Below are 144179 nucleotides of genomic sequence, written 5' to 3' on the forward strand. Positions count from 1 at the left end.
AGTATTTGTTCTGAGTAAAACTAAGTTGATTAGAGAAATAGGAGTAAAAAGAAATTACTTAAAGATGATAAAGATAGTTTATCAAAATCAACAACAAATATATTGCATGGGGAAATGTAGCATTCAGCCCAATAGCAACAAGACAAGAAGGTCTTTAATCACCACTGTTTATTATCATTGCTTTGGAAATCTTACTATGGTAAGATGAAAAGATGGAATGGTGTAAACATTTCAGGAAACTCAAGAAAATGAAAGAAATACTTAAATTTTTAATAGAATTTGGTATATTGGCTGAGTACAAAATACATACAAAAGTAAGTTTTTAACTGGCAATAATAGCTAGTTAAAAATGAAAATGGAAACTAAATCCCATTTTTACATCACGATAAGACTATAAAAATACTTGTAATAAATGTAGCAACAATACAAGAGTTGGGGGAAAAATAGTGTCCAGAATGGTATGTACCTATAGTCCTAGCTACTGAGGAGTCTGGCAGGAGATTGCCTGAGCCCAGGAGTTCAAGGCCAGCCTGGGCAACTTAAAACAAAACAAAAAACCAAACCAAAAAAATGTAATACAGAAAAAAGAAAAACTGATAGGAAAAAAAAATTAGAAGCAATCAGAAGAGAATGTCCATATTCCCTCACCACATCTGCCTGTTTCCCTCTCTCCTCCTCCATTAACTTCCAAATCCCACTGCTAGATTTTTTTCCATCAGCATACAAACATGGTGAGGTACCTCGATCTTAAGAATACACTCTTGACTTCTTTCTCTAACTAAATACCTAGGCAGCAAAAATTCCAGAAAGAGTTGTATAAACTCCTCTTTTTTCCTATCTTTATTTTCTTGAATCCCCTTTTCTTGAATTCTAATCAGGCTTTTGCTCCACCCTTCCTTCATACATTGCTTGCTCTTACTAAAGTCATCAATGATCTTAATTTATCTTTGGTAAATCCAGTGGTTAATTCTCTTTCCTCCTCTCATTTGATCTGTCAGTAGCAATTGACACAATCCATGGTTCCATCTGGAAACATCTTCATTTGGCTTCCATGACATCACAATCTCCTGAATTTTCCTCCTTCTTCACTGGTTGCTCCTTCTCAATCTTCCTTCATTTTCCCTCCATTTTTCTCAAATATCATCACAGGTCTTTGTCCTTGAACTTTTTCTATTTTTAAAAAATTTAAAATAGAATTTGCTGCCATGGTAATGTGATTCAGTTTTGTAGTTTTCAATACTACCTATACCTGATATCTCTCAAATTTGTACTTCCCACATTTACATATCCTATTGAACTTGAGACATTTATAATTCAAATGCCTTCCACTTGGAAGTCTAGTAAGTATTTCAAATTTAATTTGCCCCCAAATCAGCTCCTGATCTTCTCTCTAAATTATACTCTCATAGTGTCCCCAATATCTGTAAATGACAGTATCATTCTAGCTTCTCAGGCCAAAAACCTTGGTGTTATTCCTGAGTCCTCTCTCTTATGTCATATATCTAAACTAGCAGCTGTACCTGCAGAATATACCCACCTGTATACAGAATGACAGACTGTATTTATTCTCATCCTAACGCCCACTGTTAAAAGTTTGATGTATCTCTTCATATATTTTTTGGTGCCCAAACTGAAGTCAACATAAAAGGCCATTTGTGAAAGAATGCTTAAATATATTGTGGCATGATATATAAAGCAGTTGCTAAGAAGGATATACATATAGTCAGAGCTGCCTGAATATGAAATATACATTCCAAAAATTCAGCAAGTTATATGAAATCACAAAAACCACAGGGCTTATGGGAAAATGGAGCACTCACAAAGTTCATCAGTGACAAAAAAGATAGGAATCCAGTCAAAATAATAGCTCGGTTTTATGTGTTAATGGTTAAGGAAAACATAATTGTAATAAATATGACTCTTTGTCTTGGGAAAAAACTGATGTTGGTTTGTGGACCTGTGGGCCCCACTCTCCTCCTGGCTAGCATGCCTAACTCCTATGCCTACAATCCTTTCTGCTCAAGGAAAAGAACAAAATGTGTGTGTGTGTGTGTGTGTGTGTGTGTGTGTGTGTGTGTGTGTAGAGAAACAGGAAGAGAGAAACAGTAAAGAACTGAGAGGAAAGGAGAGAGAGGTGAAGAAAGGGAGGGTGTGGGGCTGCCCAGCCAAGTTATAAATCTGTGTTATTGTGAGGTGGTAGAAAGAGGGTTATCTAGTCAAAGTTGAAGCACCAGATGTGGCACTGAGCTACTTTTGGTGTGGCTCAATGACCTTATAGAGTGTGTGATGTGAGCATTTTTGTATTCTTACCTAGCTCAGCTGGGTACAATATTTGAGTTCCCTAGTGTTTTTTGGTGAACAAAATCATGCATCAGAAAATTTGATATTTGTGTATACTCAAATTGTTCCCTAATGTATCTATCATTTTGGAACAAATTTGAATTTTTTTTTTTTTTAAAGAGAGAGTGAGAGAGGAGAGAGAGAGAGAGAGAGAGAGAATTTTTAATATTTATTTTTTAGTTCTCGGCGGACACAACATCTTTGTTGGTATGTGGTGCTGAGGATCGAACCCGGGTCGCACGCATGCCAGGCGAGCGCGCTACCGCTGAGCCACATCTCCAGCCCACAAATTTGAATTTTTAAAGGTATGTTAAAAAAAAAAAATGGAGTTGTGCAACATTCTGCCTGATGATCTGCCTCACCTCCAGCCCTGAGGAATGCAGCTGGTTGTCTATGGACTAAGACCTCTGGGCCCCTAGATAAACTTTTCTTCCTCTAAAATTGTTCTTGTCAGGTGATTTAGTCACACCAGCAAAAAGCTTACTAAAACGGGAACTTCTCTTCTTGATCCAAAGGGTAAGACTGTGATAGGGACTTATTAAAAGGCTCATGATGGTTAAGTGAATCTGGAAGACATTTTGGCTCTATGGTAATTGTTATGCTAATTGATACATCAGAATATTTTACTTACAAAGATGCAAAGTATAAGAAAGAATATATGTTATGAAAATTTAATACACAAACACTGAGAACATCTAAAAATAAGTAAATTTTCTTTAATGTATAAGCAAATCTAACTAGTTTTGTTACAGAATTGTCAGAATTGTCACAGAATATGGGATATAACACTGTTCTTTCCCTCTTTCAAAAAAACTTCAGCCGGGTTTGCCCATCGATTCTTCCAGGGACTTTTTCATACATTAGACGTCGTTTTTTGAGTGGTGATGGTTGTGAGCACATTAAACCTGTTAAAAGAGGAAAATGAAAACCATTTTATTGCATGTAATAGTAAAGTGTAGCTATTTTTTTCCAGCAGCACAAGTGGATCCTGTCTGTCATCTATCTACACTGTTAACAATTTCCAAATGGGGATAAATAATAACAATTAAAAATTACATTTTAGGAGCTGGGGTTGTAGCTCAGTGGCAGAGCACTTGGTCTAGTTCATGTGAAGCACTAGGTTGGATCCTCAGCACCACATAAAAATAAATAAATAAAATAAAGGTATTATGTCCATCTATAAATTTTTTTTTAAATTACATTTTAATATACATACACCTACCTAATGGCTCAGTATCAAAAATTAGTATGCATATTCCTTGTGCAGATAGAACTCCCTGAATTTCAATGTCTTCTTCTCTGAAATTATACTATCTATGATCTCTAAGGTCTCTTGCTGGTTCCTAATTTATTTATTTATTTGTTTATTTGCAGTGCTGGGGATTGAACTCAGGGTCTTGTGCAATGCTAGGCAAGCACTCTACTATTAAGCCACATCCCCAGCCCTGGTTCTAATATTTTTAAGTAAAATCTAATCCAAAATGATTTTGGAAGGAGCTCAGGAAAGGTACTCTAATTCCTGAAGGTTTCCAGTATGTTCCCATGAATTAGAAAACTACTTATAAGTTTACCCTGATGGACTCTGAACCTTAAATAAAGATGTACCCTGGTCTCTGTGTACCTTGAGAGAATCTATCTGTATTATAATTAATGTGCAGTTCATTTAAAACAAGAATTTGACATACCTTCTTTGTATTTCTTTTCTTTTTTTTTAAAAAATGTATTTTTTTAGTTGTAGTTGGACACAATACCTTTATTTTATTTTTTTTATTTTTTTATGTGGTGCTGAGGATTGAACCCAGGGTCTCGCACATGCTAGGTGAGCGTTCTGCTGAGCCACAATCCCAGCCATATATGTATTTATTTTCTATGATCCAAAAGTTTTAATTTTTCTCTTTGACTCAAAAGTTACTAAAGAATTTCAATGTAGTAATTAAAATAAGAAAATTATTAAAATTTGGATATGGTTTTATTTTTTTAATTAAATAAGAGTGGTTTTATCAACTATTGGATAGTGTTACCTGCTAAAGTATTCTTGACTTCCACATAAGATGAAGATTCAAGTTGCCTTTTCTGTCCTAAAGATTTTCCAGCTCTTTGGTAGAAATAAAGGCTATTAAATTCTTTATTTACATTAGAATCAGAAGCACAGAGTAAATCAAAACTGGAAACAGGTGGCGATTCTCTCCATAAAGTCTTTTTAGTCACAACATTTGAACTTTCACATGTGAAGCCTTCTAATTCATCTGATAAACATTTTTGCTGATTAGTGAATAAATTATCTTCGTGAGTATACCATTTGTCATGGGTAGTCGGCTCTGCTCCATATTTTAAGTTGAATGAGTGATTCTGTTTTTTGTATACATTTCTCTGTAAGTTCCAACCAGGAGACAGTTGAGAGCCCTCCAGTGAAAGGACTGGAGCAGATACTTCTTTATATGTGGTTCCTTTGACTTCACGTGCTCCCTTTTTCTGATAATTTATAAAATTAGGGGCAACTCGTCTCTGAGTATCAATTGGTGATATTGTAGTTTCAAAATTTATTTGTGTTAGGCCCAAAGAAAAGACATCTGACTTGGAATCTTTCTGGTTCGGAAAGGAGTAAAGAGCTGTTTTCTTTGATTCTATATTATCTGGACAAGGATTATTCTGCACTATGTTGGGGCTACAACTGGAGCCTTTCCAATAGTTAGTCTGATTGTAAGAAGTCACAGATGGCAAAGTATCTGGCATTTCTCTTAGTTCCATAAGAGAAGAGTTATAATTTGAGGTGGTATTTGTGTCTTCTTGCACTCTCTCTCTTAAGTCTGCATATGGGTAATATTCATTATATTCTTGAATTACAGAGTCTGAAGAGACCAAAGATGAACTCTGAGGAATAAATTTACTAGTCTGATTACTCTCTTCCAGAGGTGATGAAATTTGAGGTGATTTTGTTGTGGAGGAAGAACTAATCTTGAATAAGGAAGTAATGCTACAAAAATGCTAAAAAATTTTAAAAAATAATCAATACAACGTAATCTAAACATCAGCCTAGTAAACATAAATAACAACTCTAATCTCTATGTAGAGAAGGAAAAATATAATTATTATATTCATAGATACTTCGTTGATCCTTGCTATCAGGAACATACATTAATTAGGCTTCATTAAAAGAAAATAAAATTTGCATTCATTTTCTAATCATTTAAAATTTTTTAATAGACTATTTTCTAGAGAAGTTTTAGGTTCACAGCAACAATAGAATTTTTAGTTACACAAGTTATACATGAATACTATTTTCTTGGTAAGACTTTAAAAATATTACCAATAAGGCTCAAGTTCTGTTTACTGCTATAATGAAGGATGTCATGATTTTTGGAAGAGGTAATATAAATATATAACTAATTGAATATTTGTGGACCTAATGCTATTTCAAAATGAGATAATGTGATAAACTATTGAAGTATTATAAAAGTCTTATGATGTGATTGATAGCTAATGAAAATCTATATGAAAGTTAAATAAATTATTTCTTTGCTATGTGAAGTTCAAAACAAAGTCAGATACCTTAATTTTAAAACTCCTGTGGTAAAAATAGATACTTATGTGGAAAGGAAATAAACTCATATAAGAATATGCATCTCAAATAACTAACCTTTAACACTTTTTCTGGAACTTCGGGTAGGAGGTCCTGAAGTTGACATGCAGTTGCTAATAATAACCAATGCAGTGAAGGCCCTTTATTTAACATAAGCTGAGCCACCAATGGGTTAATACATGGAAAATCAAGTAAGTACATTTCTTCCTAAGAAAGAATTTAAGGCATGATTAGCCAGCAATCTTTTGAAAGTGACCTATTTTATTCTACTCCAGCAGATTAAAATTTTGTCATTCAATGTACTACTGAATTTGAGACACCTGGGAAAAAAAGGTATCAAGAAGGAAATTCGGGCTGGGGATGTGGCTCAAGCGGTAGCGCGCTCGCCTAGCATCCGTGCGGCCCGGGTTTGATCCTCAGCAGCACCACATACCAACAAAGATGTTGTGTCCGCTAAGAACTAAGAAAATAAATAAATAAATAAATGTTAAAATTCTCTCTCTCTCTTTGTCCCCCCCCCCCTCACTCTCTCTTTAAAAAAAAAAAAAAAAAGAAGGAAATTCAGGTAACATGTATTTATATTTTGCTTTGCAAATGTGTAAGCCATAAAAATAAACCTTAGATGGTGAAACTTCAAGCCAGGATTTATCCAACCATTCACAAGGATCTTTCTTTGAGGTCATCAAATTGTGGTCAGCAATTTGTCGAATTATTAATGCAGTCTCTTCTACTCCTGGGGCAATTATAAGCTAGAAATATATTTTTAATGTGTTAGATTATAGGAAATACTAGGAATCAAAATGTACCATCCACAATAATTTGTAATTAAAAGAATTTTTCAAACAGTAGATTCTTAATTTTAATACCATTTTAGATATACTTTATTAATATATCTGTGCAGTCCAGGTCATTTAATTTGTGAGGGGGGCCAATTTTCTTTCCTTCCTTAAATATCATTTCCTGGTATTTTCTAATTTTTGGAATAAAATTGCTTTTCACTTCCATTTGGCATTTATTAATAAAGTCTTTAAAAACATGTTTAGTGTTATGTTTCATCTTTATTGCAAAAAGAGAAATTTGAATATCACTAGAAATATTAAATATTTTGCTTTTTTTAAAGTAAACCTAATAATTCTCAACTAAAAACAAGAATTTTAAACATAAAGGAGGAGGAAAGGAAAAGGGAAAATACAAGGGAATGATATTGACCAAATTACATTGTTATTTCATGTGCATGTGCAAATTTGTAATAACAAATTCCACCATTATATATAATTATAATGCACTAATAAAATATGGAAAAAGAATATATATATATAAGAAAGAATTTTTAAAATATAGTGCGGTATTTGTTAAAAACCAAAGTTAAAAATAAAGATACTTATAAATGGGGGCTGGGGTTGTAGCTCAGTGATGGAGCGTTTTTCTTGCAATTGTGAGGCTCTGGGTTCCATCCTCAGCACCATATATAAATAAATTAAGGTATTGTGTCCATCAATGTATTCTCCTATTCATACGTTATAAAGATATCCATTATACAACATATGGACATTTTTGATCAAGCAATATTGTTCTTCATATCATGCCAAGTTTTAAGAGAAATTTAAATAGCAATTAAGAAATGAAATATGATTTGATTTTAAGTTCACTAAACTAACTGTTTTTAAAACAGAAGTTTAGGTGATAAACCTATTAATTGGAAGCTTTTTTTTTTTTTTTACTTTTAAGCAGCTTTTAATTTGCCTATTTATAGTCACTTGAGTTCAAGTTGAGTTCAAGTTTTGTTTATGAAAAATGCTTATGAACAAAAATATAGGAATATAATACCTTTACATCCAGTTCTTCAGATTTAAGCCCAGAGGAAACCAAAGCTGCATAAATCAGTGCTAGGTGATGAAGTGTCTTTTCTGTAAGATGGTACCTAAAAATAATTATATTACTATACTTCTACTCATTTGACATCTGATTGTGTTTTTCAAAAATTCTTTTCTTTCCACATTACATAGTTTTAATAGAATAACCTGGCTAGGCCATTACTACCAGACTTGTGGGGATGGTGAGGATGTGTGTTGGGAGGAGAAGTCTGGGGTGAAGGAAGAAATTTAACTCATCCATTTATTGGCTCAAGGACTTAAAAAATGGGCAAATGACTTGAATGGGCACTTCTCAAATGAAGAACTACAAATGGTCAACAAATATATGAAAAAATGCCCAAAAAGTTTAGCCCTTAGGGAAATGCAAGTCAAAACCACATTGAGATTCCATCTCCCCCCACACCCCCAATTAGAACGGCTATTATTAAAAAAAAAAATTAAAAAATTTAAAAAATAATAACAAAGCAAGGATGTGGAAAAAAAAAGGATACACTGTAAATTAGTACAGTCACTATGGAGAACAATATGGAGGTTCCTCAAAAAACTAAAAGTAGAACTACCATATGATCCAGCTATACCACTCTTGGGTATATTTCTGAAGGAAATGAAGTCCACATACAAAAGAGATACCTGCATCCTGTGTTTATCATAATTTTATACACAATAGCTAAGTTATGGAACCAGGAGCCCCTCAAGAGATGAATGAATAAAGAAAATATGATTTTATTCAGTCATAAAGAATTGAAATTCTCTCATCTGCAGGAAAATGGATGGAACTGAAGGACATCATGTTGAGCAAAAATAAGTCAGACATAGAAAGACAAGTATTGCATGTTTTTTCTCTAATACAGAAACTAAAAAAAAAGAAAAAGAACAAAAACAAAGCAGAAGAGGAACTAGGGACTAAGAAGGGAGTTGGGGGAGGGGTCTATAAAAGAGGAAGACAAAAGGTAAAAGTGAGTGTGGCAGTGATCAATGCACAATATAAGCATGTCTGGAAACATCATAGAAAGACTGGCTCACTGTACCTAAACTTTGTACAAACAGTTTGGTTTCTCTTTCCTTTTTAGAATCTGGAACTTTGACATGTCAAAACCCTGGGCACTGTGTCTCTAATAAGCTTTCCTGCTAGACAAAAGGTTATGGTTGTCATAGCTTTTTGTTGAGGAAATCAAGCACATATGAGCAAACTAGAAGATTTCTCTAGATTGTGCCCTCTGAACTTCTCTTGCTTATTTTGCATTATGAGGCTTTGTAAGCTTGTACTACAATAAATTATAACATCATATAATCATACTCATAGCAAACCATCAAACCTTGGATGTTCTCAAGTATACCCCTGACTCTTCCTCAAACAGGAACTGATAGCATGAACTACTAAAATAATCCAAACCATTTCTACTGTATTTTCATTTTCCCTCATTTGGTCAATTGATTAAGACATTTCCTAAATGTTCCAATCATCTAAAAATATACAACTGAGATATCTAGAAGCTTGAGAAATAATTACATTTTATAATAATACATCATTGTGAATAAATTATAACTCTTTATATTGTGAATATAAAGCTATCTTAGAAGATCACATAATTGCAGGATTTATTAGTGACATGTGGGAAGGAGAGGATAATTTACACAGTATATCTAGCATGTATCATCTCCAAAATTCAAATTTGTTTTCCTCTGATTCTCCATCTTGAGAATTCCTGACTTAAAGCAAACTAGATGTATTAGATATGGAAATGACAAATCCTAAAAGTAGTGAAACCTGGGAAAAGGTGAGTGAAAAGGAAAGCCATACACTGAGATCATTGATCCTTTCCCAATAGATTTTTTTCTAGTGATAAAACAAACCCTGGGGAAGAGGTGTCCATCAAACCTGGAAAGGCAGTCTCTGGGAAGAGGCCAAAGCATTAATCCTTCTGTAAACAAATCCTTTCCAGATACCAACCACTAACCCCAGGTCCTCCATCAGATCCAGTAAGATAAATCCCGGAAACTGACCACTGAGACTCTAGAATCCCTCCCATTTCACACCAAAACTGATCCCTTCACTGATTGATAGAACAAACTCCAAATTTCTGGGTGCCCAAAGAAAATTGATATGCTCACTAGACCACCTCTCAGAATAACCTATGCAAGCCCAGGCCCTTTCTTTGTTAAGGGGCTCATTTTCCACCAGGAAAGTGGGTCCCACCACGGTGTCATTTCAGTTCCTGCATCCCATGCTGCTGTGTGAAACTTCGTTCCTGAATAAAGTGCTGAGCTGATTTGTTTAGTTTGTGTTCCTCCTGGTCTTTTTTTGCACTAACAAGGTGAGCAAGATTTGCATAGCTATCTCTATTAAAAGAAAATGACTGCCTGTAATCCCAATAGCTCAAGAGGCTGAGGCAGGAGGATTATGAGTTCAAAGCTAGCCTCAGCAATTCAGTGAGGGCCTAAGAAACTCATTGGGACCCTGTCTCTAAATTAAATACAAAAAAAGGCTGGGTAAAAAAAGGCGGGGGTATGTGGGGGTGGGGAGACCGCTGGGGATGTGCCTCAGAGGTTAAGTGTCCTTGAGTTCAATTCTCAGATTAAAAAAAAAAAAAAGACTGAGTAATAAGAAATATAAACATGATTTTTGGATGAAATGTTTACCTACTCTGAATTTAATATTTCTTTGGTATATAATATGATCCAACAATAGCTGTACTGGAACGATAATGCCATCAATCTCATAATGATATTGTCTGATGCCTTTTCATAATTCAATTCTTCTAGGTCCTATCAGAAAATAAAGATTCATTAGGTTGAATAGTTGTTACAAAATTAGTGTTGTCATATTTCAAGAACATATGATATAGTTGGGCATGGTAGCGCACACGTGTGATCCCAGCAGCTCCAGAGGCTGAGGCAGGAGGATCGCCAGTTCAAAGCTAGCCTCAGCAAAAGCAAGGCGCTAAGCAACTAGGTGAAAACCTGTCTCTACATAAAATACAAAATAGGGCTGAGAATGTGGCTCAGAGGCACTCGGAGTGCCCCTGAGTTCAATCCCTGGTAGAACATATGATATATAAATATAACTCAAGAAGAGGCACAGCTATGGGCTCCCATTTCATGGAAAAATTAAAATCACACTGAAAGTAGTAGGGGTAGTTGTATTTGACATAAAATAACTAATGAGAGTTTCAGCAAGAAAGGTTCATGAGTCTACCAAAGTCATAGTTATGAAGAAAGAAGCATATAGAGGGCCGTTGTATTAGAAATATCTTTTGTGGATTGAGATCTGGGCACTTTAAAGACAATGGACAATATGTTTAAAAACCTATGAGATAACTGCACTGCATACTTACTCAAGGGAAATGAGAAGGCAGCAGTTAATAGACTTCCTAGGAATTCTTACCTAAGGGTCTGGAATTCCCTTTTCCTTTAACATGAGTAATTTTTGAGAGGGTGAGTAATTCAGAAATTGTCCTTCAGACAATATTCAACTGTGAATTCAAACAGTTTTGCCAGATGGAAAAGTAATTGTTTAAGAATTTAAATATACATGACACAATATCTTTTAAAAATCTAACAGAATTGTTTTTCTATCATATAATTCTTATATTGTAAACTTTCCTCATCAAAACTGTACCTTAATGTATTTGCCAATAATTTATACTGTCCATCAAACCTGACTTCTGTTCCACACCCCTACCCTATTAAATCAATTTCTTTCCAATTGGTATTCCAGTCAAGCACACATAAAGTGAGAGTCTGCCAATGATTTATACATCTTAAGTTCCAAACTATATGTATGTTTGAAGAAAATTTCTCTTTAAAAACCAACTTGCTTAGAGGCAATCCCTCTTTGCCTTAGAGGAAATGCCATGTTACCAATAATCAATTAATATACTACCCTCTTGTAAGAATCACAGTGGCTAGGATTTCTTTTTTAAAGCTTCCTATACTATAATTATCTTAAATGTATTTAAAAACAGGCCAATATATGATATTAAAGATTTTATATTTACTTTTTTTTCTTAAATTTATATTAAAAATTATAAAGTATTGAAGACGTTTGGTAATAGTAAATTTCTATAGTAATAATTTAGCACTTGTGGCCTATTTGCAAAATGTAGAAGAAATCACTAATAGATTAAGAGTTTTTTCCTATAAAATATAATAACAAACTGCACAGTTATATGTATCTTAGTGTATTTTTTTTTACATAGCTTATGTTATTTACTGCATAGTTTTACCTGTAAAATTATGGCAGTCTGTTCATCAATTGTCACCACTACATAACTTTCTTTGGTTCCAAAGAGTTTCAATGACTCACTGCAGGGTCTCTCCATGAGTGTGATATTGTAGCTACAAAATACAGTATTCTTTGGTGAACAAATGAAATGGCTAAGAAAAATTCTTCAAGAGAAGTTTTATTGTCCTCTTGCATATTACATTATTTAAATTACTGTGCTTTTTATTTCACACATCAATTTATTTTACTTGATAAATTTTAGGAAGGAAATTATGATTTATTTAGCATATAAAACAAATTAGTTGAGATACATTCTGCCTTAGATATTTATGGCACACAATACCATTATAAATGTCTTGAACAAGTTATTCTAGCTCTTTAGGTAATAATTCATGAAATGAAACTATTATGTTGTGAGACTAAAATATTTTCCATTTATCAGAATGTTCTTTTATTTTTCCTTTAAACTGGCCTACATTTTTAGGGTAGGTGGCTGCTATTATTGAACCCAGGGCCTCATAAATGTTAAGCATGGCTCTACTTCTGAGTTATACCCCCGGCTATTATCTACACTTTAACTACCTTTTATAAGTTTATGGTGTTCTATGAATGCCCCACAGCCTAAGATATCAAAACAAAAGCATGGAACATTGATCTACAATTTAAATAACTCAATTATCTTTCCTTGATATGCAGCCCAAGGTCCAACATTCCTATGACAACTTCTGTGCTATGATAGAATTGAAGATCTTAAAAAAAAAATTATTTAGAACTTCAGAGCCTGTTTCCTAGGTAGTACTTAAATTCCCCAGACAAGAATATTTTCTTAATGTTGTCAATGACCCAAAGATCTGAACATCCCATTCACAGAATAATAACATGTTTACATTTGCTGGTAATAAAAGAAATAAGAGTAAAATTTAATTTAAGTAACAATTAAATTTTACTTTTTGTCAACAAAATTGGTAAATATTACCAAAAAAGACAATATTCAGTAATTAGAGGGTATAGTCTTAGAGCAGATATATAAACAAACTCTGAAAAACTATTCTTATATAATTCCAGGTTTAGATCAGATATAGAGCTACATATAGAGCATAATAATTGGCCTATCAATATAAACACATACATGTTTGCTTAAGTTATGAACTTACTTAGATTCTAGCAGCTGAAGTAGTTCTGGAGTATTAAGAATTCCTTCAGATGCAAAAAACACATATGGAATCTGAATTTCAAGAAGAAAACCACCAAATCTATCTGGCAAGATGCTTCCTAAATAAGAGAAAATGCATATGTATTTCTTTTTTTGCCTTCTCATACCCCAGCTCTTTCTATTTTTTTCTGAATATTAAAATAATGAATTTTATGTATAAGGAGTACTATAAAAATAATATTCATCATAAACTATAAGAAATCTGAATAAAGATCTGAAGAAGAAAATAAAAGACAATGTTATCCTTCTACCTAGGAATAAGAGTTAGTAGAGCTAGTTTACTAAAACTATTATATACTAAAAATAATTTAGTATATATTTCTAGATGTTTCTCTATGTATTTATTTGCCTATACTTATACATGTATACTCGCTTAAAAAAAACAAGGAAAAATTGGCTGATTGTCTATCTGAAATGCCAAAACCTTCATTATTCACGTAAGTATATGTTGGACATTTACTGTATAAGTATATGGTGGTTTATATCAAATTTTTAGATCATGTACAATAACCATAGGAAAAACATTTTACAAAGCAATATGTATACCCTAAAGATAACTGGGCAAAGGACTTAAATGGGAAATTAATAAAAGAATGTCTAGATAAGATCAACTCACATATAAAAAGAGAAGTAATCAAAGACATTTAAATTTACATAAGTATAAAATATTATCGGCCAGCTTATTTTCTTTCCATAGGTTATAAACAGAAAACAGAAAGTTTCCATTCTAATGGAGCAAAAAAGAATATTGATTTATATCCTTACTCTTTAAAACTGTGTCTGGAAGAATCACTTTAAAGGCCATATAAGGAATATTCAATATTTTGCAGTGTTTAGACCAACAAGAGTGTTCTACATAATTGTATTCCATCACAACTGAGAAATTGCTCCAGGGAAAATCTGCTCCAATATTTTTATTATGTACAATCACACAGGAACTTGCACTGAAGACAAAAGAAAGCCAAGAAAATGAGATTATACTGTATCATTATTTAAGAGGAATGCTAAAAATGATTATTTTCTGGCTATCTTCTAATCTATACCTACTCAAGATAGGCATTTTCTGTTCATTTCTTCTTTAGTTATTTTAATCTCTTATTTTTCTTTTGATGATCATACTTCTTATGCCAGAATACATAAAACTATAGACTATTTCCCACCTAAAACATGATCCTGATTTTATTCCTTGGTACTATCAACATGAAAATCAATCTCAGAAATCAATATGAGAAATTGATCTCATTTTCAATCAAAAGTAAGTTTTTTAAACATATTTTTAGTTGTAAATGAACATAATGCCTTTATTTATTTATTTTTATGTGGTGCTGAGGATCGAACCCAGTGCCTCACACATACTAGGCAAGTGCTCTATCACTGAGCTACAACCCCAGCCCCAAAAGTAAGGTTTTCATCTTTGAAAATCTACATAATATTTTTAACAACTCTGAAATGGGGCATTTTTTTCTCAATTAGCTTCATAAATGTTTTAACAACAAAAAATAGACACTTAAATATCACAAGTTTAGCTTTTGCATCTTCAAAGTTCATATATCATAGCATCTACTTAATTAAAATTGTCTACTACTGCTTTCTGTCTAGAGCAACCTAGAAGTTAAAAAAAAATTATGTCCAGTTTTTATGAGTTTCTATTTGATTTGTATCTCTTTTAATTATTTGGTTCCAAATATTAGAAATAAAGAATTTCTATGTTAAATAAGGCAAAATAAAGACATTTTAAAAGTCAGATTTAGGGGCTGGGGATGTGGCTCAAGAGGTAGCGCGCTCTTCTGGCATGCGTGCGGCCCGGGTTCGATCCTCAGCACGACATACCAACAAAGCTGTTGTATCCGCCGATAACTAAAAAAAAATAAAGTATTAAAATTCTCTCTATCTCTCTCTCTCTATCTCTCTCAATCTCTCTTTTAAAAAAAAAGTCAGATTTATTATTAGCAGGCCTTCACTTAAGAATTTGAGAAAGAAGAACCCAAAAGAAAGAAAGGAGATGTCAAAAAAAACCAAGACTGAACAAAGAAACTGGTAAAAAGAAGGGTAAGTTTAAATAGGTAACCTCTGGCTCCTCAAAAGACTAAGCATGGAACCACCACATGACCCAGCTATAGCACTTCTTGGCATTTATCCTAAAGAAGTAAAGTCTCCATACTACAGTGATACATGCATACCCATGTTTATAGTAGCACAATTCACAATAGCCTAACTATGGTACCAGCCTAGGTATCCATCAACGGATGAATGGATAAAGAAAATGTGGTATATATGCACAATGGAGTTTTATTCAGCCATAAATAAAAACAAAATTTTGGCATTTTCAATTGGTTAAGGGTTGTATGTTTTCTCTCGTATGTGGAATTCAGAGAGGAAAAAGGAAAACAAAGGTGGGGTGGGTTTCATAAGAATCAAACAGAGATTAGTGCAGGAAAGGGACCACAGAGTGGGAGGCAGCGAAGGAATGGGTAAGTGCTAGGGAGTGATATTGGCCAAAGTGTATTGTTTATTGTGTGCACATACTAATACATAACAACAAATCTCATCAATATGTGCAACTATAATGCACCAATAAAAATGTGGAAAAAATAAATAGTTAATTCTGTACTAAGAGCAATAATAATGGTATCTGGGGCTGCTGAAATATTTTGAACGCTAATTACATATAACACATAATACTATGATCTGCGTTTTTCAGGAAAAGGGCAGAGACATTGACCGATTTCAGATTTCATTATACTTCTTAAGTTAAATTCTAGGTGATTTTTTTTCTCTTACTGCTGGAGGTTGAACCCAAGGCCTTCTGCATGCTAGGCAAGTGAGCTACTACTGAGATACATCCCCAGCCCAAATTCTAGGAGAAATTTTGCTTTTCCCATGGAAATAAATTATTTCTATGTTTTCTCCCCATAGGCAAAGAAATACATTTTTACCCATTTAAAACATCTTTAGATTCCAGAAAATCTCTTCTTTTATTTGATTGAGAGATAGTCAATATTAAACCTGTTGAGGAAAAAAAGAGTTTTTTTCAACAGAGTTTTTTTTTTTAACCAGAGTTTTGCTCATAAACATTTTTTAGGGTGTCAGATATTTCACCATCATAAAAATAAACATTTATAAACAAGGAAATTGCTTAAAATATACTTTACTGCATTATTTTTGAAGTCTAACATAAGAAAGTTCAAACCTTAAGTAATTATTTTGTGTGTGTGTGTGTGTGTGTGTGTGTGTGTGTGTGTGTGTTTATGGAGTGAGTGAGTGCATGGAAAGTCTAGATTTCTTATATGAAATAATAAAGTTGATCATAATTTAAAAGTAACCAAATCAAAACTCATTAATTATACAGTTAATCTTATTAGCTAAAAATCATAAATTTTTCTCCAGCCAAGAATTTAAAAAGAATTTTTAAAATACGTATTTTTTAGTCATAGATGAACATAATACTTTTATTTTGTTTCTTTATTTTTATGTGATGCTGAAGATCAAACCCAGTGACTCACATGTGCTAGGCAAACACTCTACCACTGAGCCATACCTCAAGCCCCTAGATTTTTTTTTTCTCTAGCCAAGAATTTAAGTATGACTAAATAGCAAGGGACTATATTTCAATGTGATATAAATGCTCCCCCACTTTCTACTAGCTGCATAAGAAGCAGAAGACTTATTGGAGACTACCTGTTTGTTAGATTCACCCCTGCTTCTTAATTATAATTTAACTAGTTTATTTTACTAGGGTTAAAAATATGTAAAGATAAAAATATTCTGTAACCTCACATTCAATTTATTTTTGGTAGACAACTAATTTCAGAATAGCTAAATCTAGTTCAAATTAATTTTACTCCCTTTGAGTGTACTTTTGTTAAACTTAAGGTTCACAAAGGTGTCATGTAATGACAGAGTAATGGCTAATAATTATATGTAAATTTACTTGACATGACAATAATTTTGGTAGTGGTAGGAATGAGTATTCTCTTTTACAATTCATAAGGTGATTAATATTATTTAAAACCTAATCTGCTTAAATAATTTATATTAGCTATTATCCTTAGATTACTCAGTAACTGTATTATTAGATTTTGCAAACACGTGGAAAATGAAATCACATTTTTTTCCCTAAAACTAGATAGGAAAAAAAAAAAAGCCCAGGACCTGGGCTGGGGTAGTGGCTCAGCATAGAGCACTCTTCTAGCATGCCTCGTGAGGCCTGGGGTTCAATCCTCAGCACCACATAAAAATAAATTTAAAAATAAAGGTATTGTGTCCAACTAAAACTAAAAATAAATAAATAAATAAATAAAGCTTAGGTCCTAGAAACCTGGATGTGTGTTAGTTTGAAGACAGTAAAATCATTTTTTCAGTTTATAGATTCAAGATTTTTGTGTCAATAGACATTGTTGAAATGAAGATAGCAAAAATGGTGTGGTGTAATTCCCAACTACCAAATGAAGGTGTTCATCACGAGGCCTAGATAAAAAAGATTTACAGTAATAATCTGTCAACATCTTAAGTGACTCCAAAGGAGAGAAGCTGATCCATAGTAGTTTTAAGTATATTTCTCAGTGGAGCAGGAAGTTGTACTCAGCTTCTTCACAAAAAAATTCCTTTATTTACCCAAATCCCTGGTTTTATAAGGCTAACACTGATCAAAAATTTTTCTGATTTTTTAAAGTGTTTCCAATTACCCTGATTCTAGACAAGGGTTAACTCTTGCTCTAACATGTTGTTATTAAAAAGAATCTTATGGATTTGGTGAATATGAACCCATATTCCCAGCATTGAAGATGAATATAATTTTTGTTGTGGAGTAATGAATCTATAAGGCCTAGGTTTTGAATGAATTATTCACATTAAAGACATTTAAAACACCTAGGATAATGGCAGTATTAGAAGTGTAGAGAATTCTATGAGCCGGGTATATGATCAGGTGGTTAGTAGATGATGATAATTAGCAGTGGTAGAGAATGATATAGCAATGTGGCTCAGCCTCAGACAATGGAGGAAATGATAATAGAAATCAAGAAACAACCTTCTCATTCTCATGAAGTATAGATTTAAAAAATCACTTCAATCAGAGGGACATAAGGGAAACAGTATCATGTGGGAAAGATTGGATTTCAGTTAAGAGAGATAAAAAAGAGTTTGCATGTAAGCAATGGGTTTCACTAAGCAAAGTAGGAAGGGTTGACAGAATTGTTAGTGAAAGGTAAAGAGTTGAAGAATGACACTGAAACAAGAGAAAACTAGGTTAAAATCCTAATCTCTCACTATTACTTGTGAGATTTGGCATGCTATATCACCTTTATTAGCCTGTTTTTTTTATTTATAAAACTGAGTTAATAAAACCTACTCATATACCAAAGGGAATTTCACTTTTATATATGTGTAGAAGAAAGGAAGTTCAATATAATAGAGGAGAGAGGAGGGGAGGAAAAGTGAGTGATGGAAATGGGTCTCAAATTCAAATTCCTTGAATGTACAATTTTGTCAATATGAACTCAATTACCATGTATAAATGATGCTCTAATTGAAAAAAAAAAACTATTCAGAGAGCTCTTGTAAGCAGTCAGTATTATTTAGCAACTAGTAGGTAATGAGTAAAAGGTATCAATTATTAATAATAAACGATATAAGCATACTGTAGTATTTTTGTATTGCAGACTTATAGTCTTGATTAATTTAAAAACTGGATAGGCTCCCACTGAGTTGTGTACTTTTAAGGGATGAATTTTATAATGTGTTAGTTATATTTTATTTTTTAAATATTTATTTATTTATTTATTTATTTATTTTAGTTTTAGGTGGACACAATATCTTTATCTTATTTTTATGTGGTGCTAAGGATAGAATCCAGTGCCTCATTCATGCTAGGCAAGCACTCTACCACTGAGCCACAACCCCAACCCAGTTATATTTTAATTTAAAAAGCTGGTTTGATCAACAATCTTTGTATGTTCAAGCATTTGTTATTAAACAGAGCATAATTTAAAAGCTCTTACCTTCTATTTTGTTAAGCATTTTAATGAGTGAATGTTTTTCACCATCTGAATCCATTCTTAGTATAATCAGCACCTAGTCAAAAATAAGAAGTTCACTGTGTGTCTTTGAATTATTTTACTACAGTGACAAAATAACATAACTGGTTTCATGAAACTAATGACGATGAGACTACAAAGTAAATATTTGTGTTGTAGAAGATGTCAATGCTTAAATGCAAAGGAATAAATTCTAATAAATTTATTATAAAATAATAAATTCTACATCGAACATCAATAAGGAAAATATTTTAGGGTAGGTAGTAGTATTATTATTTAGGTACTGGGGATTGAACCATTGAGCCACATCCCCAGCCCTATTTTGTATTTTATTTAGAGACAGGGTCTCACTGAGTTGCTTGGCTCCTCGCTATTGCTGAGCTGGCTTTGAACTCTCAATTCTCCTGTCTCAGCCTCCCAAGCCGCTGGGATTACAGTCATGCACCACTGGCCCCTGCTATTATTAGCATTCCTCAAGTATTCCCACATATATGACTATCTATTCATAGGTTGTCTTTGCCTATTTTATTAGTGTTAAAATTCAATCCAGACACGTTAGACTTTATTGGAGAAAATCAACAATTGGTTGGTTTATTTTCCTATTTACCATTATAGTTTCTTTTTTGGAGGGAGAACAGCAAATTAGTTCAATTTTAAATTTCTAACTTTTGATTTAGTTTAATAACTTAAGAAAGTTATTCAAGAGGGACTGGGGTTATGGCTCAGGGGTAGAGTGCTTGCCTTGCATGTGCAAGGCCCTGGGTTCGATCCTCAGCACCACATAAAAATAAATAAAAGTTATTGTGTACAGCTACAAAAAATAAATATTTTTTTAAAAAAGAAAGTTATTCAAGAAACAATAAAGTTGAGGATGAAGATAAAGGGGAAGGTTGAGGATATAGCTCAGTAATAGAGTTCCTGTCTAGTAATGCATGAGGTCCTGGGTTCAAGCTCTAGCACATTAAAAAAAAATGTAAATATATACATACACACAAAGAGGAGGAAGAAGATGAAACCCATATAAATTTGGGTAAGATTTAGTGTAAAGCATTTGAAATGTCTTTCTTCTTGGTAAAATTTAAAAGATCATCTTGTCTTAAGTCTTTGTTAATGTGGCCTTCACATGCTTAATGTAGGGTAAGCAAATAATTTTCAATATAAGAAAATGCACTAAGTGTTTTATTTGTGTACAACTATATCAAATGAAATTATGGCTCAATATCTTAAAAATAAAGTATTTAGTTCTAATACACACACATACATATTCATGGACTTTTGACAACTGGAAAAACAATCCATGGAAAAGTGCTTATAATTAATATTAAAGTATTTTAAAATTCAAGACGTATAAATAATGATTCAAATCATCCTTTCTCTGGGGGCTGATTTTGTTCTGTTACTATAAGAATAAAACTGTCAAAGGGCCAAATAGTATAATCTATTTCATAATTTCAAATTTAATGCAAAAAATTGTTACATCCAATTCTTATTTAAACTTATTCCTTTTATTTGCTTCATTCCAGTACTTAACCTTAATTTGCTGATTTTGCATCCAACTTTGTATCTGGCATTGCAGTTCTTGTATTTTATAATTTGCTTCAGGCTTTTCCCCCCTAATAATCTGTATAATCTTCAGCTGTCTCCAAATGTCATTCAAATAGGAACCTAAAATGCTTTTGTAGGCATCTTTTGCATTTGACAAGTATCCTGTTAAAGCAAAATTTTAAAAAATTGCATAATTCTGTTTTTCTTGGAGAAACTTCCTAGTTAAAAAAAATACTAGGAGAAATGAGTGTGCCACTAAAAATTTCATTTAATTTTATTTTGATTTTGACTAAACAAAGATTGATGAATAAAACATTTTAAAATTTAATTTTAAACTTATACATAAAAACAAGAAAATTGCACATATTTATGGGTTACCAATGTGATATTTCAATACATGTAAAATTCATCGCATCACCTTGCTATGTTGGAAGAGGTAGAAAACTGAAAGTTGGGAGAAAATATAGAATTTTGGGAGTAAACAGGGCAGGCAACCAGATCCCCATTCATTTTTCTTCCCACGCACTGCTATGGCTTGGATGAGTGTCCTTAAAGGTCCATATGTAAAGGCTTGGTCCCCAGGGTGGTGCTCTTGGAGGTGCTTTAGAGTCTTTGGGAAGTTGGTCTAGTGAGAGGTCTTTGGGTCATTAGGAGCATATCTTTGGAGGGTAGTTCCAAGATGGTTGTTATAAAAAACCTGAGTTTGGACCTGCCTAGTTCTCTTTCCAGTCCCATATGTGACCATTTCACTCCTGCATGCATGCTTGTGGTGATGTGCTTCCCTCATAAGAATTAAGGTGATGTAGGCACCATGCCTCAATCTCTGAAACTGAAGTAAATAACCCTTTTCTTTTTACAAAATAAATTGCCTTAGATATTTCACTGTAGTAACATGAAGCTGATTAATACAGCCAGTAGAGAGAGAGAGAGAGAGAGAGAGAGAGAGAGAGAGAGAGAGAGAGAGAGAAAGACAACCCACACTCAATCTTTGCTTTAGAGGAGTGAGAAAATCTTCCATTAAAAATGTCCAATGCAGCTAGAATATTCATTATGGCTTTGTACCTAGAACTTAAATTAATTTTCCAACAAGAATCTTGCTTTATAGTATTCCTTAAGGTAGCCAAATAGTAATGTCAAAGCATGATTTAGTAAATATATTTCTTTGAGGAGCAAAAATAATACAGCTCCAAATACAGAAAGCTCTCAATGGTCTCATTTAATCCCAGGGTAAATTGTAGTGTACTTAAAGATGAATATCCTCCAAGCAATCTTTCATAAATATTATTTCTCTAATCCAAGATTTTGGTAAGTACTGAGCATTTTGTATTTGGCCAGATTATATGCCTGGTTAAGCATTATAACTAAGTTACATATATTTTAGAAAGATCAACATGGTGGTTTTTCCTTCTTCAATTAAACTACTTTAGCATTGATATTGAGTTAAGGTTGTTTTATCTCCATTTCTAGACAAGTAAGGATTGGGGACAATAGCCCTAGTTTAAAGTATCTGGAACAAGTTTAAGGGTGGGGTGTCATATGCCTTTCTGTTTTGTCATATTTTTTCATTATATTTCTCAGTTTCCATAAAAGAATGTCAGTTCTACAGTTAGACTGACTATTAATGCACAATATTAAAGCAAAATATCTGAGTTCCTAGTGCTACAGAAAAGTACAGTTGTGATTTATCTCAGCTCAATACTTACCAAAAGTTTGGAATAGAGAAATAATATTTTTATCTGGGTCACAGGTATGAGAAAATGTCTGGGTCTTAAATCAGAAAAATATTAATTTTACTATATATTTGAAATGGGTTCTAGAAGGTTTAAGTTATAAAACATAATCCTATAGGCAAACCATTACTACATGAGCCTAAATAATCCTGCAATAAGGAGCCTAAAGCAGTAATACAATAAAACATTTTAATGATTTTTGGGAAAAAAATCTTTAAAATTTTCAATATATTCAATAGTTTGATTTTTATTATCTAAGAAATTCATATCCTAATTTACACATACAAGTACACAAGAAATTACCAAAAATCTTATTGTTGATAGTTTAATTATATTTTATCTATCAAAGATCAAAGCCATAAACATGCAATGTATGTGGCAAAATATCAAGCTTCACATTAAAAAGTAATACATGATAATGATTATGCAATCAAATCTGTATAAGGCCATTAGAACTTTGTAATTCAGACCAAGATTAGAAGATCCTAAACTTATTTTTCTAGTTGACAATACTTGTTAAAAACAATTTCTTTTAATGCACATAATTAGAATTTATATATATATATATATATAAAATAATTAACATAAATAACATAATTAGTGTGTGTGTGTATATATATGTATGTATATATATATATGTATATATATACATATATATATATATATATGAATGAAACTGGGGGTGTGGCTCAGGGGTAGAGTGCTTGCTTTGCATCCAAGAGGCCGTAGGTTTGATCCCCAGCACTGTGCCCCCAATATATACATTTAATTATAATTATGTCACAATATAAATATGCTTATTGTAATAGAGGTGAAAGAATACTGCATAATTTCTTAAGAGGTCTATCTTTTTGAGAAAAGTAAGTTATATCAGATGAAATATATATATATTTTTGGTTTAAATGAAATATTTTAATAGGAGAAAATGGTAAATAATTTTTTTTCTACCAACCCAATGCTGTGTCCAAGCTGCATGTTAAAAGGACATCTCTAATTGTTACCAGAAGGTGTAAGAGAGCAGCATGCTTGTATGTCATTTCTCTTTCATCATTTGTACCTAAATAAGCAAAAACACATTTAAAAACATGAACAATATGATAAAATTTCAGAATATGCTCTATAATAATAGCTAAAATTTATCATGGTGTGCTTACTATATGTCAGGCTCTATATAAACTGGATGTTTTATAAAAATTCTATAGGAAAATTTCTTATGACTTTCACTTTATGGATGAGGAACTAATCTTAATGAGGTTAAATAACTGTCCGAAGACTAAAATTTAGTGAATAAGTGGTGGAGCTGGCATTTAAACTCATAGCTAACTTTAGAGCTCATGCTTTTTTTTTACTTCCAAAGTATATTCAATTATTTCTACTTTTGTTAGAAAAAAGGGTAAATGATTTACAGTTATAAAACAAGAAAATTAAATTCATAATTTGCTGATTGGTTAACTTTAATTTAACTAGAGCAGCTCTACTTTTCTCTGTTTTATGTTGGGATTTCATAAAATATTAATTTGAACAAAGAGTTCTTCTAAAAAGTTTACAAATTGTTTATTCTAATCAATAAAGATAGAAGCAAATATGTAGTAGTCTTTGGAAATCAAGAGGCAACAGGAGCACCATTTATAGGTCATGTATCCAGCCCCTGGAAGCACCTGTGGGAACAATCAGTCATGACCTAGAACAAGTAAGAAGAGGTCAAAAAAACATAAATAGGGAACTGGAAATGTAAACATGCTTGGAAAATGAAACAGAGACTAGAAAACCACAAGTAGGAAGTGGTCTGTCTTCTAATCTAGGTTTATCTATTACCTCTAGATTTAGCTTTACCTCAATTCTCAGGCCAATGATAGCATTTTAAGTGCAGCAATCATGTTACTTCCTCAGGATTTCAGCACTATTGTTCCAATTGGAAACCCAAACTCATGTTTATTCTCCATTATACTCCATAAATTTTATAATAATCACCATTCTGCTTGATGATGTTCAAAGCCTTTAGAAGCTCAATTTATATTCAACAGATTTAAAACCTGAGAATCACAGAACTCAAAAGTATATTCAGAAGTCATGGTTTTTAAAAAATTTTGTGTAAGTCTTGTTGTCTTCCATAGAGATCAGCTTGCTGACAATTACTGTATTCTTTTCTATTTAGTATAATCATGCCACACTGCCAGCTCTCCAAAGTGTGAATCCAATTCTTTGATTTTCACTGCTATGCTCTTCCTGTGGCTCACAGTTTTTTCATGTAGTTTTCATGGGTTTACACTATCAGATGATGTGTTCTATCTGAATTATACTACTGTGAACTCAAGGTATTGGTGACTAAACTGTTGGTCCCCCAAAGACTGGGTTGTGTATACATGAAAAAAACCCACATGGTTTTTTATAGTCTTTTATGCTAATTATTTTCTATTTTAAAAAAGAGGTGGTCTTTTAAAAAATATGTAGGACATCCAAAATTAACGAATTTAGCAAATTGACTTTGAAAAAAAAATCAAGTAAGTTTCAAGTAAGATGCGATAGGCACAATACACCTTGTTTCTTCTATTCAAAATAACTATACACACAAGATGGAATAAGACTGTGGACTCCAAAAAGTATGTGGTAGCAGGGGGACCAGGGAAGGAGGTCATATTTCAAAATGCCATCAGACAAGTGTCGATATTCCTACTTTTTCTTTTTCTTTTCTTTTTTTTTTTTTTTTTGTATTTTCTGGCCTGGACTACAGGCAGTCCAAAACTCTGAAGTGCATACCACCATAGGGATAAAAAGACCTCTAGGAGAAGTCTTCAATCCATGATCAGAGAAGTGAAGATGGGGATTCCTAAGGATAAGAGAAAATACAATAAAGTCCTTATTGCTTTTCTTTTCTTTTTTTTTTTTTTTTTGCTTTTCTTTTTCTTTAAAAAAAAAAGTTTTACAGGGACTGAGGTTGTAGCTCAGTGGTAGAGCACTTGCCTAGCATGTGTGAGACACTGGGTTCAATTCTCAGCACCACATATAAATAAATTAAAAAAAAATAAAGGTCCATTGATAACTATAACTATATATATATATAAAACTAAATAAATATTTTCTATTCTCTCCTGACCCAGGGCCTCACAATGTTTGGGTCAGCAGTGGCAATGGTATAATTAATAGCTGTTAGGTAGGTGCCCCAAACACTTTTTGAACATACACAAGACAGTTATAGTAACTTTCAGTGTCCTTCTCTGATAATTCCAATATCCTTGTCAGTTCTGGATTTGTTTTGATTGATTGATATCATTATGAGTTGTATTCCTGCCTCTTTGTATGCACAGTAATCTGAATGGATACCAGACATTGTAATTTTTCCTTGTTGAGTACTAGATATTTATGTATTCATATAAATAAATCTTCTTAAGCTTTATTTTGCAATTAAGTTCCTTGGAAATAGTTTGATCCTTTGGGTCTTGTTTTTGTGATTTGGTAAGTAGGAGCAGGGCAGTGCTAAGTCTAGGATAATTGTTCCCCACTACTGAGACAAGACTGTTCTGAGTACTCTACTTACTCCCCGTGAATTACGAGTTTTTATAGTCCAGCTGATGGGAACAAACATTATTCCTTGCTCTATGTGAATGCAGCATACTATTCCCTCTAATCCTCCCAGATGAATTGTTTTCTTATCCTCAGGTTGTTTCCTCAGATATACTCTACTGTTTACTTGAGGGAGTTTCTCAGCAGGTCTACAGCTCTCTGTGTGAAGCTCTCTGCTCTTTAATATTCTATTCTTGAACTCTAGCTGCCTTGGTATCCCTGGGATCTCAGCTGTTTCTTCAACTCAGACTCTCCACCAGGCTCTATCTCAGGTACCCCTTCCCATGTCATTGCCCAATAACATGTTAAAGAGAATAAGCTAGTATAGTGGAAGTGCTCACCTCGTTTTTTCCCCTTCTTTCAGGAATCAGTGTCCTTTATTGCTTGATATTCAGCAACTTAAAAACTGGTTTCATGTATTTTGTCTTTGTTTTCTGTTGTTATTTCTAGGAGGAGGATAAAATCTAATTCCTCTTACTCCATCTTGGCCAGAAGAAAAAGTCCAGGATTGAATTTAATCTATTTTTTAACCTTTTTGGAGAAGACTCATTGGTTTAGGTGGTAACAATAATAGTTTAACTTAGTTTTGGCAATAGAAAACTAAGTTATACAACTATATCAGTCTAACCTATCAAATAATACATATCAATCAGGAGCTTCACTGAGTAGTGCCAGATGGTATTTCTTACCATTTTCTCCTTACTTAGCAGATCCTCCAGTCTTGGTTTCGGGGTGGAAACTATAAACTGAACTACAATTAAACCTTCATCCATGTCTACTTTTTTCATCCTCTAAAATAAATTTTTTACTAATTTGATATAATAATATTCATTGTGGTATATTCACATATGTACGTAGGAAAGTTATGTTAGGTTCATTCCAGTTTTCCTTTTACCATCCCTTCCTTCCCTTCCTTTCATTCTCCTTTGTCTACTCCCCTGAACTTCTATTTTTTTAAAATCCTCCCTTATTGTGGGTTAGTTTCTACAATAGAGAAAACATTTGACCTTTGGTTTTGGGGGATTGGCTTACTTCACTTAGCATGATAGTTTCCAGATCCATCAATTGGCAAACAAATGTTATAAAGTCATTCTTCTTTGTTGCTGAGTAATTCTCTACTGTGTATATATACCACATTTTAAAAAAATCCACTCATCTATTGAAGGACACCTAGGTTGACTCCATAGATTAGCTATTGTGCTGCTCTAAACATTAATGTGGTTGCATCACTGTAGTATGCTGATTTAAAATCCTTTATATATATGTCAAGGAGTAAGATACCTGGATCAAATGGTGGTTCCATTCCTAGTTTTTTGAGGAATCTCCATACTGCTTTTCAGAGTGGCTGCACCAATTTGCAATCCCACCAACAATGTATGAGTGTATCCTTTTCCCCACATCCTTGCCAACATTTGTTTTGTTTTGTTTTTTTTCCTTAGCCAATCCCTTTTATTCTTATAGGAAAAGTCAGGAAAACTTTTTCACATAGGTCTTTTAAGTTGTTTGTATTTTAGTAGAAGAGTTAGGTGTAGCTATGGCTTAGAATACAATTGTAGTAGAACAGAAAAGGCTAAATATAATGATAGTCTTACTGTATTGTTACTTGTGTTTTTGTAATTGCTATTCTGACTGGAGTGACATTAAATCTTGGTGTAGTTTTAATTTGGATTTCTCTAATTTCTAGTAATGTTGAACATTTTTTTCATATATTTGTTGACCATTTGTATTTGTTCTTCAGTTCCTTTGTCCATTTATTGATTGGGTTATTTGTTTTTTTTCGTGTTAAGTTTTTTGAGTTCTTTATATATCCTCTTGATTAATGCTCTATCTGAAGTGCAGGTAGCAAAGATTTTCTCCCATTTTGTAGGCTCTCTCTTCATGCTCTTGTTTGTTTCCTTTGCAGTGAAGAAACTTTAATTTTATAACATCCCATTTATTGATTTTTAAATTTACCTCCTGTTCTTTAGGAGTCTTGTTAAGGAAGTCAGTTAATGAGCCAATTTATTGGAGTGGTGGGCCTACATTTTCTTCTAACAGGTACAGGATCTCTGGCCTAATTCCTAGGTCTTTGATCCACTTTGAGTTTTGTGAAGGGTGGGGGATAAGGGTTAAGTGTCATTCTACTACATATGGATTTCCAGTTTTCTCCCGTTCTAAATCATGCAAATTTGATTTGTACTAACCTTGGTGAATGGCATCACTTAGTATTTTTTCTTGTTCCTTTAAAAAGAACCTTGTTTGGTCAAAAATAACAGTGGCAAATTTCCAATTAGCTGAGAGGGCACAGAGGCATACAAGTTTTTTTAAGATAGGAGCAGCGGCTGCTTCTAGGAAATAGTATGCCTGGCATTGGCTATCTGCAAAAATAAAAGCAATATTTTTATAAGAATGATATGCTCTTTTTGATAAAACAACTAAATATGTTACTTCATAGAAACCTGAACTTATATCCAAATTATTTTATGAGTTAAAAATCATGAGACAGTATAGAGATTTATTTTAAGATATTTATTCTGTAGAATAGTAAATACACACAAAAAATCCTCATAGAATTATATAATTTTATGGCTATAGTACTTATTAGAAAGGATTTATTTAGTAACTAGTTTAACATAGCAAGTATAAGGAGCCTTATAAAGAGACCCACATAATATTTTCCTTTTCCCTCTTCCATTATAAGATTACAAACTCAAGCCAGGTTTGTAGCAATGACAAGTTATTTCTAGTTTTCACTAGAATACCACTAAAGATGGGCATAATCTTCTGGAGGCCATAAATAAAATTGAACCAAAAGAAAGAAAGGTATTTGGGAACTAGTGTCATGTTTCCTTGCTCATTTTAATAACGAGCTTGGTATTCTTAAACAGGTTATGCTTTTGGAGTCCAATAACATTGTACTTTACAGCAAAACAAATTTAATCAACACAGGAATCAACAGTAACTAATTTACATAACTTTGATAGTGACTAAAAAAACAGAGAGCAACCATTTGCAGTTCATTTTCCAGACTAGGCAGTAGAGCCTGACAGTTGGAATTTTTTTTACTTTGATGGATGTAGGAAGGCAGTAGCAGTTTTAATGAAAGAAGAATTAACAATTATTGGACTGGAGTAGGGTAATGAGGAGGGGCAGAGGCAGTAAACAGGGCATGCCAGGACTGGAAATAACTTGAAATGAGAAGTGGAATGAAGAAATTTCTGAAATAAGTAAAGAAAATTACATGGAAAATAAAATTTGTCCTAGACATACAGGGAACGGCTCTCAAATAATTTTGAACGTATTTTAAAGGTAGCATACCTGATGCTTGAACTTCAAGTACATCATCCACTTCCCTTTTCTCATTTATTTTCTCTGGAGTTTTATTAATGGAAACAACAGGACTTTGTTCTTGAAGAGTTGAAGAATACTCTTCTTTATCTTGAAATTCTAACAAAAAAATTAATTTGAATTGTTCAGGAGAAACTTCATGCTTTAATTAAGCTTTAACACTTTTTTCTAAAATATGATCATAGTTGCTAAACTTCTTCACTGCAATACATCAGTATTAAATTGAACAAACTCTTCATATCAATAGAGCTATGACAACACTATGCTGGAGAGAAAGATAAATGATAAAATTGTGAAGAATGTCGTCATAAAATTAGTATTTCAACATCAGTTCTGACATGAGCTTTGGTTTCCTCATATGTAAAATATGGACAAAGATACCTATTTTAAGTATTGTTATAAAGATTAAACACAAAGTACCTGTGAGTGTCTCAAGATCAGCAATCACATCATGTTTCTCTCTAATATATAATTTGGTGCCTGGCACAGAGAGTTCAATAAATGTTAGTTTTATTTCCTCTTTCCTAGGTATTGTATATATCTGAGTCCATATATATATATATACATATATATATGTATATATATATGTGTGTGTGTGTGTGTAGTTACATTAACTAGAAAGTAATGTCATCCATCTATAATATAATTATAAGATAATTTTAGAAATATATTGCCATCTTGAGAAATTTTAGTATACAAGATTTAAATACATGGTTAAAAATATAATAATGGAGTATATCCTTAACTAGCTTGTTATTAATTTCAAGTAATACTTTCAATTATCTATAATTTAAAAAGATATAGTCAAGTAATATTAATTGTTGTAACATTTCTTGTCCTTGAAGCAACTACAAAATAAAACAAGAAGTAAAATATTATTTATTACTATAAAAGCTAAAAAGTTGGAGAATAGTGCTTAATTTGAGAGTCAAATGGGCTTGCAAACTAAACAATAGAATGAAGTAGTGTTACCCACCTAGTCCTAGAGTATACTGGATTGGGAAAGAATTGTTCATAGGGAAAAGAGTCATGATGTAAGAGAAGCTGAGGAAAACACCTTATTCTATTGGCAAGTTCATTCCCACAAGCTTACATCCAATTTATTTTTTTTCAAATTTATCATTTAGATTATTCCTTCTACCTACTCTGGGAAAAAATGTATAAAAAAGCAAAGCAGGTGGAACATAATACTAATTGAGAAAACATCAGAGTACAGAAGCATTTCCAACTAATTTTCCTTTAATTGTTTAGGAAATTAATGGCTAACTTTTTTTAAGAAAATATTTTTTATCTTTTTCTCTTTTCTTGCTGATTTTTGTCATTTATGTTGCTAATATATCCTATTACAAGCTATTAAATATGACAACCAGACAGGGATGTCAGTGTTAATTTTGGAGTGGATTCCTTTTTTAACTAATATAAGTAGACTCTGAAAACATTAACAATTATGAAAATAAATCTTTTAAATGATTCCCATTTTTAATCATATATATAACATGATTCTTTATATTTTGCTCATTCTTCTATGTAGATGGTATGCTTGAATTATAGTGAAAACATTGGTAAGAATAATCTCAGTTACATGTAGAATTGTCACCGAGCAGGGTAAGTTATAACTTGGTCAAACTATTACATAAAGACAACTTTGAGGTGAATATATATATAAACATAAAAGATTAAAAAATTCTGAAATATTTAAATTCTATTCTGTATTTTTATGAGATTTTTCTCTATAAAAAATGTTCTGACTGACAAAGTAATATAACTCTAAGCAGATCTACAAAAGGCCAACACATCTTTTGGAAAAAGTATATGTAACCACCATGACATTAAGAACTAAAAATCCTGTGTCTATTAATAGTATATAGGACAGACAGTAAGACCTAACTATTCTATAAGTCACATAAGTATTTATTTTATCAAGACAATATATGTCAAAATTATTCTAGAAAGCCTATTTTTTTAAATAGCCAAAGTGAAAAGATTTGACACATTTCACTACCTTTGATATGGCTAGAAGCAGGAAACAAGACAATTACAACTGAATCAGAAATTCTTTGGTAACATTATAAAATATAATAAGCAATTAAGTGGGAAAAGTTCTTAAATATACATTAAAATGTAAGTTAAAATATTGAGATAGGGCTGTCAGATAACAGAAAAAAATAATGATCAATAAAAGTTGGAAATATTATGAACTTGTATGGCCCAGTTGTAGAAAACAAGTTTTATTTGTTACCAATTCAAATGCAACTTTTAATTTTTTTTGAAATATATATGTACATCTATATTTAAATCTGTATTTATATATCCATATCTATCTCTACATATGAGTATCATCAATCAATGCAATTTCCTTTGTGAAAAATATAATTTTATCTAAAAGAATGTTATTTATTTGCCTTTATAAAAAAAATTATGTACTTTTGCTTTATACCTATCATATCTAGGCCAGAATATTACTAAATTACCCACCATCTTTTTTATCATGGTCTATGACTTCAGGCTTTGAGGTGCAAGTCTTGTATTTATTTCGCAGTACAATAAAGTTGCTCAAAAGGTCCAAATCATTCTCCTGTTTTTTACCAGGCTCAAAAGATGCTATCTTAATTCTTGAAGAGGAAGATGATTCATTGGATGGCACCATGCAGTCACGTTCAACATGATCTTTATTATCTTTCTTTTGTATTGTTCTATCAATTAGCTCCTGATCATTCTTTAGTTTTTCTTCCTTTTTTGGTCTTTCAACAGAGACATATTCATCAGACCAACACAGATCTGGTACTTCTTTTGTCAGGGATGGGCTCTTTTGTGGAAGCAACATATTATCATTTATAGATTTCTCATTAGTAAGTACAGTTGGTGAGGAACAGTTTTTATGGTCTAGCCATGCTGAAAACAGAACATAAAAAACCCAAATAACTTTCATGCCTAAATGAGTATTCTGTTAGGGTATTGGATACCATTTAGTTTTAGTTTCTTTAAACACAATTTGATCTTTGGGAGTATTTGTTTACTTTTTAAAAATCAATTTTTGGTCTAAATAAAATTTTTAAAAGTTAGAAATTTAATATCTCTTTTTTCTTTCTATAGGAGCTAGATTGCCAGGCAGAGAAAGATTTCCAGAAAAGCCCTACTGCTAATAGGCTTATAATGAGTTATACCTTTGGAGCTAACAATTGCCAAAAATTTAGTTACCAGGCAAGCCACAGACTAAGAAAATACTTGCAATATATATATAACTGACAAAGGACTGTATCCAAAAATGAACAAATAACTCCTATAATTCAATATTGAAAAAGCAGCGCAATTTAAAAATTGGCAAAAGATTTTAACAATTCTTCATATAAGATATGTATATTCTGCAGCATGGATGAATCTTAAAAACATACTAAGTGAAAGAGGATTATCATAAGGGCCACAATTAAATTATTTTTTATTTATATGAAATGTCCAGAAGAAGCAAATCTACAATGACAGAGAATAGATAGTGGTTATACTAGGAAGAATTGGGAGTGAATGTTAATATATATGGGATTTCTTTTTGGGGCAATAAAAGTGTTCTAAAACTGTGATGATTGTACATCTCTGTGAAGATAAATTTTATATTCTTTTTCTCCAAAATGTGGCCTATGATTTTAAAATTATAGATATTGATATAAGAAACATTTAATTTTCCTCTTTGTACTAGATACTCTGACAACTTGACTATGGGAATACAGAAATAGTTACTGCTTCTTACACTTCAGAATAATATTATCATCATAATTCTATCATATATCAAAGTTAATATGTTCTATTTTAACCTCAAATTAGTTATATATCAAAATACTTTAAGTTTCATAGGTTTGATACACTGTTTAGATATTTGCAGGCCCCTGACCTAATCTCTATAAATTCTTATTCCACCATGAGTAACCATCTAGGCCTGAGATGGACTGGTGTACATTTGAGTGGTAAAATCTGTATATCTGTTTTTCTTCCTACCACATTCAAAGCATTCTATGGCTTCTATCTTTGAAACACAACTTACAGACAATAATTCTCATCCAAATTCCTTATTTCCTTAAACCAGGACACATAATAACTTCCAAAATTCACTTTTACATATATTTATTTTTTTATTATAAACTTCCCCAAATTATTTAACATTAAAGTTTTCTAGTTACTCTGTGTACAAACTAATCTTAAAATTATATATATATATATATATATATATATATATATATATATATATTTCAAAGAGGTATAATGCATGTTAAATATAATGGCATTTATATCAACTAAACTAGCAAAAGAGAACACAAAATACATTTGCCTTCTTCAGTTATAAAAGTAAAAAATACTAAATTAGAAAATGCTAAGGAAGATTTTTTTTTCTCAATATGGGCATTGAACCCAGGACCTTATATATACCAAACTAGTGCACTACCACTAAGTTATAGCCCCAGACACATGAAGTTTTTTGTTGTTGTTGAAAAGAGATTACTAGATATTATTGAAAACCAAAGTTTAGTTATCAGGTCAAAAATACTTAATGCAAAATGCTGATATAAATATAAACTATACTAACAATCATTTATAAAAGGAAATAATGTCAATTGAAAATGACTAGAAATTTAAAAACAGAGATTAGAATTTTAGGACAGAATAGGATTTCAAGATCAGCTATCTCTCTCTCTCTCTCTCTCTCTCTCTCTCTTCCTTCCTCCGTCCCTCCCTCTTTTATAAAGTGAAGTCCAGGGAAGTCAGAGTTAATAAATTCTGCCACAGCTAGAGCCAATAATGAATACTTGAATTTGGTTTTATTTTCTTAATCACTGAGAAGAAACACAGATATATAATCTTTCTCATTATGAAAATGTTCACATAAGTTATATTTTATTATAATGTACTTACATTCCAATTGAAGCACTTTTTTAGGCAAAAATATCTCCATTTTAGTATCATTAGAAGATTGATCATCATGACACATATATGTATTTAGATGTTCCAAAGTTTCTCCTATTGCTAGATTTAATCTTGCTGGTTTCCACCATTCTGCCTTTACAGGATTAATCGCAAGGCTTTCTTCTTTGATGGAAAATATCTTTTTAAAATCTGTAATTGAATATTGACTGTTTGGCTCTTGAATTCTTAGTGCTTGAAAAAAAAAAAACCAAGAAAACAGTTTAGGAGGGGGGAAAATAAAGAAAAACATAATAAATAGAACCACACTGGGGCTGGGGATGTGGCTCAAGCGGTAGCGCGCTCGCCTGGCATGCATGCGACCCGGGTTCGATCCTCAGCACCACATACAAACAAAGATGTTGTGTGCACCGAAAACTAAAAAAATAAATATTAAAAATTCTCTCACTCTCTTTAAAAAAAAAAAAAAGAACCACACTGAGATTTCTTGATGAAATATACTTTCATTAGAACAAAGTGAAACCTGAAATTATCTGGTATTTTGTTCTCAAGATGTTACTATTTGTAAAAGTCTACGTTATAATAACAATAGAATTCACATAAAGGACTTATTTCAATTTGGGGGTATGTCAGGAAGTTAAAATTATTCTATATTTAGTAAAAGAAGGAACCATATTTTGACCATTTTCAATTACTAAATTAATATATTTGATAATATTTTGAAGAATGTAAGATTTTTTAAGTCAGAAATTCTACTTCATTGTAATGAACCTAAATAAGGAACATTTTTCAGATTTTATGATATATATCATCTTAGATGTTGTGGTACAGAGGTTACTACTTCATTACTTTTTAGCCTAAATAGAAGAAATCATACATGGAGGAAACCAAGTATCAAAACTACTTAATATCACTGTCTGCTATCTCAGACTCTGTCAAAGGTACATCCATTCAAAATTAGGATTATGAATTCTGAAATACTAAGTTTGGAATGGTGTTTTTTATAATGATATTATTAGTTTTGTAATAATAATAAAAATACAAGTAGTAATATTAAAAATAGTAATTACTAGTTACTAAACAAATCTGACATTGTGCTAAGTGCTTTATATGCATAATTCTTACATAGTTTCTAAAATAATCCTATGAGATAAGTAATATTTTAGGACCTTTATTGAGATGTTTTTGATAAGTATCAAACTGCATTTAGTAGAGTAAAAAGTTTGATAACTTTTGAATATGTATGCACTCATGAATTCATTATCATAATCAAGATAATGAACATATCTCTAACCCTCCCAAGTTTCCTCATACCTCTTTATAACACCACCCTGTAATCCACTCCACTCCTTTACCCTGCCCCATGTTCTGCTTCTTGCTGCTACAGATTAAACAGCATTTCCCAGAATTTCATATAATGTATTTTTTCTTTTTCTTTTTTTTCTCATGTATAGGAATTACCCAGAAAATCAGCAAGATCAAGATCTTGTCATTTAGCATAATAAACTTTTTAGCACAAATCTAGGTATTTTAGTTTTGTGCCAAGTTATGTATTCTGTGTTAAGCAATGCTCAAAGAAAAATGATATCTACATTTCCATTCATTGTACATTTTCATCTATATTTTCTACTTGTCATTGGATAGCAATTACTCTTTACCTGTATGCAAAAATGAGTTCAAAGAGCTTTTACAGCTTTCTAATTGCCACACCATACAATATTTATTAGCTGATTCTTCAGTAATAAGAAAACTACTGAAAAAGAAATAAAGTTTAATACATTAATAACATTGAATCTTTTTTGACAATAAGTTTTTTTTAAAAATATTTATTTATTTTTTAGTTTTCAGTGGACACAACATCTTCATACATCTTTCATTTTATTTTTATGTGGTGCTGAGGATCGAACCCAGCGCCCCACGCATGCCAGGCAAGCGTGCTACCGCTTGAGCCACATCCCTAGCCCAAAATTTTGTTTTTAATAAAAGTATTTTTTTATTGGTTGCTCAAAACATTACAATGATCTTGACATATTATATATTATACATTTGATTCAAATGGGGTATGAATTCTTATTTTTTCCCATGTGTACAGATTGCAGGATTACATTGGTTATACAACCAGGTTTATACATACTGCCATACTAGTGTCTGTTGTATTCTGCTGCCTTTCCTATCCCCTTCCTATCCCCCCTCCCCTCCTCTCTCATCATCTCTCTCTACCCCATCTATTGTAACTCATTTCTCTCTCTCTTTTTTTCCCCTTCCCCCTCACATCCTCTTATATGTAATTTTGTATAACAATGAGGGTCTCCTTCCATCTTCCGTGCAATTATAAAAGTATTTTTCTAAGAAGTTTTTACACCCAAAAGCAAATGAAAAGTTAAATCTTATAAATGTGTAAACTGAAGTAGCATTCCATGGACAACATTTCAAATACTTACTTAATTCCTTCTCTGGGCAGGTCTAATCATTTGTAAACTCCTTCGTTATTTCTGCTTGCCTGTAAATCTTTACCTTCTTCAATGTAATCTGGAGCTAGAAGGGACTGACTTAGGAGAGTTCAGCTCTCCCCTCTATAAACTGACAACACCAATCCTCTAAGCCATCAAAAATAAAAATATAATCTAAGCAAAATTTCTATGTTTATGCAAATAGCAGCTTTTACAAAATTTTTTACAAAATGACTCTACCTAAGACCATTCTATATAGAAATTCTAGACCACTTAGTCTGAGGATCAGAACTATGAAAAAGTCTTGACTGACTGTTTTAGCTTCTCTATTAATTCACAAATCCTTTATGCCCCAAATCTTCCATTCCCTGTGACTGAGAATTGATTGTAGTCTGTTGTTTTGTTTATATGTACTATATGTGAGCATGTGAGTTAAATCCCAATCTAGGGCTGGGGTTGTGGCTCAGTGGTAGAGTGCTTGCCTAGCATGTGTGAGGCACTGGGTTCAATTTTCACCACCACATATGAATAAATAAAATAAAGGTCCATTGACAACTAAAAAGATATTTTAAAAATCCCAATCTAGGCTAATAGAAAGCTAGGTTTCATGTTTGCACTATTCAGTTTACCCACATAATCCAAAAATCTGGTCATGTGGTAGAAAATTTGAGAATCTGGATAATTCTTGAATCTTACTAAGGTTTCTTTAACAATTAGATCCTTCAGATAATAGATAAGTGTTTTTAGCCAAAAAGACGGAGAAATATTTAGCCAACCTCACAAAATATAGACAAATATTGTTGTTCTTAATGAGATTTCTGAAGACATCTTTCCCATCGAATTCCACATCTGCAAATAAACATCTTTCAACTTAGCCAAGAGACTAAAAATATTTAAACAAGTTATAGTATTTCCATAATTGTCCTATGCTATTTTTAGGGCTCATATATGATAGGACAGTCCTAATTCATGGTCGAGTTCTGTATAGCACAAATTTACCCTACAAATGCAAATAATTCTTAAACAGAAGATGAAGAAACACTTGTATACCTCAGTGCTGGCTCCTCCATTTTACGGTTTGACATCTTCCTGAGACTACTATAGAAACTTAAGCAGCCTAAATAGTGATAAGTTCAGAGGCTCAACTCCAGTAACTAAGAACTCAAAACTCAGAATACAGTTCCCAGTTTCTAATCCTGGAGTATTCATTAGAGACTTGTAGACTTTCCTGTAATTGTCCTGAAAGTATGTAATTTTAGGGTACATTAAGTTGCAGGTTTACAGTATGGGAAGAAGGGGACTGTACCCTGCCTAGTTGTGTTAACTGGAGAACAAGCAGAGGAAAAGGAGAGATTTTTTTTAATATTTATTTTTTAGTTATAGTTGGGCACAATATCTTTATTTTATATTTATGTGGTGCTGAGGATTGAACCCAGGGCCTCACGCATGCTAGGCAAGGGCTCTACCTCTGAGCCACAACCCCAGCCTGCAATGGAAGAACTTTATTCCAAAATACCAGATTAATCTATCTTATAAAACATTAAATTACATATATGCCAAATGTTATAAGGTATCAACCAAAGCTATCTCAGACTTTGTCAAAGGTCAATATGCTGGGCTAGTAAGCTATGAACTTTGGCTCAAATTAGAATACAACAATCCAGCCCTGAAATGTTAGTTCTAAGACTACAGACCATTTTGTGCAGTAACAATGGGGGTATCAAACAGATTTATGGTTCTACATGTCCAGTTTTTCCAACACTGAGATCACACTAATGGAGGTGATGAGGTCAGTAGATGTCCTCTGTTATAAATGAAATATGCCCCCTTGGGACTGTAAGGGCATTAAATTGATAGTCAGATCTACTGATCAAAATCCATGCTATTCTATCACTATTCTGTGATCCTAGGCTATTTCTGGTCAGAGATATATGACAAATCTCTTAGACCTCGTAACAACCCTGTGAAGTAGACATTATTATTATCCACTATAACAGATAAGGAAACTGAGGCACAGAGCAATTAAGGTCAGAGTTACTAAATGATAGAATCAGGAAACCTGTTTCTACTTAAGAGCTTTAAACTATTTATTAGCTGAAGTGTGCTCCCACCTCGATCCATTCATTGTTGAAATCCTAATCCTTAGTACCACCTCAGAATGTGACCGTATTGAAGACAAGGTCTTTCAAGAGGTAAATAGGTTAAATATTCATTAGAGTATACCCTAATTCTATAGGACTGGTATTCCTATATGAAAAGGCAAATAGGACAAAGACAAGGATAAGGAAAGACCCTACGAATACAAAAGGAGCTATTGGCCCTCTATAAGCAGAGGATAGAGGCCTTAGAAAGAAACTAACCTCGCTGAGACTTTGGACATGAATTTCCAGCCTCTAGAACTGTGAGGAAATAAATTTCTGTTGTCTTGTACCACATAGTTTGTGGTATTTGTTATGGAAGCCATAGCAAACAAATACTCTACAACTGCCTTTTTATGGCAGTGAGTGCCAATAGAGGAACTATCTAAAGCAATGTCCTAAGTACAATGTTCTGATCTTAAAATTTTCAAAGTACTTATTTTTAGTAGTAATATATTCATATTGAAAACTCTAAATGTAGAAAAGTCTGTTTTGAGAGAAAACTCCCACTTATAATTCCAGGTTACCCAGTTCCCTTTTGGGTACAACCAATGTTAACTTCTTTCATGTTTTTTTTCTAAAGATATTCTATGTATAAAATAAAATGTGTATATATATGTGTGTATGTGTGTGTGTATACATATATGTATACACACACACATATATATATATGTATATGTATATTCATATATTCCCTTCAGTTGCTCACAATAGGCACTATATTATCTCTTACATGTTTTCATGGAAGTCTTGAAAATTGCCTTTATATAGAGAGATCATTTTAAAAACTGGTTGTTCTGAATCATAGCTTGAGTTCTAGATATAATCTTTGCTTACATTTTACAAACAGAAGAAAATGGAAATGTCTCAAGTCCTGTACACAATGAATTTACTGAAGAATGTTGACTTGTTAGGTGTATACGAGTTAGTGGTATTTCTAATTCTCCTGGAATATATGAAAATTAAAAAGTTAATAAAATAAAGTAAAATTCAGAACATTTTATAATCAATTATTATGTTTGAATCATTCTATTACAACAAAAATATTTCAATAAAGACAAATTTGGGTTACTTGAGACACAGGCTTAAATTTATCTATATATATAGACACACATATTATCTGATATCTCAAATACAATAGTGGTGATCTTTTAGAAATCCACTAACAGCTAAACTTTACTGAGTTTATTTTTATAAGTTCTAAGAGTTTTATATATAATAATGGTTTTAATTATGTAGCTTATTTTGTTAGTACTTAGGAGGTAGTACTATCTCACCTTACTGATTATTGATGATGTTAAACAAATAGTATTATGAAAACAAAATCTTCATCTTAATGAGTCTGGACTCTAGATGGCCTCACACAGAGTTATACATTTATAGAGTGGGGTTTGAAAAATGTATCTTCATTTATTGATAGTATTGAACAGTTTTATCGTGTTTATAAATAAAGCAGCAAACTTCCAAATAGATGATTAATGTGATCCAATTATAAATTTAAGTAGCAGTATCATCAATATGTTTGACATCACATTAGAACAAAATATGATCCTGAGGTTCCAAATTAGGTAAGATAATAATATAATAATGACAGAGCAGAGGATGATGGGATTGTTGTGAGGGGATTAAAAAGCTAGTTTTAAAGAGTATAAAAGAGATCAGCAAGATTGCTAATACTGAGAAAAATATAAAATTTTATTTATTAAGTTATATTTTAAGATTTCTTTTTCTAATATTAATGCTATTTTCTCCATTTTTTTTTGTAACTCTCCTCTCTATATAATTCACTCTTGATGTTGATAAGAGTCTGGTAGTAATAAATATAAAGGGATAGAGAATAAGAAAAACATGACAAAGTAGGATTATAATAACCAAAATTTAAAACTGAAACTGACTCAGAATAGATGATATATGTGAATGCATTGTACTTTTGTATTATATATAGGTATCCCTTGATAAGATCAATTATTGAAATTTTCTACCTGGCTTATTGCACTCTGGTTCACTCTGGCTTTGAATGCCTGAAATCTCTGTGGAGCTACGTTTTATATCATCAATATCAATTCCATGTTTGGTAGTAAGATCTGAAAGGAAAAGGAAGAAAATGTACATCAACAAAAGTACTATTAAATTAGTTTTTTTGTAACATTGTTCAGTGGTCTTTTCCTTTTTAAAGTATCCTGCTTCACTGTAGGTCAATTTTCCTTTTAGAAAGAAGTGGAGATTTAGACTTCAGAAGAAAATGCTGACTTAATGGTGAAAGTTACTTACCTATATATGCCATTCTCTATCAGTCAAAATTATGTACACATACCCCTCTACTGTTAATTAAAAGTAACAAAGAAATATAAAATTGGGAAAATCTACATAATCCTTGGAAGATAAGATAGGGTGTCAATTCCATAAGTTATAAAATTTCAAAGAATAAGATAACTTTGAAAGATCTAATCTTCATCAGTATACAATGACTTTCTATGCTCCACTTAGCTGGAACTTTACTTGTGGTCTGGGAATTCAACACAGGGGACTCGTGTATGCTAGGCAGTGCTCTATCATCAGTTGCACCCCCAGCCCCTTTCTATATTAATACTGTTTTTTTTTTTCCTAGATGTATGATACATTGTGCCAATCCTTTTATTTTTCACCTTTGTCTTTCTTTCAAGGCACAACTCTTGCAAATAGCATACATGGTAATTCCTTGATTGTAAGACATAGTTTTTCACGTTTTATGAAATTGTGATTCATCTTATAATGACTTATACTTTGAATGTTTTCCCTTAAACATGTTTATTAAATTAATAATGTGTCTTATGGTAGCAGTTGATAATGTGTCTTAGAATTGCGGAAATATGGCAATTAGGTTTACTTTTAAAATTTAATCTAAGAATTGATCTCTCATTTAATGGAGATGCTTAATCCATTTATTGTTATTCAAACAAAGGTGGTACTTTTGCAATCTTATTTTATGCTTCTAATTTCTTTGGTTGCTTTGTTTTATTTTCCAAAGAATTAATTCTACTGCTAAGAGACTTTTTTTCTATGTGTTTAGAAACTATACGTCTTATTTTAAATGCATGCATTATCATTAATTTTAAAAATATAATTTATCTTGACTTTTTTCTATTAATTGAAAAAAAAAGCAGAATCTCAATTCCCTTATTAACATTAGGAACTCAGCATATTTTTCTACTAAAAGTTTCTCCCAGGCTGGGGTTGTGGCTCAGAGGTAGAGTGCTCACTTAGCATGTGTGAGACACTGTATTCGATCCTCGGCACCATATAAAAATAAAATAAAGATATTGTGTCCATCTATATTTAAAAAATAAATATTTTTTTAAAATTTATTTTTCAGTTCTTGGTGGACACAACATCTTTGTTTGTATGTGGTGCTGAGGATAGAACCCGGGCTGCACGCATGACAGGCGAGCACGCTACCGCTTGAGCCACATCCCCAGCCCTAAAAAATAAATATTAAAAAAAGTTTCTCCCTTTCTCCAGGATCTCAGAGGTTATAATTAATTTCTTTCAAAATTGTATTTCTGGATTCTGCTTCAGTATAGCATAAAACATACCAGTAGTTTTTCCTTCCAAATCCTACTAGAATCACAGTAAACATACACAAAAGTGAAGTATGGGAGAAAGGAAGGGAAAATTCATTTGTGGACCAGAGTTAATAGAACTGTAGGAGAGAAAAAGTAGGTGAAAAAGAATCTGTAGGCTGGGCATAATAGTGCACTCTTGTAATCCCAGTGGCTTGGGAGGCTTAGACAGGAGGATAAAGAGTTCAAAGCTAGCCTCAGCAATGGCGAGGTGGTAAGCAACTCAGTGAGACCCTGTCTCTAAATAAAATACAAAACAGGGCTGGGGATATAGCTCAGTTGTTGAGTGCCCCTGAGTTCAATCTCTGGTACCCATCCCCCCCAAAAAGAATTAATATGTAAAAGAGAATGAAGAGTTTTGCTTCTGACAATTGTTCCTTTTCTTTTGTAAATAACATCTATAATTCCAAATAAAATGTATAAAATGACTACCAGAAGGTTCTACAGTCTAAAGCAGGCAGAAACTGAAGGGAATTGCAGCTGAATGAATTTCCCATTTCTTCAGGTTTTCACTTGAAGGGAGGATGTAGTTGGTGTTGTGTGGGGCAACTAGAACTTGAATAATAACTTGTAATCTTATTGTCTTAAAGAATTATGGACAGTTCTTCCTGAACTAGAGTTCACAGTTACCACAGCAGCTGAAAAGTGACAGGGAAAAATTCAGAAAAGGAGAAAGCCAACAGAGGAAAAGCCCAAAACATGTGTAAACTCTGCCTAAATTTCTGAAATATACACTTATGGGGCAGACTCCAAGCACAGTAATTAAGGCTAAATGTATTTAGTAGAGATTTCAGCTTTTTCCCACCATAAGGGAGATTAAGTTTAATGCTTGAGTTCAACCAAGTTAACAGCCTACTAAAAAAAAAAAATCAACTTGATTCAAGGAACATAGTAAAATACAGTTTTTGTAGTAACAAAATGAAGAAAACAGGAAAATGTGACTCATACTCAACAAAAATATGTCAATGGACACTAACCCATGAGATGACTCAGATTTAAAAATTAATATACAAAAATTTTAAAACAGTAATAACATAGCATAATAATAACCACCATATTCTGATTAATTCAGCATTCAAGTGAAGTGAAGTGTGGGAGTTTAACAGTGTAATCACAGTAAACTCACTTGTTCTTTCTATCAGCATTTATAGAGTTGAGATTTGCATCCTGCTAAAAAGTTCATGGTCCACCTTGTGGCTTTGAACTCTGATATACTTTCAAGGTCTAGTATAGATTTGATCCACTTGCTCAGTTGGCTTTTTAATCCCTTGCTTTGACTTGTAGGCTTATCAGTAATTCCCTTGATTTAGTATTATGTGTAAGAATTCCTTCAAGTCTATGATCTGTGAGTGGTAAGTATCGCTCTTCTCAATGGATGTTAAAGATCCCCCTTTCATCCTTCCATAATGCTATTTATCTTTGACCATTTCAAATGGAATTTATGAGAGAGTAGTTACATATATGACTCAAATTGTCCTTAAAAATAACTCAATAATATTTACTAAGACTAACTGTGGAGAAATCATCTAAATTCTAGGTTATGCTTCTCCTAGTCATCTGATTCCATGAATACTTTTGTGAGTGCCTTAACTATGAGCTGCTCCTGTAGCTCACTAAAAATAGCATAGAAGCAATAGACAGTGCTTTCACTGTGTGTAAGTAGATAAATCTTTATAAACCCATATAGGTTTTTTAGCTTTATTTGTATAATTATTTCGAAATAATTAGATTGATTTCAGAGAAATTTCAGGCATAGAAAGTACAAAGAGAATAATGGGCTGGAGATGTACTCAGTGGCAAGCACTTGCATGCTCAAGACCCTAAGTTCAATCTCCAGCACTGACCCTCCCCCACCAAAAAAAAAAAAAGAAAAAAAAAAAGATTGACAGTGAGAAAAGAGTCTTATTAATAATAATTTTGAGATTTCAACATGTAACTTGTACAACATTTTTTTTTTTGTACCAGGGATTGAACTCAGGGGCACTCAACCACTGAGCCATATCCCCAGCCCTATTTTATATTTTATTTAGAGACAGGGTTTCATTGAGTTGCTTAGCACCTTGCTTTTACTGAATCTGGCTTTTAACTAAGATCCTCCTGCCTCAGTCTTCCAAGCCACTGGGATTACAGGAGTGTACCACCACACCTGGCCTTGTACAACATTTTTTACAAAATCTGGAGGTTCAGAACATATTTTAATAAGGAACCAAGGTAATATTATTTTATAAGAAATGTTTTAAAATTAGTTCTTACCTCTTTTGAATTTTTTTTCATTTTCATCTATACAATTTTTTATTTCTGGTACTATGGCTAGTGACTCCTTCAGTTCTGAGGGTGGTTGAATATCAATTTCTTGTTTGAAGCTTGAAGATATTAAGGATTCAAACTCAGAAGGAAAAGTTGGTGGCTGAAATAATATACAGTTAAAAGAAGCTTTTAGGTTTCCCAAGTAAATATTTTTTAATTTATAAATGTGTAGTTTACTTAAATGGCATACTGAATTTTAAACTAAAGTCATACTTGATTTTTAAATATACATACTTTGAAAAAATAGAAGTATAGCAGCCAAAAGTATATTCTATTACAAGAATATTCAAATATTATTCTATGAGTAATATCTTTTATAATCACTCATTACATTAGTGATGTAAATTATTCCTAGATGCAGAAGCATATTCTTTATGCAAAATAAGCAAATTTAGCAAAATTTCAAAATTCTAAATTAAAAACCAGCATTGCAGCAAATGAAAAGTGGTAAATGGGGAGAAGTGAAAAGATTTGATGGAGTGGAATGAATCTTTACTGCACTCCATAGAAAATGTTCTCTTTCATTCCTACTGAACTGGCTTCTTCAACAAGTGAAACTGACTATGTGCACAACTCTCAAATGAAAGAGGAGATGGGGCACTGAAGGGAAGGAGCCAATAGACAATGATTATTTTTACCATCATGTTACATTTTTAACTGTAAGGAAGCCATTTAAATGTCATTATACATACAAACATTATATGTATGTCCTTTGAATATATTAAGAAAACCCAAAAATATAAAATATTTTCAGTTGTTCTAAAAATTTTTTTAAAGTAACTTAGTGAATGTATCTAATCTATATGGATCTAACATTTTGGCTTGTCAAATTGTAAAAAGTTATTTACAGTCTCAACTAGGATTCTTTACATACTATATTATAATAACAATGCAGTGAGCTATTGGAATTTAAGACTATCTTTGAGAAGTTTTACCTTTAATATGCAAAGATGTTATATATATATATATTTATTTACTTTATTTTTATATGTGGTGCTGAGAATTGAACCCAGTGCCTCACACATGCTAAGGCAAGTGTTCTACCACTGAGTCACAACTTCAGCCGCCCAAAGATGCTATTTTCCTTATTATATATTGGTAGCACTTCAAATTCAGTCTTGGATAATCTGTAGTCTTACTCCCTTAATGAGATCACCTCCCATATAGCTTGGGTACTATCTGCTTTGTGCATAACTTATAAATCAATATTTATAGCCCCAGCCTCCAATTTTTAAATTAGACATTACTTCTCAATTTTCTCTATCAGGTATATTAATTAGAATTATCGAAAGACATTTTAAAATTCTCTATACCTGGGATAAATAGCAGATCAATTAAATCAGAATATATCTGGGTAGGACCCAGGCTTTAACTATTTTTAAAAATTAACTCCTCAAGTAATTCCATGGTACAGCCAAGACTGAGGAAACAGTATTTAAAAGTAAATTTGACTCCTTAATTTATACACATTCAACTCATTATCAAATCTTTTAGATATGATAAATGTAAATAGTCAATGTTTATTACTAAAAATGTATAAGTGTGCTTTCTTACTTTTATAAAAATATTATTGATAGCCAAGTGTTACAACCTCATTTCAACCTACTTCATCATCTAGTTTCTCCTGACAAAAGTTTTCTTTATCCATATAAAAATCTTCTTTCACACAAACTTCCAAATCTTCTTGAAAGGAGAAATATTTCCTTAAAATAAGAACAATAAAACATTAATCAGGGACTGGGGTTGTAGCTCAGAAGTAGAGCGCTCATCTAGCATATGCAGGGCGCTGGGTTCGATCCTCAGCACCACATAAAAATAAATAAAGGTACTGCATCTAACTACAACTAAACAACAACAACAACAACAAAACACATTAGTCAGTGTTTACTAAAGCAAATTATATAAGAAATGTAGTTAACCAAAGTATACAATGACTACAATTAAAGTTGAAATAAAGCAAGGGTAAAATATCATTGATATCATCTCAACTTGTGACTGTACAAAGGAATATAGGAGAATATTTTCTCCTATAAAAATATTTATAGCACTGACAAATACCTGAAAAGATTAGCTTCTTTGAAAATCTGCTCTTTGAAATCTAAAAGGGGATCCTTTATCAAAAAGAGTTTTAGTCTACTCAAGAGAGTCTTTAAACTTGGTAGTTGACTTTTAAGCGTCGCTAAATCATTTATAAAAATTAATTCTTCATCATCAATAAATAAATCTGAAAAGAAATAAGAAATTTAAAGGAATAATAAAAATAATAAAAAGTTGTGAAAGTTATACAAAGGAATCTGAAAGCTAATGTAATAAAGCATTAGATATAATTGGCCTTTTCAAACACATTTAAAATTCTTTAGTTTTTCAATGGATTACAAATATAAAACATGTAGCATAGTACTAGAACATTAGGTAAAACTCAATACATTTTAATATTATTTAGTAAACCAAGGAGTAGCCAAATGTTCAAAAAGAGCTATACTATAAAAAGATCTTGTGCTTCCAAATAGCCAGCAAAAATTTAAAGAAATAAAAGTATTTAACTTTGGCTGACTCTGAACTTCTCATCTCTGTATGATTTTAACTTGTAAGGTCTTTAATTCATCCCCCAGAGACTTTGACATGTGGGGAAGAAAGATAGTCTACAAAGCCTACAAATGAAACCAATTCTGATTATACCATTTTAAAATTACTCGTGCCTGGTTACTATAAAGTTAATTACAATGAAAATTATACATAAAAGTATCTACTTGAGAATGTGATATGTCTTACATATTAACAAACACTACTGTTAATGGTTAATTGCTGGAATAAATCTTTCCTCTCTATCTGCACCCTGTTGAGTTTTGGTTACTTTAGAATCTTGGCTAACTGAGAGCTCTAACAGTTTCTGAGCCTTGGGAGTTTTGGAGCCAATTTCTGAACATAAAACTTTCCAATAAGCTCCTGCATGGAAAGATAAAAAGGAAAACATATGTACAGATGAGAAACTACTTGGAAAGCCAAACTCCCCAATGTTAAAAACATCTGGAGGAAGAGCAGTGGTCTCCTGTTCAGTGCAGTGGCCTTTCAGTTGAGTGATGGCAGAATGTCATGAGAGAGGAATAATAGTATGGAGTTTTCAGGGAGTGAAATCTCTCCTGGCCAACTATACAAGTGGTACCATATATGCCTAATAAGTAACACAAATATGTGGTGTAAGTCAAGCCATCAGGGAACATCTCTAGTACTAAATGGCTTTGTGAAAAGAGAAATAATAATAATAATAATAATTATTATTATTATCATCATCATCATTATCATCATCATCATACTAGGGAGTGAATCCAGGGTCACTTAACCACTGAGTCACATCCCCAGCCCTTTTCTGTAGAGACAGGCTCTTGCTGAGTTACTTAGGGCCTTGCTAAGTTGATGAAGCTGGCTTTGAACTATTGATTCTCTTGTCTTAGTCTCCTGAGCCACTGAATTACAGGCGTGTCAGGCAAGAACTTGTGATATAAAATAGCCTCCTAAGAGATTGTTTATCTGAACCTAAGCTCCTGATAATCTCATGAACAAAAATTTTCATGACACACGAAAGAGAGCTAGTAAATCAATTCCAGGCCCAAGGATGCTGTATTTGAGAAAGTTAAAATGGTTTATCAATATAGTCCATGTTGAAAATATGAATTCGGTCATATTAATAGTAAAACCAGCATTTATTTATATCACCATCTCCACTTTTCTCTTCCAAACACAGACCCTCCAAATGTCTTCCCAACCTGGAGATACATTCTGATATTTCTAGGAGTAAGTACATAGGGACATCTCATGTCAGTTTATGAGGCCTTGTTTTCTAACCAGCCTTTTTTTGATGCAACCACTTGATGGCAGCATCTCACCACAGCCAATGTTCTCTATAATTCTACAAAGGTTGTTTTACCAAGGGTGCTGCTTTTAAACTCTCATAGCTATGTAGCATTCCCCAGAGTTCGTACTTTATAACAACTACGATGTGTGCTTCACAGATAGAGACTGTTTCCATCTATCATAGGGGAGTGTTAAATTGTCACCAGGAAACAAAATTTTGTCTAGTTAATTGTGAAAAGAAGCAGAAAAAAAGAGGTCTATTCATAGGAAAGAGGAAGGGTTTGTTCTTTGCAGAAGATACTTCTGTTTACCTAAAACACTCCAGATAATTAAGTAAAAAAAAAAGTTAACTTAGGTGTCTGATCAAAATTATTAAATGATTGATTTGCTAACAAATAAAAAAAACTAAGAAAAGACAAGACAAACCATATTCCTGAATAATAATAATTATAATAAAACTGGTAAATTTTAAAGGATCTCAACACCATTTCAATTTCCCACAAGGTCTGTTTTGGAACTTGGAGAAGTGATTACAAAGGAAATTTAGAGAAATAAAGATTTATGAGTAGGGAAAAATAACAAAAAGAAGAGACCATTAATACATGTTATAATTGTATATTAAATAGTTAAAACCATATAATACTGACACGATACTAGGCAAAACAATAGAACACAACAGAAAGTCCAGAAACAAAGTCTAATGAGGGCAGGAATTTGGTATATGATGCAAGTGGCATTTCTCATCAGTGGAAAATTATATTGAGATAGCTGCCAGACATTTAGGAAAAAAATTCCATACTTTTAAACATATAACAAAACCCAGAATAAAACTATAAAAAATCTTAAAGAAAATACAAGTAAATAGTTATCTAATTGTGGAAGAATTTTCTAAGTACAAAAGATGAAAGAAACTATAATGGAAAACATTAACAGAACTGGTTAGGTTCAAAGTAAATATATTTGGAGTTACTGATACCTTATATATAAAGATAATATACATGAACAAGAAAGAAACAAAAGTGAGAATCACTTTACAAAAGAAAATTATTTGCATGGCAAATAAACACCAATGATTTTAAAAATGAATAAAATATACTTTTTTTTTTTACTTATCACAAGGTTTAAATCAGTAATAATATACTCAATGAAAAAGTTGGCATTAACAGGGTATTCTTATGCTATGCTAGTGGAAATGAGGGAATAAACCCAGCTATCGTAAGGTTGAAGAAACAGAGAACCCAATACAAGACATGTGTGAACAGAATGCCCAAGGATGATGGTGATAATGACTGCTTCTAGAACTAAAGTCCCCATAGATAAAACTATTACTAAACTTTATGTTTGAATATATTAAGAAACTATTTAGAAAACTATACGAGGGTTTCAGGATCAGATCTAAATTCATAGAAAACTAAGAAAACAAGTATTAATTTCATAGAGTACAAGAAATCATTGACCACCACAATACTATTTTATACATTGTTATTTTCCCATTTTTATTGGTGTATTATAATTATTCATAATGATGAGATTCATTGTTACATATTTGTACCTATACATGATATAACAACAGAATTTGGCCAATATCATTCTTCAATACTTCTTCTTTCTCTCTATACTTCCTCCCCCTGGTTCTTTTCCTCTACTCTACTGGTGGTCTCCCTTTGATTTTCATGAGATTCCTCCATCCCCCCCTTTCTTTTCCTTTTTCCTCTCTAGCTTCCACATACAAGAAAAACACATGATTCTTGACTTTCTAAGTTTGGCTTATTTTGCTTAATACAATGTTCTCAAATTCTATCCATTTTCCTGCAAATGACATACTTTCATTCTTCTTTATGACTGAATAAAACTTCACCATGTATAAATACCACTTTTTCTTTATCCATTCATCTGTTGATGGCCACATAGGCTGGTTCCATAATTTGGCTATTATGAATTGTGCTACTATAAACATGGGTATCTATGAACTACTCTACTACTCTACTATGATGATATTAATTCTTCAGGTAAATGCCAAGGGGTAGCATATATACATTGTACTTTATACAATCAAAATTCTATAAATACTAACTATTGAATTAACTAAAGTTATAACTACAGTGGAAGAGTGAACAATAGATAGCATGGGGGTATGTGGTGGTAAAGGAGTAGAAAAGTAGAGACAGTTCCATCTTTGTGTGGTAAAAGTTCAAAATATAAGGCTCCCCCCAAATCAAGAAATAGCAGTATAAATATTTTATATATAGACATATAAATAGTGTAAATGGCAAAGGTATAGAGTTACTTTTGAAACTGTATCAAAGAGTTGCAAGCAGTTGCCTCAGAAAAGTGAAAAAATGAGAGTGGTTGATGAAGCCAGGGAATTGATGCTTTTTATGACAAGCATCAATCAACTATTGACTCTCTAAACTATATGCATGCACAACTTTATTTATAAGTATAAAAATAAAAATATATTTGCATTTGTTTGTGTATTTCTAGGATGTCCTGAAGGATACCCAGAAAAATAATTATATGTATTGGAAAATTAACAAATATCAACAAACCAGTAAAAAGTAAAAGAAAAGCAGCCATTGTTTTTGTCTTAAAAGTACTTTGAAATAGGGCTGGGGTTGTGCTCAGTGGTAGAGTGCTTGCCTATCATGTGTGAGGCACTGGGTTCGATTCTCAGCACCTCATAAAAAATCAATAAAGATAATTTGTCCATCTACAATTTAAAAAATTTTAAAATTTTTGAAATAATCTTATAACTAAGGATTTTCTATCTTTATTATAAGATCCAGATAATATATAGTATTAATTGAAATTCAAAGTATAATAAGTTCCTTTTGATTTAGATAGTAAGACCAACTTATCTATAATACGTTGGAAACAATCAATATGAATACAAAAAAATAAATGAAATTGAAAATCTAAATTTATAAAATGATGTTGAATGACACAGGACCTCTTAGGAAATATAGGATATGAATAATATATAATTATTTCGGAAATTAAAGCATTTTTGATTCAGTAAATAGTTGATTCTAACCAATAGTGACTTCTAATTTGTTACCTTAATAATAATCCTATGTTTATGTAACCTACTATTTTTCACAAACCATGTATATATGTATTCCTTTATACATACATACACATTATTTTTATTATATTATCCTCACAAAGTTTTATAATTAGAAGAATAAATTAAGAGAAAGGAATTATAGATGAATATTAAAAACCATAACATTTTCCCCCAAATCTCAAAGGACACTTTGTTTTTTATTAGTGAATTTTAATTATACAGAACAGCAGGTTTCACTGTGACATCTTCATACATGTACATAACATACTTTGATTATGTCTACCCCCTTACCCTTCCTTAATGTGCACCCCCCACCTCCTTATCCTTTCTCTTCTCTAATAATCTCCCTTCTATTTTCATATCTTTCATTCTTCCTAGATTTCACAAGTCATGTGATACTTGTATTTCTGAATCTGGCTTATTTTGCTTAACATGATGATTTCCAGTTGCATCCATTTTCTTGCAAATAACATGATTTCATTATATTTATGGCTGAATAATGTTCCATTGTGTATATACACCACAACTGTTGACAGGCTCCTAGGCTGATTCTATAACTTGGCTATTGTGAATTGTGTCACAATAAACATGAGTAAGTAGATATCTCTATATTATGTGGATTTAAATTAGAGTATTCACCAAGCTTGGATGTCTGAGCTGCATCCTCAACAGCTTTTATTTATTGATTTATTCTTTTTAAGAGAGAGAGAGGTAGAGAGAGAGAGACAGAATTTTATTTTTCAGTTTTCGGTGGAAACAACATCTTTGTTTGTATGTGGTGCTGAGGATCGAACCCTGGCCGCAAGCATGCCAGGCGAGCGCACTACCGCTTGAGCCATATCCAAAGCCCTTGATTTATTCTTGATGATAGTCGAGCTGAGATCTCACTGTAGTTCTTTCTTTTCTTTTTTGGAGATAGGGTCTCACTAAGTTAACAAAGCTGACTTTGAACTTGTGATTCTCCTGCCTCAGCCTCCTGACTTGCTAGGATTACAGATAAGCACCAATGCACCTGGCTCAATGAAGTTTTGATTTGCATTTCTCCAAGGTCAAAGATGTTGAAATTTTTTTTCATATAATTATTAGCTATTCATACTTATTTTAAAATGTCTGTACAGTTCATTTATCCATTAATTGATCTGGTTATTTGTGGTTTTAGTGTTAAGTTTTTTAGTTCCTTTTATATTCTGGATACTAATCCTTTGCTAGAAGGTAGCTGACAAAAATTTTTCTCATTATGTAGTCTGCCTCTTCACTCTGTTAATTGTATACTTTGCTTTGCTCAAGCATTTTAATCTGATGTTTGCTAATTCTTGTTATTTCCTGAGCTATTAGAGTCCTATTCAGAAGTTTCAAAGTTTCAGGTGTTACATTTAGGTCCTTGATTTATTCTGAATTGACTTTTATACATAGTAAGAGATAGGGATCTAGTTTCTGTCTTTTACTTGTGGATATTCAGTTTTCCTAGCAACATTTGTTAAAGAGGCTGTATTTTTGGCTCCTTTGTCAAGAATCAGATGACTGGAGTGGCATGGGTTTGTCTCTGAATTCTCTATTCTATTCCATTGGTCTTTGTGTTCATTTTTATGCCAGTACCATTATATTTTGTTACTTATGGCTATGTAGTATATTTTGAAATTGGGTATTGTGATATTTCCAATGTTGCTCCTTTTACTCAGGATTGTTTTAGCTATTCAGGTTCTTTTGTGTCTCCATATGAATTTTAGGATTTTTTTCTTGTTCTGTGAAGAATATCATTGGTATTTTGATGGAGATGATATTGAATCTATAGATTGTATTTGATAACATTACCATTTCAACAATATTTATTTTGCTGATCCATGAACATGCAGGTCTTTCTGTCTTCTTCAATTTCTTCAATGTTCTATAATTTTCACTGTAAAAAATTGTTCACCTCCCTGGTTAGGTTTATTCTAGGCATTTTAAAAGCCATTGTAGGGCTGGGGTTGTGGCTCAGTGTACTATTGGGTAGTGGTTGTGGTAGAGCACTTGCCTAGCATGTGTGAGGCACTGGGTTCGATTCTCAGCACCACATACAAATAAGTAAAATAAAGGTCCATCAACAACTAAAATAATAGTTTTAAAAAAGCCATTGTGAATGGAATTGTTTTCTTGATTTCTTTCTCAATGGGTTCAACATTAATGTACAGGAAATCTGTTGATTTTGCTTGTTAATTTTATATCCCAATACTTTGAAGTATTCTGGTGGAGTCTTTAGGGTCCACAAACAGGGATAATTTGACTTTTCTTCCTTGTTTGCATCCTTTTTATTTCTTTGTCTCGCCTACTTGCTCCCATTAAATACTACAGTGAATAGAAGTAGCAAGAGTGGACATGCTGATTTTAGAGGAAATGCTTTCATTTTTTCCTATATATTTGCTTGGAAATATTTTCATATTCAGTATGATACTGACTATGAGTTTTCCAAATATAGACTTTATTATGTAGCGATAACATCCTTATCTGTCTAGTTTTTTAGGCTTTTCTCATGAAGGGGTGTGGAATTTTGTCAAAAATTGTACCACTTCTTAACTGGATTTGGACTAGAATTTCAAATCTTCTGACTTCAAATTCTGACTCTTTCTACTACATTATACACTCAACTTTATCTTAATATTCAAGACTTTGAGCTTTAGTTTCACATAAATTAGAGAAGATAGAAAATCTTTAGCATGTTTTGAAAAATAACATACAAACATAACTTCATAATAGGGATTGAATGTTACACTAGATTGCTGTCATAAGATCTGTACACAGATGCCAATATCATTGTAGCAAATGCTGTGAGCACCTATGATAAAATCTCTGTAAGTTATTTTGAGGCTCAGCAAACTTACACTCCAAAAAATAAAACAAAACAACAATAGAAAACAACAAAATTCCAATTTACAGAAAGGGGATTAATATGAAAGAGGAAATATTTTCCTAATATGGCAAAGTTTAAACAATAAGTATGCACATAGTTATCTTTAATAAAAATAAAAATTTTATCTTTTTTTTTTTAAGAGAGAGTGAGAGAGGAGAGAGAGAGAATTTTTAATATTTATTTTTTTTAGTTCTCCACGGACACAACATCTTTGTTGGTATGTGGTGCTGAGGATCGAACCGGGCCGCACACATGCCAGACGAGCGTGCTACCGCCTGAGCCACATTCCCAGCCCGTAAAAATAAAAATTTTAAAATTCAATTAAATAGAAATGCACTAAAGTGAAAATATGCATGTTAGTCATATTTTATAACAATTGAAATGACAAATGCTGTACCTTGGTTCTGTGCCTGAAGTGCTGGACATTTTTCTGAACACTTAACAGGTGTAAAGACTTCATTGTAATCCTTATGAGTGTAGAAGCTTTCTTCTTCTACTTCAGTTTGGGAGTTTGGATTTGAACTTGGAACAATTTCTTCAAATTCACCATTTACTTGGTATACCATTCCTGTAACTGTCTTTCTATAATATTATAAAATTATTATTTTTGTCTATGTCCTATTTAAAAAGTTTTATTAATAAATAGTATATGTTCATTGTGGAAAAAAATATCAAATTCCAACATATACAAAGAAAAAATCATCCATAGCCCTACCACTCAAGATGAATACAAAAATTATGAAAAAATTTTTATTTTAAAAATATTTTAAGACAAAATGGATTCACGTGTATAAGTTTTCTGTAATCTGTTCTTTTTTAGTTTAACAATAAAGCATGAGCATATTTACATTCATTTCATTTTTGAATGAAAAGGATCTCACTGAATCAGTGCTATAGTTTAGATCTTACATGTTCCCCAAAGGAAAGGCTTGGTCCCCAGAGTATACTATTGGGTAGTAGTGGTGGATGCAAGAGGTGGGGTCTAGTGGGAAGTCTATAGGTCATGGGAGTTATGCCTTTGAAGGGGACAGTGGGATCTCAGCACCTTCCTCTTCCTTTTTTTTACTTCTGGTCCATGAGGTAAGCAGTTTATTTCTGCCATGTGCTCCCTCCATGAGGTGCTACCTCATCACAAGCCCAATGATCCCTAGGAACCAATCAAGGGATCGTGGACTGGAACCTCCCAAGCCAATAAATCTTTTCTAAGTTTATTACTTTATATATTTTGTTAAAATGTCAGAAAGCTGATTTACATAATCAGAAAATCAAAATTTATTCAACCAGTTCCCTATTATTAGAAATTGAAGTTTCTTTTAATTGTTTTCTATTATGAGCAACATTGTAAGGCACATCTTTGTGTACTTATCTAATAATTTTCCAATATACATTTCCTAAAAGTGGGACTGTTGAGATTAAAGGTATACAGATTTTTAAAGTTTTGTCATGCATTGCCAAACTGCCCTTGTGCTGAACATTCAGTGCCTGCTCATCAATGTCATTATCTAAACTTTTATATTCTGTTCTGCAACCTGGGAAGCTGATCTCTATGGACAAACCAAGCTTTTGTACCCTCTAGCTTCTAGTTGGGTTCAGGAAGCACTGGCAGGAGAACAACGGTGAGAGAAACAGGTTGGAATATTATTCCTCCCAGTCCTTCACTGCTGGGCTGTAATTTGGAAGTGACTGTACTCTTCCACCAAAGGTTACATCTCTTACTGGATAGCCCATCTCCTATAGATGTAGTTCTTACTATGTTGGTAACTATTCATTTCCTATGTTATTTCTTACTTAGGTGGAATAAAAACTTCTGATGTTCCCAGTTCTGGGGAATGGTTTTTGGTTCCCTTAACCTTGCCAATATCTCTTTCCCAAATGATACAGGTGTATGTGCCATTGTCTATACCATTAAGATATTGGCGTTATAAGAGATCTTCCAGCAGATAAACACATTGTGAATAGTTTTGCCATACATGCTAATATACCTTTTTTTCTGACATCCTAAATATTTTAGCCCATATAATTCTCTTGTACTAACTGAAAGAGCCAAATCAATATAACTTCCTAATGTAAAAATAAATAATAAAAATAATGAATATGCTGTATCTTAAAATTATAGGTAGGAAAAAAATCTCTTGAATTTCTCCTTTACTCTTGAAGAAAACATAGTTACAGGAAGAAATATTTCCATTTGGTCATATTCATATGATGGATTAAGAACATATGATTCATATGTGGATTTTTATAGACTTTTGACTTTAGTACTTTAGTACTTACATAGCTGGTGGTTTTTTTTTTTTTACACAAAATAAATGTTGCTGACAGAGTTGTCATTTGTAATAATACTTGGTACTATGATTTTGAGAACACATGGCCAATTCTTTTCCCCAATACAAAGATCTATGAAGACAATTCCGTGTTTCTTGGCCTTCACCTTATTTCCTGTCATAGGGTTTCAGTTATTCGTTTTTTTCCACTGGTGCCTCTCCTTTTCCTAACCTGAAAACACTGCTGCTTTTGAGATTTCCAACCTAGATCAGCTTTTTTTTTTTTTTGCTATCATTCTTTTTGTGTAATTCTATCAACTGTCATTCACTAATTCTTTTAAGAAAATATTTATCGAGTGCCTATAACACGCTAATACCATTCTAGGTGCTGGGAAAAGACAGGCAAACAAAGCAATGTTCTTGCCCTCCCAAAGATGATCTGCTAAAGGAAAGACAGATAAATAAATAAATAATTATGGTAAAAAACTGTTATTAATGGAATAAAACAAGATAAATGAACATCAAATAACAGCCAGTGGGTTGGTAAGACATATATTTTAAAGAATATAGTTAGTGAAGGGCCCTCTGAGGAGCTGGCATAATGGTAGGGAGAGAGCCATACAAAGGCCTAAAGAAGGAAACAAGATTGGCATATTCTAAGAAAAACAGAAAGGTTAGGATGATAAATGTTAAATGGGGGAAATAAATAATTTCCAGTTAGCCTCTGTGTGGTTCAAATTAGGGCTCTTTCTTTTCTCTTCTCTCTCTTTTTTATATAAAAGAAGAAAATATGTGGGGAGGTGAAAAATTTTTTTCTTTTCAAGTGTCTGGAGAACTTAATGCTTATCATTTCCTAGATGTAAAAGGAAATTTGAGGTTAATAACACATACTTCTCAAGGAAATCTTCCACAAAGAAACCTGCTTTCCATTGATCCAAGATTGAGCTGTCTGTCATTCCCCAAACTGAAACTGCTGAGACTAGGAAAGAGAATAGTAAACATTAGCTTCTAAAACTTTCTTTTATATTTAATACAAGGAAACCAAAATTTTTACATGGTGAATCTTTCATTTATTTACAAATAAAGCATTATCTTTATTTTTCACAAATGTATTTTTTCCCAAAGTGATATCTAATTCCAAACATTTAGGTAATCATTCTCATTGTTACAACCTGCCTCAACCAAAATTCAACCACAGAATATCATCAAACATCATCCTGTTTCACAGCTTTTCTTTAACAGCTCATGCTATAATTAATAAGGCCTTCACTAACCATTCCATCTCACTCTCATGTACTCCCCTTGAAACTCCTTAATATTGTCAGAAACAATCTGGTACTTAATCATATGCAGTTGCACATTTAAAATTTTATGTATTTAAGCTTGTCACCCAAATTGCCTCCTTGGTTCCTAAAGGAGATGGACCACGTCATATGCTAGTGTCGGAATATACAAATGAAATATTCTACCACCAGTAAAATCAGAGTCCATCAGTGTTATTTCTGACTAGTTTTGATACCTGAAACAAATCACTTTACATATAAGTCTAAACCTTATTGAAAAAATATGAAAGTTCAATGAGTAAATGTACAGGTTCTGAAATCACTCTGCCTAGATTGTAATCCTTATGCTACTACTAAGAGAATGAGGCAGGAAAGGAGAATTCCCATAAGCAGATAGGACACAGGCCTTGAAGGAAAAGAGGGAATGAGATTTTGCCTTCCTAGAAGAAGAGACATCAGGACTAGGGGAGATCCTGTCATTGCTCTTGACAACTTCAACCACAACACCTCCTTCTTAGCTAGAACATTCTGTCACTGCTGCTGACAGTTTCAACCACAATGCCTCCTCCTTAGCTGATCCTACTCCTATCCATAACAATGGCTGACCACAAAGTAGATCCCTTCCTCTCCCCAACAGATGTGTTAAACCACAATTTCTGACTTGTCCTCTTAATTATGTAAATAAGGGATTGAAATTATACATGTTGATTGGCTTGTTAACATCCCTCACCCCACCAATATGCCTTTCAAAACTCCTACACATTAGACACCTGTTGGCATCTCTCTCTTGGACACCTCCTTCTTTGGGAGCTCTGCTTTCTTTCTGTTATTCTAATAAATCCTGTTATCTTGATCTCACCCTTGTATCCATAGATTTCATTCTTTGAATTCACAAAACCAAGAACCCACCCATCTACCCTCTACATTACACTACTTATGTACCTCAGTTTCCTTAGTAGTTGCTGTTTCATAGTGTTGTTGTAACTTACATTGTAAGTTCCAAGGTCACTGCTTTACAAAGACTCTGGATTCCCCTGCTCCTCCTTTCCTTGTATTAATGGAGGAAAATACCTTCTCAACTTTCTGGGTATGTACTATAGAACAACTGAAAAGTATGGGGGAAAAATCATCCAGCTATGCTGAATGATCTCGTTTCAAGTTATGATCATAAATTTTAAGTGGCCATCCAACATTGACAGATGATAATAGTATATTGCCTAATACAATGACTTTCTTGCTCTTTAAGACAGTCATTTCACATATTTTCTCCTCAAATTTTCAATGCTCATCCCCCTGATCCTGATCCCTATCTATGACTCTGCATTCACATACAAAATTGATATAAACAAAGAGGAACTACCTCATCTTTAACCACCAATTCTAACAATCTCCTGGCATAGGCACCCACAAACTCTATATTGCTAATATATACAATGGAATAATCATTCTGGTACCTACTGGGTACCAACTTCCATGATTCTGCTCCTTATCCTATCCCCCTTTACTCCCAAGTTTCCTTTTTCTTTCCTGCATCATCATATTCTCTTTTTACTAAGATTATTTCCATTGGCAAATAAGCATTTTAGAGTTTCTCCTTATTATACATATTTTTAAAAATCACACATCCAAAACAAAACAAAAACAAAGAATAATTCTCTTTACCTCATTCTCCCTTCAGCTAGTGCTTCATTTAAAAATTTTCCTTCATATAAAGTCCTCAAAAGAGTTGTCCAAACTTGCTACCTTATTTCCCCACTCCTCATTCTCTTCTCAGTATACTTCAATCACATTCCAACCATATTCTAATCAAATTTGTAACCATATTCCAGGGAAGCCACTTATAGCAAGGTTATCAATGACTTCCTTCTTTAAGTACTTTTTTTCTTTAGAATTCTACAATACCATACTCATGGTTTTTCTATCTCAATTCTTAGCTGGTTTCTCCTTCTACATGGATTTTTTTTTACATTTATTTTATTTTATGTGCTGCTGAGGATCGAACTCAGGGCCTCGCATGTGCTAGGTGAGCACTCTACCATTGAGCCACAACCCCAGCCCCGTACATAGATTTAAAAAAATATATTTATTTTTTAGTTGTAAGTGGACACAATATCTTTATTTCAGTTTTATGTGGTGCTGAGGATTGAACCCAGGGCTTCACGTGTGCTAGGAAAGCACTCTACCACTGAGCCACAATCCCAGCACCCCCCCCCATGCCCGACTACATAGATTTTTAATTACTGATGTTACCTGGAGTGTTCCAGGGTCTGCCCTAAGCTCTCTGGTCTATCTATACTCATGCTGTTGGTGTTTCCTCCCATTTTCATTAGTTTATGTGCAATATACACTTTGATAACTCTAATTTGAAACTCCAGGTTATGAAGCAGGTTCACTATGCACTGGTTACCAACTTTTCTGAGTGTAGTGAGACATATAAAAAGAAACATGAAATAAATTTATTACTTACAGATAGGCAGTATGGGACAAAAGAAGCCTAGGATTCATTGTGAGCTGGTTTCCCAAGACTCAAGAAAGTTACCCAGGGTGGATGGAATCTTGTTTTCATGGGCCCCACTTGTGTAGCAACTGATGGATCCCAGAAAACACCCCACACTGGGTTAAAGCATTAAAGAAATCCTGTTTCTGAACAGAGACTGAGTTGTTTCAGCCAATTTCCCTCTATTTCAGGATATTATATTTCTAAAACATTTTATAATTATTCTTTTTTTTTTATACTGAGGGTTGAACCCAGAGCTGCATCTCCAGTTTTTTTATTATTTATGTTGAGACCAGGTCTTACTACATTGCTTAGGGGCCTCACTAATTTGCTAAGGTTGGCCTCAAACTTGTGATTCTTGTGTCTCGGCCTCCTGAGTTGCTGAGATTATAGGCATACACCACTGAGCTCAGCTATTTTATAGTTATTCTTAAGAACTACCAGTGAGAAAGAGGACAAACTGGATTCCAAGGAAGTTACCTATTTCTTAGCCTCTGACTTGATAGATACAATATTTCATACAAATACATTTTAGAGTAATTCTATATTCAGTGTATAATTATAATTTATAGTCATTCTTGGGACAGAAAAATCTTATAATAAAACAAATATTTATAATCTTAGAATATTTGAAGACTTCATCATCTATTTATCTTTTTGTTTTATTATAGTTAGTATAAACTTTCTAATCTATACTTAGTCACCCAAATTCTGTAATAAAAAAATCAACTTATAAACTACTGAGAATTTTGATGTAAGTGAAATGAGTTTTGGGTTGCTTTACAATTAACACACAATAGAGGAATTCACTGTAATATATCTGTACATGCATGTAACAATTTGGCCAATTTCATTCCCCAAGATCTCCCACAACAACTTTTTACTGAATAAAGCACAGCATGTTCTTGGTGTGTGTGGGGGGGGCAGTGTTAGGGATTGAATCTAGGGTTTTTCACATGCTTCGTGCTAGGTCAACACTCTACCACTGAGCTATATCCCCCATCCCTTTTTATTTTATTTTGAGACAGCATCTCCCTAGGTCACCCAGGCTGGCCTAGAATTGTGATTCTTGAATAATTGTGATTATAGGTGAGTACCACCATGCCTGGTCACAGCATTTTCTTAATAATCTACTGCACTAAACTGAATAATTTTTAAAACATACCTCTTGTCCATGGCCGCCTATATTTATCATCAGTAAGTCGTGCATAATTTTCACCTTGAGAGAAACATGAAGGGATTCGAAGCAATAAAGCATCTCTGGAGAACTTCTTTCTAACTACACTCTGTATAAGAAGGTAAGATTATAAAATCTTTTAACACACACTATCAATATTCAGAATAGTAAAATCTCTATTGTTTTAAACATAATACATGCTTGTTGTAAAATATATAAAAAAGAACCACATTAACTGAGAAAGTTAAGGTCCCTAGTAATGTCATTTATAGTTTGTGTATTGTTATAGTTTTTTCCTTAGGTTAGGCTAAAATATATGTGGGGTGTGTGTGTGTGTGTGTGTGTATGTGTGACAAAAAATGGGATCATATAATTTATATATCACTAACCAGTATAATGCGGCTGTCCTTTTTTTCACTTGTTATAACCAGCAAATATGTTTCTAATTTTAAAAATATATCTAATGAAGAAAATTTAAATTGTTCTTTGAAAAGGATATTCAAACAATTGAATAAACTGGTAAATCAATCAGATTTCTAATTTAGATTTACCTTTACTTTTCAACATTAATTCCCATTACTCTACTTGTTTTCCCTAATAGACCAGTTCCTTCTCTACCTATCCTTGCCATTCAGTAGTTACTCCCTCATCAACACAACAGTCTACAGTGTGCTTCCAAGAGTACCCTACTATCGCTATCAAAATCCTACTCATCTTTCAAGGACCATCTTAAATATCTCCTTTATGAAACCTTCCCTTAGTAACTCTAACTTGTGGGAAGCCATCCATGAAATGCATGAGGACCTATTCTTGGCATCGAAGTCAGGAAGGGCATAGATCTGGCACTGGGAACTTCCCATGGTTCTCCCTTGGAGACAGACCGCCCAATGTACATGACCTTTCCCTCCACTCTGTTAGAAAGGTCCCTCGCAGTAGTACCAGAGAGGAGCATAACCTGTTAGGAACTGAGTAGCCAACTGCCCCCACCTTTATCCTATTTTGGGTGGAGAACTATGGAAAGTCTTTGATGTTCTCCGATATAAATAAAACTGATGCAGGCTTTTTTGTGTGTTAGAAGCTGGACCCATCTGGTCAGCTTGCCCATCCTGCCCTCACTTTTGAAACTACTTTCTGGGGGCTGGGATTGTGAGCGGTACTAACTTCACACAGAATTCATTTTTCTACATATTTGGGCAAATGATACTTTCTTACATTATTTCCAAAAGATTTTTATGTGTGCCAAAGGTGTTATGTTAAATGGGAAGTTATCGTTATGTAAAAATAAATGGTATAGAGAAGATATAACTTAATTTCTATAAAATGAAGACCAAAGATTCATAGTAAGTAGGAAAAATGCTTAACACTTTATCGAAAAAAGAAATTATAAAAGGTAACTTTAACAAAATTTTGTTTATAACTAGCCTATAATTTCTTTCTATCATAATATTCTCACAATATTATGATGTGCATGATGTTAACCATTGCTTTACCTTTGATCATAAAGAAGATATTTTTAGAAAATATTTGAGCAGGTGGGCACAGTGGCACAGGCTTGTAATCTCAATGATTTAGGAGACTGAAGCAGAAGGATTACAAGTTCAAAGCCAGCCTCAGTAATTTATCAAGGCCCTAAGCAATTTAGTGAGACCTTGTCTCTAAGTAAAATAAAATAAAAAGGGCTATGGATGTGGCTCAGTAGTTAAGCTTCCCAGGGTTAAATCCCCAGGTCCAAAAGAAAAAATTGAGGGGGCAAGGCATCTCTGATTCCTTGGATAGTTCAAATCATTCTCTTCTTTTTGTCTGTGTACTGATCTAGTTTGCAAGATCTTCATTTGATAATAGTCTTATTTGTTATTTAACTGGTTCTTAAATATTGTCTTAATAAACTTTTCAAGGTCTTGCATCTTTTACAACCTCTGCCATTGATTAGTATCATATTTGCATTATATCATGGGAGTGTAGTATACCAGCAAGAAACTAAGATTCCATGGGCAAGGATAAAAGTTTGAGGATGTCTGAGTACACACTACTTTTGCAAGTGATCTATATTCATAAAGTTGTTAAGATATCTGACTCCCTATCATGTATATCTCATAACACTACATATTTGCTTCCCTCAGTTATGAGGAAATAATAAAGCCTGAAGATGGCTATATGTCTTACTTGATGTAAAATATAGCACAATTTTAGTTTAACTAGAGTAATTTTATTTCTGCCCTACTAGATGGGTTCAATGAAATGAAAATTGAAATGAAAATTTAACTTGTCAACTAAGATCATTAGAACAATGAACTGTTATATGACAACTTCTCCAATACATTTCTTAATAATGTGCCTGAGGCTGAGGGCAGTGGAGCATGCTGTAATCTCAGCAGCTAAGAAGGCTGAGGCAAGAAAGAGGATTGAGAGTTCAAAGCCAGCTTCAGCAACTTAGCAAAGCCCCAAATAACTTAGCGAGACCCTGTCTCTAAAAAGGGCTAGAGATGTGGTTAAGTGCCCCTGAGTTCAATCCCTGGTACCAAAAAAACAAAACAACAACAAAAAAAAACAAAAAAAACCCCAAAACAAACAAACAAACAATAACAACAACAACAACAACAAACAAAAAAAAACAAAATAAAACCAAAACAACAATAAAAAACAATGTGCCTGGGACTGAATCTCACCTTCAACATTTGTACAAACTATTTAATTTCTCTGGAAAGCATTTTCCTAACCTGTAAAATTGTAAAACCTGTTGGAGTAATTATAATGATCAAAGAATATAATTCACAGAAGAGCAAAGTATCTGGCCCATCATAAGTGGTTAATACATGCTGTTATTATTATCTTATAATAAAGATAACTAGGATTGATTTTTCAACTGTAGAGTGTTAACAGACCCTCCCAACTTGCCAAGTTTTGTTTTTTCTTCCAGTAATTTCAAATTCATTTTAATTGTTTAATTATTTTAATGTAGCAATTTCCTTCCAAGATGGAATTTTAAGCACAAATTAAAAGTGGAAAGTAATTTTAAATGAAAGTAAAAATAATTAGAGTGAGGATTAATGTAAGGATTACTGTACCCATCATATACCAAATGCAGATAATATTTTTAGAACATAATTCCTAGTAAATAGATAGTAAGCCAGTAACATTACCTCATATAAATAGTCTATTGCACAATATTTCAAAGCTGGAAACATATCTTGTTTCTATAAAGCAATACAAATTTAACATCTGGAAATACAAAATTAAATGTTGGTAAGTAGCAAAGCCAAGAGGAGAAAATCTCTCTTAATCACAAGACTTTGTTTCACTCATTTAAAGAAATGGTTCTGATGATAAAAGTTAATTATAAAATAACATTTATTATTGATTTAAATCTAATATGAAAATATTGTGTATATCCATAAACTTATTTATACATTTTTCTATATTGCTTAACCATATAGCTGTTTATGGGTTGAAATACAGTTAATGTGATCATTTTGTTGCAGAAGAGACTGGCATTTCAAAGACTGGCAGAGCAGTTTTCTCAAGATAACCATGTTTTTCAAGAGGTCTTGAAATTGCATAACCAACAGCAGAACTCTGGCTGAAGGACTAAAGTAGTATTTGGGAAATTATTTCCATGCTCTTACTTAGAAAATGAAAAGCCTAAAGCTAGCATTCCTTAATAGATAGCTTATTTGTAATAAAGCAACTATAATACAGCAAGGCAACTAGGTCAATAGGTCATTAGTAGTATATCAGCAAGTACATCTAATGAAGCAATAAGTAAATTTTAGAATGCAGAGTTAGTCTAGGCTGGTTCTCATTTATGTGAGAACTCACGGAATTACACTTACAACTTAATCTATGAAAGAGGCCATTTTTTCAAACAGTTCTTAGTATTTGGTTAATTTAAAATGTCTGGGGGAAGTCAAATGTAAGTAAAAAGTTTCTACATGGTAGTTTGTCAGAAGATTTTATTTAATGAAATAGTCATTTTAATTCAAATGGTCTTGCTTTACTTTCACTATTATTTTTAAATGTGTTTGGTACTATCTATTTCCTTACCTGTGGCAAATGTACTGAACCAAAAGATCTGAAGGCACCATTCATATTAAAGGAATCTACACCTGTTTTCAGTTATTACCAAATGAATATTTTAAATTATGCAATTGTTAGATTTATAAAACTAAGAATAAACTAAAATAATCTAGAACACAATTATTTGATTAGTGACTCAAAATAATTTTTTGATATTACAAAGCTTTCCAATTAAACTGAGCCCAGTAAGTTATCTAGGTTACTTATTATTACTATGTTACATATTAGCTTTAATACTGTTAGATTCTGTGGTATGAGCTAATGTGGGACAATAAGTGTTACCATTACTTAACCAATGCCAATATGACATCTTATTACTGATTACCTCTGAGAATATTCCCCATCATCACATTTCTATGCCTTTTTCTATATAGTGTATCACTGATCAGCAAAATATATATTGATTCTAGAATTTCCAGTTCTTGATATTACACTGTCTCAAAAATTTATCTGATTGTTCCTTTCTAGAAGTCATTTCAAAAAATAAAAATAAGTATTACTCTTTCAGTTCATGTTAGCATTTGCATCTGATTTGTGAAGCCAATGATCTCTATCAACTTCATACTCAACACTCTCATCAACAGCCTTAAAAAAGTTTTGTATTGAAGTCATTCACATTCATGCTAAATATGTAGTTCTTAAGGTATCACACCTTACATACATTCTTCGAATTTCATTTGTTAAGTGTGTTTCATTGAATTATAGATATTTGAGCCTATCTTATAGTAGTGGGTGAATGGGAAGAACATAAATTGTTCTTATTTTCTAAAACCAAAGAAGTAAACAAGCAAAATCATGGTTAGAGAGAAGGTACATTTAAATGATCAACTTCTGAATTGCAGCAATCCCTCCCACCCCTTTTTTTTTTTTTTGGCTTATCTATTCCTAAAGATTTGCTTTCTCTTGTGCTACCTCCTGACTGGTTTCTACTGGGCCCAAATGGAAACGCATACAACAATTAGGTTGGGTTCTTAGGCTCAAGGCCGGGGAGGTAAGTTTTCCCAATATTAATTACAATCACATAGAGGCGAGTGAATCTTCAAGCTGGCTTTTCTCCTACTCCCACGGTTCTAAGGCATCTCCAACTTTCTCCCCTTCCTCCCTCACATAAAAACCACATTTTAACAATGTAAGATCACGGAGGCGAGGTTCATTTCCTTACTCATGTTGTTTAACCCAAGCAACCTCTAGCCGGTGGGTTGAAACTCCACTGGCCTTTTGTGGCAGTGCCCTTTGTACCCCGCACCCCCCTTTCTTTGCCTAATTAGTTTAAGTGGACGCTGGTTCTGGTCTCTTGTCCCCACACGGCCACATCAGCCAGGTCTCACGAATTTGTTTTCCAGAAGTTTCTGAGCTGCCCTCTTTTAGCTCCGGCCTGATCTCCTCTTACTCTGGGCTAGGGAGTATCTTCCCCCGCCAGCCCCGTTCCTTAAGCCAGTCACTCAGGGCTTTTACCTGAAGTAAAAGCTCTTCCTACGGTATTCTCCCCTGGGGAAAGTTCCCGCCCACTCAGAACGTGACTTCTGGCGCTGAACTCAGCGCTTCCATTGGCCAAGCCAGGCCCCGCCCCTGATGCAGCCCACCCCTCGACTTCCGGCGGAGGCCCACAGGCTAGGGGGCTCACAGGATATTGGAACCCTGCGTGTACGGTCCGGTTGTCACCAGCGTCCTCGTGAGTGAGAAAACCTTGACGGCACGAGGCCGAGTGTGACACTGGAAAAGTCAGGGGACCCTAGTGTGAAGGGACGGGAAGACCCAAGAGTCCCGGCTTGTTATTAATAGTCCTGGCCAAACGCAACAGGGCCAGAGGGAGGGCAAGGGCAGAAGCTTCCCAAGGGCATTGTTGAGAGGATTTAGCAATAAAATGGATTCAGGGAAAAGGAGAGCAAAAGGGAAGAGGCCAGCTTGCTTAAGGTATCTAGCTAGGTGATTGTGCCTTAATGGCGGAAGAACATTTAAGGAAGGACAGAAAGACAGTAAGTTTGAATTGGGACAGGTGGATTTTACACCTTGATTGACAGGCAGCCACCCCTGCAGCCACCCCTGCGCCCTCACCGTACATTCTCATTTAAAGTCACTAGACATAACTGAGGAAGAACTGCCCTTTTCTCTGTAATTTTTAATTCCTGACTTCTTTTCCATGACATGGCTTGGCATTGAGTTCTTTCCCAGGAAGTAGCATGTATTTATTTTACTAGCAAATAGTTGCCTTTCTAGTTGATTACTGAAATACTGTAAAACATTACTATTTACAGTTATCACGTTATTCACAGAAATCACATTATTTTCTTAAGTCGCCTACTTCTATTTTGTACAGGTTTGCGCAATTTGCGTCAATCATTGATTTGGCAGTAATCAGTTTTACAGATGTTCACCTGCCATTGACACACATTAATTATTTTGTATTCATAAATATACATGTACATATATATTTTATTAATTATAAGCAATTTTGTAAAAGTTATAAAAGTAACATACTCACTGTAACCAATAAAACCATCCAAAGACTTATACAGAAAAAGTAATCTCTATTTCCACCCTGACTCCCAGGTAACCAGTATTAATAATTTGACTTGTATTTTTTCATGCTTTCTTATATGTTCATATCTTTTCACATTTTCTCCCGTGTATAAATAGGCATACACAGAGTTGGCTAGTGATATTCAAATGAGTAACTTACTTTCCTCACTAAACAACTATCTGATTATATAGATCTAACCCACTTTTTAAATATAACACAATACTTCACACATAGTAAGTGCCATAATTTATCTAAATATTCCACTATAAATAATTAACAGATTATCTCCAGATTTTTACCTTGACAGATATCACATACAATTCTTGGATATTTGTTTTCGAATAATCTTTATGGCATAGATTTGGTTTTGGTTTGCTGGCTCAAGTTATAAGAGCATCTCAAATTTAATAGATATTGCCAATTTACTTTCCAGAAATGTATAGCAGTTTACATTAATAATGATGAGCAGGATCATTTTCTTGAATATACAACAGTACTGAATATATTGCTTCTCAGAAATTTTTGCTGATCCAATATATTGATTAAACTATTTCATTCTAACATCTATTCCTCTGATTATTGCTTAAATATGTTTTAGATGTTTATGAGTTCTTTAGATTTCTTCTTCCATGAATTGCCTATTTACATACGTGCATTTGAATGTGGAGAATATATATGTATTTATGTATATTTATGTCTATAAGATCAGGCAGTTTTTCTATTGGGTGAGTTGTCTTTTTGAAAATTTTGTACATAGGCATATCCATTAATGTCATATTTGACTGTATAAGTAACAGAACCCTTCAAAATAATGTGAAATTTATTTTTTTTCAAGTAAATAAAGTTGAGAGGTAAGAAGTTCAGGACTGATATGGTAGCTTGGCCCCACAGAACTCTCAGGGACTTATCTTCCTTCCAAATCATTAGTCTGACATTTCTTCTGTTATTATAGTCTTAGGTGAATGTTTCAAGCATCAAGATAGAGGAAAAGATGAAAAAGAGGAGAGACTAAAAGGTACCGTATCTCTCTGTGTATCTGCAATTTAAATTATGAAATATAATGTTCATATAGAAAAGTGCATAAAGTCAACGTGTAGTTCTAAAAATTATTTTAAAGAAATCCTTATGGAACCTCCATTACAGTAAAAAAGCAGAACACTGCAAAATTGCAGAAGCCCTGTGATTCCTTTTCTAATCACAACTCTCCCTAGAGGAAATCTCCCTCTAGACCTAGAGATTACTATAATCCTGACTTTATAGTAATCATTGCCTTGCTTTTATGTAAAGAGTTCCACCCAAGTATGCATTTCTAAATGACACAGTTTGCCTAGTTTGCCTATTTTTGAATTTTTGTGTTTGTGTTCTTGCTTGTTGTATTCAGTGGATGTGTGTGTGTGTGTATATATATATATACACACACAGACATATATATGTATATATATGTATATATCATGTGTGTATATGTATGTACATACATATATATCTCAACATCCTCTCAAGAGAAGAAGCAAGATATGTATGCACACACATATATACATATATATATATATATATTTATACACACAAAAAACACACATATGTATATATTTCAATTTCATTGCTGAATGTATTCTATTATATAAATATACCTCAATATATTTATCCATTCTACTGTTGATGGATGCTATAGTTTGAATCTGAAGTATCCCCAAAGGCCCACATGTTAAAGTATTGGTTCCCCCAACCTATGGCATATCTTGGGAGATGGGGGAATGTTCAACAGGTAGGGCCTAATGTGAGAAAGTTAGGTCATTGGGGGTCTGCCCTTGAAGGAATTATTGGGATTGTAACCCCTTCCTTTTCTCTTTTGTTCCCAGCTATAATGTGAAGAACTTTGCTCTACCACATGCTCCCCACAATGATGTTTTAGATGTTTATGAACCTCACTGTATGTCCCAAAGCAACTGGGCTAACCAATGGATTGAAACCTCCAAAACTGTGGGCCAAAATAAACCTTTCCTCTTTATAATTTTATTGTCTTGGGTATTTGTTTTCAAATAATCTGTATGGCATAGATTTGTTTTTGGTTTGATGGCTCAAGTCATAAGAAAACTGACATTATGGATCTTAAGATTATTACAATTTGGGGCTATTACACCCATATATATCTCTCTAGAACATAAATTTAGGAAAATTTTTGGATTATTGAATATGCAAATATTTGCATTTGTTCAATAAATGCCAAACTGCTTTCCAAAATGATTATACCAATTTATACTCCCACCACCAATGTTTAAGAGTTCCTATTGCTATTTCTCCTCACCAACCCTTAGTAATTTAATACTTTCAAATTTTGAGAACCTAGTAGGTGTCCAGTTGTCTCTTAGGGAAAGTTTGAATTAGCTCCCATATAATACTTCTGCTTACATCTCATTGGACAATCCCTGGTGACATGGCCATGAATGGCTGCAATAAAGGCTAGAAGATGCAGTGTTTATTCTGAACAATTATGTGCATGGTTACAACTTGAAGATTCTACTAATATAAGAAAAAAAAGAACAGATGTTGCAAAATATATTGCAGTCTCTCACATTAAAGATAATACTTTTAAAAATTCGTTTTTTCTGTTTGTATTTTTTATTTTCATGGTGCTAAGGATTGAACTCAGGACCTTGATCATGCTAGGCAAGCACTCTACCATTAAGCAACATCTCCAACTCAAAGATAATACTTTGTTAAAAGCTAAATTTTATTTAACATTTACCATGTGCCAAACGCTATTCTAAACACTTTGCAACAACTTATAAACCAGATCAGTTTACAGATATTACAAGCCCAGTTTATGATGAGAAACCTGGGACATTGAGAACTCTTGCCCAAGATTTTGTAGAAAGTATGAAACAGAATTGCAAACACAGGCAGTTTGACTTAGAGCCCAAACTCTGAACCAGGCCATACACTCTTTGAAAGGAATATTGCTTTTGATCTGCCATATACTTTGCAAATATTTTTCTCCCTATTTGTCTTTGTAAGTTTCTAAAGGTAGTTTTCTTTGTATATCTAAAGGGAATTTTACCATATCCAAATCATCCTTTTTCTGCATCATTATTTATAAAATTTTACATATGAAGAGAATCTTAGAATAGTTCATTTTCCCTGTAAGTTTTAATGCACGTTATTTATACCATTGTTACTTTGAATCTAAATAGAAATTAAACAAGTTTAGATTACTTGAGTATAAACAAAGCTGAGGAAACATAATTAAAGGGAGGGAGTCCCTCTACTGTCCAGAGCTATTCCTTGCATTTGTGGAAATCTCTTAAAATGATACTAGGCTTCATTGTTATATTCACATGCTGTGCTATTGAGGCCACAAAGATAATGTTTAATGTTACTGAGAACATACTTTGTGACAGATACAATACTAGGCACAGAGGATGCAAAAAAATAAGGAAAATAAGTCTTCACTTTTAAGAGGCACATACCTTCTTGTCTGAAGTTGCTTTCCTTTTTCATCCCTTTAGACAATTCTAAACATTATTGCTACAATGATATTTTTAAAACAAGTAATTGGAAATATAATTTCTTGGCTCAGACTCTTTCAGCTCTTTACCACCTAAAGCATAAAATCAGAAATGTTTAGCATGGAATATCCCTAGAGCATGACACACTGTAACATTGGCCTTTCTTTGAATATTTCTGATTTTCCCATTCCCAAGTCTTTTTTTTTTTTTTAGTTGTAGTTGGACACAATACCTTTATTTATTTATCTTTATGTGATACTGAGGATCAAACCCAGGGCCTCCCACATGCTAGGCAAGCCCTCTTCTGCTGAGCCACAACCCCAGCCCCCATTCTTTGTTCCTGCTATTTTATACTCCGATCATATGTTGAAACTTTATTGTATAAAATTCAATTTAAATGTTTTCTCCTATTGATACTTTTGATAAGAATTAATTGTTCTTGGTTGTCATTCCACTGTTTTTCTCAATATCCCGCTGTGGCCAATTTTCTTTCTTTGCACAATAATTGTTTTATTCTCATCTGCCTTACCTACCTACCAAACTGTAATCTTCTTGAGGTCATGGGCTTTGGACCACGTCTTAATTATCTTTATGTACTTTAGTAACTAGCACAATGCCTTATTATTGTGCTTCAGAGTAAGCACTAAAATGAATATTTATTTTAATTATCTTCTTAAAATCTGGCACTAGGTCATTTTGAAGTACTACTTTTTTTTTTTTAAGAGAGAGAGAATTTTTTAATATTTATTTTTTAGTTTTCGGCGAACACAACATCTTTGTTTGTATGTGGTGCTGAGGATTGAACCCGGGCCGCATGCATGCCAGGCGAGCGAGCTACGGCTTGAGCCACATCCCCAGCCCCTGAATTTTTCTATTGTATGTTTTCATTGTTTTTTTGCAGGGACATCAATGCTTATAAAATACTACACAAACATGCACATGTGCATGCCAAAGTGATCATGGCATAAGTGTAGTAGGTAATCAACTTGAGAATTGCAGGTTAGCTCAAGCCAGATCATGCAGAAAATCTAGATATATGGAATGAAAACAGTATTGCACAAATGTGTTGCATAAGTAATTTGTTGTCTTGTGGGTACTAATTTGTAGGTGTAGCTTCATATACTATCTTCTGATCATTGTGAAGGGATTGTTTTGTTTTGCATCAGTGTGCTGAGAACAAACATTTCAGCACAACATATTCAATCTAATTAAACTTGGTAATTGCCCCTGGCAAAGAGCTGTGGTAGCATCAGCATGTAAAGAAATTTTGCAAGTGTAGAAGAAAACTCTAACATTTCCTATTCATGTAATTTACCTTTTTTTTTTAATGCAAGAAACTAAATGTCATTATATCCTATTTTTATAGCATTTGCCTCTGCAAACACTCATTTTCTTTTACATGTTCAGCTCCCCAACATTTTTCTGATTAGAAGCCATCTCACACAGTATTGGGTCTTTTACACACATAGAGAAATTCACACAAACTAAGATGCTGACTAGGATAAAAACTTTACCCATGTTTGCACTTAACTGTGTAACTCAGAAGAGCCCATTGGTTGGAATAAGTAATGATAATTGGATCACCATTTTCTTTGGAAAATGAAAAGGCTAACTGTACATTTTAGCATTTCCCTGGATAGCACTTACCCTAAAACCTCTCATATTTTATAGTCCAGTGAAGTTAAGTAATTTGCTCAAAATTACCTAGGCAGATCTAGAACTCAGGTCTTTTGACTAAAACCCAGTATAGTCATTCATAAACTGATTTTTTTAATGGTGGTACGAGGATTGAACCCAGGGATGCTCTACCACTGAACTAAATCCACAGCCCTTTATTTTAAATTTTGAGACAGAGTCGCTTTAAGTTGCCCAGGCTGGCCTTAAGCTTGTGATCCTCCTGCTTCGGCCTCCTGAGTTACTGGGATTACAGGCATGTTCCACTGTGACCAGCCTTTTCATCAGTTAAAAAAAATTTTTTTTTAGTTGTATATGGACACAATACCTTTATTTTATTTGTTTTTATGTGGTGCTGAAGATTCAATCCAGTGTCTCACGCGTGCTAGGCAAGTGCTCCACCACTGAGCCTCAACCACAGCCCCTTATTCATCAGTTTTTAAAAGCACAATATCATGTGCAAGGAACAAACCAGTTGGGAAGAGCAAATGGATTCTACTCTGTCAATGTGTTAGGGAAAATAAGACTTTTACAGCTATTGCTTCCTGAGGAAGTTAATGTCATGGAAATATAAAGAGGGGAAATAATGCTTTGTTACTTTAACAGATAAGTTGTAGAGATACCAAAGAATAGTTGATTAGATAATTCATACTTTACCAGATTAATGACACTTATGGGGAAATATAGCTGTTTGGGCCATAAAACCCATAATATAGCACCACTATGTACCTAAATATTCGTAAGGAAGCAAGCAAAGAGTACATCTCCCTTGAGTTCAATGTCTCATCCCCCACTTACCTCTTCCATAATTTAGTCATCAGTTATTCTTATGTACATCTTTAGATTCTCTCCCATATGCAGTAACAGCTTTTCTCTGTGCCTAAAAAGTGTTTTATTGTATTCTATTCCAAAGTAGTCTCTAAAACTCTCATTTTGATCCTTTTGCTCCTTGCCTATACTACTGTAATTTCTCTGAGCTGTTCTTCTAGCCTCTAATCTAGTCTTCATAGTGCTGTAGAATTTAGATAATGTCCACTACTATTCTCAGATTACTTTAGTAGTTAACCAATATATACATAGTAGCTATGATACATTAAGCATCTTTAATTTACAAATTACTAAATTTGGTACTTCAGTTAGTACTAGTACGTCCAGTTTATAGAAAACAGGTTTAAGTGACTTACTGAGAACTGTATAGCTAGGAAGTGAGGATTCAGAATTCAAACATGAATCAGTCATAAGCCAAAATCATACATGTTACAAAACTCTTCTTCCTTAAGGAACCAACTCACACTCCTGAGCTTGCCTTTCACAATGCATTGTGATCTGGCTCCAAATTTTTCAGCTACTTCTGACTTCATCCAACTCACATTCTTATAAGATTATCGTTGTTTTCTCTGTACATTATTTGCTTTCTTTTCTTCTATTTGATTCCCTTCATGTATTACTCTGTCTACATGATTGATCCTTTTCACACATTTCTACATAAGTTCAAAACCTATCTTCCAAAACTCAGCTCAATTTTATTAACTGAATTCCCTGATTTTCTCTGATCCTTTCACATTTTTTTTACCTGGCAGACTTTTCTCACTTTCAAATGTATGTATGCTTTTATGCTCTTCCTCCACTCTTACCTCCTTTAAAATAGTAAAATTGCTATGCAACAGTAACATTTTCATAGCACTTTGCACTCTTTCATATATGTTTAGAACCTGGCAAAAAGTATTTGTTTGCTTGCTTGGTTCTAATCTTCATAACAATTCTCTAAGATATTATTATACTTTACTAACAGATAAGGAAACTGAGGCTCATAGAAGTTAAGTGACCTGCCCAGGGACACAGCTGTTCCAAGATGGCCCAAGCTCCAACCTGAAAGTTCTGTCTTCAGTTGAGCTTCTTTCTGTTATATTACCTATGGTTTCAGAGCTTTGTCCCTCTTCCCCCCACATATCCTAGCTCTTTATCTTGATCTTAGTAGTTATTGAATAAGTATTGAACTGGTGACTAAATGTATGTTAAGAATATATTCTTTCAGGTTGAGATCATGAGAAATTTATTGGTCACCAAAAATAAGAGTACTCTAGGATATGACTCATCCTTACACATAATAGTTATTGTTCATTTAGAGAGAAGGAAAACAAACCCTCCCATTATGATAAAATATCTTAAACAACATTATATTGAAGTCTATATTATTCATTTAAGAACACACCTTTAACAAACAATTTAAATCAGTAGGTAGTAAGAAAGTTGAAAGACTACTTTTTTATTTTTCATTTCTCATTTTTATGTAGTAAAATTAATCATTGTTGGGACTGGGGTTGTGGCTCAGCGATAGAGTGCATGCCTAGTGTGTATGAGGTGCTGGATTCGATCCTCAGCACCACTTATGAATAATAAAAAATAAAGGTATTGTGTCCACCTACAACTAAAAAAATGTTTTTTAAAAAAAATTATCATGTTGACATCCAATTCAAGTCTTCATATATGTACTTTGGATAATGATGTACATCACATTCCACCATTCTTACATACTTTACATACAAACAGATATATGAAAAATTGTGGTATATATATGTAATAAGAATTGTAATGCAAAAAAACTCCGAAGTACATGTATAAAGGCATGAGTTGGTGTGAACATACTCTATATACAAAAATATGAAAAATTGAACTCTATAGTGTAATAAGAATTGTAATACATTCCACTGTCATGTATAGAAAAAAAATAAAATCAATAAAACTAAAAAAAAATATTAGTCATTGTCTTCCTTACTGTTTCTGCTTTTAGGGCCATGTTCAGGAAAAACATGTCCATCCCAAAGACTATATAAATATTCAAATATATTTTCTTGTGTTTAAATCATGTTATCTTTTACGTCTAGAACCATGAGGATAGTGTGTGTGTGCGCACGCACGTGCACACGCATGCACAAAGTATGGAATATATTTATAATTTAATTTTTTATATTAGTTTAGTGAATTATCCTAACACTATTAATTTCTCCTCCTGATTTTAAATTACATCTTTGTCATATACTCCCATATGCTAAATTCACAAATATACGTACATGTATATTTCCAGATTTTTTTTTTTTTACAGAGAGAGAGAGAGAGAGAATTTTAATATTTATTTTTTTAGTTCTCGGCAGACACAACATCTTTCTTTGTATGTGGTGCTGAGGATCAAACCCAGACCGCACGCATGCCAGGCAAGTGCGCTACTGCTTGAACCACATCCCCATCCCTATTTCCAGATTTTTAATTTGCTCTGTTGATGGTTTATTCCTGAGCTAATACTACTATATATTATTAAAACTTTAATTTCTGGTACAGCAATCTCATTCACTTCTTTTAAAAAAATTTCTGGCTACTACTAAGATTTATTCTTAAAAATATACATAAATACTTTGTCAGCATCCCACATTTGTTTTGCTGCTATTCTGATTGAGATGGAATAAAAGTTATAGATTTATTTGGAGAATTGACATATTTTAATATAGAGTTTTCAAAATCAAAAGACCTGATATGATGCCTATTTATTCAGGTCTTTTCTCATTTCTCCCAGGAGTTTTTCAGTTTTCTGTGTATGCATGTTTGTGTTTGTGTGTGTAAGTATGCACACTTTAGCAGAGTGTTATAGAACGTATATACTAAAGTCAAACTACCTGGGTTCTAAACCCAGCCTTGCCATTTACTTGCTCTGTGATCTTGTTCTTTCACCTTTGAGTGCTTCAATTTTTCCCTCCTGTAATATGAGAGATGAAAATAGTAGTGCCTCCTAGAGTTACTGTGAAGACTAAATGAGTTAATTTATGTGAAGTTTATAAAACAGACTGTAGCACATAGTAAGTGCCATACATATACTACCTGTTGTTATATGTGTGTATGTCATATGTATGATCCACATTTCACAAGAATTTATTATTTCTAAATGGCTTATTTGCTGTTTTAACAAATGAAATTTTTCCTATTATTGTTTGTTATTATATTGACTCTTATTATGAAGCATAATCTCAGTAAAACTAAACTGATATTTTAGCCTCCAGAGGGCTCCCCATTCCCATGAAATACTGTCATTTCCACTGTATTTTTTTCTTCTAAGAATTTTATCATTTAGAAACTATCTCCCAAATTAACAAGTGAATTATAACTCCAACAGAGAATATGTGGAATGTAGCCTTTGAATCACATCTTTAAAAGCCCCCTGAAGAAGAAAAAGGAGGAGGAGGAGGAGGAGGAGGAGGAGGAGGAGGAGGAGGAGACGACCTTTATTATTTAGAGCCAAATGGTGAAAAAGAAAATGAGTATCTGATGCTGTTGAAAGGTCAAACATGATAAGTAAAATCAAAAGCTGGTCCAACAACCAGTTCTCTTGCAAAACTGATGAAAAACAAGTGAAAACTGCAAAAAAGAAAAAAAAGAAAGAAATTTAAATCAACAGAAGAATGTACATCTAAGGAGAAATTTTTAAGTTTATAAGAATGTTCAAAATAAAATAATATTCAAAGTTTAAAATTTTGATGAAATATGATATCTAAAATATGAATATTGATAGGAACTGCAAAAAAACTTGAAGAAGAAATGGGAAATGCTATTGAAGTTCTACCTCTGAAAAAAGTACCAGGTCTAGATGCTTTGAAACATTGATTTTTATGAAAAATTTTAAGGATAATTTTATTCACAGAACATTAAAAAAGGTGGAAAACTTTATAACACATTCTATAACGCAGTCATGAGCATGAAAACAAATTAGAAATACAAGAAGAAAACAACCTTAGACCAATTTTAGTAATGAAAATAAATGGAAAGATTCACAAACATTAGCAAATTAAATACAATAACAGTTTTAAAATTTAATGCATCATGAACAAATAGATTTTATTCCAGAAGTACAAAGATAATCCAGTGTTTTAAGAGTTGCTTGTGATTTGTAGCTAAGTGATATCTAAACATTTTATATCATTTTTTCTCCTAATATTAGCTTACATTGCTTCTTTAATCATCTCTGCCTAGAACACATTTTACTTTTCTCATGCATCCAACAAACTCCTTAAATGACTCAAAAAACATGTAACCTCTGAGTAATCAAGTGTCAGCTCTAGGTCTTATCTGACCCCTCTCCAGTTGGGGCTGAGAATTTTTTTTGCTACTTTTCTCAGTGCCCATAGTACCTTTTGCTTACCTTTATTACAACACTTATCATATTGTTTTGTAACTGCTAGTTAACTTGTTTGGTTCTTCCACCAGACTTTGAGCTCTTTGAGATAAGATTCAATTTATTTGTTTTCTCGATGCCTTGCACACACAATAGTGTGCTTTAATAAATGGTTGGATGACCAACTCTATTAATGTGGCCTTTGTTCTTAACAGTAACTGTGCTTTTACTCTAAGCTGTCTTTAATCTTTCAAAGTAGCTTTTAAACAAATAATTCACCTTTTATAGATTAAATGTGAATAATTTTATAGAGTCTGGGAGGATTAAAGAGAAAGATTATATGGCACTTATGAAATATACTTAATAGATCTGGTCAAAATATATCTTCATCATGACAATGAAAACATAGGTGGAATTATGAACTTTATTTAACTGACAAACAATAACATAAGAGATGGCTGAACTTAATTATTAATGCATACATCTGTGATCTATTTTGGACCAGTGATATTTGGATGAACAATAAAATAAAGACTTGTGTAATAGTAAATTATTATATAATATTTACACATCTTGTTTTCTTTGAGCAACATTGATAATTATACTATTAAAATCAACATTGCCATCTATATTATCTTCTATTAATCTAAGTCAAGAGTTGGCAATCTATGTCCCATGGGCCAAATCTAGGTATATTTTTTGTTTGTTTTTTATAATGTTTTTATAATGAAAATTTTCCTAAAACACAATCATGCCCATTTATTTATATATTGTCTATGGCTACTTTTAAAAATAGGGCTGCCTCTCCTTAAGCCCCCAGTCAAGGGATACAGTATTATCATGAGGAGAAGGCAACTAACATTTTTCAGCCTCCTCTCCCCACCTGCCAAGTTTTGAGTTGTACAGGCTAAATTTCTGGCAAAAGTGCCAAGATATTAGTGGTTCCTATCCTCCACCAAGCTCCTATTCATCATGTAGAGGCTCTACCACAAGCAGGGCAGGCAAAGATTTCAGTTGGGATCCTGATTACTCTTACCCCACCTTGCTCATAGGGTAGAAATTCCATTTGCAGAGATTCAAGGCTGCCACTTCCACCCAGGACTCAGATCCATAAAAGCAGGGATGTCATCTCCAGGACATGATTCTTATCTGTATATCTAGCTCAGGGGCTCAGAGATTTTGCCTAGGAAAACAAAGAGCACAGCTATTAAGCTCTCTTCAAATAAACTGTCTTCTTTGAAATTGATTGTAAGAAGTATAAGCCTAAAAATGCTCCCAAAAATAATGGATATTTTTATGGTAAGCAATTAAGGGAAGACTGGTAGCTCCATTAGAGCAAAAAGCCAAACAATAGGCCCTTTTGTTAACCAATGCAAGCCAGGAAAAGAGACTGCTAAAGGCTGAGGAAGGAGGACTGTAAGTTCAATGCCAACCTCAGCAACTTAGTGAGGCCCTAAGCAACTAGGAAGATCTTATCTTAAAATAAAAAATTAAAAAGTACCTTAAATATCAAGTACTTCGAGGGAATTTTATAGTTGTAAATGCCAATTTAAAAAAATCTCAAACCAATAACCTTCCACTTCGAGACACAGGTTAATGAAGAATGACTAAACCCAAATCAGGCAGTAGAAGAAATAAAACTGAAATTGATGAAACAGAAAAGGAAAACAATGGAGAAAACAAATGAAGCACAAAGTTGGTTGTTTAGTGGGGAGTGACATCAGCCACTTAGTGACCTGAGATGAGCTCTTTTAGAGACTCAGCAGGAGTCTCATCTTCTGTAATCCTACTTGTAGATACAAAAGCAGACCCTTGTTCATAGTAGAAGCTCTTCTGACCAAGGTTCTGGAGGCAGTCCTGTCCACGCAGGGACCAGATAGGATTCATGCTTGTTTGAGTCTTAGTAATAGGCCTTCCAGCCATAGGCACCACTGTAGATCCAACAATAACCACATGACCTAACTCCTACCACACTTGATTGTGATCCCAGAGGCAATTCCATCTGCCTGAAGATCCAAATGTCTTTACCTGCCTAAACCAGTTTGTAAAGATAGGAAGAGATATTACTCCTTTTAATGCATAGGTGCAAACACCTGGGAACACAGATTATTAAGAATCAGGCAGAATGCCTAACATGGATTAAGGATAGAATTTTAAAGGCTTCCAGAAAAAAAAAATGAGAGGTAACATTTAGAGGGAAACCAATCTGTATCTCAGCTGATCTCTCAACCCAGATCCTCAAGGCTAGGAGTTCTTGGAATAACTCTCCTCACAATCTGATTTTGAATTTCATATCACAAGCTAAGAAAACATAGCATTTTACATGATGGAACAGCACATGATCTCAAAAATTCTACTCTATTTAGTTTTTCAAGTTAATTTTGGAATGCTTGTCAGAACCTACTTAGAGTAGTGTCAACAGTATTTCTCTTGTCACCTAGGTGTGAGGAAGTTTTGGTATAAATGAAAAATTTGACTTAATAAAATGTAATATTTGATAGTTAAAAAATAGTACATTGATATGAAGCCAGAATTTGGGGGATTAGATTATTAATAAGGTAATTATGTAACTGGCACTTTTGAGAATAAAGGAAGCAAATTAATAATCACACCAGAGCAGCAGGAATAAACTGAGTTTGACCCAGACCAATCAGGGGACAGTTACTCTAGTTTAAAACCAGAAATTTTGTGTGAACATGTTAGGTAGTATCTAGCAATGAGCAGTAAAATGCAGGCAAGGTCATAAATGTTCTTTAAATTACTTTAGGGTCTTCTTTAAGCAACCTCCAAAGTAGATAAGAAAGCAAAGGGTGGTACTAATTTGTAGAAAATCAACAGAAGCAAGGGAGCTAATTGGAAATCACGTCAAGAGAAAAGAATTAATGGGACTAACTCTTGACAGACTCCACTGAGGTTGATGTAAAGCTAAGAATCATAGCTATTAGTGTCTCCAATTGTCTGGAAAGGAAGATTCCTTTAGCAGCGCAGGTGCACTATGGGAACTTCTGACCAGTTATCAACCTCAGTACTCACATTAACATGAGATCGACTTATAGATGAATCCCTGCCCCCATGGCCACCATGACAGTTCCAGAAAGGACCAAATAAGGTCAAAAACTTCACCACCAGACGTGAAGGAGGATTTGAACACCTAATTGGCAGAGTAGAGAAGGCGGTCTCCAATTCTTCTTGTAAACATCAAACAGTATTGTTCCCAAAATAGAATTTGGGAACAGTATTGTCTCCGTTGATGTTCTCTGCACAGAGACAGCCCACTCTCTGCTTAAACCTTACTTTTACTTTATTTTTACCTATAATGAAATTCTCCTACATGGCTTTTGGTATCTGAATTTAAATTTCGTTTTGGTGGAATACAAGAACCAAGATTTGGAGGTTCAGCTCCCTACTTTCCTGTAACAAACATAGTAAAGGATTTCCCAAGTGATAGGAGAAGGGATGCTGGAGAGTTTCTTTATCTGCATCTAGTTTCTCACTTTTCTTCCTCATTCCCCTAGAGTTTACTAATCTCCTCCAATATCTTTAGCCACTTAATCCTCATTTTTATCCACTAGAATGTGGGATGAATTCAACATAAAATTAAATACTAAAATTAGTTTCATACATATTTGAACTTTAGCTGCTATCTATACTTGGCAGGAAAATGAGTGTATTTTTGGTGGAACTCCAGAGCAGTTAACAGTATAGCTTCTGGAAGTACAGCATTTATGTAAAAGATATTATCTGCAATCCCTATTTTCTTTTAGAGAAGGAAATTTATGCCCCCTTTCTAGAATTTAAAATCAGAAGTGTTAGGATATTACTTATAAGTTGAATGAGGTTTTATGCAGGATAGCTTCTCAATCAATAAACCTCTTTATCCTATGTGACACTCACATGGCTTCTCCTGTCTCCCTGAAGCAAATGTAGAACAAGTCTACTTATTCATAAATTTGTGGATCCATACTGAATTCTTGAGATGCACACACCATGCACATCACAAGACAAAATCATGTCTCCACAAGGTTAAGGAAAGAGATCTTTAATTGGTCCAGTGCCCTCTGGGGGCTTCAAGAAAATACTCTCAACAGAAAGGTGAGAGGGAGGACAAATGATGGGAGGAAGATATATTTTCAAATAACTTTTGAAAACTGACTTTTAAAGTGGAAAATAGCATGTTTTTACCCACAATTTAGAAAAATACCTGTCCTCAAGTTCCTATATAAAAGGGATCTGGGAATGAAGTCATATTAAAGTAATGTCTCCACATTTATTCCAGTTCCATAGGAATCACTGTCAGAAGAAAGAGAGAGCACTCTCGAGAGACACTGTAATATAATAATAATGATCTAAAGCCAACATTTACTAATATTTACTAAGGATCAAGGACTGTTATGAGTACTTTTCTATATTATTTCAAGAAAATTTGGGCTTTGAGTCATGCAGACCTGAGTCTGAGTTCTGGTTCTTTGACTTTACAGCTATGTAGTCATGAGGAAAAAAGGTTCTTAAACTTCTCTAATATTGTTTCTTCAAATGTAAAATACTCTTAGGGCTGTCACAGACATAGATTAGGTCAGTTATGCACAAGCACCAGTAGGGTATTGGCACATAATGATCCCTTTCCTCTTATGCTGGACATTCAATGAGCTTTGTTTTTTGGGGTTTTTTTTAATCTTTTTTTTTTAGATGGGAAATTACCCTCACTTTATTTATTTATTTTTATGTGGTGCTGAGGATCAAACCCAGTGCCTCACATGTGAGGGCAAGCGCTCTACCACTGAGCTACAACCCCTCTATGAGCTTTAGATGACACAAGTTGATGTTTGGTGAAGATTGTTTGAAGGTAATTGAGTAGGTAGGCATTCAAACATTATATAACATGGGACTTTGCCACTGGTGCTCGTCAACCTTAAGAATACATGCACCTCTTTTTGTTTGGGAAAAAGTAATCCCCTTTGTATGACCTGCTTTCTACAAAATTGAGAAGTGTGGGAACAAGGAGCTTGATAGGATTCATCAAAGCCAAAGGTTACATAATAAGAATGGCAAAGACTATTTATTATGTAGTATCCATTAAGAGTTAATTTGCCTTTCATTTCAGAGTCCTAAGATTTAAGATTTTATTTTCCTGGAAGGACCTTCATGGAGAGGTATCTGAAGTCTGAACTTAGTCGCATATCTATTTCTTGTGAACTGGTGCTCCTTAGAGTGTGTCTTACATAGTTTCCTTTTATCAAAAACTTCAAACTTTGCAACATTTGCAGCTCTGATTATTACCAAAGGAGTGTGGATTTTTTATGTTCTCCTTCAAGTCTATTCTAGAAGACTTACTAATTAGAGTAAAACCAGGAAATTGCTTTGAGTTTGAGGCTGATCCTTGTAGTTAAACTAATTTTTTAAATTTTTTTTAGGTGTAGATGGAAATTACCCTCACTTTATTTATTTATTTTTATGTGTTGCTAAGGATCAAACCCAGTGCCTCACACATGCTAAACAAGCAAAAGAAGGAATATGAACATAGGAGGCTATAGGACCTAGCCAAAGCTACAGCTAAAGAGCAAAGTTAAAGACTAGAATCAATGAACTTCAAATCTCAAATCACAATGCCTTGTCCAATAAACTTTTGTCAACCTTCAGTAATTTTACGGTTCTTTATTGTGGTTGTGCTTGTGAGATTCGAAAGTGGGCTTTATTATTGTTGCTCCTTGGTATAACGTAATTAACAAAAACAAAGCAAATTATACTTTAAAATTACACACACACACACACACACACACATTATTGAGTAAAGTTTTTTGCAAACAGTGACCTACTGAGAAAATAAATGGAAAATTACAATGAAAGCAACAATTAAAGAACTTCTCAAAGTGGAGTCAGGAGGCCATTGTGGACACAGGACTTCTGAATGATTCCTGCTTCTGCCTAGGAATGTGAACTTTGGTTACCTCTACTCTTTGACCACAGGCATCAGGAACAACCAAAACAATGAACAATTACATTGTACCCAGAGGTTCAAGAGGTTATCACTTTGTTTACCTGCATTTCTATTTGGTTTATATATTCTTTCCTCTTCTTTTCTTTCTCTATCCTTCCTTCCTTCCTTCCTTCCTTCCTTCCTTCCTTCCTTCCTTCCTTCCTTCCTTCCTTCCTTCCTTCCTTCCTTCCTCTCTCTCTCTCTCCCTCCCTCCTCTCCACTTATCTTTCTCTCTCTTCCCTTCCCCGCCTCTTTCTTTACCAGGGGTTGAACCCAGGGGTGCTCTACCATTGAGCTGCAGCCCCAGCTATTTTTTTTTCAGACAGGATCTCACTAAGTTGCCTAGCTGGCCTTGAACTTGCAATCCTTCTGCTCCAACCTCCCAAGCTGCTGGGATTGCAGGCCTTCACCACCATACCTGGATATATATTCTTTTTAATTTTCTCCTATGAGTTATGTATCCCTGTTTTCTCTCATATACAATAGTCTATTTTAGCTCCCTCTTTTCCTATCTGCATCAAAACACTGATTGATAGATATGTCTCTTCTGAACCCATGACTCCTGTACTGCAGTTGCTAACACCCCACCTACAATCATTTATTCAGTTTCTGAGTTTGGATTGGTCAACATTATAGTGTGTCCCTTTATGGGATTCAAAGTGATCTGTATCTCCACTACTATGGACACCAGTGAAGGTGTCTATAAGTAAAGGAAGCTCTTTTGTACTCCATAGTCTTCCCCACAGTTCTGTCATCAGGATAAGTCCTCTTGATTTCCAAACTTCCTTTTCCTGTGGCCAAAGTTCTGAAACTTTATGTGAGCATCCTTTTGTTGTTGGCGGCCTAGAAGGGACATCCCCCATTTAGATAAGTACTCAAATTTGAATAAAAGAAGCTTTCCTTGTGAGATGATGGGGAGTTCTTTTTCTATGAATGCAAATGGTAGATGACTACCTACCACTGGGACTCCAGCTTCTTTTGTGGGTAAAACCTCTGGGCGCCTCCTTTTGCAAATTTATGTCATGATGAGCTAAAATTATTCACAATATTTGAAATTATGTTGATATATTTTGATATTTCTTTTGATATTTTATTTCAGGATTGGTTTATTTGCATACTCAATTAGAAGAAAGTTTATAAAACTGAAAGGCTTAAATGAAAAGCATATCTTAATTGATATTTTGAGGTCACTAACTATAATAATAATTTTTTTAAAGAGAGAATTTTTTTAAAGAGAGAGAGTGAGAATTTTTTTAAAGAGAGAGAGAGAGAATTTTAATATTTATTGTTTAGTTTTCGGCAAACACAACATCTTTGTATGTGGTGCTGAGGATCGAACCCAGGCCCCACGCATGCCAGGCGAGCGCGCTACCGCTTGAGCCACATCCCCAGCCCCTATAATAATAATTCTACTATTGCTTTGAGAAACAAATTCACAGTTGTCTTATAGAATTTCTAAAGTGTAAAAATTCTCTGAGGTTTCTGAGAGTTCTTTTTCTCCATTGCCTTCTACTTTATCTTGTTCCTTAATTACTACCCCTAACTTGTTTTCCTCTTTGCTATCCTTCTGAGTTTCCTTTTTAAAATAGTACTAGAATTGAGTCCCCTCAAAAACCCAATTATGAATCCTTGAATATTTTAATGGCCCCTTTTGCCGCAGTCTGGCTGAGCACAAATAACCGAGCCGCCACAAAGCCTTATAGGTTCAAACAGCAGCTACTTTATTTCAACTCTTACCGGCTCTGCACTCTCGCTTTTCCGCCAACGCCACCCACGCGGCCTTCACCGGGGACACACCACACACCAACCAGAAATCCCTCCTCGGGAAATCCCTCATCTGGCACTTCCCCAACCAATGGGAACTCTCCGGGAATCCCCTTGAGAACTCCAAAGTAGTGGGCGCCGAGGCAGCAAGAGCTGCCCCATTGCCCGACAGTAAAGGTCAAATATACAATACAATCAATCCAGCATCACAACAATTATATATAGCTTAACTCCAATCATCATCTCAATGGTTCGCTGGCTTCACCTTTCAAACATTCCCTATGGCAAATGCCAGGTGTCATTCTGACCCATGGCTCTCAACACCCTTTAAAACTCTAATGGGGGTAATTCTAAAACTATTTCTTGAACCTCTTGGACAAAGGTTAAATTATATGCTATCGCTAAAGATTTTTCCAAATGTTAAGAATTTATTAAATTTGCCTGACAATCTGATCTTTACCTAAATCCTTTGTCCTACCTTTCTAGATTTACATCAGTTAATCCACCTACTTGTTGAGGATGTCATGGCCAGGGGATGAATGTACAGTGCCTTTTTAAAATGCTCCTATTGGAGATTTTTCTAAAATAGGTACAAGAGGTCAGGCGGAGGCTCAAACACTAACCCAAGATTTTCATAAATAAATTCCTACTCTGTTTCCCAAATGCTTTGACTGATTCATTATCCAATAGTGCGTTCAGTTGCCAGATTATTAACCCATTTATAATTATTATGCCTGGTTTGAGACAACCTTCTTTCAAAATTCTGGAATGAAACACCTGGAAGATAAAACTAATAGTCTGTTCAATTCAAGTTTCTCAGCTGGTCTTCAGGATTATTTAAGCACTTTAGTTAAGACTTAGCACTAGAACAGAGACCCTGTGCCTGATGGAAGAAAAAGTAGGCCCAAACCTTCACCATGTTGGCTTAAGATTTGCTTCCAAACAAGACTCATAAAGTGCAAGAAGTAAAATCAAGAATCAATAAATGAGATGGATTCAAACTAAAAAGCTTCTTTTCAGCAAAGGAAACAATGAGGTAAGGAGAGAGCCTATAGAATGGTAGAAAACATTTACCACATTCACCTCAGATAGATCACTATCTCCAGGATATATAAGAACTCAAAAAACTTAACACCAAAGAAACAAAACAACAACAACAACAAAAATCAATAAATGGACTAAGGAACTGAACAGACACTTCTTAGAAGAAAAATCTTTAACATCTCTAGCAATTAGAGAAGTACAAATCAAAACTACTCTTAAGATTTCCCCCCACTCCAGTCAGAATGGCAATTATCAAGAATACAAGCAATAATAAGTGTTGGCAAGGATGTGGGGGAAACGGTACATTGCTGAAGGGGCTACAAACTGGTGTAACCACTGGTATAGAGAGTCCTCAGAAAATTGGGAATGGAACCATCATTTGATCCAGCTATCCCATTCCTTGGTTTATACACAAAAGACTTAAAATTAGCAAACTGCAGTTATGCAGCCACATTAATGTTTATAACAGCTCAATTCACGATAGCTAAACTATGGAACCAACCTAGGTACCCTTCAACAGATGAATGGATTTTTAAAATATGTTATATATACACAATGGAATATTACTCAGCCATAAAGAAGAATGAAATTATGGCATTTGCAGGTAAATGGATGGAGCTGGAGAATATCATGCTAATCAAAATAAGCCAAACCCAAAAATTTAAATAATGAATGTCTTCTCTGATAAGCAGATGCTGATCCATAATGGAGAAAGGGGTAGGGAAGAATGGAGGAATTTTGCATTAGGCAGGGGGGAGTGAGGAGAGGGGAGAGGATGTGGGGGTGGGAAGGATGGTGGAATGAGATGGACATTATTACCTCATATACATGTATGATTATACCACCGGTGTGACTCTGTACCATGTACAACCAGAGGAGTGAGAAGTTGTGCTCCATTTGTATACAATGTGTCAAAATGCATTCTACTGTCATTTATAACTAATTAGAACAAATTTTTAAAAAAGAAAAAAAAACTTTTCCTGATGTGAACTCAAAAAGGCTTCATGAGTTAGCTACTCTAGTTGAACAATTGTCCAAAACTACTGTTCAAATATTTAAAGAAAAAATCACAGGGAACAAAATGACCTAAAAGTATGGATTCTCAAATTCAGATTGCTCAACTCTTGAGGCTTCAGATGAAACAATCATCTCCTAAACCAAACTCTCCAAATGGTGTTTGCTATCCTAACAACAACAACAACAACAACAAAAACAAAACAAAACAAAACAAAAAACTCGGCATTTAAAGAGGGACTGTAAAAAGTTACAGTGTATATCCAATGCCAACAGAAGAGCTTTAATAAACAGCTTTGCCTTATGTGTTTCAATTTTGACCTTCAGTGAGGTTTCTCCAAGTAATGACTGGATTTTCCCAACACAAAACCATTTGGGGGGAACAGAGGTTTAACAATTGGGAATAGGTTGCTAGAGCCCCAATTGATATAAGAGCAACCTTAAAAAAAAAAAAAAAAAAAAAAAAAAAAAGAGCAACCTTATCTGTCCTTAACTGTACCAGAACAAAAAGGACTAAAAGAAAACTTAAGGTGATTTTATCCTCCAATTAAAAGCTGGATTTATGTAATTTATATCTGGCTATGGACACGTGAGTTCTAAGGCTCCCTTCTGTTGGTAGTATTGTAATTATACTAAAATGAATTAACCAGGTAGCACTTGCCATCTGAGTCCTGTGCCTCTCCATTAACTTTTAAAACCTTTGATTATTCTATTAATTGGGAACAACATTACCTTACATTTACTGGGTAGCCTCTAATAGGATTGAATGACTCTGAGTCCTGGCTCACCCGAGGTTGGGTAAGATGTTTCATTTGGGTTTTCTCTAGGAACAGGGACATGTTTGATCCCCTCTAGATATGGCCCTACCTCTAGTTTTCCATTTTTAAAGGATAGATGGGTTAGATCAGTGATTCAATGATATGATAATTTACTTTATGTGTCCACCCCTTATTTATGGTCAAAAATGTAATAACCAATGTAGAAGCATCAGCTAAATTTATCCAACAAGACTTAACTGACAGCTGGCAAGCATTAAATTTGGTAAATACTGAAATGTCCTTAGTGGAAAAAGTAGTCTTACAAAACTACATGGCACTTAATGTCACCACCTCCCAAGTGGCATTTGTGCTATTACTCTTATGGAATATTGTGTACCTAATGAATCATCAAATATCATCCACCTAGCAAATCACATGAAGAAATACATCAATTCTTTAAGTGATCCTACTCTGGGTTTAGGAAACTAATTAAACAGGTGGTTTTTGGTTAAAATTCTTACTAATGATGGTATTATGAATAGTTGCTAATCCTTTTTAACTTTTTAAAATATCTTTGTTTTATTTATTTATTTTTGTATGTAGTGCTGAGGATCAAACCTAGTTTCTATATTTTCTACAAGATCCTGGCACGTTGTGTAACTCACTGTTTAACTGGTTAAGTAATGATTACACAATGACTTGAGGCAATTGATCATTCTTACAGGGCACCCTCCAATGGAAAAAAAATTAAGATATTACCTAAGCTCTGTTCTTTAACCATCTCTTTCTTGCTTGTATGTGGGCTTTAAGTTTTCTACCTATAGTCACAGGTAGAAATTATGCACAATGCCTCTTTTTGTCTTCTATGGGACACTACTTCCGGGTAATGAATCTTCCCAGATCCAAAGAACCAGATCTATAAAAATCAACACACATCCCAGAGATTGATCATCAATATTTCTTATCAAAAAGATTGTGATAAAAGGGGGAAAATGTGAAAATAAAATGATAACTAAGCAAAAACATCATATCATATCATCTCAGCTACTTTGGAGGCTGAGTCAGGAGGAGCACAAATTTGAGACCAGCCTTGGCAACCTAGTGATATTCTGTCTCCAAACAAAATTAAAAAAAAAAAAAAAAGTCGAGGATAGTTAAGTGGTAGAGAACTGGCCTACCATGCATGAGGCCTGGGTGCAATCCCCAGTACCTAAAGAGAGAGAGAGAGAGAGAGAGAGAGAGAGAGAAAGCTATGATGAAAATCGCATTGAAAGAGCATATAAAAAATGCACTCAGGAGTCAGGCATGGTGGTGCCTGCCTGTTATCTCAGCTATCCAGGAGGAAAGAGGACTTATGCACAATTCCAGCTGCTGCCAAGAAATGTGAACCTTGGTCACCTCCATCTTTAGATTGTAGATGCCTGAAATGACTGGAACAACTGAACAATTACATTATGCCCAGAAGTTCAAGGGGCATATCAAGAAGTTAACAGACTATTGCTTTCTAGACATTTCTAATGTGTTTATACATTCATTTATCAGTTATGTAGCCCCTATTCCTTCTCAACACTCAACACTCAATAGCCCATATATTCTCCTACTTTTCTTGCCTTTCTCAGAATATTGTTTCAGAAATATATGAACCCATCTCCTGTGAATTGCAATTCCTGAGACCTTAAATAAATCTGGTTTGGATTGATAGACATTACTAATAAGTACTATTAGATAATCAAAGGATGAGCACATCATAGTACATGATCTTGTTGAGTCCCCAGAGGAACAAGTGAGGTGAGTTGCTATACAGGGATCCTAGGAACACTTTAAGATGCAAAGTGGTTTACATCCATACTTTGCATGTGGCCCTATTCCCACTCTTTCCATTTAGCCAGTTCACAGAGATCACAGCAAAACTAGCTACCAGTACCTCCTTTCATTAATGGTATTTGCCTAGGTTCTTAGCATTTGCTAACAATCCCCTCACACATTACATAAGAATCCTGTTATTTTTGAGTTCTCAGCTGTCTGAACTCTGATATCCTCAGATTTATACTGTGGTTTTGAGAAACTATCTCAGTTCCTCCTCTGACTGACTTTTCTCATACTCTCAGTAATACTAAGTAACAGACTTTCTACCCATGATCTCTGTTATGGCTAAGCTACTGCTATATAATGTTTTGAGATATGAAGACTGTTTTCCTTTTGACTGTTGTGCTTTCTTGAACAAGTTAACCATCTTCAGATAAACTGAGTGACAACAAAGATACTGCCTAGGTAGCCAAAAACAAAAGTAAAATTCTTGGTTTTGAATTCTAAAGAAGCTTCTTGAAATTCATAGGAAAGACAATTGGCTTAAAAGCAGAGACTTTTAAATTGCAATAATTGAGCTGTTTGAAAGAAGAAATATTGCCCCGTGTGGTGGCACATGCCTGTAATCCCAGGGGTTGGGAAACTGAGGCAGGAGGATCCCAAGTTCAAAGCCAAGTCTCAGCAACTAAGCAAGGCCCTAAGCAACTTAGAAAGACACTGTCTCAAAATAAAAAATAAAAAGGGCTGGGGATTTAGCTTAGTGATTAAGCACCCTGTATTATATCCCCAACTTGTCTTCCCCAAGACAAGTCATACAATCCACCCACACTCACCCCTCCCACAAAAAAAGAAAGAAGAAATATTTTTAAGTTCATAAGTCTGGCTTTGAAAACCAAGAGCCAAAATCCAGATATAAAGTTCAGATCATAATTATCAAACTCTGGAAGAATATATGATGATACGTATAAGAAGCAGTTTACTGAATAAAAAGAATAAAATGTTTACCACGTGGCAGGAAAGGACATGAAGGAATGGTCTCATGGTATAATTTCTATCTTTGTACGCTTCAAGCTAAGTCCTAAGAGGGATATGGAAAAAAATGCATCATCCCTTCTGCTGAGGTTTAGAGGTCTATCAAAGCAGGAGAACCTCATCAAGCCATCTCAGAGTGTGGCCTGATCCGATGTCACACTTTGTGGTGAGGCCTTGTATCTAGCAGGGTCAAAGGGCAGTTTCTCCGGGTCTGGCACACCCTTGCATGATGTTCCCATGCTATAGTATGGTTATTTCTTTAAAAAATAAAAATGAAACTATTATATGATTCATTAATTTCACTTCTAGGTATTGTTGGGACTCAGAAAACCATACCCCTAAGTGAAGCTTTCAGAAGCAAAGTTTCTCTCTGACCAGTCTCCTCATCTTCTTTCTCCTCTTTCAAAGCAAGGTATATAGACTTGCATTTCTCTTGGCCAAGACAAGTCATACAAACTTCTCTGAAACAAGCCATAAGGCTAAAAGTATTATGTTAATCTTCACTACCTTTCTGTATTGGAGCTGACTATAAAGAAATTCTCTGACCTACCTTGTCTAATAGTAGATCACTAGACCCATACCTGAATGGAAGGAATGCCACACAGAGAGGCAAAGAATAATCTGAACAGACAGGCCTTGTTTGGTTTCTCCACTTAATTTATTAGCATTTGATCATACTCTTTTTTCCAGTCACCTTTCCATCTGATTGTGACTGCTTCATTGGATAAAAATTCATGGTCTGCTGGGTCTTTGGGTCTTCATTCTTTGGGTCTTCAAGTTTCCCAGGTCATGTACAACTATGATAAGATGAATCTGTTATGCTTTTCTCTTATTGGCCTGTTTTCTAGAAAAGGGGTGTCAGATTCTACCTTTTGTAATGGGCAAGAATAGAAGCACTCTTTTTTCTGCCCCTACAGCTTATATCCTAAAGAATTGACAATAAAGATATTTGTACACCCTATTCATGACGGAATTACTCATAATAGCTAAAAGCGGGAAACAACCCCAAATGTCCACCGACAGATGAATGGATAAACAAAAAGTAGTATATTCATATAATGGCATATCATTTCAGCTATAAAAAGAGTGAAATTCTGGGGCTGGGATTGTGGCTCAGCGGTAGAGTGCTCGCCTAGCACATGTGAGGCCCTGGGTTCGATCCTAAGCACCACATAAAAATAAATAAATAAAGGTATTGTGTCCAACTACAATTTAAAAAAAATAAATATTTTTTAAAATCGAGTAAAATTCTGATTCATGGTACCCCATGAATGAACCTATAAAACATTAGGCTAAGTGAAATAAGCCAGATGCAAAGAACAGATTCTGTTTGAGTCTACTCAGATGAGATATTTAGAATAGTCAAATAAGTTCACAGGGACAGAAAGTAGAACAGCGGTTTCTGGGGGCTGCAGGAAAGGAATGGGGAGTTATTGTTTTATACTGGGCTTTAGTTTGGGATGATGAAAAAACAATGGAAATGGATAGTGGTGATGTTTGCACAATAATATGAATATGAGCAATAGTGCCACAGAATTGTATACTTAACAAGATTAAAATGGAAAAGCTATCTTGTGTATATTTTACCACAATTTTTAAAAGTCAAATTAAAAATTCCTGTGACTCCAAAAAGGATGAAATGACTAAAAGTGAGGCCAGTGGACCTGGAGTGGTTAGTACAAAGTGGTCATAGACTGGCTTGAGACATCCTAGTGACTGGTAAGCCAAGGTGATGTTATGCCAGATTCGTGGGACCCCAATAGACCTCTAGGAGCCGAATCCGATGCAATCACACAAAAGTCTTTATTGCAAGCTCGAGCCTGGACTCACAACCGTTCCCAATGCAGCAGTCCCAGGGAGTGAGTCCCGGTCCTTTGTTCAGTGAGATATTATAGGTTTTGGGGGGATACTCTATGTGTCACAACATCACACAGCAAATCATTCCATACCGCAGGAAAATCAAACAACTCTTAACATTGATTAGCACATTCAATGGTGGGGACAAGTTGGGTAGGAGTGATTGGTTAGTGCAAGAAGGGGATTTGTTTTAACTGATTGGTTTAGGCCACGAGGAGTGTACATGCTAAACTACATGGTTTCCCAACATGTTATCAACCACCATAAACTACTTGGGGGTCATCTGGCATCCCAGGTATTTTCCTTGTTTCATGCTGATTGGAGGTTGCTAGGGGGGTTGCTATGGGTCCTCACCTAGCCTAACTGAGTCAGGGACACCTGGCACCTCAGACCTCTCCTGTTATTTACAGACAAACAACTCAGTGGGGTGGGTATGTGCTTAGGAGTGCTCTGTGGGTTTTTCCAAGGATAAGGGTCACGCCCCCTTCCTTAGGACAGGCCTTGAGTTAGAAGCTGCTGTTATTTATTTATTTTTTAAAATAGAGTCACATTAGTTTCTCAGTGACACAGCATGGTTATAGTGGGGACAGGCAACCAATACAGGGAAAATGAATTACTTTTCTCAACAGATGCCAACTAGGTGGTTTACCTATGACAGTGAGCCTTATTTCTTTTTACCAAAGTCACGATGATAGGTCACCAGGGTCTTGCATCATTCAGGAATTAGATTCCTCCTAAAAATGGATAGGAAAAGGTAAAAGAAAAAATTCTAACTTGACTATCCAAAAAAGTTTAAACTAAGATAACTAAGGTTATTTTGGATTACAGAGTTAAGTTTTCCATTATAAGTGAAATAAGAATTCCTGAGCTAAAGTGAGTTATAAGGAAATTATTTTAATTTTGCACACGGAATGTGTGTGGCTGTGAAACATTTTCCCATTACATTGCTATATGCTAATATCCTAAAACTAATGAAGCCAGGTTTAAAATTAGGTAGTCAGTGAAGTTAGGTAAATCGGGTCTGATATCGAGTGAAATCTAAAATGGAGGCCATGCTGGGAATGACTCAGGGAAAACAGGACAACTCATGGAATGTTAATGAAGTCCCAAAAAGGCCCTAGGCCAAAGTCCACCTCAAAGAAATGTTAATGGAGCCCAGGAAACAGCCCCCAACAGATTTGGAGATAGCCCATCCCAGAGAAGTGATAAGCCCATCCCAAAAGTCCTTCCTACCCTTTTGGCCCACCTGTGTCCTAACCCTTCCCACCTACATTCCATCACCAAAAGTATAAAAAGGGGAAACAACCGCAGTCCTCCAGGGAGAAGTCTTTTCTGCTGTCCTTTAATAAACTTCTAATTTCTACTCTGACCTTGCCTCGGCGTGCTTCTTTGGTGTTATTCTTCAACATCGGGGAAGCAAGGACTCACCGGTCAACAGCAGTAACACTAAGGTGCTCTTCAAATATACAGCAATAATAGGCTCTTTTGTGAGAGAAAGGGAGTTTTGCTTGGTTCAAGATTACTGTATCTTCTTTTTTATGCTTACATCTTTTGAAATACCTTTATTTTATTTATTTTTATGTGGTGCTGAGGATCGAACCTAGAGCCTCACACATGCTAGGCGAGTGCTCTACCTCTGAGCCACAACCCCAACTCCAGGATTACTGTATCTTTGAATTCACCATCTGAGATGGCCACATAGTCTCATTGATAGCCAACCTCAGAAGGTGGATGTTTGTTAAGTTGGATCTTTGGGGTACCAACTACAATTGAAACAAAGAACAAATATGACTTCTCGTGTCTTATGTTCCTTTTGAGAAGATCTTTATACTATTTCAATTATTGGCAGACCCTCCAACCATCCTCTTCCAGTAGTTAATCATAATGATTTAGAAGGGTCTCCAGAACTAGTAGCTAGTAATAATCGCTTACTCTTAGTTAGCACTGTGTTGCATACCTCACATGATGATCTTGAATAGTCCTCACAACAAATCTCTGAAGGAACTACTCCTATGAGTTGGATTTGGCAGAAAAAGAAACTAAAGGTTAGTGAAAGTAAATAATCTGTTCAAGGTCACTCAGCTTGTAAGTGGCACAGCTAGGAGGAACTTAGAAACCAAACTTCAGAGCTCAAGTTCTAATGATGACACTACATTACTTCTTATTTGAGGACATCTTCCTAAACTACTCTAAAATCTGGTTTTACACATATCACTGACATGAATATTCCTGAATGCAGAACTGGCTTCCCAACTAGATCTTTCTTTGAGGACTCACAGATTGATTACTGGTCCACGTATACAAACAGCTTCTGCTTGATACCCACTAGGGCATTCTTTTTCTAAACATATTTTATTAGTTGTTGATGGACCTTTATTTATTTATATGTGGTGCTGAGAATTGAACCCAGTGCCTCACACATCCTAGGCAAGCGCTCTACCACTGAGCCACAACCCCAGCCCTTAGGACATTCTTAAAATTGTGAAACATGACTTTCTTAAAATTATGAAAAACATTCAGTATATATTGAGATTCACTAGCTTTATAGCCAGTTAGTTCCCCAATTCTATTCAGACCACCTCACGAAAGAGAATACTTTGCAATGATATGCTACATCTTCAAAATATAAAAACCTCCCACCATCCCAAATGTTTCCCAACTCCATACCATTGGAAGCTTTACTTCTATCCCTGTGGTATGGAGGGGGGGTTATCTTGTTCCTCCAGGAATCTAACAACTGTGACTTCCACAATTACTTCATGTGGGAGTGAGAGTTAATGGTTTTAAAAACTTCATTCTAAAGTTTCCTGGGTCTTGTACAACTATGATCAGATGAATCTGTTATGATTTTTTCTTATTGACCTGTTTTTTGGTAAAGGGGTGTCAGATTCTACCTTTTGTAATGGGCAGGAAGAGAATCACTCTTTTTTCTGCCCCTACAGCTTATACTCTAAAGAATTAACAGTAAAAATATTTGTACACCCATGTTCATGACAGAATTACTCACAATAGCTAAAAGCTGGATGATCTAAAGTCAACTACGATAAACATAGAAACATACCTCATTTTGTAAAAGATGGCCTGCTTTTGTCTCTCCTATGGGCACTAGACTGACAGGAAGATAATGCCTAATTTCACAAACAATGGAAATAAAAGGGAAATAAAAATGCAAATACTTCTCTATTCCTCATTCATTCTGCCCTAAAGATATCTCAGCAATCTAGTCCCTAGGTAGAGCAAACTGATACTGACTGGTTCAGGAAACATGCAAATGCTGTACATCTGAGTTTGCCATCCCATCCTGGCAGCATATGCAGAATTCAAAGAGAAACTATTCTAACTAGGAACAGCCTATATATCCAGGCCAAAGAAACCGTAACCAGGTGTTTTGCCTTTGTCTGAAAACAAACCCAGCCAACCTCTGAAGACCACCCAAAACACTGGCTGCTTCCCATAGAGAGGCATGTGTTAGATTTATATGTCACCTTCTACTGTACACACATTAATGACATTTGAAGCAGAAGTAAAGATAGACCCCCAAAGCCTGAAGGAACTGTTCATCTATTTGTGTTCCTGAATAATCCTGTGACATCTTTCACAATGTATCTCTCCACATAAAATATAGGTAGTTGGAAAATTTTAGGAAAAGGCAAATACAAATGAATTAGAGAGAAAGGCTCTTATAAATTCCAGGAAAAGTACTAAGAAATACAGAAGAAAGTCACAACCCAAATCAAAGCAAATAGAACTTCCAATGAAAATGTTTCAGTGCATTTATACCACAAAAATGCACTACAGTACCTGTACCTAGGGATCATAAAAATAAAATATGGAGAAAGAAAATCAAAAGATATAACCAGGCTCACATATTAGATAAAAAACATAAAATCAAAAAATGAATAGAAACTCAAAACAAAAAACAGTGAAAAGGACCAAAGGTGGGGCAGCTGGAAGTTTGGTTTTGTAGGGTGCAGAGATTGAATATTATTTAAGGCATAGGCTCCAGTTGGAGCCAGGCACAGGCACACAGCTCAAAGGCCTGGACAGTGGTGGGGACCCTCAACAACTGTGAAGTAAGAATGAAAATGAGGTGCTCCTAACTGCTGTCTGGGAAACATAACTTCTAGTGAACTGCAGGCTTTAGGAGGCAAGGTCAAAATCATGGCATTGTAACCAGGAGATGAGCCAAGACACCAATGGTTGTAACCAGATCCGCCCTATCCTTAATATCACCTCTGATCCACTACTGTGAGACATAGTTCTGAATTATAGACCCAGAGTGATAAGGAAGTTAATTAAAAACTCAAAGACAAGGAAGAGTGAGGAGACAGGAGAGGGGTAAAGAAAAAAACAGAGACAAATAATAAATTCTCAGTTAAATCTGTAAAACAAAATTCCACAACACACACTTAACTGCTGATGAAGACAGCCAAAAAAAAAATAATAATAAAATAAACAATTAGAAGAGGAATTCAATCCAGGTAAATTCTTAATGGAAAGGTCTGACAAAGCCTTAATCATAAAAATATTGAAGATTTTTTAAAAATATAAGTTAGAATGTAATTTCCCCTATTAAAAGATCACAAGATTATGAAACAAAATAGGTAGAAATGAAATTAAAGCCAATGGTTATCTAAAAGAAACAATTTTAAAATCTAGAAATTAAAAAATACAATAATCATTTTAGAAAGGAATAAACTGGTAAATATATAACATGGATGAACCTCAGAAACATTAGGCTAAATGAAAAGAACCAGATGGAGAGACCATACATTGTTTGATTTCATTTATATGAAATGTCCCCAAAAGGCAAATCTATAGAGATACAAATTAAATTGATGATTACCTGGGGTTGGGGGATGGAACAAGAATTGACTACAATTGAGCACAAGGAGATCTATTAGGGATAATGGAAATGTTTCAAAACTGGATGGTGGAAAAGGAACTACAACTCTATATATTTGCTAAAAATATTCAAATTTACACTTATAACTAGGTGAATTTTATGGTATATAAATGTTATGTAAATTAAACCACAATGAAGTTGTTAAAGATTATATCATCATTGGAATAAAAAAAATAGTATATTTAAGGATAATTCTAAATGGGACACAATTGAAAATAAGGAACTGAAGCTGTTACAGGAGGAATTCACAGCTTGCTGTGCAGAGGCAAAGCGGTGTTTGGTTAAACATGAGAAAGCATTAAAAGATATGGAGAACAACAGAGTTTTGAGGCTCTGATAATTGTCTGATAAAAATCTTAGAAGAAGAGAGTGGATGTTGGTTAAAAAAGCAATATTTGAATTGAAGATTGCCAAGAATTTTTAAAGCCTGAAGAAGCTTGTTTTACTTCAGAAATATTCATCAGGTGCTTTATGCAAAGCACTAAGAATTTGATAGTGAACAAAATAAAACCTCTGCCTTTACTCAGATAAATGTGCATTTTTAGTGCCAAGCAGAATAAATAAAAATACCAAGCTATACCATAATAAAATTGCAGGATTTTAGGGATAAAAATATGATCTTAAAATCTCCCAAAGACAAATGGATAATTACCTGTAAAGTAATGACAGATCAGTAGCAGACTGAATAGCAATGAGAGTGGAAGTCAGAAAACAGTAATGATGGTGCTGATGATAAATGATCACCTGCAAAGAACTTTTCACCCAGATAGATTATGATTCATTGGAAAAAAAGATATGTTTGGGATATGCAAAAAAAAAAAAAACAAACAAAGAATTATCATCCATAGAACTTCATTAAAAGAAGTATTTAAAATACTTTAGGAAGAAAAAAAACAGAAGACTTGGATATAACAAAAAAATGAAGCCAGGTGTGGTGGAGCACACCTGTAATCCCAGTGGCTCCAGAGGCTGAGGCAGGAGGATCACAAGTTCAAAGCCAGCCTCAGCAAAAATGAGGCACTAAGCAACTCAGTGAGACCCTGTCTCTAAATAAAATACAAAATAGGGCTGGGGATGTGGCTTAGTGGTCGAGTGCCCCTGAGTTCAATCCCTGGTACCACCCCCACACAAAAATGAACATAAAATATCACTCTGTACTCCTTTAATATGTACAATTATTATATATCATTTAAAATAAAAATATCTGCTAAAACTGAATAAAATATATCAATAAGTTTAACTATTTCCTGTTTTTAAAAACCCTAATTTCTGTGTATTTTTAAATAAAGTTAAAACTACAACTCTAAAAAATAATAAGAAGAGGGTTGCTGGTTTCAATGGGTCATTAAAGCAACCTAAGAACTGTGTTTGGGTCAGAAGTATAATAGAAATGTTGAATTACTATAGACTTCCTTAGAAAAATTTATAATTCAAGATGTATAGGAAAGTTTTAAGAATAGAAATATCCATAATAATTATTTAATTAATTAACAGAGGGGAGGCAATCATCAGAAATCCCATCAAATATCAAATAGGAAAAAACAAGAAAAATAATAGTAAATAGCAGACACAAATTAAGATGGTAGAATTAAGTTAAAAATGTCAATCAAAATGTATAAATGAATCAAACTCACCATATAAAGACAAAAAGTATGCAAGTATGTCTTTAAAAAAATCTAGCTTGAGGGGCTGGGGTTATAGCTCTGAGGTAGAGTTCTTGCCTAGCATATGTGAGGCACTGGGTTTGATCCTCAGCACCATATAAAAATAAAATAAAGATATTGTGTCCACTTATAACTAAAAAATAAATATAAAAAATAGCTTGATTAATTGGGGAAACACATCTAAAACAAAATTACCCAGAAAGGCTGGAAATAAGTAGATGGAAATAGGTTATTTAAATATTAACCCTATAAAAACTAGGGTACCAATACTAACATAAGACAAATAAGATTTAAGTCAAGCCAAAATGTGACATGATTTTAACTGAAGGTACTGCAGGAAAAGAGATATCATTTGACCATGACAATTCCTTGTATATAGGTACATTGGAGGAGAAATATAATCCTATTATGCTACCTGGCCCAGCACTGGACAGTATTTACACAATCAAAACAACTGTCAGTTGGTCTGCAACTTTTAGCATCATTTCAGGGAGGAAAAAAGAAAACCAAGGAAGCCTTGTTTGTAGTTGCAGGCAGAATGCATATGTTAACAATTTGACAAAGTAAAAATAAAAGTGTGAAAACAGATGGTGGAAGGGGGAAGAAACAATACAGGAATTAATATAGGAATTGACATAAATGTAAAATGGGATCAAGAGATAAAGCCTAAAATTGATGAATCAAGAAAAGGAGGTGTAAGAATGTACACAAAACATAATGAAGTTATGTTAGTAAAAGTTCTAAACTCTTAGAATAGGCTGCCTCTGGAGAGCAGAACTGGAGTTGAAGTAGAGGAGTAGTGACTTCTTCATAAGCAGAACTGTTTGATGAGCATATCAGTAAGTTATTTCAATAAAGTAAAAATTAAAAAGAATTTAAATATAGAGCAGCTGTACCACAGAATAATTCTTTCTCTTTGGGCCTGGGCTGCTTTTCATTTTCCTATCCAGAAGAACTCATGCAGCCTGAATGAATTGTTGGGGATGAAATGGAACCATTGGGTATATATGACTCGAGAAAAGTTACATCTCTATGGGATTTCTGTGTGTGTGTGTGGGGGGGTCCCTGTTTTTTTAGTTTCAATACTGGCATTTTGGCTCTACCATTATCAATAACAACCACAAATTCTCAGATCAACCAACACAGAGGCCATTGGTATTGGGATCCTTCCTATCATGAATGACACACTTGAATTTTTGCTTCCCTGCTAGGGGGCAGCAGTCAACAATCATTAGGATTTATTCTCTTATTTTGGGGGACAGGGTGAGTGCTGGGGATTGAATTCAGGGGCACTCGACTACTGAGCCACATCCCCATCTCTATTTTGTAGTTTATTTAGAGACAGGGTCTCACTGAGTTACTAAGTGCCTCATTTTTGCCGAGGCTGGCTTTGAACTTGTGATCCTCTTGCCTGCCTTAGCCTCTGGAGATGCTGGGATTACAGGCGTGCACCACCAGGCCCAGCTAGTATTTATTCTTGATTAATAAATCAGAAGCCTGGCCAGAAATTGTGGGTGACCTGGCGAAGATTTTTTTTTCCCAAAAAATATTTTTTTATTTATTTGTTTTAATTAGTTACACATGACAGTACAATGATCTTGACATATCATACATTTGATATGATAGAAGATTCTTTTGATATATAGTTTTTAGTCATAGATGGACAAAATACCTTTTTTTTTTTAATGTGGTGCTGAGGATTAAACCCAGCGCCTTGCACGTGCTATGCAAGCACTCTATAGCTGAGTCACAACCCCAGCCCCTACATATTATTCTTTTTTTAAATATTTAGTTTTTAGTTTTAGGTGGACACAAATCTTTATTTTATATTTATGTGGTGCTGAGGATCGAACCCAGTACCTCACGCAGAACAGTTGAGCACTCTACCACTTAGTTACAACCCCATCCCTATCTTATTCATTTTTTAAGACTCTCTCTGTAAGGTTTTTAGGATGAGCAGGACTTTCAGAGCCTAGGTCCAAAGACCTCGATGACAATTTTATAGTTGAAGGAGCCCAATAAATATTTGTGGACGTTGGTGTTGTTGTTGATGATAATGGTTATGATAGTGTCAATGATCAGATGAGTAAGAGTCTGTTTTGTCACTCCAGAAGTCAGTGCACTGGAGCTTTGTGAAGAGTCAACACCCTGATTTTTCCAGTGGCATGTCAACAATGTCATTGCCAACTTCCTTGAAGGCTGGGCACTAGGCTTAACACTGGCTATAGAGCCTCTTTCTGCACTCTCATCATATCATTCCATCTCCCAAAGTGAGTTTTCCCAATATCTCATCAGATTTGAGAGTCCTAACTTAAATTCTCTCCACTCAGTAATGGGTGCTGTGGTTGAGAGTGACCCATGTATTTGGGAGGAACCTACATTTCAGGGAGCTATTAATACTCACTAGTCAAGCAAAGCATCAGGTGCAGAAAGCATGCTATTAAATCGTGTTCTTATCTCTTCAATGACAAATACACCCACTGAAACATTGTCTGGTAATTGCAGACCTGCACTCAGGGGTTGTGGGGAGATACATATGGAAATCATTGCCACCTAGACATGCCATTTGACCAATTAATCATGCGTCAGCTGTCTGAATACAGCCTGGCCTAAGGCTGATTGTAGAATTCCATTATAATTTATCACAAAGACATGGTATTTGTCGCAGAGAATCCTCCATCTCTTCTCCTCCCTCCTCCTCCTTCTTCCTCCCTTCTTCTTTTAAACTGTGTGTGCCAGACAGTGCTCCAGTAAGATGTCAAAAATCTTATGCCAATTTTAAATTTAGGAATATATGAAAGACCCCAATACCAGGAGATGAGGTGAGTTTTTGTCAGACTCCACTAGAAGAACAAAACAATAAATGCCAATTAAAACTGAGTAATTCCCATCAAGGTTGCATCTAATTGCATAACTCCCTCTCCTACATCTGATTTGGGTGATAGGATTTTGTGGGTAATCATAAGTTTGGAGATGGAAATGTTTCCCTGCTTCATCTGCACTCTTTGAGGGAAGAATAGTAAGGGCCACTGCCCAAGATGCTTGTACAAATTGGGCCATGCAAAGGAGAGTCAGGGAAGAAATCTAGCACATACTGTGTTCACAGAATCATGAGGTTAGGGGCCCAGGGGACAGGGCACCTTTTTCTCATTTCTCATTATTGTATGTTCTAAGAAGTAGATTCATGTTCTCTGATAGTAATTCTCTGGTGGGAAAGTCAGGATTACAAACCACAGTGTAGATACATGGCACAGAGGAGCAGGCTTTTCAAGGAAAGATAGAAAGTACAAATCCATGTCCAGCCCCCTGCTTTGAAACAGATGGTGCCAGGGTTTTTATGAATATACCTCATAAGATCCTGAAACATTTCTACCTCGTGATTCCATCTTCATAATGGGTCTTCTGTTTTCTTCTCAGTCACTCCTCGTTAATTAGTCCTATTGATTTTTTATCTCCCAAATAAAATATATCTCATAGAAATAAATATATATTCTTCCTCATCACTAAATTTTCTTTTGGGAAAGTTCTAAAGAATTCCAAAGGGCTGGGGTTATAGCTCAGTGGTAGTATGCTTGCCTAGCACATGTGAGGCACTGGGTATGATCCTCAGCACCACATAAAAATAAATAAGTAAAACAAAGGTATCGTGCCCATCTACGACTAAGAAAAATTTTTTTAAAAAATTCCAGAAAATTGCTGAGTGGGATAGTACACATCTGTAATCCCAGAGGTTTTAGGAGATTGAGGCAAGAGGACTGCAAGTTCAAATCCAGCTTTGGCAACTTAATGAGGCCCTGAGCAACTTAGTGAGACCCTGTCTCAAAATAAAAAATAAGAAGGGAAGAAGGGCTGGGGATGTGGCTCAATGGTTAAGTATCTCTGGGTTTTAATCTTCAGTACAAAAAAAAAAAAAAAAAAAAAAGAAAAAGAAAGAAAGAAAGAAAAAAGAATTCCAGAAAGTTGCAACTAGATTACACTAAGAATTTAAGGAGGTGAAGTATAGAATGCTAAAAAAAACCCTCCTAGAAAAAGGATCTAGGTTCCAGTCATGGCATGAATAAAGCCTGCTCTTATATAAATCCTTTTGTGTCTCTGTCCTTCATTTTCTTGATCTGTATGATGAAAGGATTGGGCTTGCCTGTAATGCTGTGATTATACCCATTTGGTTTCCAGAGGTTGGAAGTATTAAAAAAAAAAAAAAAAAGCCCTGGGATAGCCTACGTGTAGGAGGAAGAGGTTGCAGGAGATCAGGAGATCATGACTGAGCCACCAGGGCAAAAAGCCCTATGTCCCCTCCCTGTTTAGTTTAGTTCATGACAAGTTTATCAAGGATATAATTGGCTTTGGCATACCAAACATTACTGTACTTACTTCACCTATAGCTTCTTCTTTTGTTCATTAAGCCCTTGTGGAAGTTACCATCCCTCCCACCTGGTCATGAGTATGCAGAATGCTACAGTAAAAACCAGAAGCTTTGAAGTCCTAGTTCCACCCTTTATTAGTTATGTGATTGATTCTCGGTTTCCTAATCTATAAAGTGGAGATAATAATGCATATGTCATAGAGTTGCTGTAAGGATTAAATGTGTAAAAAAACATCTAGTGCAGGACCCAACAGATACATCTTAATTTCCTTTTCTCTCCTCTTGCTCCCTCCCTTCTCTATTTCTACCCCCCCCCGCAGCCAGTGTACCAGTGCATGCACATTTCTTTAAGAACTATTACAATTTTGCACCCTAGTAGAGTAGATTGGCTAATGACAAGCTCAGACATGACACAGACATGACTGTCTGCAGCTTGAAAAATATCACTCGTAACATTGTAAGTTTTATCTGAAGAGATGTTTCATTAGTATGACAAAAAATTGTATTTTCTCTCTTAAATAGTGGGTACCTCCAATTATATTGGATATGATCATTCCACATGTGTGTACATGGAAAAGACAATAAATAGGGCCACTCAAATGACATTGAAAAGTACCCATAAGTTTCAACCTCAGAGCCCTCTGATAAGTTGATTGTCTCCCAGCATCTGTGGAGAATTTTATTTTAGTGAAATGTACAACCTGCAGAAACCATAAGTTTCTATTTTATATAAAATAAGGAAGTTAGTATAATGTCCTGGTTAAGAGCAAGGCCTCCAAATTCAGACTGGCTGTGCTACTTGCTAGCTTTGCAACATTCAGTAAACTCGTTAATTTCTCAGTTTTTCCTCAACTGGAAAATGGCACCAACCTGGCAAGTATGTTGTGAAGGCCAAATGAGTCAATATATAAAGCATCTGAGTACATAGTAATTTCTTATAAGTGTCTATTATAATTAATAATGATAATGATCTCTTCACATGATAAATCATCATGTTCTAGAACAAAGCTGAGAATGGCCTGGTTAACTAAAGCAGAACAGGTTGGGTGGAAAGGAGCCAGTAGCTAGAACTTAAACAACCCATTTCAGAGATACATCCAGCTACTGGTCCCAGAAACCGGAGCTTCCATTGTCACTAGAAAAAAAAAAAAAAAAAAAAAACATTGGTAGCAGGTGGAAGACATGACTATTCAATGTGAAAGGTAGCTTCGTGTCTGTTAATCTCTTGCTTTATTATGTGAGAGAGCCCAGGTTCCTCTTCCTGCCAGGTAGGACATCCAAGCACAGAAAGGCTGTGAATTCTTGATCATCAGCTATCTTTGCATTGTTAGTTTGATGGCCACGACCCAACCATCCCCTACACCTTCTAGTTCACAGCCTTTACCTCAGTCTGCTGCTGTGCATGGTACATGCAATTTCTTTCAGTAATCCCCAATCCACAATAGAGAGGATTTTTTGGAGGAAAAGGCAAAGGTCAGGTTCTGGCTGTAACCTCACACACAAATTCTAGGCATAAAATTCAGAGTACAAGTGACTTTAACTTTAGATTAGCTTTAAATCTGAGAAAAGAGATCTGTTCAAACAGATCAAGGTTATTTTGTATACTGGAAATGAGGGACAGAGGCTTAACTTAATTACTCCTTAATACTTTTTTTTTCCCTGTAAGGTATTAAGTAAAGCCATTTTTGTAAGAAGAAGAAGGGTATAACATAAAGGGTATAGAATATTTTAAGAGAAAATTTTGAAATGACTGCTATGGGGAAACAGGAGAGAGAAATGACCAGTGACATGCTTTATGAAAGGCCCAAATGTTTTTAACCAGTCCTAAAAGCACACTTGCTTTTGGCTGAAGGCCTCAAAAAGAACAAAGCGGAGAAACTGTTGGCAAGGATATCTCTAGCTTTTGGTTTATTCTGCCATGCCAAATGGAAAAGAGAAGAAATAAAAAATAAAAGAAAGGAAGGAAAGAAGGGAGGAAGGAAGAAAGAATGGAAGTGGGGGAAAAACAAGAATCAGGATGAGTTAGACCCACTGAGGTTTCTTGGCGGTCAGAGTGTGCAATCACTGCCCATCCTGATCCTTTTCAACTTGCAAGACCAGTGAGGAAAGCTGGTTTTCACAGTTTGCATTCAGGGAGTTGTGTAACTCAGAATCTAGGAGGCAGCATTCTACAGTGACTCAGGCTATCTCAGTACTGAGGCATGCCCTTTTTAGTTTCTGAACTTGAAGATACTAATTTTCAGAAGTGCAGAGAATGAAGGATAAATAAAGACTGGATGGGTTGGGAAAGGTTCCCTGCAGGAAATGGTCATTACTCTACTTCTACAGCTTTTTCTTCTTTTCTTCTCCTTTGTGATACTGGGGATTGAACCCAGGGCCTTGTGCTTGCCTGGCAAGCACCCTACCAATGAGCCACATCCTCAGCCTTCTGTTTCTACTTTTAAGGCCAGCTTCTCACTTTCCCCTCAGTCCCAACGCCTGAACCATCCATGCCATGATAAATTAAAGCCCTCTATACCTTCAACATTTTCCTGATAGAACTGAAAGGTTCTCATCAAAGGAAACTACTTCTCCTACTGCTTTTTCCATATTCCATCTATTGAAAAGCCCAGAAGAAAGGCGGGCATTCTTTTTTACATCCCAAAACCTTCTTCTTAGTAAGAAGGTTTATGCCCTCAAGTAAAAACATTTCCCCTGTTGAATTTCAGGTCACTAGATTATACCTTAGCTCCCTTCCTTGATTCTGACTACTCTCTTACCAGCCCCTCCCTCACCCTTACCTGCAGCCCCTGATTCACCTCCAGCTCCACAATCATCATGAGGAGTGATCATGGTGTCCAGGCCGATGGCCTGTCCAACAGCTCCTTGACCTACTCAGTGGTGTGACCTCCGTGCAGTTTCAGTCATTGCTGTCTGTGGACAAATCTCCGATCTTGTCATTACCTCAAAGCACTCTAACCTGTGGTATCCTGCCCTCTGGGTTAGTGTTCCATTTCTCTCTCCTTGCTTCTTCCAAACCTTATCTTCAATCTTAACAAACTCTCCCAGCCTTTGATTTTAATTTTTTATACTTTTTAAATTAAAGCTTTATGGTTATACACAGTAGTTGGGTCCACCCCCCAAAAAACTCATATATGCATGTCATTCCATTTCAGTTCATGAGTCCCCTCTTCCTTGTTCTTTTCCTCCTTTTTTTGGTCCTCCTTCTACTCCCCTCCCCCATTCTCCTTCCTCTACTAGGCTTCCTTTCAATCTCCTATTTATCTGTATCTGATTGGTTCTTTTTACTTATGCATAAAAGTGAAATTCTGTATGGTATATTTGTATATGCACACAACATGATTTTTAAAGAATTCATTCTGCATTCCATCTCCTTACCTACCTCCCTTCTCTGCCTCTTGATCTCCTTCTTCTACATTATTTGTTTGCCTTTATCTTTATGGTATCTTATCCTTCCCTCTCCCTTTCCTTTATTTTACTGTAGCTTCCACATATGAGAAAAAACATCCAATCTTTCAGTTTCTAAGTTTGGCTTATTTTACTTAGTGTAATAGTCTCAATTTCCATCTATTTACCAACAAATATCATAATTTCATTCCTTTTTTATGGCTGAATAGAACTCCATTGTGTGTGTGTTGGGGGGGTGACAATTTCTTAATGCATGTATCTATTAATGGCACTTGGGTTGATTCCATAATTTAACTCTTGTGATTTGTCCAGTCTTTGATTTTTCCATTGTCTTCTAGTTGTTTTTTTTTTTAATCTCTCCTCTATCCAATCTGAATTCCTGGTTCTTCAGATCAATTACTGTATTGGAAAAACCATCTTTTCTTTGTCCCCTTAACCTTTTGTCTAACCCACTTGGAAAAACATCTTGGCTTTCCAAAATGTATAGCCCTGGTCATTCTTATTTCTATTGCCCTATCCCAGTTATTTCAAATTTTTCAATCTCCCTCCCTTTGTGTCCCACCCTACCTCTTCTGTTAAGATGGCCTCATTTAATACCTCACAGAGAAAATGAAGTATTAAAATGTAATTACCTTAAGTCTATCCCTCAATTCCAGTGCTCAATTCCTTGATCCATTCAAGTCCTTTCCTCCTTCCTCTAATCTACAACTAAATTCACTTTTTTTCCAGGATTTTATCCCTGTCTCCTCTCTCATAGACCCAACTGCATTACTGACTCGCTGGTGACATTAATATCTCCCTCTTCACTTGCCTCTCAGAAGCGTCTGGCCCAGGTAAATTGCTGTTCACTGGGACTTTCCCATGCCTGGGAAATATCCTCTTGAAGTATTTTTTCAGAAGAAACACTGACAGAAGAAAGGAGAAAGGGAAATGATTCTTAAGAATGAAAATTAGAAACTGGGACTTTACTTTTTTAAATGCAAGGTTTGAATATGATGTATTAAGAACTATGTAATGTTATGAACGACCAATAAAAAAAAAAAATAAAAAATAAATGCAAGGTTTGATGAGCCATTCCTGTGGACATGTCAAATAGGAGGATTGAAGACACACATGTGTTTCTAGGAGAAAGATAAACCCTGGGCATTCAACTTTCTTCAGAATTCCAACTTTTTTATTTGGCACATCAAAGGTATGTAACTAAGGGGCTGGGGATGTGGCTCAAGCGGTAGCGCGCTCGCTTGACATGCATGCGGCCCGGGTTCGATCCTCAGCACCACATACAAACAAAGATGTTGTGTCTGCCAAAAACTAAAAAATAAATATTAAAAAAAAAAGGTATGTAACTAAGATGGAGTATACCTAGGTGTTTTTCTCTCTCTTTTCCATGAGTTTTTTTTCTCCAAAGGATCTTTAAGTTTGGGGCATATAAACACAATTATTTTAATGGGATTTCTGTGATGTTGAAGACACAGATGTTACAACTCTGAATTTCATCCCCACTTCCAAGTGTCAAATCCAGAAGAAATTCTCCAGTCTTATGACTGAAGAAGAAAGGATAGAGGGTGTTACTCTGGGTCATTATTAGAAATTCTTATATTTTTACATCCCTGGGAAACCACTTAGGGACAAAAGAAAGTCATATTTATTAAAAGAAAGACTCCCCCAACTCTTTAGAGAATGACTTTACTATTTCCCAGAGTCAAAGTGAGCTCCTAATAGAATACTTGCTACTTCTACATCAGGGAAAGGCAGAGGGTGAGAAGAGCCGATGAATTCTTGGGTAGCATGCCTTTGTTTTTTGGTTGAAACTATTTCAGGAAAGTTTATGATATTCCAAATTCCCTCTGATAAAGTTGAACTTGATTTCTCTGATGGATAATTCCTTTGTCAATCTCAATGGCTTCATTACATATTTTAAAATTTTGTTGATTCAAATACCGTAATCAACACACTCTTTTTCTTACACACTTTGGTTATAAATACTATCACAAAGTGCACTTTAACATTCATCGGAAACTTGAAGATTTCCTTGAACTAAAAGAATGACGTGCGTGAGTGTTCTTGAATATCTGCAGTGCAGTTCTGCCAAATGGTCATCTGTCTTCTCTTTGAATCATAGGTCATAAAAAGCTAAGATAGATGATAACCAATAAATAAAAAGATAGACTAAAATTATAAGACCAAAAGAGGATGTTGTAATCTATTTCTATTCCCTTGCCTTTCTTTTTTTCCTCTGCTCTGTTCTTCCTTTTCCTCTTCTTTAAACAAATCTTTACTGAGTACCCACAATATTCAAGGTCCTATGTTAAGTATTAAGGATATAATAATGAACTGGAATCAAATCTGCTTTTAAGCCTTAGTACAGGAAAAAGGAGATATTTCTGCATCCAAGGAACCAGATGGGAGGATATCTATATTCCTTAACTCAACTGGGTGGTGAGGAAATATTCTATGAAGATGATGCTTAAACTCATTTTTTAAAGGATGAGTAGAGTTAGCCAAAGTGTGAGTAGAGTTAGCCACGTAGGCAACAGAAGAGACACCACAAGCAACCCCATGGGAGACTGATGGTTTATAGGAAGTTGTAAATGGTGGTATGGCAGGAGCATATGTGCATGTAGATATAGGAGAACTCCCGGTCACTTATTCTGATGATGATATTTCAGTAAAATGAAATTAGCCCTTACTTTTAATCCTCTTCGGTAGTAGAATCCTTAAAAAGCTGAAAAGAATAAATCTGATTCTTTGTCATTTAATCAGCAGAGTATAAGTACCAAATTCAGGGAGAAAAAACTCAAAGGAAATTTTTTGTCTGTTTAACTTTCATTTGGCAGTTACTCTTGCTATTTGCTGAGGGCAATAGTTATTAATAGGAATAGTCAAGGGAATAATTTCTCAATTATTCTCAGCTGATTTTTTCCTGGCAGTATTTCATGCAAATCAGAAGGAAATTAATTCTATTTTTCATAAGATAGGGGAGCATGACCAGTTGAGTCAAGTGGACTCCAAACCTCAAAGAGCTCCACATCATCTTGGATCAGCCTCAGGGAATCCTGATTTTTATCTGATGTGGCCCATAAGTCAAATTTATTATATTCATAAGAAAGGCTCTTTAAGAACTTGCTGTTAGTCATATTTAGCATTCAGAGGCAGGAAGTGACAGATCCTAACAAGGCCACATAACTTTTTAAACTGAGGATACTGAGAGTTCCTCTCCATCTATCTCTCTTGATCTCTCTCTATCCTTCCTTTTGATCTTCTTCCTTCCTCTTTGCCCATTCTCTTTTTTTTTTTTTTTAATTTCTTAATGCATGTCTTATAACTTCCAGTTTCTCCTTGGGCATTTAAAATTTTTTTTTGATACTTGGTTTTCTAAAACATTTGATAAAAACAATTTCAAATAATTCTCCAGATTATTCATTTTAGGAGGAAGGTCATAGTTTCTTTTTATGATTTCTCACATATTCCTGCGGTTGACAGAGCCACACCTGGAATGATGGAATTATTTCTTCTGTGTCATTCAGGTGCAAGTCTCTTGGGGAGGATCCAGTCTATCCCTGGCCCCGTTCTGTTTGGCATTTTCAACAGGAATGTGTGTGAAGACATAGGAGCAGAATTGCCAAATCTATAGGTGATGAAAGCCAGGAAGGATAGTTGAGATGACAGAATCGATTTTCAAAATGATTTCAACTGGATAGAATTCTTGTATGAAATCAACAATATGAAATTTAAATCAGGCAGATATATATTCTAGTGTGCTGAATTTAAACAGAACCTTTAAAAATTCAAATCCTATATAAGTTTGATAGGTTTTACTAGACTGTTAGCCTAGTATAAGCCCAAAACATAAAAAAGCTGCTGAAAAGATTAACATATTATCAGACTGTGAATTAAAAGTAGAATCCAGATCAAATGAAGAGATGGTCACACTGCACTGTGCATTCTTGTGTCATATCTGAAACATGGCTATCTGTGGTGAGGCAGAACAGGGAAGGTAGGTAGATGGAAAGGCCAGTGAGAAGTAATGTAACTAGAAGAAGGTCTGTGAGACATTTCAGATGAAAGGAAAAACACAAGTAGAAGGAGACCTGCTAGATGTCTTCACTATTCCAAGATCAGTGTGAGCCAGAGAACAGATCAAGAACATAGCAATAGCTTCTGCTAACCTTCATCTCTCTCCTACCTGTGTTTCCTCTCTCTGCCTAGCTCTATTCCTGTGAGTTTTGAAATGAGTCTAAATTTCTCCCATCATCATCTCTGTTTCTGAGTATACAAATGTATCTCTCTAACTTGACCAAGGTATGGACAGAATCGGCTTCATAGGTGCTGGTCTGTGCTTTGCACAGAAATTTAGAAGGACCCCATGCTCAGTTTAATCTCTTCTTGAAATTTCTTCCCTTAAAAACTTATTTTCTTTAATGGAAAAATTAAAATTGTATATATTTATGGCAGATAGTGTGGTGTTTTAATATATATTTACATTATGAAATGGCTACATCAAGTTAACATATCTATTGCCACACATACATATCTTTTTTTTTTTTTTTTGCTAAAATCAACTCAGCCATCTGCAAGTTTTATAGTACATTGTTATTAACTATAGTCACAAAGTTCTTGAAACTTTCTGAAATTCTTGATAAGTTTTGAACAACGAATCTGACATTTTCATTTTGCATGAGTCCCACATGTTATATTGTCAGTACTGGGTGTTAAAAATATATTTTTCTTAATTTAATTTTCCAAAAAGGGTTTATTATTAAAATCAAGTGGCAAGCAAACAATTGGGGCTACAGTTATAACTTGCAAGAATAAAATTTCAGATTAATCACAAAGTAAACTGGAACCTGGTCAAAAATGCAATTGGGTGGCATAGTTAAAAGGGTCCAGATAATACAGTCACCTCCATCACATCTTGTCAATTTCCTGTTTCCTTCCACTTCTTTCTACCCACTAGAGATCTCTGGGCTCTGACTTATTCAGTGTAATTTCATTTACTTTGTATATTTTTTCTAGGCAATTGAAAAGGCCTGTTACACAAATTGGAGAATGCTGTCTTCCTTAGCTCTTGTTGGTATCATGTGAGTTTGTCATGTTCAGCTAATTAAAAACAGGATACAGAAGAATGCTAGGTACATTTTTAGCATATGTTTCAAATACTCTATGACATATTTATACTAAGAAGTTATTTATCTACCTGAAATTCAAACATAGTAAATGTTTTGCATTTTTATCTTGGAAACCTAGCATCACAAAGACCCCAAACATCCAGGAGATGCCTACTACATGCTCTTCTCAGCATCCACTGCCACGTCTTCAGTTTCCTTTACTTTTAAATTTTTTTTTTTTTTTTTAGTTTTAGACAGACACAATACCTTTGTTTTATTTTATTTATTTATTTATTTTTATGTGGTGCTGAGAATAGACCCAGTGCCTCACACGTGCCAGGAAAGTAGTCTACTTACTGACTGAGCCACAATCCCAGCCCCTCTCTTCAGTTTTCTTTAAGACAAAAAAAAAAAAAAAAACTGTCACTTGGCCTCATATAATGGCAAATCCTGTGCTCCTACAGTTTCTGCTTCCTCTCTAGTTTTCATTACAATAAGAGAGCAGAAATGACTAGCAGCATGAGTTTATTGAACAATCTTGTATCTTCCCCAATTCACTTTACCAATTCTTCCTATTTACTCAATTTGACTTTCATAATTCTACTTCCAAGTATACACAGAGATGCCACTATTACTAGATTTTGCAACTGATGGTAACTGGTTTTGTCGCCATTATTATCCAAAGTAACCACTAACGTGCATAGAATACAGTGGAGTTAGTAAACATTTGTCAATTGATTGAATGAGTTAATTAAAGTATAATTCCTCTACAGACTGTTTGTTGGGACAGACAGAACAGACAGTTCTATTTTATCTCAGAGCAGAGAACTTGGGCCAAAAACATTAGTAACCAGGAAAATCATTTTGACTTCAACACCAAGCATCAGAGGTCAAGGGAGGTGTTCAAATATCTAGAGCTTCCTGCTCCCGGCAACCATCAGGAGGAAACTGAACTTCTACCTGGTGTGTAGCTACTACCACAGACTGAATTCCTAGACAGGGGATGGTGAGATTGTTAGACTATTTCTAAGCCTGGGTCAAGGAAGCTAATGCACTTCCTCACATGTGCCATTTCTTTTTTTCCAGCTTAAAGGTTGTGTGTTACTGAGTCCTACTCTTCTGAGACTTGGGATGTATAATAGGTTCATGCGTATGTTCGTGATGTGCCAGTTATCTTTGGTTTCAGATCTCATAGAACACAAGGTCAAGGAAGTGGTTTCTGTTAATAGAGGTAAAGAGCCCTTAACTTTTCAGATTATCTTTGATTTATGTGTTACTCTGTGTGTAGCCAGGTTTCTCTTGGCCTTTTTCAAAACAAATGTGGTGTAACAATTGAAAATGTGTGGTAATTGACTATGGGCCTGTAGGGGAAATGTTATATTTTGGAGTGTTACTCAAAAATAGTTACTAACAGGGCTGGGGATATAGCTCAGCTGGTAGAGTGCTTGTATCCCATGCACAAGGCCCTGGGTTCAATCCCCACACTCACAAAAAAATCATTACTAATAGAAACCCCAAGGTAGTCCTTCAATGAAGGAAAAATTTGTGTGATAAGCATAATCATTCCCCCCAAAAAAATCCTGAAATTTTTATAAATCTCCCCATTTCTTTTTCTTTTTTTGTAGTACTGGGGATGGAACCCAGAGGTCCTCTACCATGAGCCACACCTCCCAGCCCTTTTGTAAGTTTTATTGAACATTTAGTGAGACTAAATTGCCCAAGCTGGCCTAAACGTGCAATTCTCCCGCCTCAGCCTTCTGAGCCACTGGTATCACAGCTGTCTCTCACCATTCTTTTAATGTTGTAATACATGAGGGAAAGGGGCAGAGTGATATGGGGAGAAGTTCCTGTGCATATTTGAGCAGAGCATGTGGTACACATGGAGGTATATAGGTTTGGGCAAGAGGTGTGATGTCCATGAGTTTAGGATGAGGAACTGGTGGTGGCTCAGCATGTCCTGTGTCAGCTGTGAAGGCTGCAAAGGGCACTGAGCAAATGTGTATATACATGTGTAAGAATAAGGATGGTGGAAGAAATCAGGGGTGTGGTGTTGATAGAATGGGGGGCAAGTATATGGATATGTGGTCAGGATTTATATAAGGGTGGGGTAGGTATGGTGTGGGAATCTAAGAGTGTAATATAAAAGAGAAATGTCTGTGTGAATGGGCTTGGTGTGAGCATGTTTGTGTTTTGTGTGTGAGAGAAAAACTATTGATGGAGTCTAAGTGTGAAGTGTGGACAAAGTGGTGGGGACAAAGTCTGCAAGTGTATGTGACAGGGTATGTAAAGAAATGAGGATTTGATGTAATGTGTGCATTGAATTGAACAGAGTGTAATTGTGTTGGTGGGGGGAGTAGTTTTAGACGTTTGTGCCTAATTATAGATAGGATATGTTTTTTAAAAGTTACTTTTATGTGGCAGGTCATATGCTTTAGACAAGGTGTGAGAGAGAGAGTGTGTGTGCATGTGTTCGTATGCACTAATGCACAAGTATGTTAGGACAAAGTATATATGTGGCAGAGGTAGATCAGTACAAATGTGTTTATGATAACTTTGTTTGGTAAATGTGTGTGTAGTGCAGACCTCATAGTGACAATGAGACCCTAGAAGGAACACTATGTCACAACTGTGCTTTTTTTTCTCTCTCTCTCTCTCTCTGACCTGCTTATTCTATTTCCATTGTACTGATTGTTAATGAAAGAGGACCTTCAGCCCCCTCCCGATGGGTTAGTCATACCCAACAGACAAGTGGGCAGGGAGATTTCAACACCATGCTTCCTCAGTTCTGCCCTGGGTGGGTGGAGAGGATGCCCCCAAGATGTTTTCACCCAGAGGTTTTGTGCCATCATTCTCTCAAAATTTTCTCTTAAAATTTTATTCACTTCTGTCCTGAAAATGTCTGGGCCCATAGTATGTTGGATCCAAAAAGATCCTCAGAGATGTTCTAGCTACTGGTTCCCATTCAGGATAACAGGGGAAGGGACAGTGACTACAACAGAATCTAAGACTGATTGAGAGTGGGAATGGGAGGATGGTTCAGGTTCCAGGCAGTTCTTTAAAAAAAAAAAAATGCTCCTTTCATCATTTGGATGTCATTCTTTCCTCCTCTAATTGAAAAACCGCATTGCTCTGGGCCAGTCCTCTCCTAGAAGAGATAGCCTAAGAACCAGAAAGGGTAGGTATCCAGGCAAGATAAAACAGCATTGTCATCAGCATGGATTTTGCTACCTTGAGATTCTCTGAGCCACCATTGAAGACAGTCACCTTTTGTTACTCGTTAACTTGGGCTTGAACTTGGGCACTCGACCACTGAGCCACTTCCCTAGCCCTATTTTGTATTTTGTTTAGAGTCAGGGTCTCACTGAGTTGCATATTACCTCGCTTTTGCTGAGGCTGGCTTTGAACTCACAATCCCCCTGCCTCAGCCTCCCAAGTGCTGGGATTATAGGCATGCACCACTGCACCTGGTCACTCATTAACATTTTTTAGTTTGTCCAACCCTGAAAACAGCACCTGAATTAAAGAAGCATTCTTTGTGAGGTTAATTAGACAAAGATAATGATGTACTACATTAAAATGTGGGGCAGGGGGGAGATCATAAATATACTACCTGAGTTTCAATAAAAACTGAAAGATGAGCATTATGACATTAGTAAGACACTCTGGTATATGCATTCATAATGGATAAAAATATCAGGTGGTATAGAAAAAGCATTTTAATGCATCAGTGTGTGATCTAGGATGAGACTCTGATCTTCCCAAATTATGAATCAATATGCCTAAGAAAAAATAGAAAAATAAGAAATAGGATTCCTCTGTCCTTTTTGCCTCTCCAATTTGCCCTCACTCTTTACAATGGCCTTCAGATCTAAGCTAGAGAATTTAGAGATAATAATTCTCTGAACCTTTTAAATTTATCTGTCATTTCCTTTCTGCTTTCTTTGATCCCAAGGTTATTCCTCTTCCTGCTCAAAAAGTGAAACAATGGAAAAGAACACATAATTTAGAAGTAAGTAGATATTTCTGTAAATTTTGGCTCCATCTCTTACCTCATGACCCTAGGAAATTTGCTTAACTTCTCTGAGTTTCGGTTTCCCCATCTATAAAACATTATAATACTGACTACTGTATAAAGTTATAAAAATTGAATGATAGTATATATTAAATACATGGCCAAGAAGAAACAGGTAAGTGAATATGAGTCCTATTTCCTTCTCTAACACATACTTTTTTTTTACCTTTACCTGCTATGCCAAATACCATTTGTCCAGTAAAGTCACTGAAGGCAGAAAACACCCCAGACTTCCTCTGCCAGGGGACCCCAGAAGGACCAAGACTAGGGTGAAATAAATGGGGTACTTTTCTTAGGCACATAATTTAAGGAGATATCCAAACTGTTAGTAATCAAGATAAATTCTATTTAATGTGTTTTTTAATAAAAATGAATACTTGGGGGGATGAACATATTCTAAAATTATATAGTAGCCATGGTTGCACAACTTTATGAATAAATTAAAAACCACTGAATTGTACAGTTTGAAAGTATGGGCTTTATAGTTTGTGAATCATATCTCAAAATAAAGCTGTTATAAAAAAATTACACAAAAATGATGAACAAAATGTCAAAATTTAATTTCAATGAAAGTAAAGGTCTAAGGACCACAGATACTGCTTGAGAATCAGTAAGAAGGAAGAAGTGGGGCCACGTGCAGCAAGAAGGAACAGCACACTTCCTGTTTGTAGTGTTCATTTTTCTTTCCCAAGTTATGGGCACCAATTTCCCCGAAAACCTTAACGTCCTCTCAAGTCTCTTTCTTCCCTTTCTTCCTCTTCTCCACAGTTTATAGTGGAGAATGTGTGAGAGAGGAAGAGAAACAGTTTGGTAGCTAAGCTTAATCAGGGGGAGCAAAGCAAAGTCACTCTATTTCAGGCCCATCTCTAATCCAGAAAAGTCTTAAAATAAGGTGAAGGCAATATTAAATTAACAACTGGCACCTGAATTCCTAAGGGAAAAACTTGGAGAGGGAAAGTATCTCCAAATGGTTCAATGGAGAAGGTATTAACTAAGGGCATAGGTATCAGTTGGTATCTGGGCTTGTAGTATCAATCTTGCTACCTTCGTCAATGAGGGGAATTTATCTGGAGAAGACAGTAAAACAGAATAAAACAGCTAATTGTGATGGAAAAGGGAAAAGAGAGAACCTGGAGAAGACATGAGACCAGGTTCTGCATGGGGAGAATGGCGAGAGAGGGATCCCCTGAATGAGCAAATGGGGAGGGACACCCAAAAGACTTTTAAATAAAACAGGAATATCCAACATGAATTTTAAGTGTTGTTTGATGTATTCTGTGATGTAGTATCTCCCCCATAAACTCCATTCTTAAATAAATTCTACGAGTGAATGAGGGGTTGGTGTGGAAGCCAATGGAAGGGCTGAATTGCATGTATAGATTGGTCAGCTCATAATGAAAAATGGGACAGAGGAGGCAGAAGCCCAGCATGAAGAAGACACTATGAGGAGTGATCCCCTTGGGCTGTTCAAAAACCTTACAAAGGGTTCTGGATTCTTATTGTCCTTTGGAATGGGGACAGATGAATCTATTTTGCCTGGTTCTCAAGGATCAGGAAGGTCACATCTGAGATCCAGGTTAGAATTAGCTATACATCCTGTTTAGAATGTCCTGTGGGCTGCACGGAAGAGAGCGGAGAGAATCCTGCAAGTCCATTCTAATGGTATCCAAAAGAAAAGTTGGAGGAAGAAAGAATTGATCAGATTGCTACCAACCATAACTTCAACAAAGTTAATTGAAATACTTGGGGGCCCAATTCTCTGAGGTCCACACCTAAGGTTATTATTTGGCACATTTAGAATATGTCACATTCAAAAATTCAGAATCTGTATCAAGCTCAAGATCTCAGTTGGACAGCCAAGTTTTTAATTTTGATAACCGACATTCCAATTTAAGAACAGATGTTTGCAATATTCCCTTACATAAATGATTCTCTTCTTTCCACCTGACCTTACATTAAAGGAGGTTTCCAATGGGAAATGAGGGTTCAGCATGAACTAAACAGATTCTATAGTTTCATAGCATGCCAGGTGAATTTTTACTGGCTTTTCTATGTCTTTGTGTGTGACCAACAACTTAAAGGTGAATTTTTACTGGCTTTTCTATGTCTTTGTGTGTGACTGACAACTCAATTTTCTTCCCAGAACTTTCTGATCACAGACCATATTGTTTTACTTTGAACAAGCCTCAGAAATACTTACTCCAGCTTAAACCTAAAAATTCAGAGGTGAGGCTCTGGGCATAGGTATTTTTTTAAAGCTCCCAAATTATTTTAATGTTCTGCCTCAGTTGAGGATTGCAGGAACTGAATTGAGGCATGTGTATTTTGAAAAACCCCATCCCTTCCAACTAGTTAAGCTTTGTTTACTAAAATAAGATTTAATATTTTCTAATTCTGTGGATTGAATAAGTCTTTCTATTTTTTTCCTTATCAAAAGCCCAAACTAAGAAATGCAAATTTAGAAATTAATAATCTTGAAGAGTCCTGATAATTTAGTTCCTACAAACAATAATACTTTTACTCTATTGAGACAGTAATTTCATTTATTTGTTTGTTCATTAAATCAATATGTTATTAAGCATCTTTTATGTGCCTATACTCTTCTAAGCACTGAGGATGCAAAAAAGAAACAAGATCCAAGTCCCTGCCCTCAGGAAAAATTGATAAGGTAACAGGGAATTACAATATAGTGTGACCCATGTGAAGAAAGGAGTAAGCATGCGGAACATTTAATTGAATCTTGGAGACTGGGAACGTGTTTCAAGGCACCCACGGACGTGGCTAGGTGAATGAGAAGAACTTAAACCAAAAGAAGATAAGACTCAAAAGAACTGTAACTGCAAAGGCAAGAGGGGTAAGGCCCAAAATCAAACAAGCAAAGAACACTCAAAGATCACAAGTATTGAGTGTGACCACAGCCTAAAATTCAAGATGGGTAATGATTAGAGATAAGACTGAACATGTAAGTAAAAGTCAGACCATGAAGGGCCCTGTGTATCATGCTGTAGTATTTGGAATTTATCCAGGTAGAGTGTCAGAGAAAGATTTTAAAAGTCACTGAAACTGTTACTACTAAGAAAATTGAACACCCCAAGGTCTGAAGAGGTTGTGGAGGTATTGTGATTAGTACTAGGTCTACTAATGCTCTTCTGACCCAGCTATTCTTCTGTAGATTATGTGCCCAACAGAAATGGAAGCTGGTATCCAGCAAAATATGTACAAAAAAAAAATTCATAACATAAAATCTAAAAACCTAGAAGTGACTCAAATATCCATCAATAGTAAAAAGGGCAAGTAAATTGAGATTTATTCATAGAATGAAATATTACATAGCAATAAGAAATACTGAGTTACTTACACATGCCATGTACTATGTGAATGCTATATAATTCTACTTACATGAATTTTTAAAGTAGGCAAAGTAATCTATGATGACAAAAGTCAGAAAAGTAGTTACCTCATAGGTAGGGTATGATTCCATAGGGAGGAAAACTTCTGGAGTTCTATACTTGCTCTGATATACATATTTAGAAACATATCAAGCCATAATTTTAGATTTGGGCCCTTTCTTATACATAAATTTTACCTCAATCAAAATAAAAAGGGGAAGACAATAGCAAAGTTTGCTTTTTAGAGTGGCTATTCTAATTGTAGAATAGAATACATTCCTTAGAAAATGTAGTAGTTATCTCAGTAAGAGATGGTGGTGGCCTGATGGTGTGGGTGAATTTTGCACAGAAAAAGGTAAGGAAAAGAGGGCTTGGCACTTCCTGTGCATGGTGGATGAGGGGGAAAGAAGTGTTAAGAGTGACTCAGAGGATATTGGCTTAGACAACAGGATGGATGGCGATGACATTCTGGAAAAGGGAGTATAGGAGGTAGAACAGGCTTGAATTCATATTTAGTCAATGAGAAAAACTCTGGAAAGAAGAAAAACTGGGTGTGGCCAACTTAGGCCATCCACTCTCTCTAGTTGTTCTGATGAAATGCTCATAATCTTAATTTAAGTCAGCTATATTTTATTGGCACTGGAAGAACAGGCTTGAGCCAGTTGGAGTAGTTGAGGGAAATATTAAGGAGTCACTGTCACCTTGTGAATAGAAATCTGGTTTTGAAAACAAGGTCTGTGAAAAAGAATGGATTTAAAGCAATAGGCTTTAAATTTTCCTAGATGTCAGGTAATGAAAAGGTAAGGGAAGATTATAGCAGAGGAAATAAATATACTATCTTTATCTAAATGGTGAGGAACACAGCTCTTGAGCCTTTGAGAATGCACCTGTTTACATGGTTGTCTAGCATGAGGAATAGTGGGGAAGAATGAGGGTTCAGAGTCAGACAGGTTCAGATCCTATCAATCAAACACCCATATTCCCTCCCTTTTTTGTTAAATGTTGCAAATAATACCCACCTTTCTAGAAGTGGTGTTTAAACAAATCCTATATGTTGAGTATGAATACTCAACACATAAGAGCTCCCCTTTCCTCTTGTTATGTACTAAGTGTGTGCCCCCTTTTCAAGTCATGTAATCAATCCTGAAGGGTAATGACTTACTCTAACTACTTCTCCATAGACCACTATATTTTTTCTGTCTGGTTTTCCAAATTCTATTCTACAGTAGTCATCTTCTCCCTCTAATGTATAATATAAAAAGAGTAACTCTTAGTTATTGTAGGAAGTCTTTTTGTTCTTGTCCATTTCATCTCTAAACTTTCATCTTTCTCCCACTAAAGTGCTATTAAAGATGGGTTTTTATTATTATTATTATTATTATTATTATTATTATTATTATTATCTACTTGTGTTACTAGGGATTTAACCCAGGGCTGCTCTACCACTGAGCTATATCCCAGTCCTTTTAATTTTTTTTTTTTTAAACAGGCTCTTACTAAATTGAGAGGCTGGCCTCAAACTTGGAATCCTGCCTCAGCCTCCTGAGTCACTGAGATTATTGGCATGTGCCACTGTGCCCAGCTAAAGATAGTTTTTTAAGACCCAGAGATTGAATCTTTGGTCTTGATGCTATAGTCTAAAATCATTTTAAAATGTATCAGGATTAGTTTGGTGGCATTTAACCAAAAGTCCTAAAACAACAGTGACTCAAAAATGCAGAAATGTTTTCCTTACTTACATTAAGAAGTCTGGATGCAGGCCTTCCTAGGTTGGCCTGGCAGCTCTTTAGTAACATAAGGATCTTAAGCTACTGTATGTCCTCTGTCCACCATCTGGGTTTTTCATCCTCAAGTTACCTTGCAGTTCAAGATGGCAGCCACAGCTCCAGGCATTTTTTCTTAGCTGTCTTAGCTTGGCCAGAAAGAAGGAAAAATGCATAAGGGCAATTAAGGGTAGTTAAGGGATGAGACAACTTTCTTTACAATGGCCTTTATGAAAGTTCCACTAAAAATTTTCAGTTTAGGGGCTGGGGTTGTGGCTCAGTGGTAGAGTGTTCACCTACCACCTGCGAGGCCCTGGATTCAATCCTCAGCACCACATATAAATAAATAAATAAATAAATAAATAAATAAATGTATTGTGTCCAACTCCAACTAAAAAAAAGAAATATTTTTTTTTTTAAATTTCAGATTTTAAATTTAAAAATTTACATTTTACTGACCAAAATTAGCTTCAAGGAGAGCTGGAAAACAATTCCAGGTGGTAAGATGCCCAGACAAAAATCTGGATTCTGTTTCTAAGGAGTGAAGGGAGAATACATATTGAGGTAGGCAATTAGTACTCTCCTCCCAAGAATTTCATTCATCTAGCAAATATTTATTATATGGCCTTAGTTAGTCACTATTCTGAACATCAAGGGAAAAAGAGAAAGGACAAATCTCTATCTTCATAGCATTTACATTGTAGTGAAATAATAGCATTTATTAAAGTGATTACTATATGGCAGACATGGTTTTAAGAATTTTACTTGTGTTAATTAAGATTTGTAACAATCCTTTGGGATTACCCATACTTCATAGATAAGGAGGAAACTAAGGCAGAGAGAAATTACTAACTGCCCAAATTGACATAAGTCATAATGATAAAACCAAGATTTGGATTCAGACAGACTAACTCCAGAATGTATGCTTATAACTTCTATACTATATTGTTTCTTTTCCATTTCCCCATATGTTGAATTAGCTTTCTTTTCTTGGCTGTGTATGTTTTGGAGACTTTAAATAGTAGGACTCAGTTTTCCCACTTTTCTCTGCTAGTTGCAGGGATCAGTAGAAGGAGGAACTCTTTCTACACCTCTTATCAGGAATGAGTAGGAAAAGGTTGTCACATCAGACCTAGAAAATTATTGGGCTCAGACACCGTACAAGTAGGAAGTATCCTCCTTCCCTTTTTAAGAGCTGTGACTTGGATTGGAGTCAATGATGGCATCACTAGTTGCCCAATCCAGAAACCTGAACATCATCTCTGACTCTTCTCTGTCACTCCTAAGTATAATCAGTTAGTACTTGTAAGGTCAGGCACCGGTGACCAAAAGGAGGCAGATTAAAAGCAGCTGAAGGAGGCTTTATTGAGATTCACTCCCCGGCAAGACCCTCCAGTCCAAGAGAGCGGGTCCAGGAGAATGGCGCCCAGGCTCAGCCAGATTGGAATTTTATTGGGCTTAGGGCAGGCAGGGAGGGCTTGAGACAGGAAAGGGAGGTTTTTAGGGTCCCTTGTCCTCCTGGAGTTCATCGAGGGATCTTGCTGAGATCCATGTCCTTCCAGGGTTGGTCAGGAGACCTCGCTGATTGACAGGTGGTTATGAGGCACCATCATTGCTTGTCTGTCGGCGCCTAATTGGTTGTTCTTTTGTTGTAGGGACAGAAGAGGCAAGGCACCGAAGATAGCAGAAAACAGCTTTATTTGGCTGCAGCCAGGTTCAGAGGGCACAGCTTTTGCTGTAATCAATCCCCTGAACCCCGAGTCCAGGGAGTTTCAAAATTTTATACCCAGCATGTAAGGGGAGGGGCTCAGAAGTTCACAGTCTGCAGAAGGTCACATAAAAGCAGCTTTTTTTTCCCCCACTATTCTGGGCAAGTTAACCTTCAAGGACAATATCTGAGAAGGGGAGAGCTTCTTCTCCCCTTTCTTTCCTCCCCCTGCCAGCTGTTACCATGGAGCCCAATTGTAACTTATCTTAAAAACATAGACATCTCTATGAAGCCCCAGCTCAAGGCCAGAGGCCTTGTTTGCACATTTCTTCAAAGTATTATACTGGATATGTTTGTGAAAAACTAGTAAGGGTTCCAGTACTTGGAGTGCTGGTATCTTCTTGGCCAGTGGCCAATTAAAACAGGGCAACACGAAAATAGGAAGTTTATCTACAATGGACTCTTTTGCAGAGAGTCTTTTGCTGACAGTCCTAAAATCAGTCTGGGTGAAGATTTCTGGAGAGACAAAGTTAAGACTTTTCTGTGGAGAAAGGGGGTGCCACTTCACTTTCACACACGGGTTGCCTGGTGCTTTGTTCCCTTAGCCACCTCAAACCCACCTAACAGTACTTTTGATTGAACCTCCTAAATATTTTGAGAATCTGTCAGCTTATCTCCATCTCCATTGTCACAGCTACAAATCCATGCCACTTCTCTCTTCCCTTGTGATTCAGTAGCCATACATGTGGTGATCCTGCCTCCAATCAGGCCCTTTTGAGTCCACTCTTCATGCTGTATCCAAGTGATCTAATACCCCAAACTGATCCCTCCACCTCCTACTTAAAACCCTTCAATGACTCCACATTGTCCTCAAAATAAAGTCCAAACCCTTCATCTGATTTATGAAGTCTTTCATACTCATAGCAGCTTGAAAGACTATTGCCAAATGGATTCCCCAGGAAGCAGACTTAGACGGAGATGAGCATGCAGAGATTTCTCAGAGTCCTCTTGTGTGTTTCATCTGTGAAGGGAAGGGGAAGAAAGTAAACTGAACAGAGGAAGAAGTTACACTGTGATATAGTCTAAGCTGCCATTTTGTTTCTATCTGAAACTGGGAAAACCATCAGAATTATCCAATTTGGGGTGAGAGGGCTGGGTCTCCATATCTCCATATCAGCCATTGGATATGGGTTGCGCTGAGAAAGAGGGATGACCTGGGAGGGGGTCATTCATCTACCCTACACCCATTTCCACTAATTCCAAGCCCTTTTTAGAATAGTGACCTAACTCAGGACTTCCTTGTGCAACACCTTTGAGTACTCAAGACCTTTTTTTTTTTTTTAAATTTTTTTTTTAAATTTTTTTTTAGTGAGAGAGAGAGAATTGTTAATATTTATTTTTTAGTTCTCGGTGGACACAACATCTTTGTTGGTATGTGGTGCTGAGGATCGAACCCGGGCCGCACGCATGCCAGGCAAGCGCGCTACGGCTTGAGCCACATCCCCAGCCATACTCAAGACCTTTTACCTAGTTTCTCCAGTATGCATTGGAGAGGGCAGGATCAAGGTGGGGCTGACTACCCTCAGGCTCATCTTCCCATTCAACTGCCTCTTACATCCCACACAGGACTCTTGGTTTCCTTATGGGATTTGCATTTTCTGGGTTCTTCGGGGATATCCTTAACCCTATCAGGGGTTTCCTGCCCTGAGCCTTCTTTTACTCCACCACCAACATTGTACCTCCAACAGGTACTCTTAGGAAACTTCCCAGGAAATCAATATCTGAGGTCTAGTTACATCCCCTTCCTTCTCTGCTAATCAGTCCAACAGCTCTTAAATTTATCCTTATTGATCCCACATTGATATAGAAGTTTTATGGTAAAATTCTACCATGAATCCCTGAGCTTTGCCTTTGTTTTTTAAGGCCAATTTTTTATACTTTTTTTAATCTTAAGCATCAAGCTTATGAAGTTGAAAACCGTAATTGTCAAGATTATTGTCTCTGCTATAAATTTATAAAGGACTCCTCAAAAGCTCAAATCTAAGTAATTTAACTGTGTGTGTGTGTGTGTGTGTGTGTGTGTGTGTGTAAATATCTTCCTGCTCTTGGATAGTGGGGAGAATGATCTGAGCAAAAGAGAGAGAGAGAAAAAAAAATAGCCCACATTATTTTAAATCAAATTTTACCCCATTGTACAGGTAAGCCTGCTCTGTTTCACTCTACCTGCTCCCTTGGATCATCTCTCAAATAAGATTACCTGCCTCCAAATCGAGGTTATAAGTTCTGCTTTCAGGGGCATCCATTGAAAGGAAGCATAGTCTTCATAATCACTGAGCAGGCTCCAGAGTGTTCAGGAACAGGCTTATTATGATCTTCCTTGTGGCCCCCTCCTAAACTTTCCACACTGCACCCTGTGCTACAACTCTTATTAAATAGCTGAGCCACTGGATACAGGGTACTTTCTTGGAAATCACATCTGGTATCACCAGGAGACCCTCAAAGTAAGGAACACTTTTCTAAAGTGCAGAACACACTTTGGAAATTGTGTAATTTACCACAGCTCAGAGATGAGTCTGTGACTTTTAATGGCACAGGACTATGGTTCAGGAATTGTGAAAAGGTGGTGCAATAATGAGAACAACTTATAACCATTGTTACAAACCCAAATCTGTCCTGAGGCCTTTTTTTCCTGACAGGACTAACTTCAAGCTTGGTTCAGTACTGCCTCTGTGGCTGGAGAGTTAATTTGCAATTCTACCACTGGAATTATTCCTGGTCATCCCACATCTCAAAGTCAAGGCCAAACTGACCCTCTAGCCTCAGAAAGAAGGGCCATTTTCCCTCCAATTTCATTGTTAAAAACTATGTAAGTCTTCCTTGTCTTTATTATTACTATTATTTTGGTGGACGTACTAGGGATTGAACCCAGAGCCTCAGGCCTTGCTAGGTAATTGCTCTACCGCTGAGCTATATCCCTAGCCCTATGTCTTCTATATTTAACTGAAAAAAGGACACCATTTTCCTAACATAAATGTCAGTGGACAATTGTCAGTGGATTGCCTGGAGGGAATCATAGGCATGATCTGGTTCTTTGGAACCAATAAGACACAGTGCACAAAGTCTGTAATCCCTACCTCTTTAAAAAATGTTTATATTTTGGAAGTCAGTGTTCAGTTTAGGTGAAGTCTGGTAGTCTAATAGTTTCAACATCAGTCATCTCTGAGTCTTTGTAAAACTTATCTTTGTTCCTTTTCAATCCTTTTTTTTATTGAATATTAAAAAATCTTGGCGTCCAGTCTTACCCAGAGTCACCTTGCTACAAATATATAGGAAAGCTAGGCTCAGTGGTGCATGCCTGAAATGCCAGTGACTTGGGAGGCTGAGGAAGGAGGATTGCAAGTTCAAAGCCAGCCTCAGCCATTTAGCAAGGCCCTATGCAACTCAGCGAGACCCTGTCTAAATAAAACATGTAAAGGGGATGTGGCTCAGTGGTTAAGTGCTCTTGGGCTCAATCCCTGGTACCAAAAATAAATAAATAAATAAGTGACAGAAATATGACGTGTTCTAGCTCAAGCAGAAAAAGAATTTATGAGCTCCCATAACAAAATCATGGGAAAGAGATGACGTTTGTCTTTTCAGGGTCACTGGAGCCAAGCAATTGAATGTTGTCATACACACTCCCTCTCCATCTGTCATCTCTGCTTATTTACTCTTTATTGATTCTATTCTCTTAAGCCTCTCCAGTGAAAATGAACAGCAGTTGTGGTCTAATGGTCTTATTGTTTTTTTTTTTTTAAAGTGATTAAAAACAAGAAAAAAAATATTGTATTTATCATAATTGTTATCATTTCTGATACTCATTTCTTTGTGTAGGTCCAGATTTTCATCTGGTATCATATTTTTTCCATCTGGTGAACTTTCTGTAACATTTCTTAATCTATAGAACTTCTGGCAATAAATCCTTTTGAAGCCAGAGTTAAAGATAGGTAGTTAGTGTAGTTAGGTAAACAAATGGAGAATGGAGCCCAGGAAAGCAGAGCAGCACTTGGGGAAACTGAAAGGTTAATGTTCCCAAGGCCCAGAGCCCATCCTAAGGAAATGTTAATGAAGCAGCTCTCAGCAAACCTCTTAGCAAAAGGTGCTAATCAAAAAGCTGCAGCCCCAGGCCCTTCCTGCCCAGATTACTCCTCAGGCCCACCTGTCCCTCACCTTTTGGGCCTTCCCACTTACATTTCATCACTGCTAGATAACAGAACAAATGACAGAAACGTAGGCGACAGGAATACAGGAAAGCTGAAAGTAGACCTTAGCTATAAAAGAGGGAAGACCTCCCCCTTCCATGGATTCCACCTCTTGGGTCCCCTTTTTCCTCCGGGGAGAAGTCTTTTCTGCTGTCCTTTAATATAAAGCTTCTACTTTCCACTCTAACCTTTCCTTGCTTCTCTGGTGTTATACTTCAGCACTGGGGAAGCAAGAACTCATCACCGGTAAACAGCAGTAACACTTTCATCCTTTTTCTTGAGAAAAAGTCTTTAGCCTTTATTTTTGAAAGATATTTTGGCTGGATGTAGGATTCTAGACTTACATTCTTGATTTTTTTTTGTTTTGTTCTATTTCTATTACTTTTCTTTTTAAACATGATGTTTCGTTGTCTTTTGGTTTTCATAGTTTTTAATGATAAATATGCTGTAATTTTTTTCTAATTAAATTTTTTTCTTGTAGTTCTCATCTTTAAAACTCTGAATGCAATTTGTTTCCTCTTGCTACTTTCAAGATTTTTCTCTTTACCCATTCATTTTCAGAAGTTTGACTATGAAGTTACCAGGACTTATAAAGGGTTTTAATGGCCTGATTGTGGTTTTTCTGGGATTTGTGGATCTATGTCTTGTTATCAGAAAACTATTGGCCATTATCTCTTCAAATATTTCTTCTGCCTTGTTCTCTCTTCTTCTGGTACTCCAATTACACATATATTAAGCTTTTTTTTTTTTTTTAGAGAGAGAAAGAATTTCAATATTTAATTTTTAGTTTTCGGCGGGCACAACATCTTTGTTTTGTATGTGGTGCTGAGGATCGAACCCAGGCCTCACGCATGCCAGGCGAGCGCGCTACCGCTTGAGCCACGTCCCCAGCCCCTATATTAAGCTTTTGATATTACAATTCTAAGATACTCTCTTCTGTATTTTTCTCCCCCTCCCCTTCAATGTTTCAGTTTGGACAATTTCTGCAGACATGTCTTCTATTAATCAATTCTTTCCTTAGCTGTATTCAGTCTGCTGCTGGGACCATTAAAGGAATTATTCATTTTCTTCTTAGTGTTTCCATTTCTTTAATGAAATCTACCATCTGTCCATGCATGTTGTGTACCATTTTTCACTAGATTCTTGAATAATTATTCCTGTTGTTTTAAAGTCCCTACATGATAGTTTCATCTGATCTATGTAATCTCTGTGTCTGGTTTTGTTGAGTGTTTTACTTCTGGGTAATGGATAGTTTAATTTCTTGATTTCCATGTAATCCACATTTTTTTTTAAATTTAATGCTAGTCACTGTGCATAGAAAAGAATGAGTTAATGGTACATATGCCAGGAATGAGTTAATGGTACATATGCCAAAAAGTAGGTATAGTTCTTCTTCTGTCAGGCTAATATTATGGAGAATTGAGTCAACCTAGTCTTGAATTGAGCTGAGTTTGGATTTTGTTGTTTTTTCTAGTATCTTTGCTGAACCACAGTCTTCATATTCCTCCAGCAGTTTGTTGCTATTACCTTATGCAAGTGGTACAGCCTATGCCCAGAGAGGGTCTCTCTTTACGCTATTGTACCTCCCTAAGAGGTAGATTGCTGTTGCTTGTTACTTGACACGAGGTTCATAGGAGCAAGCAGCATTCTCTGTTGTTCTGATCCAGCTTCCATTTCAGCCAGGCCCTAAGCTCTTGTGCTCAGAGTTATAGTTCTTTCACATTCCTGTCTCTTCTTCCTATTTCTGCCTTGAGTTCCCATGCCAGTTAAACTCTGCCTTGTATCTATGGTTGGTCTTGGGAATGAGGGAATTTTTTTGTGCTTTCTTAAGGGTAGCAGACCTCAACCTCATTTCAATGAACAATAATAAGCCCATAGGAAGTTTTCTCTTCCTTCCTCAAGGGCAAAGAATTTTTGCTTCTATCCCTTCCACCTCAGCAATAGGTCTTTGCCTTTGTCTTATTGGTAAGATGATTTTCTTCTACTCTTCTCCCAGTGGCAATGGTATTTTTCTTGGCCCTGGTGGTTATCAGAGGCTGGGGGAGGTAGGTAGATGGGAAAAAAACCAATGTTGATCAAAGGGTACAAACTTTCAGTTAGATAGAAGGAATAAGTTTTAGAGACCTATTTCACAGAATGGCCACTATAGTAAATAATTATATTTCAAAATTGCTAAGAAAAGTAGATTTTAAATGTTTTTGCCGTAAAACATAAATATGTTAGGTGATGTATATGTTAATCAGCTTGATGTAATCATTTCACAATGTAAACATATATCAAACCTCACATTGTACTCCATAAATATATACAATTAGCATTTTCCAAATAAAAATAAAATTAAAGAAAAAGAATTACTGCCGCAACCTGTGTGGCCAAACCCTAGAAACCAGTGAGGGGCGATACAGATTAAGAAAGACACCTAAGCATTTACAAAGAAAAAGCTGGACCAGGTGGGACTATGACCTCTGACGGAGGAACAGTGACCCAGAGCTATTACAGCACATTTATCATATAGGTTTTATCATCAAAAGATTATTTGTGGGAAAATTTTTGTAAAGCAGACAGGCTTGAAGTTTGCAGCACATGCAAGATCTTGTGGTTATCTTGCTATGCTCAGAATTCTGTATCCCTGGCAGCTGCTGTCTGAGCTCAAGGTTAAGACTGTTATTGTTCCATGCCTTTGCATGAAACACTCTGCATCTCTGCATGGATCTTCCTCAGGCAGGGCACTGCTATAGCTCCTTGGAAATCTTGTCCTACACCTTTGCACAGAATGTTCCCAGGGAAAAGTGCAGCCACAGCTCTGAAGCAGTAGAAGACTCTGGTCCAAATCACCACTCTCCACAAATTACTATCCCTTCCCAATGGCTTAAGACTTTTTATTCCTTTGAGAGAAAGATCTAGGAAACTAGGTAAGATTTTTGTACCTGTTCCCTAATAGTAGCTAATTATCTTCTTCATGCCTGGAACACGTAAGAGGGTTCTCATAAGTATCCTGCTCTGTCCTCATCTTTCTTGTGAGTAATCAAAAGGAGGTCATAGAATAGGTTTTGCCAGTGAGTACAAATTCCTCCAATATCTAGCCATTCCAAAATGATATACTAGTTCACATTTGTCCTTTAAGAATTAACATTTTAGATAAATTCTTCTTATTTGTTTTTATGGCAGCAACCTCTTTCTCTAATATCTGCCAAAGGTGGAAGAGTTTGTGTTTCATCTCCCCTTGAAGGAGTTTGTCACTATGGGAATTAAATTTATTCAGTTTCCTTTTGGGCTTATGTGATGATAGGTTCAAGAAGACATGTTTTATAGATTATCTGAACTTTTTTTTTGGTTATGATAGTGGGAGTCATGTTATTTTGGGACTTGCTTCTTCACCAGAAAGATGCTTTAATTAGGAAAAAAATCACAGGAAAGAATCTGATTGGCCTAGTCATAATTGACCTATATCATATGTTCTTCCCTGCACCAGTCACTCTCCACAGGGGATGACAGAATGAATGGGATGGGGAAAGAGTTTCAGGGTGTCCTACCAGGGGAAGGAGTAGAAAGAATGTCTAACTAACAAAAGCAGCAATCTGTAATAGAATACAGATAATTTCTAAAAACATTTTAAATGAAAAATAAATGTACACATGGACAAAAAATTCAAACAGTATGTGAGTATACAATGTGAAGTAATTCTCTTTGCCGAGTCAGACTTTGGTCAGCCTCCTTAGAGGCAACCATAGTTTGCAATTTCCTGAATATCCAGCCAGAAAGTTTCTCTGCATATACAAACACATACACACACAAACATATACCTTTACTCAAAATAGATGCTTTCTAAAGCAAACCTCCACTTAGCTGACTCATAAGATTAACCACCACTGTTCACTTTCTCTGGAATACACACAATGAATGACTACAGCATCCACAAGTCCACTTCTACTGGGTGAGTTTCATGCTTCCAAGTCTATTGTGTTTATTCTAAATCTTTTTGTATCAATTGTTATTATTATATTTAAGTAATTTAATAAATTGTACATAAATTGATCAAAATTAGTGCAAAAAGGTCAGTATTTATTAAAAAATTCTTTGGAAAAACTTAATAAATGTGATTTTTTAAAAAATTTTCTTTAGCTGTGAGAGAAGCAACTAAAAATTTTTGGAGGAAAACTAAAAAGTCAAAAATGAGTTTGTGTTGAGGTTATTTTCAAGCTATTTAATTGTTCAGGTCTTCATTCTACTTAACAAATCATAAATAATGTTTCAAAAATTAAAGTCTCATTTTAAATGGGGGGCTTAGAAAACGCATTTTATGCCAAGTTGATGCAAGAAAGAGAACATGAGATTAATCAATAAATTCAAATCCAAATAAAAGATTTTGAGTTAAAATAAAATTTTTAACATACATTTAAGCTGGTCGCAGTGGTACAAATCTATAAACTCAGTGACTGGAGAGGCTGAGGCAGGAGGATCACAAGTTCAAAGCCAGCCTCAGCAACTTAGCCAGACCCTAAGAAACTTAGTGAGACCCTGTCTCAAAATAAAAAATAAAAAGGCTGGGAATGTGGGGATGTGGCTTAGTGGTTGAATGCCCTTGGGTTCAATCCCTAGTACAAAAAAAAAAAAAATTAAATATATCATTTTATGACTTCTGGTTTTGTTTAGTCTTTTGATTAAACAATCTAATGATTGTCTTTATTTCATTGGATAAAATGTTCTATTTGGGTAATATGTGTGCTAGTGTGTGTGAATGTATATCTATACCCATACATACTAATTTAGTGAATTGTGGGTAAAATGATATTCCAATATAATTAACTTCTTTTGCAATTCAATATATTTTGCACTTACTACCTATTTTTGAGAGGGGTCTACTCAGACTTCTGTCCCTCACTTTGTTCAGGTCTTGGCTCAAAAGTCATTTCTACAGAGGAAACCCTACTTATCACTACAGAACCTAGGTTTGCTCTCTATTCTTTCTTTCACACTATCCTAGGTATTTATTTTTCATTGCCTACCTGCTCCATTGGAATATGAGTTGAGAATAGGAACTTAGTATTATTTACTGCTATTTCCTCATCACTCAAAACAGTACCTATGACATAACAGATTCTCAATAAATATTTGTTGAAGTAATAAATAAACAAATGGGCTTAGTCAGTCTGTTGGGTGTTCCAACACTGGGAGCCAAAAAAGGATGTTCAATAAATTCTAGGGTATAATTTGATTCAGTATGGAACAGAAGCTTCATTAACATTAGTCATGTAGTAATTCAAATGCAAATCAAAGAAAGGCATAAATTTTTCAAATTTACCTTTCATTCATTTTTGCCTAGTGATTTAATAACAGACTGTCTTTGTACAATTGTGAATTGCCGAACATATTGCAATGACTAGCTTTTTGTTTCTTTAGAATGTTAGGTTATTTGCTATCTCTTTCTTGCCTGTACATTTTATAGTCCTCTGGTAAGAATCCAGTTTCATTGTTAAATGTATGTACAAGCAAAGGCTAGTTAGTGCTACAGATCAAGGAGTAACTCAAGGAGTTTGTAAATGCTAGTGAAAGTTTTTCTTTCCTTGTCAGTCTTACATTAGGACATTGATCAACTCTCACTATTCCACGTATGCTAAGTGGCCAGTAAAATATCTCAAATTAACATAAAGTTCAAATTTTAGGAGCTAAGGATATAACAATGGTAGAGTACCTGTTTAACATGTGTGAGGGCCTATGTTCAATCCCCAGCACTGAAAAAAGAAAAAGACATTCTTTTTACAATGCCAACATGCCATAGATACAGAAAGATTGGATAATGGAGTATGGAAAGAGAAACACAAGAATAGGAATGAGGGGACACTGGGAGCAACTTTGAGAAAGTAAAACAAAACCAAAAATCCCAAATAAACAGAAAAAAAAAAAACATTTTGCAAAATTCTCCTGATCATCTGGAAGGCAGACCATTTAGAAACATCTTACTGTTAATCCAGATGTTGATAATACAGGTGGCTAGATCCTCAGTTCTTGGAGTAAGATTTATAGACCAGCTTAGACATTGCTTGGGTGTCTATTAAAAATGTAGAATCTCAGGCTCCACCCCAGACCCATGGAACTGGAATCTATATTTGCGAAGGTCCCCAGCAGATTCCCCCCATGCATATTGAAGTCTGAGAACCTTTGGCCTGGAGCAGCAATAATGAGGATTGAAGAGCCAAAGTGAATTTCAAAACTCTCCCAGAAGAGAGTTCAAGTTGTTAAAATAAGACCCTCTTTGCTATGATGTTATCAATTCACAAATTTTTAAAAATCCAAGCCTCATATCTATTTATTATCTGTTTGAACTTGGGTAAATTATTTAACTCCCCTGTGCTTCATTAATATGTCAGTTAGGCACCCCAAAACCTCTCGTTGCCAACTCTATGGATTATTTGTAATACCCCTCCTCTTTCACTGCCCTGTCAAATGGTCATACAGTTCATCACACAGTTCACTTTAATCTATTTGATCTACCTCATTATAAAATAACTTATAAAGGAATAAATACAAGGCCTAATGATGGGGCTCTGCTTTGAGCTGTGGGGAATAAGATTGCCTCCCTATGGACCACAACTGTGGAAATAGGCAACCTAAATAGAAAATTGCTTAACAACTTCTTAATTATGCCTAATGTGCACATAAAAGAAATTTGGTAAAAATAACTCATCTACATGCAAGCATTCTAGATTATTTAAGAATTCATTCCTCTTCCTTTAGCATGATGGTTTTGGACAAATCATTACCATCATCATTTTTAACCCTTAGAATAACTTTCTAAAGGCTTATTTACCCTTAGAGTATAAATAGTGAGGCTAACGGGCTGAGAAAAAGAAAAATAAACAGTATATTTTAAACTTAATTGATGATAACTTCCAAGTTTTATTGGTGTATTATAGTTATACATAATAGTGGAATTTGTTTAAACTATTTTTATTTAAACTATTTTGAACCGTTTTTACCCACTATTTTTCTACACCTAGAGCCTAGTTAAACAGAATTTCCAATAAACTCTAGCCAGTATGAAAACAGTTTATGGCTTGGATATGAAATGTCCCCCAAAGGCACAAGCTAAGGGCTTGGTCTCCAGTGCAGCAGTGTTCAGAGGTAGGGCTCTTGGGAGGCAGTTGGATCATGAAAACTCTGACCTCATCAATGGACCAATCATTGATTATTTTCTAGCTGATGACATTGGGAGGTGGAGAAAAGAGTAGGAGAAGGGGCTTAACTGGAGAAAGCAGGCCACTGAGGGCATGCCCTGGAAGGGGATTTCTTCTCCCTAGCTCCCTCCTCTCCCTTTCTCTCTGGCTCTCTTTCTCCCGCTCTGTTTCCTTGGAAGTCAAGAGGTGAGTAGCTTTGATCTACCACAGCCTTCCACCATGATACACTGCTTCACCACAGGCCCAGAAACAATGGAAAGAGCTGACCCTTGACTGAAACTGTGAGTCAAAGTAAATCTTTCCTCCTCCAAGTTGATTTTTTCAGGTATTTTGTCAGTGATGGAAACTGTCTAATAGAATGCCAAAGCTGGAGATAAGTCTTTACAATCATGGGTCAAATCTAATATTATTAAGATACACTACTAACCAAATTGATCTACAGATTCAATGCAACCACCGTAAAACAAAGCAAAACAAACAAACAAACAACAACAAAAAAAAAACCCCAGCATTTTTGCAGAAATTGTCAAGCTGACCCTAAAATTCATACTGAAATGTGAGAGACATTGAAGAATCAAAATGATCTTGAAAAACAAGAACAAAGTTGGAGTACTATTACTTCCTAATTTCAACTTATTACAAGTTGACAAAAATCAAGATCATGTGGTACTGGTGTAAAGATAGATATATAAATCAATGAGGTAGAATTTCAAGTCTAAAAATAAATTTTTAGATCTATATTCAACTGATTTTTGACAAGGGTGCCAAGATCATTCAGTAGGGAAAGAATAGTGCTAGGGAAAAATCAGATATCCACATGCAAAAGAATGAAGTTGGACCCCTATCTAACACTGTATGTAAAAGCCAACTGAAACTGAAACAAAGACCTAAATATAGCAGCTAAAATTATAAAGTTCTTAGAAGAAAACAAAAGTGTGAAACTTGTGATCTTGAATTAGGCAATGATTTCTTGGATATGACACTAAAGCACAAGTGACAAAAGAAAAAAATAGATAAATTGGACTATCAATACAAAAAGCTTTGTGCTTCCTATGATAGAATCAAGAAAGGGAAAAGTCAACCCACAGATAGGAGACAGTATTTACAAACCATATAATTGTTAGGGAACTTGTATCTAGAGTACATAAAGAACTCTTACAACTCAATAATGAAAAGATAAAAACGCACCTGGAAATTCAACAAGGAATTTTAATAGACATTTTACCAAAAAATATACAAATGCAAATAAACACATATAAATATGATCCATGTTATCAGCCACTAAGTAAATGAAATCAATACCACAGTGAGATACCATATCACACTTACTACAATGACTATAACAAACTTTGGTGAGGATGGGGGGAAATGAGAACTGACATATACTGCTGCTGGTATTGTAGAGTGGTAGAGCCACTGGCAGTTCCTTAAAAGGTTATAAAGTTACCATACAACCCAGAACTCCTAGCTATATAACAAAGAAAAATAAAAATACATGTCTACACAAAACCTGCATTCATCATAGCATTATCTGCAATAGCCAAAGAATGGAAACCATCCAAATTCAAGTCAACTGATGAATGGACAGCAAAATGTGGTATTTCCATACAATGGAATATTATTTGACTATAAAAAGAAATAAAGTACTGATAACATGTTTCAGAATGAATGACCTTAAAAACATTATACTGTGAAAGAATGTCACAAAAGTCACAAAGTTACCTATTATATAATTCCATTTCTATGAATTTTCCAAGATAGGCAAATCTCTATAAAGATAAATTAAATTAGTGGTTTCCAGGGGCTGGGTGTAGTGGGAATGAGAAATGACTGCTTTGGGGTGTGGGGTTTCTTTTTGCAGGATTGAAAATGTTCTGAAATTAGGTGATATTATGGTTTGGAACTAGAATGTTTCCAAAAGCTCACATAGAGAAAGCATACAGCAAGCATTAGAGGTGGGGCTTTTAGGAAATGATTCATATTCTGACTACACCAGTGGATTAATCTACTTGCTGGAATAATCCATTAATACCTGAATGGACTACTAGGAAAGTGGACCTAGTTGGAGGAAGCTGGGGCCTGGCCATCCAAGTGGCATGGCCTTAGATGGCCTTGAACTCTGTCTCTGGCCCCTTCCTCTGTCTCTGTCTATCTCTCTCCTTCCTGGTTGCCATGCAGTGAGCACCTTTCCTCTACCATGCCTTTCTTCCATGATGTTCTTCCTCTCTCTGGCCCAGAGCAAAGGAATCAACCAACCATGGATTGGGGTCTCCAAAACTGTGAGCTCCAAATAAACTTCCCCCATTTTAAGTTTGCTTTCAAGTATTTTGGTCACAGTGACAAAAGCTGGGTAACATAGGTGGTAATGGTTGCAGAACTCTGAATAAACTAAAAGTCACTGAATTATATACTTTAAAAGAGTGAATTTCATGCTGTGTAACTATCTCAATAAAGATGGTTTATTTTTAAATTAATTAATTAATTAGCTTTTTGGTACTGAGGATTGAACCCGGGCCTGAGCTACATCCCTAGCTTTTTTTAAAATTTTGAGACAGGGTCTTGCTAAGTTGCTTAGGGCTTCACTAAATTGCTGAGGCTGGCCTTAAACTTGCAATCCTGTCTCATCCTTCCAAATCACTGGATTATAGATATGCGCCACCACACCTAGCAAGCTGTTGTTTTAAAAACAAAATACAAAGGTCAAAGTGGTTACCTGAGATCTTTGTATTTAAGATGTCCTAGAAGTTCTCCATTGTTTTGGATAAACTCAGTGTTGTGGGCCTGGTGGTTTCCTCTCTAATGCTATTTATCCCTCATCTATTACAGCCATGCTTCAATTGATCCTAATTTGACCATTCTAAACTTGCTTGCCATAGCCTAAGCTAATTAGCAAATGATATTCAAGGGTATGCAATTTGTAAAAAAGAAAATTAAGATTTTTATTAGATACTTGAGAATAACTAACACATTCTCTCTTCCTGAATATGAAGCGAAAACTGTGAAGTACGTGTAATTGTTGGTGGCCATTTTAAACCATGAGCAAGTCAGGTGAAAGACAAAGCTAATATATAGAGAAGGAGGGAGGCAAGACTACCCAAGAAAATGGAGCAAGAGCCCGGGTGAGCTTTGCCTGACTCCTGTGTCCTTTAAATAGACTGTGACTGTATGACTAGCTTGCCTGGGACAGTCTCAGTTTACAATAGTTCTGCTAGCCCAATTGTTAATAGTGCCCCTTTCTTTCTCAAAAGTATCCTGTTTTAGATAAATAATGTATATGGTCATGTTCCCTCTAACTGGGTTTATAGCTACATATCAATTAACTTAGTAGTTAACCAAGGTCAACTGTTTCTCAAATTGTGTCCATTCAGACTGTTTTCTGCCTGGCTCCCAACAGGCTCCCTGAATTCTTCAGTTGTTTAAGTTACTTAGATTCAAAAAGTAACCACAGGAGACATCCTGCTTTCACTCTCTCTGCCTGGAAATCTTAAGTTTTTTTTTTGTTTGTTTGTTTTTCTGGGACATAGGTGAACTTCTCCATAAAGTCTTTCTAGACTTTTGAAAATAAAAGCAATCATTCCCAAAGCCAAAACAATTCTCCTCATCCATACCTCTATATCAACACTCATTGCATTACAATAATGTTTTTATTTATCCTCCACAGCAGACTGTGAACTTTTTTTTTTTTTTTTTTGGGGGGGGGGACTATATCATTTTTAACTTGTACACAAAGCATGAGAACACTGTGTGCTTAAAATGTAATACATTTTAATATTTTTTTGGCCAAGGAATAAAGGAAAAGAAATAACTAGATAAGAAGTCCATTCATTTATGTTGCTTCATCATCTGAATAGAATGTTTAAATAATTTTACTCAATATTTTTTATTGTATAGTGATTGACCATTAAAGAAGGCTCCCAAGTCTAAATGATCCCAAATTGTTCAGATGAGCAATTGAGTTTAATGAACTTACATGATCCACAAGGCCCTGATAATTGTTCCTGTTTCTTTGAATTGCAAAATGAATTGTTGCATGCTTTTTCATGTTGGAGATGATACTACAATGCATAACCACAAGGCTTAAAATAATCAGATATGATTTTTTGTGGCTTTTTTTTTTTTTTTTGGTGGTGCTGGGAATTGATCACAGAGCCTTGTGCATGAATTGAGATATATTCCCAGCCCTCAGACATGATTTTTGAACCCTAAAATTACGAGACTTGAGAGAGGGCTCTATTCTTCACAAATTCATTGTTTGGTACCATTCATATAAATATTACTAATTGGTTTCTGCTAATTCTGGACTAGAAAAGAGTTTATATAAACTTGACTCTGAAAACTTTGCCTTGTGTTGATTCTGATATATTTTATTTTTAGTATTTCCTAAGGCATTTATTACCCAAAATAATTTTAACATCTATTTGATATCACTGTTTCTTGTATGTCAAAAAGTACCTGTAGGGCTGGGGTTATAGCTCAGTGGTAGAACGCTTGCCTTGCACGTATGAGGCACTGGGTTCAATCCTCAGTACCACATAAAAATAAATACATAAAATAAAGGCATTGTGTCCATCTACAACATATGTGTGTGTGTGTGTGTGTGTGTGTGTGTGTGTGTTTTAAAGTACTTGTATACCTTTCTAATCTTATACTTCAGTTGTGTAGTATAATTTCAGGCCTGAAATTTCGTTTTCCCATGGAATAAAAGTCTATTTGTTTGTTCCTTACTGTTTAATTATATTTCTCCTGTTTTAATCAATTGTCATCTAATTGCATTTGTTTCTGATTGACCAAATCAGGTATATTATCAAAAGGAAGAAATCTATAGGACATTCTGCCTGTGTAATAAGCAAGAGTTATGAAGTACTCTATGTTTCTGTCATGGAGAAACTGATTTGCTAAAAAATATCCTTAGAACTATAGCTAACTTTTTTTTCAATATTTTTTTCTAGTTGTCGATGGACCTTTATTTTATTTATTTATTTATTTATTTATTTATTTATTTTTTAAAGAGAGAGAGGGAGAGAGAGAGATCGGCGGACACAACATCTTTGTCTGTATGTGGTGCTGAGGATCAAACCTGGGCCGCAGGCATGCCAGGCGAGCGTGCTACCGCTTGAGCCACATCCCCAGCCCCTATTTATTTTTTTATATGGAGTGCTGAGAATCCAACCCAGTGCCTCACACATGCTAGGCAAGTGCTCTACCACTGAGCTACAACCCCAGCACATATACCCAACTTTTAAAAACAGGTAGAAATAGTAAAGGAAGAACTCAAGAAAACAAAAAATGAGTGAACGAGATGCCAAATGAGTGAATCTTCTTTATTAAGAAATAATAATGAAATTCATAGAATATACATGAGCCTGGGCTATTATTTTTTACATATGTTAACAACTCATTTTATAGACAAGAACACTGGGGTAAGAGGTTAAGTGGTTTGCTCTGTCATGTAACTAGTAAGCAGTGAAACTGAGCTTCAGTGTTTGGGGATAAGATCTCACTATATTGCATATATATATATATATATATATATATATATATATATACACACACACACATATATATAAAAATTCTGGCTTTGAACTCTTGCTGGCTTTGAACTCTTGAACTTGAGGGATTCTCTTGCCTCTGTCTCCTGAGCAGCTGAGATTATAGATGAAGCCCACCACAGGGCTGGGATTTAAACCCAGCCAGTCTGCCCTTCAAGGAGTATGTGCTTAACGAAGCATCTGCATGGTATCCTAAAACAAAACATTCTTAAAATAGAAGATATTTTGTAGAAATTCTAAACTCAGGAAGTCTAGTTTATCTCAACAGCTCTGTTCTTTAGTAAAAGTTAAATTCACATTTTAACCATATTATTGGTAATTCTTTGAAATATTGTAATGAAAAACAGACTTTATTGGTATTTTCTTAAATTATTTTATGAAAAAAAAATTATGAAAAAAAATCCTTTTTTAAAATTCTTCCATTTGTTTCTTATTTTCTTAGATGAATTATTTTAAAATGATAATATATTTCATGAAATTCCTTTTAATTGAAGTAAATGATGCGATAAAAGGAAAGAACAAGATGTTTAAATTAACAGTGCATCTTAGCTGAAAAAAAATTAAAAAATATAGTTTCCTAATTCTCAGATAGTGACACTGACTTATATATAACATTGCTTACCAAACTAACAAATGCTAGACAGCATTACTTTGCAAATGGAACTTTGAGGATGAGCATCTACTGTATATTGTTTAAATTAACTCTACACTGTCATGTTTACTTATATGGCATTAACTTCGAAGTCTGACAGACCTGGGTCCAAACTCCATCGATATATCAACTGGGTAGTTTACTTAATCTTTTGAGCTTCTAATTATACATTTCATGACTGTTAATATATTTTTTAATTTGCTGGCACATAGTAATTTTTCTTATATTTAATAAATATTTCTCTCCCACCCCTGTCTCTTTCTCTCTCCACAATAAGTTTATTATTTGTTTTCATAACAGCCCCCACAAAGCGCGTACCCGCGCACACACGCATACACACACACACAACCAAGGTGACAATTCTAACATCCTGAACTGTACTAAATAAACCGGACTGAGGCATAACTATCCATCTATCTAAAAAGAAAGAATTTTTAAAAAGATCTTTAAAAAAGTAGTTGATATTTATGTGGGTCATATTTGGAAATCTTTTAAATTTAGATTCCTTTAAGAAAGAACATAAATGCGTCAACCTAGTAAACTGTGGGGTAAAATGAAATCAAATCTAATTTAAAAATTTTTTTGGGTGGTGCTAGGGATTGGACCCAGGGCTAGACAAATACTACCAATGAACTATATCCCTAGCCCTCAAATATGACATTTTAAAAGAAAAATGAGTATGTGGTAAAATAGATTTCAATGGAGCATTTGGATAAGAGTTGGGAAAGCAGCCTAGGATGATGTGAACTGCAGTGACCTGCAGGCTCTGCCCAGGACCACGCCCACAAATGTAAACACAGCACCAAGTGTTTATCAACAAGATCAGGCCATGAACTGACAACCTGCCTGGAACTTTTGTAGCATCTGAAGGGTGATCAGGGTAGTAACTTATCTTTGGATCTGAAGGTTTTTACAAAGATACTACTTCATGGACAAACCAATGTAAGTTAATCACCTGAGCTGATACATAGATAAGGTATTTTTCTACTGATTCCAAACAGGCCTAGAAAATAATGCAAGACAAGAATCATTGTTTCTCTTTGCAATTGATTCTCATTTTGTTTTTGAAACTTCAAATTTACTCACTTTGGAGGGATCACCTTTTCTCACCTTGGTTTAAAATGTTTTTATGGGGCTGAAGTTTTACAACACGCCTACCTTTTTAAAACAACAGATTAAATGTAAGAAACTGAACTGTGATTTCTAAAATGTTTATATGAAAGTTTCTTATAATAATAACAAAGATGGAAAATATGTCCAATATTGAAATGAACACTGCTTACTGACTCTGTCAGATAGAGCAGGAGCTTTGTTGTAGGTCTTCAGGCTGAGTTTAAGTGAACAGATGCCTAGTTACTTTATTTATTTTGCTGAGGATGGAACCTAGAGCCCCCAGCTCCTACACAGTTACTTCTATTCTATCTCTGTGACTTAATTTTGTAAGCTAAAGGAGGGAATATGGTGGTTAATGGTTATTTTTTCACAAAGAAAAACTTTTAAAATGTTTACAAGGTGAAAATTTTTCCCATTGATTTTTGTCAATGTAGATTAGTTTATTTATTCAAGCATTCACCAAATATTTGAGTGTCTACAAGGTGCAAAGCCCTGGGATCTCATGGTAAACTAGTTTATCTTGTTTATTCAGACACTTGCAGCACTTACACACACACACACACACACACACACACACACACACACACAATGTCAAGTTAAATATTTAAATATGATAAATATTATTTATATAATGTATATAAGTGTACAATAATTTAAAAAAAATACCCCCCTTTTGTTTTGTACTGGAGATTGAACCTAGGGGCCCTTTACCACTGAGCTACATCCCCAGCCTTTTTTATTTTTTATTTTGAGACAGGGTTTTACCAAGTTGCTTACAGCCTTGCTAAATAGCTGAGGCTGGCCTTAAACTTGCAGTCCTTCTGCCTCAGCCTCCTGAGCCACTGGGATTACAGGCAAGGGCCGCTATGATTTAAAATAATTTTTTTAAGAGTAGATTTAAGGTTCTCCGCAAAACTGACTAGAAATTACAGCATTTCCATATATATACCTCCCTCTCCCACAGCCTCCTCTATCAACATGGCCTATTGGAGTGTTATATTTGTTACAATTGATAAACCTACATCAATGT

The 144179-nt window shown here is 34.9% G+C and overlaps 1 protein-coding gene across 1 annotated transcript; it reads right to left on the minus strand.

Moving 5' to 3' along the window:
* Positions 1-3144: 3144 nt before the first annotated feature.
* Shoc1 (shortage in chiasmata 1) lies at positions 3145-65044 on the minus strand. Its single transcript, XM_026391178.2, is given in 27 exon segments — positions 3145-3245; positions 4362-5325; positions 5978-6127; positions 6538-6669; positions 7748-7841; positions 10439-10560; positions 12021-12132; positions 13174-13291; positions 13998-14176; positions 16169-16238; positions 19232-19304; positions 20799-20974; positions 23495-23599; positions 28287-28460; positions 29401-29520; positions 31906-32322; positions 34330-34572; positions 35997-36091; positions 39764-39872; positions 40909-41010; positions 44779-44932; positions 46424-46535; positions 46891-47056; positions 55036-55220; positions 57794-57881; positions 61848-61968; positions 65000-65044. Coding segments are annotated over 27 exon segments (4527 nt in total).
* Between the last annotated feature and the right edge of the window lie 79135 nt (positions 65045-144179).

This window comes from Urocitellus parryii, chromosome 4, assembly GCF_045843805.1.
Source record: "Urocitellus parryii isolate mUroPar1 chromosome 4, mUroPar1.hap1, whole genome shotgun sequence".
Classification (NCBI taxonomy): domain Eukaryota; kingdom Metazoa; phylum Chordata; class Mammalia; order Rodentia; family Sciuridae; genus Urocitellus; species Urocitellus parryii.